Below are 144179 nucleotides of genomic sequence, written 5' to 3'. Positions count from 1 at the left end.
TTTAGAGGCTGCAGAGGTAATTCAGATTCAAACTCATGCAAAACCAGAAGGCTTTCAAATTGCCTGAAGTAGCACCTTTCTGGATGACAAATGTCCTGTTGGTGGGTGAGAGAGAATTCACAATCATCAGCTCACTGACACCTACTCCTTGGTTATTCCTGCCTGGCCCTTGGACCATTTTCTGCTACAGCAAGTGTTCTAATACCTCAGATCTCAGCTTTCCTCTTCCTGCTACCAGAAACCAGTCAGGATTCTCTTTTTTTTCATTAGCTGTCGTGTGTTTACTCTGCATTTCTGCCAACATCAGGGATGTGCAATGGCCCTAATGAATTTTGCATGTTCACTTGAAAAAGAGCCAACTCTTTTAGCTACTTCATCTCAGTACAAGTTGCATTGATTCCCTCACGGGCCAGTGAACATACCACTAAAAAAATCTGACCTAGCAATGTCTTGCAGTATGGATTAGTAGTAAGATAAATTGTGATAAAACCTTACTTTGCTAAGTTTCAAAAGAAAAATAATTAGACTATCCATAAAGCAACCTTCTATAGCTGCAGGAAAAAGAAAAACTCAGTGAAACCAACAGATCTCCAGAAAGAATTGGAAATTTGTCCTCAAAACCTTAAACAGGGCAGGGGAGTGCTATTGACCCTGTTCCATATGCACATGGGAGTGCCTCCATCTCCAGAAAGTGGGCTGGTATTAATTGCAGGATAGCAAGGAGTTTTAGAAGCAAATAAAAATTTAACTTGAAGTTTGTAAAATTTAACTCAAAGTTTGTAAATACTCGTTGTTGGAGTACATCTTGTTTTCTTATCTCATTGCTATTTCCAGTGAATTCTTCTTATCTCTACCCATCATCTTTACCTTTTTGTGTCCCCAGTTCTCCTCTCCACAACACCACAAGGGGAATGGGGTTTTGTGGGTGAGCAGCACATGGTCTGTTTCAGTGGGAACACTAAACTGGGGAACACCATTCCCAAACCACAATAATTTATCATACAAGAGTTGAGACATGTGACAAGATGCTGTTGATGTTCTTAAAAGATCCTGCCTGCCCTGAGCCTGGCTTGACCTCTGTGGAGTGGCTCCAGGTGTACAGAATCAGGAGAGGAGTTTGCAGAAGATTAGGAGGACAGTTACTTCTTTCCAATTCAAAATTGCTCTCATGAACAATCAAAGCAAAACTATCCCTAGTACTGGTTTCTCAGCTAGTAGAGAGGAGAATGAGTGAGAAGTTTGCCATGAGAGGAAGTTTAGGCAACAGAAATAGTGAAGAGGCTGCTACAGTCCAGCCTGTTTTCTGCTGAAATCTCTGGCAAGCATTTCACAATCAGCACGTGCAGAATAGTCATCTACAAAGAAGAACCACTGTGATTCAAATTATTGAAAAAACCCAAACCAACAAAACTGAAGTAATTTTGTGGCTGTTTTTTGCCAAAATGTCAACACAAAAACAGCTTAATCTTCTGAGATAGAACACAGAGCCTTGCACTGACAACACATATTTCACACTTAGGTTTTACATTTTGTAGGTAACAGCATGTAATCCACTGCAGTTTTATTCCACAACCTTAAAGAATTTCACACACATCAGCTAATTACTCCTGACAAGACTCCTCTGAGGTAAGTGTGAATGTATAATTTGCATTTTATAGGTGAGGGATTTTAGACAGAATAAAATATTCCCGTCTCACACTTCTGCAAGCCCACTGAAAAATAGTATTAACTAAGGGAGTTCCAGATTTGACTAAAGCAATCAATGTCAAGGTTCAGTGCTGGACATTTTGTTCTTTTCATTGATATCTGTGCTCATTCTAAAATATCAGAGAATCTTCCTCTGGTTTCTGTATGAAAACTTTCAGTAAGGATCTTCCTTTCCTGAGTAGCTGCTTGAAACCTGACACAATATGAGCCCTTGAGGGAACCAGGGCTTTGGGTTAAATATCTTTAAAAGCTGGCAAGCACTTTGCAGCTAGTCATGGTTAGAAGCTTTTTGATGGATGTTCCTTCTCTGGGAGAGGCACTGCTGAGGGATGAGACATCTCCAGCAGAACTGCTGGCAGGGAGCGGGAGGGAAACCTGGTGGTCATGGTCCTTCTGGGCTGGCACCAAGCAGCTGGGATGTCTCAATTCCCAGCTGGGGAGTCATGGAATTCCCTGACTCTAACCCTGTCTCTGACAGCTTCTTACTTAGCAAGCTGCTGGGCTCCAGAGACACATCTTTGGCCTGCTTTGCTTCCCAGGCAGCCACCACACACTTGTAGCTCCAGGGCAGATTATATAATTGATGAACTACCTGGGAACAAATACAGAGCCATTGCTCAAAGACCCACACAGGGTATTTCACTTTGCTTCTCATGTAAAACCCCTTCCACCCAAAATTTCTTTTCATAAGAATTTTTTTTCTTTAAAGTAAAATATAAAATGTTTCACTCCAATTAAGTACTATATATATATATATATATATACATATATATATATATATATATATATATATATTGTTTAAGACTGCTAACACTTCAAAGAAATTGCTTACTGTTCACTAGTACCCAAAGTTTGGATCACATTTAATTCTAATGCTGAAAGATGAAGAAGTTGGGAAACTTAGGGAAGGAAAGGGAAAGTCTTAATTTTGCTTTCTACAGTCAGCAGTCTGTGTCCAGCTGTGAGAATAATTTCTCATGCATACCTACATCAACATAGCAAAACTTGATGAGGTCTTGTGGATAGAATTTTTCCTATTTGGTCTTATTACTCAAGAGATTTCTAATCTATCACACCAAAATCATTGCAGCTTCTGTGCTTCCAGGTTCATGTTTAAAAAGAAAAAAAGAAAATTCTAAAAATTATTTACAATATACTTGTCTGGAAAGTAGCAGTCAGCATGAACTTAAAGAAAGCTGAGAGGAACAGGCAGGAAAGATGGGTCAAACAAATGGGATTTCCCCACTATGTAACAAAAGCTGAAAAACAGGTGTGGTTTTTTAACTTAGTTTATGTGCCTTAAGAGAACATAAACTAAATGTGTTTCCTTGCAACCTACAAGTCTCTGCAACTAAACAAAACTAGGCAGGGTGTTTAAAATGCCACCCTGTGATAGTACCTGAGGGCCTGTAAGTAGCTTACTTCTTTTAGTTTTCATGGAAGGTGGCATGTTTTAGGTAAGCCAAATCTCCCTGATAAATAATTTCTGCAAAATCAAGGCAGAGTGTTCACTATGTGCATTCTCTTTTCTTGCTCGTATTTTGCAAAATATGGGATGAAAGGTTTATTCACTGTGATTTTTCACCATTCTGAGGTCAAAATGCAAGTCATCTGCTGCCTGATTTCTGTTCAGAGATGCAAAGATACAAAAAGCTAGAGCAATCCTTAAATATTAAAGGCCATAAACCCACCTACCAAAATTTAATACAATGCATAGAGAAACAATAGACCATAGAGCATGTGGCACAACCATTCAATTTTAGCAGATGTTCTGTTTGCTACGTTAAAGCCTTTTCCTGTGCCCTGAGATATTTATGGAAGACTCAGTTCCACTGCAATCCTGGGTGAGAAGTGACACTCGGATGTGCAGCACCGTAAAAACAGCTCTGCAAGCTGACAAAATCCTGTGGTAAAGACCCACTGGAATAAACACTGTGTGCAGGGAGAAGAAATGTGATAGATGTCAGTGAAAACTGCAGGAAATGTGCTGTCTGCACACAGCGTTCCCTGTGGCTAAACCTATCACTCCCACTGGCACATGAAATGCTTATTCTCTGGGGGGAAAGCAAAACATCAGACAGCGAGATCAGAGGAATGAAACAGAGCCTCAAAGTTCTCGAGGAAGATGAGAGCAAAGCAAGCTTTACATGGTTGGTTGGGAATGGATGGAGTAGCAGATGTGTTGTGAGCACAGCCTTTATGGGAAAGCAGAGCCTGGCTCTGGGACCCTGTTATGATCCCATTACAGGAGATGGCCCTGCCCGAATTAAGGTGCAAACCAGACCATCTGCCAAAGTCAACAGCAGGAGTTTTGTTTAACAGGAAATGAATGTGAGGGACAGAGATTGAAAGAAATAGAAAAGAGGGGTGTGGAGGAGAAAGAGGAAGATTAAGCAGAAATGAACAGGAAATGAATGTGAGGGACAGAGATTGAAAGAAATAGAAAAGAGGGGTGTGGAGGAGAAAGAAAGAGGAAGATTAGGCAGAAAATAGGTGAGGATCCAATGGAGTCCTGTTGGGCTTTCTTCACACCGGGCTTCTTGGTGAGGGTTCCAAGGTCATGCAAAACTCTTCATTATTTATACATTTTAGCAAACAAAGGAATTAAAACTAATTAGCTACACAGTTCTCCTATTCCATTGGTTAATGAGTGATTCCTTCATTTCTAAAGCTAATTATTCCCATGTGCAGTCTTTCTCTTAACATTTGAGTTGGAGGTCAGGATCTGCCCCAATGAAATTTTCCTTTCTCCAGTCAGAGCTGGTTTCAGCACCGTTGCTGAGTTGGCTTTCCTGGTGGCCCATAAATTCTTCATTCTTCATCATCAGTGATAAATTCTTCATTCTTCATGTCCATCATCAGATTTATTTACCTCCCCTCGGGCCAGAGACAGTCAGACAGCAGCACCACCTTTATCTTCCCTCAAGTGCTTCTTGGGCTTAAGCTCTTATCCTCTCTGGTTCTCTTAATCTGATCCAGTTTAAAGCTGTTATAGGCAGAACCAAGGCTTGTGGGGGAGCCTCAAGCACATTTCATCTCCTCATGTCTCTGTTTCCATGTGAAGCAAGGCCAGGGCCCATGGGAGCTCCTGGGTATGTTCCAAAGGCTTCCTCAGTCTCAAAAAGGTGCCTCACACGACAACATTCATCTTCTGGAAAACTGAAAGAACAAGATCAGCACATTTTAAAAGCTGTATTAATGTCAGCACTATTAATGTTTATTGTTCTGTTATTTGGAATAGGGCAGTTAATACATAATCTTCACTGGAAAGGAATACAACATTGTCTTACTACATTTATATGCTAATTATGATCTTGCATCCCAAAACAAAAAGTAGAAGGGCAAAAAATAATAGAAGATTGCTTGCACCAGGAACCATTTGGGTCTCTTGACTGTCGTTGCAGTTATTGTATGCAAATAGAAGTATACAGCTTAAAGCCTTGCTCTGATCTGCTCTCTTATTTCCCAAAGACACACTCAACACTAATGACTACCTGCATGACACAATGGAACTCATAATTACTTTTCATTTAACAAAAAACTGCAAATGTTAATGAAGAGTTTTGAGTATTTCCCATATCTCAAGATACTACTTCAGGTGTCTTAATCGGCTTGTAAGCCTGCTTAGAGCAATAAAGATAAACCCAAAGACTGGTAGGAATTAGATACTTTTGGTGACCCCTAATTGTAAAGCTTCAAGCAAAACAGCAGGGAAATCAAAATAAAAAACAAAGAAATAAAACCCCATGGAATGATATACTAAATGATAGATGATTATAATGGAGCAGACAAGTGACAAATCTAAAGATTATTTATTCAATAGCTCAGAGACAAAAGTACATCAGTAAAGAGGCTTGAAATTTCATTGAGAAAACAGAGACAGAGAGGAAGAAATTATCTAAGATGAGGAAAAGCCAAGATTCATAAAAAGAGATGAAGGAGTAAATTAATTTCACTTTAAGATAAAGAATGGTGCTATGAAAAAGGCAAAAGAAATGACAGCTGGGAAAGGACATACAGGAAACTATATGCACAAATTGCAAATTATAAGTTTCAATAAGTTTTCCTAATTTCCTGACTTTAAGGAGGAAAGGGGGTGAAAAATGTAGGTGGGTTAGAAACTAGAATAAGAATAAAGACACGGTGGTTTAGATGAACTCAAAACCATTAAGGATTCTGAGAATCCAGTTGAAAATTACTGTAAATTACTACCTTGTGAAATCTCTTATCTTTGGAAAATTAGTGGTGGTTGTATACAAGCTCTTAGCAATAATCAAAATAACTTCATCTTGGCAGCCTCATAAGAAATGGCAAAAAACAAACAGCTGTGAAAGAGTCTTAACTGACTTCTTTTGGAGGATTTGTTCTCCAGGTCAGTCAAGCAAATAAATTGTGGTGATTTACCCTTCAAGCCTTACAAATTTTCTTTTTTATCCTTTTGAATTTTGTACAAACAAGTTATTTTGCAAAATATTTTTAAGAGAATTTGATTAGTAACTCTGTTAATGCTAGAGCTGTATTTTGTGATACTATAAATCTTCATAATTCAATTACTGAAAAGTGAGCATCATTGGCCAATTATATTTGTACACTTAGGATTTTTTCTGCTGAAAAGTCCATCATCTTAGAAGAGATTTGGAACTGCTGTATTCAATTAAAATGGCTTTTTGTATCTTTATGCCTCAGTTTCCAATCAGCAAAACAGAAATAGCTCCTTTCCTGTTTGTAAGAATACTGTTTTTTTGGTTGCTCAGTGACATTGCACAGGGGAATTTATAGATAAATATGTAATTTCTGCCAGGAATCACATTAGACAAATCTCTTTGAGTCTTAAAATTAAAATTAATTATTATCAAATCATAAAGGCCGTAAGACAAAGAAAAAGAAAGGAGAATTTGGTTTAATGAAAAAGAAAGTGTAAAAACATAACAAACTCTAACTGTGCAGTTGTGCTGTCCTGGTCCTGTTCTTTGTAAAACCAATCTTTAATTAGAGATTTTCTAAGAAATATAAATCCCTATGTTCAATGTATTTAGTCTTCATAAAACCTCTGAGCATAGTGTGGGAAACTGATTTTTCTTGCAAGAAAGAGCTGCAAAATGGCTAAAGAACCTAAAAAACCCTTTAACATTTGTATTCATAGGAGCTGTAGCAGATTACCAGTGGAGCCACTCAGAGAGGCTCTCAAGATCAGTTCAATCTACTATTTTCATTAACAACTTTGCCACAGAACATTGGTGTGGACTCCTTAAGACCTGCTGAGGGCATGAAGCCAAATGGTACCATCAAAAGAGATGATACCATTCAAAAACCTAAATGACCTTGAAAGCAGAAATAATGAAATGGGTTGAGGCTAACCAGCTGCAGGGGTCAATGCTGGCAAAGAACAATTTGGTTTGAGCTGGCTGCTCTTACATTTAGGCTGAAAATCAGAAGGATGCTTTAAGCTATCAGAAGAGCAAGGTTCAGTAACAGCTTTCTGAAATGCTGCCAGAGTGACAGAGGAACAGATTTCTAAGTCTGCTGGTCTTGTGGACTCCTCTTCTCTTGGATTCAGCCTCAAAGCCTGGGAATATTCAAATTTCAAAGCAAAGCTGTATGCTGCTTTCCAAATTGCAGTTTACTGATCTTGGTAAAAGCAAGGAGGTGATGATTAAAAAATTGCCAGAATGAGGACCCATAGTTCATAACTCTGTTTCTTGGTCTCGATGCAAATATGTTGTTCATCCAAGCAAGACATGAATCTTCTCTGGGGTATCTTCAAAACTGCAATGAACTCACACTTGAATTTAAAACCACCCTCAGCCTTAACTAATTTCTGCTTCAGTGCCCCAAATACAAAGCAGACTTCTAGAGAAAGAGTGGAATGTATTCACTCCTTCAGTATTAAAAGTAACCCAAAATTTATTATGTACATAAATCTTCCGTGAAAGAATGAATCAAGAAAGAAAAAGAAATATCATTTTATGATATTGCAGTATTGAAGAGGCTTAGAATAACTGTGAAAAGGTGGGTAAAGAAACCATGATAGAATAGTAGCATCTGACCTACTCTTTGCACTCAAAATAAAAATGAAAAACATCAGAGGGGGGTAGTTTTATTGGATGATCAAAAATAAGAAGTTAAGGATATAATCAAATAATGTATCAGTAAACCTCCACACAAACTCAGGCAAGCTCTCTGTATATCTGGTATAGTCAGTGAGGGAATATTTCTTCTTTGTTTTCCCTTTGCATTGTTCCCTTACATCAAAACAAAGAAGTAATTCAGAGACGACAATGAGCACTGTGAGTTATGTATTGTCAAATATACTCTGTTGCAGAGCATCTTTCTCAATGAATGAAGAAATAAATCCCTAGCAAAGAGGAAAGGAATACAGATTACATCTGGCTACTTCATTTTAATCGAATTTACTATATTTTAGTGACTGTGTATGAAGCAAGCATAGAAAAATGGCATAGAAGGGAAAAAAGAAAGGCAGTCTTGGATTGTGCAGACAATGGAAGGAGCAGGGATAATATCCTGCTCACAGTGACAGAAGACAGAAAAGGTCTGAGCTTTTAACTGAGCTTCAGCCACGTTTCCAGCAAACGATGACTAATGTTTTCTATGACATGAAGACTTTCCTGCAAGACTGAGATGAAGCACATTCAATAAGCAGCATGCTTCTCTTCATTTTCTTGTGGCTGAGTTTCCTCAAGTACCCTTAGAGGGTGAAGGAGTTTAATCCTTTAAATGTCCTTGGAAAAGTGCATGAACACACAAACCTCTATCCATACCTATACACAAATACACCCCTACACAAACCATCCCTTCCCTGGACACTGGGAAAACTGCACAGTTTTAATTCTTATACAGTAGAATTTTGATTAAAAAACTGTGGATTTCATGTGCCTCAGTTAGGTGTTAGTTATGTTCTTCAAAAGGATAAAGCCAAATGTTTGTTAGTCCAAACAAGGTTTTAAAAGAAAATATGCAAAATGTATTTTATTGATACCTTAAGGTTACTTGAAGAGGGGTTTAATTCACTTAAAAGAGAAATATAACAATAGGGTACAGTTAAACCTAATAAAGCTGGAAGAGAATGGAAAAACCTTGAGGGAAATAACAGACTACATTAAACCTTGAAGGAAGACTGACTCTGAATTTCACATAAAGTGCAGTGCACAAATATACTTGGGGCTTTTTCTGGTCTTGCAGTTTACTCTAGATGAGATATACTGCAAGCTCTGACTTCTGTGAACATTATATTAAATCAGGGGGCTGTGATACACACTTCAAATGGGATGAGCTTCATCTCTTGCAGACAGAAATGATACCCTAGCTTAGTCATCAGCAAACCTTAGAGAACTCTTGGTTCTATAATTTTAACAGGTATGTAATTGTGTCATCTCTACAGGCATTTGAAGCCCTGCTTTCATTTCAAACTATGCAAATCCCTAAAACATTGGTATAACCTTATTATCCACCCTGCCTGTTTGTTTTCCATCAGTTTAATCACTACAAGCCACCCATTATTTCAAACACAGAAGGGAGAGCTTTTGAATGGTGACAAATATCTTGTGATAGTCTTCATGGAAATGGTAAAACCAGTTGTACTTTGTCTGCACATAATGAACTCCTTGATGATAATCATCTACTACTAATACAAAACTCTCCACTTGGATGAAACTTTATGAATAGTAAGTGGGATAAATTCCCTACTTGGAAGAGTTGACTCTTTAAAATAAGAAAGACAATATCTGTTTCTTACAACCCAAGGAAGAAATGAAGAATTACCTGAAAGATTTCAGTTCAGCCATTTAAGAGTTATTATTGTTGCTTCCAGTATCTGTTCTGAACACCAAGAGAGAAAAACATTGTCAAATCCTGCAGTGAAACTTCTAATTAAAAAGTAGTCAAGATTTCATAGAATTTTTATTTTTACTCTGTTCCAGTACTTTCTGTTGTTTGCTGCAGGAAGAGTTCCATTAATTTCAATGAAAATTCCCAGTGGAGCAAGCTGGAGCAGTTGTACTATTCACAGTAAGGATATCAGAATTTTCTTTGCAATTATTTCGGCTGAGAAGCATTTGCACACAGAACTTCAGCTGAATATAGCAAGGATTTTAAGCATTCTCTTAAAGATCACAGAAATACTTTTTTTTTTTCACTTGCAGGTGTCAGAACTATTTGTCCTTTTGACTACTTGATGCTCCAGATTTGTAGGTGGCCAGTCAACAACATGTCATCAGGATATCATACAATCACACAAGGCAGGGGAAGAGAGAGAGCAGAGGAGGTGAGAGTGATTATCTTTGTCAAGGGCAGCAGTCAAATCAAGAAGAATAAGCTAGAGGCACACACATTAAATTGATCAAGGGATGGCTCATTAGGAGCCTTGCTTCTTTCTGCTTCTGAGGTAGGGAAAGGGCAGAAGGCAGACAATAAAGGCTTGAGAAGACAGATGCAGGAGAAGCTGCTGCAGCAGAGGGGTTTGGGAGATAAACAAAAGGAAAGGAAGGAGGGAAAAAGTGATCTGAGACTGAGGTGGGAGATAGAAAAGTTTTCTTAGCAGCAGATACCACAAGGGCACGATTTTAGGCAGTGCTGAGAGAAAGGCAAGAGTCCCCAAAATGCTTGAGAGGGGAGGAAACGGAAGGAACAGGTAAAACCCCCTCGGAGCAAGATTTGAGGGGATCATCTGATTCTGACACTGTGGTGAGCAGTGGCAGATGGGAAGAGGTAGGAAGGAAAAAAGAAATGTTCAAAGATGATTCTGGGCACTTCAAAACAGAGACATCAGAAACATTCATATAAAATTCCTATGGAGACAGCAGTTTTATGATGTGGGTGAGAGGAAAGGAGAACTCTTTCTCATTATCTGTTTGTTAATGTGTTTTTCTTATTTTTATTAACCTAGTGTATAATTGTGCTGCCTTGGAAAGGTGATGATAAGCCAGAAAAGGATTTTGAAAGGTTTCTCTGGATTCATTACCCGTTCAATGACTAGAAGTTCCCAACACCAGTTAGGGAATTATCAAAAACAAAAGCTACTCAACACCTACTAACAGGCTTTGTGCCCTTGAGATCTGCAGCAGTGCAAACACAAACTACAATTCCAGTGAAATACAGATATGTGTTAACATTAAAAAAAAAAAATCCAAGTATTAAATTAACAAGTAACTAGCTTTTTTTGCAGCAATGATGTTTTCCAAAGCTTTTTTGGAGACAAAAAAGACAATCTTCATCTATAGCTTTATATTAAAAAAAAAAGATTAGATTTTGGTCTTTTAATCAATATCTTCATTGATTTTAATTAAAACGGAATGAAGAGATGTGGGAACTCATTCAAGTAACATCTCAATTAGGCATTAAGGATTCACATGCAGTTCATACAGTAACACTTACATTGCAGGCACAATTTTGCAGAAACAGTTGAAATAATGGAGTCCAGGGCTTTCAGCTGCTGCTGAGCAAAGCTGAGGAACCCTGGGACATGGACTCACCCCAGGACAGCAAGTGCTCACTTCTGCCAAAGGTGTGTTGGACCTAGGAAAGGTCAGGCTGCTGCTGGGAAGAAGGAAAAGGATTTCTGCCAGTGTGCTCAAGGCCACCAAAGTACCACAGCCAGCAGAGCCTGTGGTCCCAGGGGCTCTCTGCAGTTTGGGGAGCATCAGTTCCCCTGTCTGAGCCTCACAGGAAATACCTGTGAACATCCATGTGATGTATCCAGAGCTCCAGCAGCACCACTGCCCCAAACCCCTATGAGGCAAACATCAGCACTCAGGAAACCTTTGGTGAAATGGAAAACAAACAACCCATTAAAACAAAACTAGATTAACACTTATTTATAGGGTGTCATTACCGCTTCATGCCAGATAGGAAACACAAGGAGTGTGCAGGTCAGAGGCTGCCACCTGTCAAAACCAGGTCATATGAAAGCCTGTCCTTTATCATTGCTCCTTTGGGAGCATTAACAAAGCCCAAGACATTGGAGACATTGGACTTTAATTTTGGATTCTTTTTTTCCTTGCTGTTTATTACACACCCACAGAGGCCAGCTGGAAATAGGTGATAGGAGATACTGAAATGTTTCAAGGGTCAGAGAAACAACACCCTTTACAAAACTTTAACATGTGACCACAGACAGACACATTCAATGCATTTCATTTGACAGAAGTGGTGGCAACAGTGAAATGCAGAAGTTGAAACAACTTCCAGGAAATTTGAAAATAAACTAGCACATATAAAATGTCATTTCACAAAAGTCTAGGCTACATGGTACCACAACAAACTGAGTGCTTCCTTCCAGTTTGGCTGGGATGCAGGCAGAATGCAAAAGATGAAAAGCAATAGTGACGTGAAGGTTAACACCATGTCACAACAGAGGTACATCAGGGCAGTATGTCAAAATGAGAAAATAGAGTGGTTTAATTTTCTATAAATATATTTATATAATTTTTAGATGTCTTTACATATATTGATACACACAGGCATGCAGAGAAATTGACTTCAAATGCATGCATAGTGCTGAATGAACATACCACATCTGTGTGCACACCATATGACCCCAATCAAGCTCTTCAAACAGCCCCTAGGGACATCAACATCACTGGAAAGCCCAGGAGGTCACATGCTTTTCTTTACGAATCCTCTAGAAAACACAGACATTGGGAAGTTCAAATAAAAGTGCATCTCAAAAATCTGATTTTTGGCCGGCATTGCAGCTTTTCAGCAGGATCCTCTGAGGGGCCCTTGGTGGTGCATGTGGGTCTCTCCAGGAGCTGGCAGAGGGATGCTCCCCTCTCCAGGGCTCAGCCAGCCGGGGTGCCAGTGGGCTCCTCGCTTCCCACACCATGGCACTGTCACAGTTATTTTGTTTCTGTGTCCCCTCCAGCTCTGAACACTCTTCTCTCTGAGTTTCTGACTCCACAAGTGCCAAGATTAGATTTAAAGGGTAGTTAACAGGATTTTTGCTTAAAGTCTTTCTATCACTTGTATTTATAGCTTAATCCATCAAAAGATTCTTGTTTCGGCCCTCTCATTTCAAAGCAAGCTTCTTTCTGGGGAAAAGAGATCGCAGCTAAAGCGATGAGGTTTGTAAGGATGTTCCAAAACAGCTTTAGAGGGAAAAGAATCAAACCATCTCTGTGTTTCCTTATGCAAGTTTCATTAGCACCAGCTCACTGAGGCTCACAAAGCATTCAGACACAGAAATAAAAGACTTTCTGACCAAAATCACTGTCACAGGTTCTTTTTAAGGCTGGGAAAGGGAAACACACGTGATGATGAGGCAAATCAATGCCCTGAAGAGCTTCAATTATGTGCTATGGGGCTACCCACAATTGGGGTGTTTTTCTGAGCTGCAGTCTGGAAGCCAAATTTGCAAGGAATATTTAAGCTTTTAAGATGATTACAGGTGACTGTGCAGATTTATGAAAGGGTCTAATGGAGTTAAGCACCTTATTTCCCATGACGTTCAATGGGTTTTAGGCACTTCTCTCCTTATTAGATGCCACAATTTAATTTCCCCTTTAGCTATACTTTTTTTCAGAATACTAAAGCAAAACACTCTCTTACAGTAATTTTTCTAATTAAATGCTATTGACTAAAATATGCTAAAAAAATCTAAAATCATTAGCATTCTTTTGTTCAGATTTACCTGTTCCTATAAGATATTGCACCTGCCTTTGCCATTTTTGGGTTCCACACCATAAAGTAGGAATAAACAGAAAACATTCTTATATTTCTGGGGTAAAAAACCTAAACAGCTTGATCCCCTCTAAAATGGCAACCCCTGTGAAAACCAGAAGCAACACACATACTGGTATATTTTTGCAAAGTAATAGAAATCTCTGAGCCCTGCTCCTCAGTGAGCTGTTACAAGCTGTCACTTAAATACAAATCCATCATCATCTTATGCATCCATGCTATAGACTTCTCCCCAAAACCTCTGGGAATGTGCCTTCTTCCCCAATCCCTTAACCAATAAAACAGATTTCTACCAGGCAGCTGTGAAATGTTTATGCTTGCTTAAAATCTTGTCATCCTCAGGAATACAGAAAACACAGGGATTGCCATATCTGATCAGCTCAATGATCCATCTCAGCCACTCTGTCACCCCCCAGCCCTTTCCAATATCTGAAGGGAGCATAATGAAGCTGTTCTTAAAAGAGGGCTTGTTATCACTGAGCAGCGTGCCCAAGATGCCATTTCCAAGGATCAAACAGGCTCTTCATCTTGTTCAAATTACAGACAGGAGAAGATACAGCCACCATTTGGAACCTGCAGGATTCCATGAGTTCGGAAATGTGTTGGCACAAAACGTGATGAATGAAAGAATGATGTTTGCTCCACTGAGATCAATTGACTTACAGTGATCTGTGGATCTGTTTCAAATAACCCAACTTGGAAATTTCAAATGGGATTCTTCATTTTCTTTGTTAGTTTTTAAGCACAGGCAACCATCTAATGAACTAAAGATATTTTAGAGTAAGTTCTTAAGTAGCTTGTCAGCTATGATTTATTATTTTTCTCAGGAAGATCATGAAAATATTTTGAAAACAGAAAGAAACTTGCAGGGAGGTGTTCACATCAGATGGTTGCAGCAATAGATTAAGATTTTTTTTTTCAATTAAAAAATATCATCATTATATTTCCATGCATTTTACTGAACATCCATTTTGCAATACAAGTAAGGCATTGATTAGGAACACATTCAGATTTAGGCATGGTTTGACTATGAAATTCTTTACTCTGTGACAATATTAAAAAAATCAAACCAACAAAACCCACCAAAAACACGCATTTTCAAAAGTTTTTATGGTCTGACATGTGGCATGAATTTAAGATTTCAGAGTGACAGAATTTGCCCAGAGCGTGCATGTCTTGGTCCATAGAAATAAATATTCAATAATACAAAGATTGTTTCAATAATTCCAAGAGCCCCAAAATCTTGCTGACTCTCCTTTAAGTCTCCCTGGAGGTTAAAACTTGCATTGGATAAGCAAGGATAAAGCACTGGAAGTAGAAAATCTGTCCCTTCCTTTCCTCTTCTCTGTCTCAATCCTTCCTTGAGATGCTGAACAATCTGAGATATTTCAGCTCTTTTTTTTCTTGTTATCTGTTGGCTCTCATAGGAGAAGAAAACCACCATCCTGGCTGGGCTAAATCACATAAACACGAAGGATTCCATGAAGAAATAACTTATGGTCCCAGCAAAATTAGCATGAAACTGAGATCAGAACTGGGCCCAACAAGCTTGTGCTTGGGCTGTAGCTAGAGCTAGCAAATTTTAGGCAGAAATATTTAATATGGTAATTTCTAATCTGCACTGTGGTTCCATGATTAACTATTTCATGAAGTGAGCTAGGTTTGTAGCTTTTCTTTTTTCCCCAAATTATATTCTGTACTGCCACTCACCTATGAGAGCGCTTAGAAGCTTTGTGCCCATGATTTAAGGTGATTTTCTGCAAAGTCAGGAAAGACTGTTGTGATTCCTTGGGAGTTATGTCTTTGGGGAATGAGCACATTATTTGTGTATTTGTGTATTTGTGTATTTGTGTATATATGTATTTAAACATAAATATATGTATGCAAATCCTCTTTCCTGAATGGAGGAATTAGAATCAGAAATAACCTCTCATTTTCTTAATTGTTACTTGACTCGAGTTATAGAGGAAAAAACTGAATTTCTGTGTCAGATCAAGTGGTAGAAGCACTACAAATAAATGAATATTTTCAATCTAGATCGTTAAAATTAACACAATTTCAAACACAGTGGCATAACATTTTCTTCTCATTGTACATTATATATTCTTTAAATTATTGAGACCAAGCATCCCCAAAAAGGAACGATTTAAGAGCCTGTAGCTATTTTCTAGAATGGTCAAAATAAATTACAGGAGCATTTTATTTTGCCTGGGTACCACATGTCCCTCCAGCAGATGCAGTTTTGATGCCAGCTTATTATTTTAAGGAAGTGTTAAAGGTAAACTAGCCAGCAGAAGAAATGCTGCCCACTCTGCAAATGCACTTCTTGAAGACAGAAATGGAATAACACTGGGTCAGTTCTGACAACAAAACCTAAATTTTCTTCCTCCAAAATAGTTTCATTGTCCATAGCACCCCTTTCCACGCACTGTGGACACTGTTTTCTCAAAATTTCTCCCATTCTCTGGGAGAGATGGCAGGAGGAGAATCCTGTCTTTAGGAGACACTCTGCAGGAGCTGTGTGTGTCCCCAGACCAACTCAGACCTAACAATTCAGAGATTAAAAATGCCCAGCATCTTGAACAGGAGCAAGCAGCAGATGGGAAACCATTATGAATCATAAGGGCAGCAAACCATTGCAACTGCCAGAAGGAGGTAAGCAACCACAACAACAGCCCAAGTTCTTTTCTTTATATACAGTCTTAGAGCTTAAAACTTAAAACCCGAGTCAAGAAAACCAGAGAAATCCAAATGACCTGAAGTCCTGCAGGATTGTGCTTTGAAGAGAGCCCTTCTCTTGTAGGAAATATCTCAGATTTTTAAGGGTGATATTAAGGTGCTCTTCATTTCTTAGCCTGCTCTTTTCAAATAGGTTGTCACAATCCACAGGAAAAGCCAAATCAATAGCACAAATAATGGAGACCCTGAAATTATATAAATATGGTATAAACAAAGAAATTGACAACAGAAAATAACCAAATCCATGGACAAATAGGTTGTAAAACTCAATTCAACATGCAGCTGATCAAAGTGAGCTTTCCTGGTATGGAATTAACATTTACCCAAATAAGGAAATGGAAACTTGCTTTTTATATGTGGCCTAACATCCACATTAAATCCACATCCATTAAAAACAAATAAACAAACAAAACATCAATAAACAAGCCCAAACAAACAAATAAACCATCATACAAACAAAAAAACAAACACCACAAACAAAAATACGATGTCTTTGCCATCTGGTGAATTTTTTACTTGTAAGATCTTGAAGACTTCTTTGCCTAGTTTGCTTACCAAATATTTGACAGGAACACTATTTTTTCCCATTTATTTCATGCCCTTGAGGCTAGGAAGACTCTTCTTTAAATTAATTTCTGATGTCCTGGTCATGACTGGTCATGACAAATGTCTCATAGACATCTCCTCTTCCAACTCTCAGAAATGGCTTGAACTATTTCAAGATTACTGAATAAATATAATTTATTTCATTAAAACCCATTTAAAAGGAATTCTGCTCTGACTTACCTTCCATTATAGAATATTGAGTCAATGGAAATGCAGTGCCTAAATTGGGAAAGAATCTTAAGTTTTATTATATCTCTTATTCTAAATTTAGTGTAAAGGAGAAGAAATACAGCATCAGGCATTTGTTCTCAGAGACAACTGAAATCTGTTTTTTTTGCATTGGCTTCTTCCACACACAGAGGCAATATGGTACAAGAGACACACTTTTCTCCTGGGAATTTAACCCAGCTTCCAGTCCTCAAGCCTGGATTATTTGTTGTGATTTAATAAGATGTATTCTGTAGCTAATTAACCATTTAATTCAAATAATTATTGCATTGTTCAAATAAAATTGGAGTGATAATAGTATGAGGATTCCTCCACTGAACTGCTTCCCTCTGTAAGTGTCGCAATGTCATTTGAAGTAATCACTTTAGTTTAATAGCTCAGTAACCATAAATTATTTAAAACTACATTAAATGAATTAAAGTGACATAAAACAATCTGCACTGAAAGGGGAGGATGTTATTTTCAAGGTGGAAATGGCAAGAACACTGTCTCATCCAGCAAAGTAGTGGGATGGGATGGGAGGTGGAGCACCTCTCTTTGCAAAACCTAAAATGCTACACAATATACCAAGAACTCTTCCAAGATTTAGGAATTTGCCTTTGAAGCTAAATGGATGCACCTGTAATTTGAGCAAATACAACCGAAGCATGACCTGAGCTGATAAATTTCCCTTCCCATACACTTATTTTAAAAAAATCTTAAAAATATCAGTTGGGTAGAAATCACACAACCCAAAACCAACTACCAAGCACAGAAAACATGAGCTGGCTTTTGTTTCATTGCCCATGATGTGGTCCTGAAAAGTGCTTTGTTCTCTAAAATGTTAAAACCAAAAGCATCAATAATTTTTATTTCTTAAGCACCGTTCAGATAGACTTTTGCAAAGGACAGAGGAAATGTTGAATGCTAAATGGGTTCTACTGAAGCAGATGGAACCTGTTAAAGTTTTCTTCAAGAACCACTGCTTATAATTTTTCCATCTAATTCAAAGTTCCCTGAGTTTCATTATGGTTGGTGCTGCTTCCTCAACACTCTAGCTTTGTCTTCTGTTGGGCTCTTAGATTCCTCTTGGAATTTAATTCCCTTTGGCTGCCAAAATCCAGTTGTGATCTCATTGAGGAGGCAGCTCAAGGGCAGTGTAGAACCACAGCACTTCAGCTTCCTCATGGAGTTGTTGGTGGCAATCACAACCCAGAATTCTGAGGAATCGCAATACTCTAAAACATCATCAGCCCTGCAGAACTAAGGAAAATAATTGCTTTAAAGTCACACAATCTGCAGTGATCAGAAAGCCAAACCCAACACAGCATTTCCTCATTTAAGCAGACTGTGGCAAGCAGAAGAGTGGGAGATTTGAGCTCAGGTCTTTGTGGGAACCAGGCAAGAGAATGCAGTATTTTGAAGCAGATTACTGGCTGATCTTCCAGAAACTATGTTCTTGTGAAATATATCCAGCAGTGTGACCCTCATCCAACATCCACTTCCCCCAAGAAGCAAACAGAAGTATCAAGAGACAAAAAGTATCTAGAGACAGAACGTCCTCAGGCAAACAGGCCTGGACCAGGAGACATCTCTGGACTTAAATCTGGCTTTTGTAAAGTTGCAAGGTTAAGGCACAGATCAAAGTCACACATATTTAAACCAGAAGAGGTCATCAGTCTGGTCTGACGTTCCACAAAACAGAGGCATAGTGTTTACCTGACTGCTGAATGTTTTGCCTTTGCTTGGTACTGCAACAAAACAAATAATTTTTTCAGCATGGCAGAGTAGATGCTTGGCTAGTAAAGACAAAAATTGGCTTTCCTTAGGACATGGCCCTTCCTGCTATTTATAGATGTTACAAGAACAGTGGTATGTGCAATTTCTTGACACTGCTCCAACGTTAATGTAATTATTTGACACACCAAAATCTGAAACATTATTACAGGCCTTACTAAGAGACTGTGAATATTTTTGAGCTATTCTTCATAGGTTGGTCCCCTTAAAGAAATACAGTCCAAAACCAACCAAAAGATACCCCTTAAACATTCCCCTCTATGAATCTATCCATCATAACACCAAGTTTCTTCTTCAACTTGGCACTAGAATTACTTATTAAATCTCAAGCTCTCAAGTAAAAATGTCACACTGAAAAAAGAGATTAAAAAACACTCTTAAGAAAATACAAATTAACAGCATGATGTTAAAAGAGAAGGGAAATATCCTTATTTTTAATGTTGACCAATCCTATTGTATCAGAGACTAATTTGGTTTATTATAGCCTTGGGAAAGCATCTTGCTTCAGTTTATGTTCAGAGGAAGACAAAATAAAAAAGAGCATGTAGCAAAAGCTTTTATACTTTCTCCCTCTCTGTCATCACACACTTACCCCTTACTCAATTTAATTTTTAAAGTGCCTGCTAACAATGGTTTTAAAAAGTTCAGTTTGATTCAGGTAACCAGAAAAGGAGATTTCAGAGATTCTGGATTGTTATAACTCACTGATCTTTTGTTGTTCCTGACTCTTACAGGCAGAAAAATCTTACAGCTTTTGAATGGTAAGGCATGCAGATCACCTAATTTGTAGGTAGGTACTTGCAGCTTTCTTGGATCAAAGTACCTTTGAACTGATTAATACCAATAAAAATATCTGGTCTTATGTAAAGTGAGTATAAATTGTGTGTTGGAATGCCTGACTAGTTCTAGAAAGTGACTGAATGCTTTTATGGGTAATGACTGGGTCGAAATGCTTCACATAAAAACTAGACTGCATCAGTTTGCAAAAAGAGGTCCTTGCCTAAGAGTTTGCATAAAGAAAACAGCACATGGCAATTCAGACTGCTTCAAATCCCATCAAATAAAAGAAATGCTTAGTCCCAGAGGAAGTGATGAGGTGATAGGGAAGCATCAGACCAGGGCATCTGCTCTGGTTAGACATCATCACTCTCGTGCTGATTTGCTACCACTTTCTGTCAAACAGCTTAATAAGAGTGCCATCATTTTATTTGTCCTTGAAAAGTTATTTTGTAGATATCAAAATGACATTTCTTAAAGATTGGAAGTATGTTTTGCCAGTTCAATTAGATAATCACCTGTAAATTAGATGATGCAGTGTCTTTGCTATGCTGGTTGTTTCCCGGGTAATCCTGAGAAAGTCACTCCAGTAGCTTTATGCCTCATTTCACCAGAAAAAAAAACAAGAGTAGGAATACTGGAAAGATAGAGGCACACAGTTTTTCCTGTCAGAAGAAGCACCTCTGTCTGTAATCTGACAGTGCTGCAGGTGCTGTTCTCTGCTTGTGGGATGATGGCATGAGCATGATGTATTGAGAAGTCATGGAACTAATTAATTGAGCCTTTTACTCTGATGATATGGCTTATGTTGAGGAGGGAGGAGGGCCCATCTGGATTAATTTCATTGTTTCTTTATTCTTGCTGCCAAAGAGAAATAGTCTGCAGTCACCTGACTATCTGGTATCAATTTCAGCATGAATACACACGAGGCACAGCCATTAATGTGGAGGTGGTAACTCATGAACACTTGGGATGGGCAGGCTGCCTATGTTTCTCTTCAGCATTTGAATTAACAGCCCTGTCTGCAGTGTGTATCTTTTCAGGTAAAGATTTTCCTTGTTCCTGCCTATGGTATTCATTTAATTTATGGAAAGTTTCCTGTTATGTCCCAGTACAAATTCATACAGCATCAATATTCATATAAATTTATAACAGCAGGTTCAAAATAACAGTACACAGAATACATTAGCATTTCTCTTCCATCTTGCAGACAAGAGAAATACATTATGAAGCAGACCCAAAAGATTCACATAAAAGTACATCATTTTTTTGCCCCCAAAACATTTGCTATTTTGTTATTCTTAAACAGATGCAAATTTAAAATTACATTCGCTGTAATTAGAAGAAGGTAAGACTGGGGCTTTGAGAACTCTTTCTCCATTATGGGGAGACATCCTTGCAGCTCAAACCTGCTGTTGGCAAAGACAGAGGCTGACCTAAGAAGAGCTGATGCCTGCTGGGAAAACTGCATGTACCCATGGATGAGACCTGTCAACAGAGTTTACATTGATAAGGTCAGACAGATTACAGAGATGGTTTTGTCCATGCTTTTTTTTATTTTTTTGTGGGTTTGGATTTTTTTAACTATCCTTGCATCTGGGAAGCTATTCTGATCCAAACTAGAGCAATTTTAGGCAACAACAACTTCTAAAGGAGGATTTTGTTTCCAAGAGAAATCAACTAAGCACATTCCCAGTAAGGTGAACAGTCCCTGTACCATCTTCATAACAAATTTAGTATAACCCCAAGGCACACATTGGGAACAATACCAATCAAAAGTCAGAGCAACACCAGGTATTTTTAAAAGCTTCTATACCTATCCAAATCACAAATTGTTTTTGAATTCACCTTGGAATTTCATTCTGGAAAAACATTGCTCAAGCTGCTACCACCACTGCTTTATCTTACTAGTCTTAACCCAAAAATATCTGGAAGGACCTACCCTGGTGGACATCATACAGATGATTTTTTCTCTCTCCTCTTTTTCCCTTACAAAAATCTACCTTCTGCATTCTGATGATAACAGATAGTAATGCCCCCTGAAAATACTTAATGACCAGCTCCTGTTAATCAAGAATAATCCCTCAAAATGACAGATGTTTAACTGCTATGTTTTCCAGTTGAAAACGCAGTCCTAAAAACTCAGAAAGCAACTAGGAAGCCTGGCTGTAATAGCTTGCTATTATTTTATCCTTGAGAAAGAAGGTGAGCTAAATGCAGCCTGGCACAGATCTGGTTAGGCAAGATCTGAGCATGGCATTGTGCCAGTAACCATCCCCTTCCTGTCATCACTCAGAAGTGAGAATTATTATATTGTTTTCATAGAATAAGCTTTGGTCCATATCCCTGCACTTCATTCCATCCTATGCCTTTTGATTACTTTCCCTTCAGTGAAGATTTTATTTTTTTTTTAATTTTAACTAGGCAGGTAATTTCATTCAAGTCTTCTACAGCGTTTTCTGTCTTCTTGTTTGATATTTTCATCAGATATTGCAACTTCAGTGAGGTTATTTTAGGCAAGATTTGGCCCCTTTCACTGCAACTCATTTCATCCCGGTCCATTTGCTTGCTGTCACTCCTTTTCCAAATTCTCTGATTTTTTTCAATTGCACTCTGTTTGATCCTATCTCCTTTCCAGAGTGTTTGTAACGCTTTCTTTTCTGTTTTCAAGATTTCATTTCCTTTCCTGAAAATGTAAATTAAAATGTAGAAATGTAGAGCTAAATATGTAGAAATGGAGAGAGTATGTGCTCTGGAAAGCATTTGAAAGAAATGAGCACAATCACCAGCAGGGAGCCAAAAGTGTCCTAATTTGCATGCTGTGGTACTCTCTGATCTGTAAATAAGAGCAATTAAATCAGAATACTGCTCGTGGCTGAATACTGTTTTATAGTGCCCCATAAGAACATGGGCTTCAGCCTCTTTGTGCAGCTGCTGAGGCCTCTGCTTACCCTGCAGAATACTTTGTTATCTAGGGGATTTCTGCTCAGGCATGAGAAATACACACAGTTGACTCTGAGGCCACCAAAAAACCAGAAATTCTGACATTTTGTGTTTCAGCAGAAATGTCTCTTAGATATGCAGGCCAAGGATACATCATGTCTCCTGGGATCCAGTGGCACTCTGGAGACAACCTCACTTATCTCAAGCATAGTACACAGGTACTAAAGCAAAAGATTTGTATTTTTGACAGGAGAGAAAGAAAATAAAACCAGGATTCACAGACCTTGTCTTAAATAAAAAGACAAATCACAACACCTCCACAAAAACCTCCAAGAATATTGTGACCCGTTGGTTCAAATCTTTTGCAAAACCAGTGGCTATATGTGATGCAAGCAGAAATTTCCTTTTAAAAGTGTTGTCCAGCATGACCAATGACTTTTTCTCCTGAAGTCAAAATTGCTTCTAACCCTTCCTTAGAGTTGGGTAGAAAATTGATCCCTTTTTTCTTTTCATATGCACACTGCTCCCCAGTCATTTCTCCACTCTCCTGCCCCTTAACCCAAGAAAACTGCAGTAAAACCTGTCTTATAATCCTTCTTAAGGGCTGGTGATACCTAAATAAACATCTTTTTATAGGACTTCCCTTATTTTCCTAGAGGGACAGGATTCCTTTGACTCTTTCTTTAGCCATTTGTACCAACCCTGCTATTCTGCACAGATTCAGATGCTGATTTTCTGCTACATTTTTGGCTATTGCGGCATCTCCCTTGTCCATGTGCATTTCTTTTCTTAGAACACTACATTCCAATTATATTTCAGTCAAATCCAGTGACAGGAGAAATAGATCAATTTCTCCTGAAAGGTTTCCATGCACTTTCAAAATGTAGATTACCATAGATCTTGGAAAGTCTGTATTTGTTTTAAGCTTCATCTGGAATAATCACACATTACATCTTTGCACTCCACTTTCATGCATATATATGAATGAAACAAATATAGATAGACAGACACAAAAATAGTAAACTCCTTATGTTTTATTTCCTACACTCTTCCCCTAATGTGGGAAATGTTTTTCACATCAGTATTAGAAGAAGCTGTCTTTGGAATGCAAACTCTTCTACTGCACCAGAATTTGCAGAATCATTCCCTCCACTGGAAGACACAGAGGTTCACCAAAATACACCCTGTAAAAACACGTGGGATCTTGCTTCATACTTTTTTTTTCCTTAGCAAATTTTTTGCTCTCCCTTGCATCAATCACAAGCAATCTTTATGTTTATTCCTTCTCAGTGTCTTCTCTCTCATGTTGTTCCCACAGATCTTTTCCTGTGATTGCATTTCTGTGCACCATACCACAGTTAGGACAAATGCTCTTAATGAATCTCACTTCTTTCTTTTTTCTGGTTTCTACTTTCAGATCACTCAACTTCAGTGGAAGGCAGACAGGCCAGCTTTTCTTTTACTGTGGCTCATTTTATCATTATCAGCTACACTTTTCTCTATTTCCCTCTGTCTCCAGCACACATCGTTTGATGAGCTCTGTTACTGAATCACCATGAAACAAATTGACATGTTCCACTATAATTTTCAAGGAAAGATGGTTTACACAGAAAATAGCTGGTTTTAAAAGTCATAATTCAGTTTACATAGTGGTTATTAACAGCAGGCTCCTTTCACCCTTCCTTTTATTTTCAGGATGCTGCTCTCTATCACATGTGGTTATGCCTCTGCTGAAAACACCACAGCCAAAAACAACAATAAAGACTAGTTTTCAGAGTCTCTGGGCAGTTGAGGACTATTGATATCCATATGATTAAAGAGATTAAGTTTGCAGAAGCCCATTTATAACAGCATGAATTTTTCTTTGAAAAAGTGAACCTTTAAAAATCCATCACAGCTGCCATGAGCTCATTCCTTCATATCTGGGTGCAGTAGGGCAGGGTGCATTTCTATAAGCACACAATGCAGGATTTTTTTTTTTCTTTTTTCATGAAAGATTAAAATAACTTGAAAAAGTGTCTCAGCAAGTCCTCAAAATGACATAATTTTACATCCAAGATGTTCCATGCTTTGATATGCATTCTGAAGCAGATGGTAGGTCTTGGAAGAAGATGAAGAATTAGGATTCAGCCACAGCAAAATGTTCTGGAAATTAATGCATATTATAATGCAAAAAAGTTATAAAAGATGGAAAGATTGATGTATCAATCCTCTCTATTTTAAAATTAACTGAAGTGAGAGCTGCACAAACATAAGGCTACAGCTTCATGGTCACAAAGAAGGTGTCATATCAAAAAGCTGTACAGGCTCTTCTCATTCATCAGTGAATGAGAATCACCCCTTGTTTAAATGTTATGGTGCTGCTAATATTTACCAAGAGCTGTAATTTCTGGAGTGCAAGTTCCAAAGCAGCTTCTTCAAGTCTGAAAGGTGCTGGAGACTGAATTCCTAGAAGCTTGCTAGATGTCAGAATGAAGAAAGTAGAGCCTAAAGTTACTCTGAAGCTATTAAGGAAAGTTCAGATTTCTCCACCCAGAGCAGTTTCCAATATCTTATTCCAAATTTCCTCCAGAAAGCCTTGAGAATTCTAATTAAATTCCTGCTGATCCATAATTGAAAAGCACCATCGATACAGAGATTCTGAGTACCTCAAAAAAAGGAAATGAGCTTGACCCTCCATCCTAAAAATGGAATGAATTATATTCAACCAGAAAAGGAATTATACTCAGCCAGTTTCTGCACAATAATCAATAAACAGGATTACCACTGCAACTTGGGAGATCATTTATTGGCAGCTACAGAGAGGAAAATGTGGTGGTGCCACAAGCTGATGACAATGAGGGTGCACCATCCATCCTGGAGGTGTGAAAGTCTCCCATTCTAATAAAAACTTCTTAAGTCATTGTACAGAATCTGCAATAATTCTCAGCAGATGAGAAAGCAATACTCAAAAAAAAAAAATAATGCCTTTGTGAGGTGTATCATAAAAAGAAGGTGGTCAAAATCTCAGAAAATGTGATTTTTTATACTGTTCATGGCAACCACTGCAGTGACCTAAAATGTCTTATTTTCTAGAAGGTACAGAGAAGGTCATTCAGCTTTGCTCATTGTCTCATGAAAATAATATCTGCAATAAGAATATCTGCACAGGTTTCAAGGTAAAGACTATAATAAAGTTAATTAAAAAAAAAGGTGGCATTTTTGAAAAATCTTCAAAGAGATTTTTCCTGCTTGAAAAATGCTTTTCTCCAAAGCATATGATGTGTTTCCTGGTTTATGATCACAGACTCCCTAATAAATATCCTTATTTTGTTAACTGGTTTAGATTATCCCAGAACAATAACATCCAGCATTACAGTATAACTAACTCTCAAAACTTTATTCCAACCACTACATTTTTAAAACTGAGGTACAAAAGTGTGGCAAGTCTGCAGCTGGAAAAGCCAACATGCTTTTTTTAGGTCAAAACTGAGAACAAAATTAAATGGACACATCTTTTATAAAATAACATCTTGGTTAAGGTTTAACTACTTGTCTTAACCATATAAAACTATTGGTACATTTTTTAAAGCATTTTAAAGCATCATATAATTACCTCAAACAATTTCCCAATGGTACCATCAGGGAAAAAAAAAAAAAAAGGGCTTTTGTTCCCAGGCAAATAAAAGGTCCATTTTTTCTTTCTTGCAATGGAAAATGTGTACTGAATCATACTGACACATTCCTGGCCCAACATGAAGCTGATGTGATACTAAACTAACCTCAATTACTAATTAGATATGATTTCATTCCATATAAGAAGCTGATTTCATTTTAAAGGCTTAGCTTGGTAGGTAAACACATATAATGCCTTTTATTAAATCAAAGGGTATAAGAGTAGCAAAGCAAGTGCTCTTATTGGTCTTGAACACACATAATTGAAGCCAATGTCAGATCATCTATGTTACAGAGAAAATTAAATTAGTGATTTTCTGTTCTGTGCTACGCCAGTTAGCAACCAAGAAGGATTTATGCACTGCTTTTGAGAGGTGAGTGTTCAGTCTTTCACTACTTCTACTTGGAACACTTTAATGACTCAGCTAGACCTCCAAAACCCCTGCCTGAACCTGCTAAAAATGACTGCTGTGTTTCTCCACAGATTTCTTGAAAGTGAATGTTCATTCGAAATGAAATTAATTTGTTCACTTTTTCCATTAAAATACTCCCCAGCTTCCTGCTTCTGTGTTCACCTTTCTTGAACCCTCTGTTGGGTTTCAACCCTGTTGGTTTCTGTCTCCTCAAAGATACACCCTTCAAAGTTTTTTCATTTCCAAGCTTCCGATTCCTGTCCTTATTGTCCCTCTGCTTCCTTTCTTGGTCTCTCTGTTCAGGGATCAGTTTTGTGTTCTCAATATGATTATTTCTGCAGTGCAGCACAGACATTGCCAATCTTGATTTAAACAGGATGATTCCCATAACCCAGTCTTGCCATAACAGCACAGAGCTCCACTTAGGTTATTTTCTTCCTCTCCTCCCTCCTTTTGGTTTGCATGTTTGCCATACACTGGGTTTTACACTGATTTTTAAAAATTTCTCATTAAAGCACAAACCAGCTGACACCACCAATCCTCTTATTTTTATTTTTTAAACTCTCAGTGTTCCCTTCTACAAGCTGTCCACCAACCAGGTGGTTAAGAGGAGAAGCAAAAGAAAATAAACAATATGTAAATCGGAAAGATACTGCTGGTTTGGTTTTTTCTATCAACTTATTTTTCTCTCAGTTATAATTACTGCCTGTGGGAAATGATAGGCTTGCACAAGGCACTGTTTCCATTACAGGGGGGAAGCATTTAGATCAGTGTAGCATAATTCAGGCACCAAAACAAAATTCCTGCTATGTTTTATGCACAGTTGCTTTCTGCAACATGACTGCTTCCTCCCTTCTTGCCAAAGAAAGTTAGGCACATTTTTTGCTGTCAGCTTAAACCCACATTTAAGGTAATTTGAAACAAAGCCTCGGGCTTCAGTCTTGCAGCTTGAAACCAATTCCATCTGTATTAATGAGCTCTATAATTGTCCTATATAACATAGCTTTCAATTCTGTAAACCTTTTAAAATTATTTAAATCTTGTTTTAAACTTACAGAAATACTTCATGGATTCTGCTTCCACTTCCCAGAGAAGACTTCAAGCTAAAAGTGTATAAGCTGTATTTCTTACACATAAAAATAGTTTAAAAAATCAAGTATTTGCATTCAAGAATTAACTTTTGTTTATCATGCATTTTTATCCATCACTTTCTTAAACTCACAACTAGGCTCACTGCAGGTCACTTCAGCTCAGACATGTCAGACATGTTAATCAGAATGCACATGTACAACAGGAGCAATTACACACAATGATTGCTTTAGCTGGCCCCAACATCAAAGTTCTTTATGGCTCACTCTATGCTTAAAATGCAGAAGCAAAATGGTTGATCAAGATGCTTATGTCTGAGAGATCATTTTATTTTACAAAAAGATATCCTTGATTTAAAGCATTTTTACCAAGTTTACAACAATCATTATCTTCAAATAAGCGTTGAGATCTCAACATCCAAATTAGAGTGACTTTAAAGAAGCTTGATCCATATTAAAGAAGCCAGTAGCTCAGATCCATATTTCCTTCTTTATTTCTGCAGACTACTTTAACAACTCTGGCTAAAACCTTACCAAAATTCACTGAAAAGAAAAAAGTTGTCGGCAAAAAAACAAAGTTCCTACAGACTTAGACATTTTTTTGCATTGCTACTTGACATTTTATATTTCCTAGCAAAACCAGGAAAGTGCCAAGTTCTGTTCCCAGCTATACCAGTGAAAAATGGGAGAAATTCAACAGATTTCAGAAGAATATCCATGGATTTACGTTGGTTATGGCATTCTTCCTTTGAAATTTTGCTACAATGTTTATTCCCAGTGGATTCTCATAATCCACAGGAGATACAAGATGGTGAAAAATTGGTGTACAACCACCTGAGCGATCAGCTCCTCTCTGAAATTCCTCTGACACATATGCAAACATGGCAGTGTTCATCAGACACTTTGAGAAGTTAAAGGGAATCTCAGCTTATTCTTATTCTGTTGTGATGAATTCTGACACAGCACTCATGGCTTCCTGTTTTATCTGCACATCTTATCCCTTCGGTGTTGTCTGTTCTCACAGGTTCACACTGTACACAATGTTAGATTTTTATTTCTTGTCTTTTACCTTTTTATGAATCAAAAGGTATAGAAGTGGTTAATCTGTAAATACTCAATAGTAAAAAAAACCCAAACAAATACCAACAAAAATCAAAAACAACACAGGCACAAGTGTGATTTAGAATTCTCAACAAGAATGTGGTATCCCCCTCAAACACTTCCAAGTCAAATTCAGTTTTGCTTGCTGTGTGCAGCTGAAACTGTCTGGCAAGGATAAAAAGAAGGGATTGCTGTAAGAGGTTATGAACCTTTACACCTAAATGAGTTAATATCCTTCCAATTCCCTTCTCACAACTCTTTCCTAAACCTCTGAGTTCAAGAATACTGCATTGAAAGTTGAGAAATATACCAGTAAGTTTTAACTAAATCAACAGATCTAATGATATATTAGATCAAAAATAATACCCGAGATCAAAACTCTTGAAGTGAAGCCAGGTTTCCTTTCATTTCTCTAAGCTTGAGGCTTTAATTCTCCATCTTCTTGCACCAACATTTTTGTGAGAAAATGTTAGCAGTACATTTGGCAGATGCAAAAGGCTTTGAGAAATGCCCAGCCCTGAGGGATCTCCTTCAGAGCAGAGATCTCAAAGAAATATTTTTGATAGACTACACTGGAAGAGCATCATTTTTTTGACCATGGAATTAAAGTTGTATATTTTTGCACTACACTTGCATGCTGCAATGCTATTCTACAGCCAATGACTCTCTACAGAGTCACCAGATTAAAACATGTTTCTTTTTTTCCTATTCAAAACTTCTTGAAATCTTTGATGGATTATATTGTATCAGAGAAGGAAAGTGAAACAAACGTCCTACTAAAAGACTATTTTTTTTAGATTATCGTTGCAGTAGGCAAAGGATTTTTCACCTTATTCATTTTATCTCTATTTTTTTTTTCTTTTTTCAAGAAAGCATCAGACTGTGAGTCACAGCCCTTAGGTTTATGCCTGTGCTAAATTGAGGGAATACATAGGAAGGGCCCTGCTGTGCTGCCATCACATTTCACTCCAGTTTTCTTCCCCAAGAACATCAGCCCTGCCCCACAGAGAGGGGTGGAAAGGCAAGTGTGCTGTCTGGCCCCTGGATATTGATATTGCCCTGCCAAATGTAACACAATTCATATTTCATCCACTCAGAGGTAACCAACATTCCACAGCTTTTCCTTTGGCAGCGTCCTCCAAATAGGAGGGGTTGAGATTTTTAGCATCTCTTTTTCTGTTCTGTGTCTTTTCCCAGCTTTGAGATGCTGGTTTTTCTCTTGACATTCAAGATTTCCAAATAATGCAAACATCCAAATCCTGCTCAAAAAGCAAAGAAAGCATTTTCAATTCCCCCCACCGCCTGCCTTTCGCATGACACAGCCTTGCCAAACAGCCAATAAAATCCCAATCCTCTGCTGCTATCCATGGGTGTGTGGAGACATTATTTCATCTACCCCTTGCTGTTAATGCTTTGACTACATTCACACACAAGGCACTTGTGCTGGGAGCTATTTACACTTGTTCAGCATCCACAAACCACTTCTGGCTGGGACTCACTGGCCATGGCTCAGGTCAAGGCAGGGCTGGCCTGTGGGGGACGGGGAGAAAAGTTTTCCTGCTTGTAGAAACATGGCTAAAGAAATGCCTAAATATTTGATGGAATTAAGAGGCAGGAGTGAAAAAGAGAGAGAGAGAAAGAGAGAGAGAAAGGTTCACTGAGGACAGGTCTTCCTGGAGTAGCAAACCTAGTATTTCAGAATAGGATAAATATCTGATGGCTGTTTCTGCTGTATTCTGAAAAAACAGGGCTCATTTAAAAAACAAACATGCTGAAATTGTACCAGAAGTGTTGCCAGTTCCTCCACCTACACAAAATGTTCTTGCAGGGTCTTTAAATTTGACTAGTTGGTCAGGTTATTGGAGTCATGGTAGCAAATTCAGCTTCTGTTGGTATTACAGCTTACTTTCAACAGGATGAGATAGCAATCTACATATAAATTAATCAGTGTCTTTTCTCAATAGCACAAAACATGAGCTTATAAAAACAAGACTGCCAATATATAAGCATTGTTTGCTGAAGTCTTTGTCAAGCCTGTGTCATTGCATTTACAAATCAGCACAAGTCTGCCCAGACCCTCAGTGCTTTCCTGCAGAAAACTCAGTAGTTTGGCAGATTGCAGGTACAGATTCAATATGATACTTTAGGGAATAAAAGCTGCTATTCTTCAAGGTAAAAGTGTTATATTAAATGTAAGCAAATCAGATATGACCTGTAGAGGGTGCCATGGCAAGCTGTGTGTGAAAAGAGAAAATAATGATCAGCTGAGTTCTTAAACACTGAGTGAAAACACACATTTCACCTCAAAGGTATGATTAAATTCACAGAGGGGTTTGGGGTAGTTTTTTTTTTTTCTTCAACTGCTTTGGTCTCTTTCTTTACTAAGTCTAGATATACAGGCTGGAAAGGAACGGAAAAAAAAAGAAGAAAAAAAAAGGAAAAAAGAGCAAGTTATAAATAAAGAACTGACGTTAGGAGAGCTGATAAAATATGAATACCATTCCAAGGAGCTTAATGTGTCATAGCTGCATAATAGAAAAGGGAGTGAAGTGCATATGTGCCCCTGCTGCTTAACAGTAGGTTTGAAAGAGCCTGCAAAGGCAGCACAAGTGGAAAATTCCCTCGTTGGCTGCTTTCCAAGGCATCTATTCAGCTTGTGAAAAATATGATGTTTTATTTGATATCAAGTGTATGGGTTGGGGGTTTTTTTGTGGTTCTTCTACACAGAAACAATCGGAGAAGAGAGTGGGACACTGGAATCCAGTATCTTCTGTCTTTGCCCCTGCCTCCTCCTACCCTGTCCTTTATTATTTTTAAACCTCTCATCAAATCTGCAAAAAGCTTTCTTCATGCAACATAGCCAGCTGTATATTAGATGGGTAGCTTGAAAATGCATTTCTGTGATGATCTCCCCTGGTCTCAGAGGTGAGCAGTAGCCTGGTGACCAGGGGCTGCTAAATACTGATACTTGGATTCAGTGCAGCTCTGCTAAGCCCGCCATCTTCCATCTCCTGGGGAATCACTGTATTAAATTTACATTAAAGACGGCTGTGTGACTGACCCAAGGGTCATATTAGCATTTTTACTCCGGTAAGTTGGTCAGCAGAACATTTCTGTACCATGGAAATTATTCCGGTACTCTATTGTTAGGAATTAAACATTTATGAGAAATTTTGTACGAGCATATTAGCAAGAATGAGCTGGTAAAAAGTACAATAAGGGCAGAGCAGTGACAATATGTAGATCTGAGAGAGAAAATCAAATTGGATTCTTTTCATCTCAGAATGAAAGTGGACACCGGGAAACCAGCAGGAACGTGACTGAAAGGAATCCTCTGTTTACTGGAAGAGACTTCAACGGTAATGGTGACAAATGTGCTTAAACCCCCCTATTCTGCTGTACTCACTGGGCTCTGTTCTCATGCAGACCCTTTCATTAGATTCAAAGTTGGCCAGTGTAAAGCAGCCAAATATTATAAGGCAGAGTCTCCATTTTCAAATGAGCACAACCGGCAGAGCTACCTGGATTTTACACCCCAGAGATTCAAGGGTCTGTCACAAAACAGACCAGAGACTAATTGACATGTATTCTGTACTTGAAAGCAAACAAACAACTGTATGTTAAAAAGGATCAGCTGGAAAAAGACAGTAGAAAATAGAAATCTAGATAACTCACAGCTGTGTAAGTGCAGGAGGAATGAAAATGATCCAGCACAACTTGGCATTCAGAGCAGAATAACAGTGACCCTCACAGCCCATTAATATCTATTTGTCTGTACCCTGGATAATTCCATATAAATGAGAATGACCAAAAAAAACCTGACTTAACAATCTAATAAGCACTGATAAGCACACTTCTTTTCAGTGAACAATAAATTTAAGACCAGTCCACCTAGAATTCTATTATATTTAAAAGAACTTTGGCTGGTCTATACCTCCCCCTGCCTCTGGTTTTTGTACTTTTTTATCTCTAAAACTACCTTGCAGGGAAAAAAAGCTTTTACTGGCAAGGTGACATCAACATGCTAAGGTAATTTGAAGCATCTCTCTTCTCCATTTCTTAAAAAAAAAAGATTGACTGGGTGGCTTCCAAGCTGGGAATCTGGCTCTGTAGACACTAGCTCCTTGTTCTTACTTCTGCTTCAATTGCCCATCTGTAAAATGAGAAAGGAATAGTTCTTGGATACTTCAAAGTTTTAAGAGGATACCTTATACAAAGAATGTGAGATGATGCAATGTTTGGAAAGGGGACTATCAGACTTTTGTCAGACATTTCCTCATTGGATCTAGAAGGGAAAGGATGACTTTTAACTACAGGAGAGGCAGAAGAAAGTAAATTCTCTCAGACACAAAGTCAGGGAATTGAAATATGACTATTTCCATCAGATATGCTGTGCCAGTTCCTGGAATATCTTCTCAATTGTACAATCCCACAGACGAGAATTTATTGGTTAAATAATGTGTTAAAACAAACATACAGAAGATTATTATGTGTCTATACAAAAGAAAACATTTAGGAGGAACTTTCTAACATCTAATTAAGCCAAAAACTTCTTTAAAAATTCCCTGATTTTAGCAGTGATGTGCTAACTTCCAAATTAAAGTGATATATTTGACATGAGTGACTGACTTGAACTGAAGCCCTGTCTTCCAGAAGGAGCTCAAAGACTGCACAATGAACCTGTACCAATTTCTTTAGTGAGCATTGAAAAAGCACTCTTTAGGTACAAAGGGGAAAAAAAAAAGAAAATCACTTTAGCTTGCCATGTATTGCTTTTCTCCTAGACTTTGCGTTATCAGGGTTTGATTTTTGTTTGCTTTTTTTCTTGGTGGTGGTATTGTGTTATTTTGGGTTTTCTTTGGCCTTATCCTTTGCTGTTTTCTCTTCCAGGTTTGTCTCACGATACTCTTACCTTGTTTTTCTAGGCATGGTCATTTTCTTCTCATTTTCTCTGTTTAGCACCTCAATCAATGCTTAGTAACAAATGCTTGCTTACATTACACTCCTGACCATCCAAAATCTGATTCAGACTGGAATACACAAAGACTGAAAGTCTTTCAAAAGTGTTTGACACACACACAGTGACTACAAATGCATGCACAGTCTCTTCCAGGAATGACAGGACACTTCAGCTGGAGCCAGGACAATGGAATGTGCAAGGTAAGGCAGCGTCAGGTTCACAGCACCGGAAAATTGCTATTGAGCACTGAAAGTGCTCTCAAACGCAGCCGTCATGATGCTGTGCCAAACTCGAGGGAATTCAGCCTGTTTGCCTTCTGGGAATGGCTGGGAACTGTCCCAAGGCCTGGCACAAAGCAGGAGGCACTGAAGAGCTGCTCCAGCTCACACCTGAGCGCTCACTGCTCCGCCAGCCTGTTCCAGCAGCGGGACTGGCAGGGCTCGCACGCGCTTTGGCTGCAGACCTTTCCTTCCCCAAACACCTCCCACAGCAAGAGCAGACAGCAGGATAAAAGCCTTGATTCTTTGCCACAGGAAGTCCCTTTCCTCTGAAGAACCCTCCTGGGACTGCATCCATGGCATTTTGATTGTTTTTGGCAACTGCAGGAGGTGGAAGGACATGGCTGAAAGATGCCAACAGCAAAGCGAATTCACAGCCTTCTGCTCGGGGCTGCCATTTCACAGAAAAGCAAGACTTAAAGCAACACTCCTAAAGTCCACAAGGAAGCAATTTTAAATATTTATTTCCTACTTCATTTTGGACATAGTAGTCAAAAAGTTTTACAATCTCATGGCACAAAAGATTTGAATTTCTCTTGAAAAAGTTTGATTTGAAAATAGGGAAAAATTTATTTTTTATCATTAACTATGTGATGATTTCAAAAGTATCATAAACACCACCACTTATTTTGGCTATCCACAAAGTGGTTAAGTTACTGATAGTATCTGAGAGACCAATTAGCACTCCAGAAATTAAGGCTAGGCTTTAAGATGGGCTGTTTCCAAATGAACCACTACGACTAACTGGTGCAGTTTCCCTTTCCTCCATGACAATTCAGGTTTTCAGAGTACAAATATTCAGTTGGGTTGCAAAGTAAACTGTAACTGAGGAACAAGTGTCTCCTCCATTCATTCACAAGACACAATCAGCAAACCTCCATCCTTCCTCTTGCTGGGAACCTGTACCTTCTACCACCAAAAGACTCAGACTACCAGGCCATGTAAAATTTCAAAAGTAGCAGTTTGACAAGCTTTATACTATCAACTGTTCCACTTTCCATGAGGAGTGTAGTTTGGAGAGAAAGAGTGGATAAACACAAGCATGGACAACCACATCCTGGTGATCTCAGTAGTCACCTTGGAAGGAGCTGACCCAGCAAGAGCTTGTTTCAATGAATGCATAATGTTAAGAACATAGTGGAGTGCAGGCAGGAACCCACTTCATACTTCTCCCAGAGAGACCCCCAAGTCATTAGGCTGCTGTTATATTTTTTTCCACTCCAGCCCAATAAATTATTAACTACTTAAAGTTAAAGCAGAGTGAAAAACCTTCAGGCTGGTGTGACTCATGAACCTGGCACTGCAGAGCAACAGACAGCTAGAGCAAAATTGAAGGAAGTGCTCTGACTTTGGGGGAAATGAATAAAAGGTTTTATGATCATTTCTTACTTTTGCACCAGTGTTTCGTTGGGTGCTCTCCTCTACTCTCATACCAAAAGAAAAGCAGCCTGGAGACAGATGCTCTCCTGCAGTACAACTTGGTAACTTTACCTCTGAAAGGAGCAGGGCTTCAGCCATATCCCCCAGTCCTACCCTTCTTGCTGGTGAACTTGAGCTTTTAAAGCACTGTCTCTTCATGCATCCAGCTCCCCCCCTGCATTACAGAGAGGACCTTGATGCTCAGGATAGCACATCTGAGTACCCCAGGCAACAAAGCACTTCAAAGCTGTAGTGTTGGTTGAGCACTGCCTCCCACGCCCACCAAGATGAACAAAGTGGATTTAAAAGCAATAAAGGACGTGACTGCTCTCTGCCTCTCTGTGTAACAACAACAGGAATGATTCCCCTCCTCCTTTTCACCATGTGTTTCAAGGATCACGTTGGGCAATCTGAAAGGCTCGTGGCAAGCCATGGAATATCACGCTGCCTTCCCGCCTTTGTTAGTTGAGCCATAAAAGCACTCAGAAAAGGAAACTGTTTATATTTTTGTGTAGGATACAGACTACAAGTCTGACTTTAATAACATTCTCCAAGGTTGCACAAAAGATCTTTTGAACTTTCAGCAGGTGCTTTGTATAATCTCATATTGCTAATGATTTTAGGCAGCAACAAACAGCCAAGTGTGCCTGACTCAGCAGTCTCTCACTTTCTATATGTATCACCCAGATGAAAAATGCAGCATCTCCCTGCTGGCTGCTCCTTTGAAATTTGCCTCGTGCCTTCAAATAAACAGGGAGATCAGGGCATTTACAAGGGACAGGGGGGAAAAAACAACAAGATCTTTCACTTGGAAGCTGTCACATTGATGTCTCTCAAACATCTGCCTGCAAATAAAAATATTAAAAGCCTAACAAAATCAAACCAGAAATGTATTGCTCACAGAAACATAGGTCACAGTTCTGCAGTCAGGTAGCTCGTGTGAACTGGAAGAGTGCTGGTAAAAGGTTTCAGTAGGACTATTTTTCTACTGGGAGAGGTTGTGTGACTAATCCTAAATTAATTTCAATCTAAATGGTCATGACAAAATAGATCAAAAATGCAGCAACAAGCCATCTAAAATTCATATGACACTGGCCTACACAAAATATGCATTTGATGAATTGAGGAGCTGGAGTTTCACTCTGAAAAACTGCGTCTTTATCTCAGAAACAAGTTTTCTGAGCTGTCTACTTTCCACCTGTATCTTCTGAGGCACATAAAACAGATCACAGAACAATATATCATGGGACCACTGCTCTTAACCTCTCCAAAGAAACAAAGCAGCACCTCCAAAGACTGGTTGATACCATAAGAAACTGAAATAGGCTGTAGACGAATTATTTTGGGGTTGTTTTTGTCTATTTTTCCCTAGAGAAAGAGAACTGAAGAATTGGATGAGAAGTCTGTGTTAAAGGAATTATAGAAAGCATGAGCTAAACCCAAGATGAATCTTTTTTAACCACATGCAGTAGAGGCAATTAGCCTCAGAGAGGCAATTAGCTTCAGCATAATTTCACAGTAAAGCAAGAAGAAAAAAAAATCAGTAGAGCCTGGTACTTACAGTTAACCTTCCCTCAATCCTTTAAAACAAAAAACTGGTGAGGAAAAAACTCATCCTTGCTTTCTATTGGAGCAACCATTGATTCTTCAGAAAGTTTAGAATAATGTTTGCTTACCTATTTCAAAAAAGACCCTCTGGTTTGCTGCTTCATGATGTTTTCTCCAGATTTTTGTCTTTGCCGTTTTGATTTTGAAAGCACCTCACACAGTCTCTGCATGTCCCAGACCAGTTATGCCAAGAGATTTACAGCTCTGTGGCAACTCCAGTCATTCATCTCTGTAGTTCTCAGCTACCTTCGCCTTCAGGGGTGGGTCATAACACTTTGTCAGCTAAGAAAGAAATAAAAAACCTAATAAATTTAAAGTAAAGTCATTCAAACAGCAAAAATGTGTGGAGTACAAAAATACTTTGGGCCCAAGGAAACATGCTGAGGACTAAAATGGCAATGCATATTTGGATAAGTCCCTCTAGTACAGGGGACTTTAATAAATCAGAAAATTAGAGAAAAGAAATGGGGCAAATACAAGTAGAAATGCTCATTAAGAAAGCAATTTTCTGTTTTGGACAGGAAGAGACTCCTAGAGACCTGTGTGAGACCAAGGCAAAACAGGACAGAGACAGAGAGTGCCCAGGAGGAGCAGGACTGAGCTGTTTCCTTCCCAAAGTCATTCCACACACCTGCTCCCAAAGGCATTTCTCTGACCAGTTTTGTGCATCAGCCCTCAGCTATGGAATCTAAGATCAGTCACAATCTTCTGTGGTGCTTTGGACAAAAGATTGCTTTCAGGTACATTTTACACTTTTCATTTCCCTACTTTATGCCTTCCTTTTGTAACAACTTTTTCAGCTTTGTAGCCAGGAGCTTATCTCTTGTTTTAATTTTACCTGTTTTTTCCAGCAGACTGATGCCAGTCTGACAGTCTCAAGACAAAAGGCTTTTATGAAAAAGACAAAATCCTAATAAACTGATGGTGCTGACAAACCCTTTGGATAATCTGCAGTGAAAGTTACATTGGGCAATTCCAGAAGCCGGGTTGGTCCTCCTGTTAGTTTAAATAAGTCCCTTGGAGAGTGGAACTGCAAGTTACCAAATAAAACCAAGTTACGGATTTTATTCAGTACCCTTTGACTCAGACACTGTGTGTGGGGGGAGGGAGGTATTAGTATTTATATTGAGTTGCAAGCCTTTTTTCTGATTGTTCATTAATACTTTTAGTGTCTTGAGATTTTCAGCTCTTCAGAGCTTCAGTGGAAGAGAAAATGCTACAGCAGAGGGGCGCTAAGGGGTATTTGGGGTATTTGGAACCAGAGAGTCTCAGGCTTCAAGACCAGCAGTAATTATGGCATCATAGGTGGGATTCTGGAACTTGAATTAGCAGTTGTACAGCAGCATAAAATCAGATATAACTTGCAGTTACAAGGTTTCCAACAAGACACCTGCAGTTCTTCAGCCTTACAATTTATCAGCTCCTAATCAACCACCTTTAACTCTGTGAGAGTACTACACCTCAACATCAAGACACTTTGAATCTTTATATTTAGAAATTGCATTTTTTATATTTAGAAACTGCATTTTTTTTTTTTAAGGAATGCAGGAGGTATTCCTTTCCCAGTTGCAATTGGGAAAGGAATACCTCCTGCATTCCTTAAGTATTGTTAGAAGGGAGAGCATTACATGTCCTTCCCCTTCCCAGTTTGATGTCTTCAGTGTTAGCACTGTTTAAGAGCCCCTCAGCTTCAGCCTGTGTGCCCCTGCCAGCCCACGATCCTCCAACTCCATCTGAGCCATAAAACACAGATGCTTCACACCCCCTGAATGCAAATGACTCATTTTCCAGTGGTTCTGATGGATCCTAAAACATCCCCACGGTGTCTTGTCCCTTCCTTTTTGATGGGATTTTATGCTTTTTTAAAAACAAGATAAAACACACCAAAGATTCAAGCTCCCCAGAAGAGGCTCATAAAACTGCCATGGAAGCTATTAACTGATAGATAGTTTAGAACAATATTTTACTACAACTATCCTGTCTATTGATTTTCTTTCTAGTTTATCTTTGTGAACAGAAATGTTAATGATTTCTGTTCAGTAGATTTTACCTATTTTTCTATTTATGAGCACACACGGTTCCTCCACTTCATTACTTACAGGACTCTTGAGAATGTTTCTCCTGTAAGTAGATCATCTATTTGCTATGAACTGTAAATTCAGAGTGCATAATCACTAAGTACTCTGTGAAGCTGAGTGGTGTTCTTTCTTTCCTGAATGAGCCATTCAGAAAGACATGCATTTAAAATAATGAAACCTCTGAAATAAATTTTTAAAATAAAATTTTTTAAAAAGACTATTTTTTAAAATAGCTTTTAAAGGTTTTTAAAAACCTTCAGAACCCAGCAAATTGTCACACATATATGTGACAACCATGTGGCAAAAGGTAACCATGAAAAGGTGGAAAGTCCCATGTAGCTGGGGTTTTATTTTCAGCTTAGAATTATTGGTATCACTCTTCCTACTGCTGTTGTAAAGAAATGCAACCACCTAAAGATTCATTCATGGTTTTCTGACACTTCTTCTTAGGGAAAGCATCCATTGAAAATTTCAGCAAAAAATACCTAAACATGAAGGGCTATAAATCCCAAGATTAAAGTGAGGAATACCACAAATACCACAAGTACAAGTAGTCAGAACAAAGCATTTGCATAGATCTTTTTGAGGGTGATTTTCACTGCTAATTAATGTGATCTGACAAAACTAGAGGCACAGACACTTCATAAGATGTTCTTACAACAGACTATGTAGAAACTGCTGTTCCCCATTCCTGTCTTACATGCAAAACAGCAGCAAGATTAACATCGAGTCACTTAGAAAAACAGATTTTTGTTCATAGAACCCATGTTAATGCACTGGCTTGAAGGATATCCTGCTTATGGAGAAAGCTGGTCCATTTCCAAGGCCCTTTAACATGGCTAATTTTGTAGGTTCAATTTTTTTGAGGTATGAGCCATGAAGCAAGTCCTTGTTTATGTTGGTTGCAATGTTTTCCATCTGATGATTCGTTTTGATTAAACAAATGAAACAATCAGAACTTGTCACTATAAGGCCTGAAAAACACAAGCCTGAAAGGATCAAGATCCCTTCTAAATGATCAGTGGGGGAAGTTCAACTGCTTTCAGTGCAGTTTTAGTCCCAGCTGCACAACCAGGAGCAGATCCTCAGCTGGTGCAGAGTTTCACAGGATCGCTGAAGATGTTCCACACCAGCCAAGCCTCTGCTGCCAGCAGTTTTCTAAAACTGCCCAAAGTTGTATGTGCATCAATTGAGCAGTGGTGGATGAGCTCTTTACGTTCCAGCTTCCACTTGGAGCAGGGATGGCACAAAACCGATCATCTCCAGAGCACAGAGGTGAAAAGCTCTGTGCAGGTTTTCACAGGGGTCTGAGGATGAGGGCAGAGATGAGGATCTGACTCCATGTTTCAGAAGGCTTGATCATTTTATTATATATATTACATTAAAACTATACTAAAAGAATAGAGGAAAGGATTTCATCAGAAGGCTGGCTAAGAATAGAATAGCAAAGAATGATAACAAAGGTTTGTGGCTTGGGCTCTGTGTCCGAGCCAGCTGGGCTGTGATTGGCCATTAATTACAAACATCCAACATGAGACCAATCACAGATGCACCTGTTGCATTCCACAGCAGCAGATAATCAATGTTTACATTTTGTTCCTGAGGCCTCTCAGCTTCTCAGGAGGAAAAATCCTAAGGAAAGGATTTTTAATAAAAGATGTCTGTGACAAAGCCCTGCAGTGTTCATGGGTGAGAGAGGACTGGCTGGGCTGAGATACCCCCATGGCACTTTGTTTAGCAAAATTTTGCTTTGAAAATGCAAAAAAAGGAGATGTTCTAGCTCTTTGATTGGTGGTGCCAGGAGGAACAAAATGCAGGAAATGCAGTATCTAATGCAGCAGCATTTCTCTGATGCCTCATCTGCCATCCCTAAAAGCAAGAAAAAAATGCCAGGCAGTCTCCAGGAAAAACTAAAAACATTTTCAATTAGTGCTTATGCTCAAACTCAAGAGCACCTCCTGAAATGCTCTCTAAAACTCTCCCCATTCCAAAGTAAACACAGAAAGTTAACTCTACCCAAATCTGTCTTTGATAAGAGAAGAAAAACTGCATAATTCATATTTGAAGTTAAGGAAAGATTTCTCCAAAGATGTTGGAGAAATTAGACATCAATTGTGCTTACTCTTGCTGTGCCTTAGAGTAAGCACACCCATTTCTTTCACTTCTACTAGGAGGCAATCAATAAAGCAAACAATATATATTGCTAGAAAAAGAACAGAGGGAAAAAAAGAAAGAACATCATTCTGTTGCTGTATATACCCAGAGAATACCAGTATTTTGAATAATTCAGACAGTTGTGGCCCCTCTTTCCAGAACTTTATAGCAGAACTGGAAAATTTTCATTAAAAGAGCAACAAGAGTAGGGTAAACACAGGATGAATTCCACATGAGGGTAGAATAAGCTGCATCTACAACCTGAAAAAGAGATGTCTAAGGGGAGTTCTGATGGTGGTCTATAGCATTATTTATGTTTTACAAAAACAAATGGGAACCAGCAGCTTCCTGTCCTACCCACAGCAGACCATCAGCAAAGCTCACAGGCAGCAGGTTTAAACTCCATATTAAACAATATCTGCTAGAATTTTACCTCCTTTCAGTATCTTTCTGCGATATTTGGAGGAAAATCCCTTGAAAATCTATTTTCTCCATAAGAGAATGTAAATGCATGTGCAATGAATGCACATTCCAAGCCTAATTTCCACGTACAAGTTTTAACTAATTCTGCCACTCCCTGCAGGGTCACTGTTAAGCATTGTAAATCAGTGAGATATTTTAAATGCTAAGAATGGTCCTTACCAGATGGGCCAGTCCTCTTCCCACTGAGGGAATGAGGAGTGTCATGGCAGGGCCAGTTTTATTCTGGCACGAAGACCCCATGTGAGCAGCACTGACTCCTCTTGGAGCTGCAGGCACTGGTGGGAGCGAGCCAGGAGCAGCACAGCAAACAGCAGCAGATAATCCCAGGGTCCGTGCCCTTGGGAAAGCTGCTACAGCAGCTGAGCACTCTGGGCTGGACCCTCTGCTTGGGTGACTTGCAGTAGTTTGATTGACTCACTGAAGTGACTCTGATTCACACTCTTTCTTGGGTGGTCCCACTGCTGCTGATTCAAGGGCAAAAAAAAAATGCAAGGTTTTGGGGAAAAAATAATTAGTATAAAATATAAACACTCAGTTTTGAAAACAGTTTTTTAAATCTTTTTTTCCACCAGAAATTCCCATAGTTATGATTCCCATTACTATGATTTGCTGTCTCAAGAAAAAAATAGCATTGTTTTTGTGCAAGCAATTAGTACAGTATGAACTGGAAACTTAGGCAGCTTTATGCTGAAAATATTTTCTCCCAGGTGTGTTGCATTTACTATGAGTTTTAATTCCATAGCAGAAATATTAGTTAATTAAAAAAAATAAAATACTTGCAGATGCTATAACAAAAGTTGGAAACTGGTTGAGCAAATTGTCTCAAGAAGAGAAAAATGTCTTTGAAGAAAATATTATATTTACCTAACAATGTTTAAAAAGCCATAATTTCAAAAGGAGAAACAAGAAGAAAAGTTAAACTAGCGTGATATTTTTCATTAGGTGATCCAAAAATTCTTCTTGGTATTCTGCCAAACAAAAGGCCATTTTGTTTTATCAGTAAATTATGGTATTTACTTTTATCTTTTCTGTCAAAATGAGCAGCTTTGAACTCAGATGGCTTCACAACACCCAGTATCAACATATTATTCTTTCTGCTATAAATGACCTAGAGGACAGCTTTTCTACCAGAACTGCACCTTCCCTCAAGTTAACTGGGAAAAAACAAAGTAAATCAGCTATGACATGCAGCATCTTCTTATTACAGAATCACACTGAGTCCTGGGATTACCTTAAATGTTCACAACAAATAATGTGCTTATACTGAGCTGGTTTTTAATAAGTAGGTACCTCCTGAGAAGTTTGTTCACATCCACATCTCAACAGGAGCATTTGCTGGTGCTCAGTGTGCAGGATTTCTACAGTCTCACTTCTGAACATGATGATGATAAAGATTGGGTTTTGCTCCAAAGAACTTAACATTGTACATATGTACTAGGCAAGGGTAATTTTTATTGGAACATGAAAGGAACAGTGCTATATCAGTAGAAAAACTGCAGCTATTATGCACTTCTATGCCAAAATCCTTTCAGTGAAGAATTGGCTCATGAAGAAACCAGTTATTTAAGCAAAGCTGCTATTGGTCTGTTCGCATCTGTTTCAAGAGGAGTCTGAAGAATTCTTCCAGCTTCTGCCACTTACTGGAAATACCACATTGGAGCAGCCACTTCTCTCCTGCCTATGCTTCCAAAGGCTCCCTGTGTGGAGAGGCAGAGAGGGATGGTGGAGCCAGTCCATCTCTCTGATGCCAACTAGACATCTGCAGCTCAGCTCTTCTGACTGCTTTCCACAGCCTGAGAAGGACAGAGTGCCCAGGACGGAGATTAAAAAAAAAAAAAAGCTATTCCAATATGTGAAAACTTATTCTAAATGTTACTAACACTTCTGCAGTTACTTGTGTTCATTTTCTCCTTGTTTAAAAAACACAGTATGAAAACCTCTCGTCGCTGCAGATGGTAGAAATACACAGAAAACAAAAAAGAGAGGCTTGTGTATTGGTAACACTCCTCCCTTCAGCACTGAGTATGAAGAGGCTTTGCACCTTGTTGCTGCAGAGCCAGGAGTAAGAGCTCTGGATCCCCAGGTGTGTTTTCATCTGAGAGCATAATTGCTTTATCTTGCAACAATAAAGATTGCTATCAATGCTAACAAAGCAATATGCATAATCTCCCTCCTTAAAACCCAATATTTCATGAAGAAAACCACTTTCTTCAGGTTTACAATGAAGCAAAAGGGTATAAAGAAGGCTGTAGAAAAGAGGGGTAGGAAAAAATCACTCATTCCTGTTCAAAGAGACCTTATGTTCACAAGACTGGAAGACTGTGCATCCCTTGCTGGAATCATAAGACAGGGAAGATCCTTCCTTGAGGAAGAAATGAACTTAATCTTCATTTAAAAACAAAACCCGCTTTCAATACCTTTGTGTACTGATCACAAGTGCACAACAAGAGTCTCATTGGAACATCACTTGGCATAATTTACCTCTGCTATGTCTAGGTCTACTGAATGATAAAACCCTGCTCAGATCCCAGTTGGGCCAAGTGGGTTTAGTCACCAAGTTTGCCACCACTTTTACTGTAGTTGTTCTCCCTGATTTAAAATTAAGTTTCAGATGTTGGTGTTTCCTATGAAGGGTAGTAAAATTTCAGTTTACATTTTTCTCCAATCACAATAAATGTAGATTGACTGAAAAATATCAATACTAGCTTAAAAAGAATAAATTTCCAAAGCTACTAAAAATCACTGAAGCATCCACAAATGCTTGAGTGAAGTATTTTCATACACACATGAATGGTTGAAGATTAAGGATCTCTATAGGCCAAAGAGAAAATAAAAGGATAAAAAAAATACAAAAATCAGTTTTTAAATAGATGTAAAAATAAAACACATTCTTTTTTCTGTCTTTGAGCATTCAAAAATCAAAGATATCTATTTAAGAAGGAAAAAGAAAAAAAGTTGCTCTTTACTAAGGAAAATGAAATATTCCACTTTGAGGTTAGATTAAACAGATTGATCAAATCTGAAAGCTTTCTTTTTTTTGTTCTTTTTTTTTTATTCATAGGTAGAAATCTCCATCAGTGTTTTTTTCCCTAAAGTAAATTACCCACCAGATTCTCCCTTCACCTTCTTTTCTAGTAGAGATAGTAAAATTATAGAAAATATCTAGTATTTTTCTGGACTTTTGGCACAGCCACAAATCTGCTTAAATCTGTTTTAAAATCTATCTATTCTTTGGTGGATTATTATTTGCATTTTCATTATTTCTAATGTTCGAAACATCAGGGTTTCATGAAATGTTACACAAGTCGTATTTTCATCACAGTACCAAGTTTGCAGTAAAATATTTTGGCACAGCTTATCTTGATGAATTAATTCAATTAATTAGCTTGATGAATCAGCTGGACCTACAATTTCTATCTCTAATCAAGCAGTTAACTGCAAGACAGACAAAATAATTTGAGAGTTCTTAACTCTGAACTGATGTCACATCTCTAACGGCAGCCAAACAAGGCTGCATTAAGTGGAGGTGTTAAACTCATTAATAGCGAAAAATTGTTGAGGAAGTGAGGATGCAGGGTCTGCTTTTAGCTCTCAGCACCATGCAAGGCTGAATGTGAGACACATTGCAGTGTGATTTAGAAGGCACAGCCCCAGAGTTCACAGTTATCCAGGCTGGCAGAGTGCTTCAGACCCTCAGGAGGCTGCCTGGGAAGAGGCTGCTCCAGGGACCTCCAGGGCTTGAGCCAAAAGCAAAGATGGTACCTGAACTCCTCCTCTCTTATATGACACATGTGAAGGAGAAGGTAGATGTGAGAAGGACTGGTTATACCCTACTCCTCAAATATGGCATTTTATTTCCTTCCTAAAATGGGAAGTAAGGAAATATGACACCAACAAACTGCAAAAGAAATTATATCAATAAACTGCAAAACAAATTACTCAAAGCAAGCAACTTTAACTGGGGAAATAAAACCTAAACCCTCAGCAAACACAATGTTTTACTGCTTAACCATCTTTCCTAGACTTGGTCTGTGGTTCAGCAGAGCTTCTGCCAATCCCAAATTAATCCACTCCCAACAGTGCATGTTTGGGAATGGGGAAGAATGGCACTGCCAGGCACAACCCTAATAACTGAGGTGACTGGACACAAGAATGGTGTCAAGGAATGCCCACAAACATACTCAGTCTAACAAAAGTACTCACTAGAACTTTCGTTCTCATTTTCATCCACCAGATAGTGTTAATAATTGTGGAGATACAAAAATAAACTTGAGATGCTTTTCATCCATCAGGAGATCATAATTTACAGGCTTTGGGCACACAATAAACAAATGGTGGCAGGAAAAATGTTGTCAGTTCTGTCACTTTTTCTGGGAAGAGAGGAATCATCCAGTGTGGGGAAAAACAATAAAGCTGTCAGAGATGGGTCTGTGCAGCCAGAAATCCTGCTGCACAGGTTTAACAGCCCTGATAGTCCTGGAAAAATCACAGAGCAATATTAACAGCAACCCAAGAGGTAGCACTCAAGAGTGTCCTTCCACCAGATGCAAGGACTTCTGCCAAGATAAAGTTTCAGAGAAGTGATATAAACAAAAACAAAAAAGGGAAGTTGTGATAACATCCACAATGCATAAATAAAGATAATTCCCTTTCCTTCTTGATACGAAGGGAAGAAATCTTCATCTCACAGGAGCTGACATGGTTCCACTGTCTACTCCAAAGCCACACCAGCAGAGCAGAAATTCAGGTAAAGAACCTTCCCAACAGAAGCACCTAACCATCTAATGGGCCTGTGAGGCTCAAATCTTCACTCTGGCCCTAGCAGTATCTTTGTCACACAACCAAGCATTGACTTGGATGAGAAAACAGTCTATTCTGACACCCTGTTTATTTGACAACATGTTCTGTCTTATTCCAGGTCAGGAGATTTCTGTGTGTAAAAGACCAGATGGTACATCTAGAAACTGTCCTCCATAAGAATTTTCCTCCTCCAGAGAGAGGAAGAGTGATTACATCACCTCTCCTGCATCCCAAGCCCCAGAACAGCTTGATTGGTTTAGCTTTTGTTTCCTGATTGGAGAGACAGTATGCAATAATAAGTTTTTAGTTGCAAATACCTGTAGGAAGCAATTAAAGCACAATAATTCATACATTTATCCAGAGAACAGAAAGGCTGACAGACTCTCAGCAACACTATTAAGAAACCACAGGGAATGCCCTCATTGCAAGGACAGCCCATAGATCTGCCAGCTGAAGCTCTGCCTTGGTACCCAGAAATAATAATTCTGCTGGTCAGTACCACACACAAACCCAAGCATGTCAACAGTGTTTAATTGTGGTACACAGAGTGGAAGTAAATTAACAAACTCCCCTTTTAGAAGACCTAAAAAAAAAAAATCCTACAGCTTAGCTGCAAAGATAATCAATTTTTCAAATACTATCTGGTGAGCACTTTAGGTGCTGAATTGAAAAACAACATGTAATTAAGGACTTGCCTCGAAACACTGTGGCCACACACAGAGATTAGAAAAACACTAGCATACTCAAAGAATGCAACAGCTGAACTCACCCACCAAATTGACTGAAACCACCACTGTGAGAACACAGCTGGGGCAGGAAGAAAATTACATGAGGTCATCTCCTATCTGCTTTATGGTTCAGGTCCAGTAGCCAGGCACGGCTTCCTTGCACAGCCAGACACAGACTCACAAAAGCTGGCTGGACATGACAGAAAGCTGAGGAGCTGCTTCCCTAGCACTCAGCAGGCATGGATTCAGGGCTTTCCAGAGCCATCAGCTGGAACCATCTGTGACTGTCCTACTACTTCCAATTTCTGTAGGAAGCGAGCCTCGGAGAGCCAGGAAGGGAAAGACTCTCATACAGCCTCAGCCATTAGAGCTGCAATAGCACAGAAAATAACTGCTACCCTCTAAAGTGACCTGCTGAAAGACCCCATGTTCATAGCAAATCCTGGAATTCACATTTCCTGGGCTCCTCTATCTCTCCCAGATAGTATAAGCACCAATGGCTGAGCTACTTGAAAGCAGCTACTCTATTTAGGAGCCTAAATTGTTTTGCTTGTATGCCAAATACACAGAGAAAGAAATATCACAGCTAATCTCACAAAACAGAAGTTCCTTTGATGTTTCCAATCATATACAATATGCAATAACATTTCCTTAATCCTCAGAAGATATTTTTAGCTGTGAAATTCCATAGATGCTGGTGAAGTTTCACAAAGATGGATTCCAGCCACTCTTGGAGGTGAAAAAAACAAGGCAGTAATATAAAGGCCATCAAAATCTGAAGTTATTCTGCCAATGAAGTAACTGAATATGGGTGAAAAAACTTCACCAGAAACTTTAGGCTAGCATCATTAAAAGGCAGTTTCATCTTGATATGTAGAACAAAACAAAATCCTAGTGCATTGAGAAAAATTGATGCAGTGTTTTTCTGCAATTTATGAGTTTATAAAAGAGCTCTATTCTGGGACTTGGTTGAGTCCAAGGGCACAGCATTGATTTGCTTATAGTATGAGGAGAGTATGCCTCAGGTAAACCCTTCTTGTCTATCATACAAAGGCTTGCATATAGATCTTTTGCAGACTCATTCTCAATAGATAACACACAAACACTTCTGGAACTGGAGGCAAGTCAAGAGGAATTTCATTCCCACAGCAATCCACACAAGTTGTTAGAAGAGACAGATGCTACTTCAAAAAAACTTATTCTACCAGGTTTAGCAGACATGAGTTTGAGCTAATAACTGGTTAGCACCAGAGGAAAAGAACACACACAAAATAAGTTTAAAAAAAAACAAAAAAAAAAGCAGCTTCTTGACTGTAATTTTTTTGCCTTCTCAAAACTTGAGAAAAAGCTTTTGAGATATTGCTTACTCTTTCACAGGGCCTGAAATAGAAAGCATGCACCAAAACATCACAAGATTACAAGAAAAATATATCTTCCATTTATCTTAATAGCAAATGTTTTTATTGTAACAAAATGAAGGGACCTGCACTCAACATAATCAATTTTGAAATTGGAAGCTAAAGGGAAGCACCACAGAGGGAAGAAGGTGCATGAGGCATTAAGGACCTGACACCTATTAATTAAAACCTTGCCTGAGTAACCAGTGCAGTATTAAGACCTCATTAGCTTCATTCAGGTAGACAAACAACATGACAGAGCTGTAGGAATCACTTTCCTTTTTGGCACTTTGAAGTGTAAGGCAAGCACAGTTTAACAACTGTGTAATTGTCACTGGCCAAAGAGTTCAGCTTGAACCTCTCCGTACATCCAAAGTCCAGCACTGTGTGTAGCCACTTAAATTCAGTACTTCAAAATTTATACCCATCCATCAGGATTAGAGCCATTTTCTTTCCCCTGCTTGGACAGGAAGCTTCCATCCCTTTGGCAGCAGATCAGCCTTTCTACCCCATAAGCATCCTAAGAAAACTGGTTAATCTCCCAGCAGCTGGACACATTATTTCCTCTTTTTCTTCATACACTATCAGATGGCTGATATGGAAATAAGTCCTTTTTTTCTCAAGCAAAATGTTTTGATATTATGAGGCACTTGAGGGGCCTGGGGCTGTTTCAATTCTATTTTCTTTTCTGATGATATTTAAAGTGATAATTGATTAAATATCATTTCTTTTTTACAGGTGTCAGGGAGGTGGAGTGTCAGGAGCTGCAAGAACAGTGTATGGGAAAAAAGCCACTCAGAAAAGCCACAATGTACCAAGCCAAGGTGCTTTATGCTACAGACAAAAGAAAGTGAAACTGTACCAACTAGAGTATAATTCAACATTTCTGTAGATTCACTAGCACATATATGCACTTCATTTTGCTATTTATAAATGCCTTTCATAGTTGCAGACCTTTATGTACCTATCAAATGTCACATAATTACTAAAAGTTCATAAACTTAGACATTGCCTCCTTTTTTATACTTAGTGCCCCCTTTTTTTACACTTAACTTTCCTACATTAGCTGCTTTATGGCCCAAAATATCTAAGAAGAGACAGAAAGAATACACAAAAAGAAGACAGAAGGAGCTTAAAACCCAGAAAATGGTGATGAGCAACATTCCTAACAAGTAGCTCAGTTTCTATTCACAAACCTGTCTTAAGTGTTGAGCTGAAGGATATTCACATTTAAAAGTTTCAGTGGCAGGTTGATGGCACATAGTGGTATTAGGAAGAAAAGTGTTGCATAACTTCATTGCACCAAACCTCAAACTGACTTAAAAAAAAATCATGTGATGCTACTAAAACATTGCAAATGAACATCATTGGTGCTTTATTTAACCAAAATATCAGCTAATAATTTTCTGTTTCCCAAGCTGCTAAAAATAGGAAGACCAATATCCAAGAAGCACATTTTTCTACTTACAATCATGAGTAAGAAAGAAAAAGGCATTCACACTGAATCTGCCCTGGAACCAGCTCATGCTGTACTGGGAGTCCCCAAACACACCATATAAAATTCCTTGCTTTCAAAAGAGAAATACACAAAAATTTGGGAAAAAAAGTGCATTTTGTACCATTCAAGACTATGCACTCTGTAAGGCAGTCATGAGATAGCAAGAAACTGTGGGAAGTGAGCCCAGAAGCACTGAATTTGGTAGGAGTTAAGACAATGACAAAAAACTTTGTCAAATCACATGTACTTACAGTATTGTTGCTCAGACTGGAAAACACATTTCGATCTTTTGGAGGATTTTCAGCTGCAGTAATATCAAGGATTTTTTTATAATTCAGAAATATTACTGGGAATTTAACCCAAATATTCCCATATTATCCTTGTACAAAAGAGAGCTTTGTCTTTTTTTTTTTTTGGGGGGGTAATATTTCTAAAAGTTATCAGTTTACAAAATAACTTTCTGTAGGTTTTCAGCTACGCAGAATAAGGGTACATCAAAAGGCAGCTTTGGGCATGGAATTCTGAACCTAGTTTTTCACAGTAGATAATAATGTTCTTCTTTCTGGCTGCTATATTTCAATATATGACAGTACCTGACAGCCATAATGGTAATTGGTATCTGTGTCTTGGAATAGCCAGTTAATCTGATAAGTGCTTTTGAAAATTTCCTGGCTTGTTAATGTTCTGACATCATAACATTTTGAGGTTAAACTACTTCTACTTAAACTTAGATGAAATTATAGCTCTTGTACAAACACATAAATAAATACCCAACCAAAGGGATAATTAAATGCCACTGCTAATTAAATCAACACCAATTTCTTCCCACTGTCCTGGCTCTATCAGGAGTTCTCTTAATATAGGAGCACCTACCCTTCTAAGAGAGGAAATAGACACTTTTTGGTAAAATGTTTTCCTTTTGCTTCTTGTCAAGAACAGATATGAAGCTCCAAAGAGCAGAGTGATATGGAAAAATGCAAATCTGGCTAGAAACAGCCTAAGGAACCTGTGTGAGCCACACCCTGCCCGTGGCTTCTGCGGCATCTGACTGGAGACCATGGAGGAGAACAGCACAGCCTGATGAAACTGAGTCACCTGGAGTGGAAATTTGTGGAAAATGATCACCTGCAGGAGGCTCAGTGTGAGAGGCTGGAAAGGTTGATGTCTGGAGACATTTTGGGGTACATGAGTGGGGGGCAAGGGGGAGTTTGGGCCTTGCCTTGGAGGATCAATGCCCTGCCCCACACCACCCCTCCCTAGAGCCTGTACCCCAGGCCAGCAGTGGTGCCAATCAATCCCTGCCACAGCAGAGGCAATATTCCACACCTGCCTCTGGAGCCCCTAACCCAGCTCCTGAGTGGCCAAATGACCAGAAGTCCCACCTGGGGGAAGGGCCCAGGAAGGCCAAAGGGTATTTAAGGCCAAATACATGGCAAGTATGTCTTGACCCAACCTCCTCTTAGAGGTTCTTGGAGCTGAAAATCATTGGAACCCAGATGTTGGTAGCTGTATGTGTCCTTCTCTGTATCTCCTCTGTTTTTCTTCTTCTTTTAATTCCCTCTTCTTGGAATTTTTGTGCAACTTAAAATTGAACTGGTTGAGAGTTTGAAGTGGAATGGACCAAGCAAATGCTTTGAGAAGTGTTTTGTGTTGACTGAATGCTGCTCTAAACCTTCTGCCAAAGTACTCTGATTTTCTAAACTTGCCAGTAGAGTTATTTTCGTTGTTTTGACCTCTTGGAAGGATCTTGACAATATTTCTCCCTGCCTTCTATCTGAGAGTGCATGAACAACCATAAGCCCTTTTAAAAGCCTCACAGAGTGAGTTTGTTGGGGCCTTGCACTCAGCCAAGGAGAGATGAGGAAGGGTTCAGAGACAGTTTCCCACCTTGCTGTGGCCATCACCACCAGGGACCAGGACAGTCCCAGAACTGGTGCAAGCAGCCCATGTTTTTGGGAGGGAGAGAAAAGAAATAAAAGAGGTGTTCCTGACTAGAATGGCACAATGCTGTAGTCACTTTGAGGCAGTGGGAGTGACTGTGCATGGAAGAGAAAAACCAGAAATGTAAACCAGACATTAAATCTATAGTGGCTAACAATATAAGGAAAGAGGGAAAGGCTAGGAGGGTGTAAATACAGAAAAATGTGTCCATATTTTTAGTACCACCACAAGACAACTACTGCCAAGTGCTGCATAGTGTTTTGATTTAAAGTAAAAAATGCTTCATTTTAATTAAAAATAGTAGCCAATATTAATTGCCATCACCAAAGTAGATGCTACAGAGAGAATATCACACCAACATGTGGGGAACAAGGGAGTGATACAAGAGGCCAAACCTACCAAAATTAAGGGAGCACAATTAAGCTGTCTCTTGAGGTTTTCTGGCTAAAGATGGTGTGACTGAAGCTCTATTCAAATAAGTGGGGTTTAATCCCTCCAGCTGCCTCTCTTTTGGGTCCCGTATCATCAGTAAAACTTACTCCATAATCCAAGTACAAAATGTAAGAATGTTATACACAACAATCCCTAAGATTACTGAATAAAACAAGAGGGTGTGTTTTCTGTTTGTTGTGGGAGAAAAATACAATGCAAATTCAATTTAACATTCAACAACAAGGGAGGAACAGACAAGCAGGAAAAACTAGAGCATTCATATTTATAAAAGCCTGACTGTAATATAGGAACATTATTAGGCCCTTCTGCTTCTTTTAACACTCACAGCATGACACTGTTCTTTAAATGAGGAGCTCACTGCAAGGGTCATAAATGTAACCAAATCCAAGGAGCTGGTCAGACACCAGGAAAATATGGCAGACATTTGCAGTATTAAAAAAAAGTATTACCAGAAGGTTTTGATATCATCTTATTGTCAGACAATTGCTCTAAATTTGGGACATGCAAGCCCATACAGAAAAGGCTTTACTCAGGAATCCAGTGTAAGTAAACTGTCTAAGAAAGAAAACAATTTTTTTCTCTTTCTTTGATGCATAATAAACATCATCTGACATCACTTATTCTGATTTGCTTCTTGCCTACTCAAAAATTCATCACCTCTCATTGTTCCTCTTGATTTTTCCATGTCCACTTAACAGTCCATATAACTTTGTTCATCTTTGTTTCTGTATCAAGCACTTAACCATCATTATGTGACATTACTCATCTTCATTTGCTTGGTAATACTTCCCTGATATTTTGTTCAAGGATTCATCAGTTCTTTGAAATTTTCAATTTTTTCAAAAGGTCAATATTCCTATCTATAAACACTGTAACTGATATTTTTTATTGTTCTGACACTGTTTGAAAACTGATTTGCAGTGCCAGTAAATCTCATGGAAGGGCTTTTCTCTCTGCTTCACAATGATGAATACCCAACATTTTCACATATTTTTGTCGTGAGGTAAAAACGGAAATATATCTAAATTTATTTACAGTCATAAATATGTATATAGATATATATTCACAAGTACATAAATATATATAATACCATAATTTCCAGGATAAACAAGTATCACTTCAATAAATAATGCATTCTCTTGACCTCCCACCCTCAGAATAAAGATGTCAAGCAGCAGTGTTGTATTTAGAAGTAGAATATATTTAGCTTTTCTTAAGATGAAGAGGAATATATTTCATAATTCATTATGCCCTTCTGCCTTAGTCTTTTGTGGGTAAAAAAACCTTAAATAAATAGTTAACAAATAGATCAGCAAATATGGCATCTCCTTTACTCATGAATTTTCTTCAAATGTTTCACATTTTTAACATTAACCTCTTACAAAATATTCAGTATTTTCTCTGAAAATAACAAATAAGTTTCTCACACACTTGTAATTCCTCAGTCAAGGTGATCTAAATCTACTCAGTAAATAAAGCAACCTTTTTATATTATGCAGACTGCAGGTCTTAGCTACGAATATTTAGTGTACATCCAAAAATAAATGGAAGTCTTGTCAATATCCTCTTCAATTATTTCTATCAATAGTCTGCAAATTAATTTGCTTGCTAGCATATCTGCAGAAGGTGACAATGGAAGACAAATAAATAGTTTATACAATGTGAATGAAGGTATTAGAACTGCTTCATGAACTGCTCCAAACAGCACAAAGCTGCCTTGCAGGCCCAAGTGTTCATCAAAGGCTCCAGAAGTTGCACCCCAAGGTCTCCTGTGATTATAGGTGACCCCTTGTACTGAAATGAAGGAAAGCTGCAGAAGAGGGCACCATTAGGAGCCTAACCTCACCTCCCATGCAGGAGGCTGAAGTCCTAAGAATGAGAAAAACTGCAAAACCCACGACATTTTCAGCCAAATGACACCAACCTTCAAGCAAAGATGGGCTAAACACAGGCCTCCCCCCTTGCATGGCCTTCTGTTCCCTTCTCCTTGCAGACAGATTTTGTCATTGCTTTTTCCTAAGCTTCCACTTGCTGTGCTGCTCAATGAGTTCAATCCTCCCACCTCACTTCCCTGTTTTCCCCTACAAACACAATTTCTATGTTTCCCTTCCCACTTCCCATTGCAGCACAGGCCACATAAAACTCATCTTTCAGCGACTATTTTGGCAGCTCTGCCTTTTATATCCACCCTCTAGGGTATCTGTATTTCTGGTCTAATCTACAGTAAGTGTGTTGTAAAGCAAGCAAAATGATTTTTCCACTTCTGGCAGGTAAACCCAGTTGAAACATCACTTCAAGCCCTGTTTCTTTACTGTGCATTTCCCCAGTTCTTGTCCCTAATTCTTTAAAGCTGATGGGTTTGTGCCAAATACAAACCAGCACAAGCCTATGGAAGGTAAATGAGACACAGCTGGGGACATTGCAGCCTAAATGATACCACATTTTCAAATTTCTCATTTGAATTCAGCTCAGTCTCTTTCTTTCCAATTATGCCAACAACACATACAAACTGGCCGTATAATAGCTATTAATTCATCACAGAATTAATGTTAAAAACTGTATTTTGTATAAAGCTCTTGAAAAATTATATCACTAGGGTATAATTTTGTGACCCCCTCATGCTCTCAGCTGTCTCAGTACAACATTCCCAATATTATGAAAAGCAATGGGTGAATGTACATTTATATTTCTCTAGGGAAGGCTGGTTTTAAATAAGAATAGTCCTCTACCTCCTAAAAAGTTTCAAGTTTCTTAAGCTAGCTCAAGCTAGCTTAAGGATGCAGAAGAATCCCCTGGAATAGCCTCAAATAATTATGTGCCTATTAGCATATATAATCTTATTAAATCCAAAGGATTTCATAAAGATTCATCGATTTCAAGAACTTGAAAGGAAAGTGTGGTTTGTTGTTTTTTTAAAATATCATAGCCAGTTGTGAGCAAATAAAGTATCCACTTTTATTTGTGATCAAAAATAAGGGGAAGGTGGAGAGTATTTCTATGCCAGAAGTAGAAGTAATTTTTTCTTTTTTTTTCCTTTCGTTGAATACATGGATAGATAATATGCATTATGTTCAGCCTTATCCTTCTATCTTCATTCAAATTTCTAAAATTACCTATCCTCATCTTCCTGAAATTCATGCATTTCTTCTAGATGGGGCTTCATTATGGGTGCTTCAAGACAGTTATCAAAGAGTATAAATCTCACCAAAGCATTTGAAAGGTGATAAAGAGCTTTAGGAAATAAATAACAAAAAAATTCCACTCACAAGGTCTGTTACCATGTGAAATAATCTTTCCTGCTAGGCAGTAGAAACCTCATTATTTGAGATGTTCAAAAGAAGCCTGGCACCAGCCCTAGAAAATACAGTATATTAAATAATCCTTTATAATGAAGAGAGGATCTGACAAGATGACCTTGAGGGATCCTCCCCTTGCCTGGTTTGTAACATGCAAGGGTTTAGCAGATAAAAATGCAATTAAAACAGGCTGAGGTAATGTATGAAGTATTCAGATTGTGTGTGATAATACAGCATTTATATAAATAAATATATATGTACCAGAAATGAGACACAAAGCTCCCTGAGGAGCTTAGGTAAGCTTATGGCTGGGGCAGTAGACATGCTCTAGAAAATTAACATCAAGAACTACTGGATACTTAAAAAGGGTTCTCAAATAGCTTCCTCTATACCCACCTCCTAAAATATGGGTAGATGCTATGTTTTCATTTCTGGGTTTTTTGAAGGTGTTGGAAACATGAACAAAATGGATAATTTCATGTGTATCTGTAAATTATCCTATGGGGACTCAAAAGGAACACACACAGTTTGCTAATTTGTGCAGGACAGGATGGGTGTTTAGTGCATGCAAAAAGGGTCTGAGTTTTGGTTTTCAAATTAATTTCTCAGTAATTAGACAGTATCTCTGCCTCATGTGAATTGAATCAAAGAGCTCATGGATCACAAGTGTCTCAGCGGATGAGACAACACTCTAAGAGGGATTTATCTTTCTTTTTTCTTTTTATATCAGTCTTATTTCAAGCAATAAACTTTGCATTTCAATTAAAACACCTCTGTGCTGAGGTTTTCTTTACATTTGCAGTTAGGTACCATAAATAACTTCCAGAACAACCAAAAACCCCACCCATATCCAAATTCATGGGAAAAGCCTTCCTCAAATCCAGCACAAAAACCCCGTTCCTGTTCCCATTTTTTCTGGTGCTCAAGCCTTTATTTTTCAAGATGCTGTCTCCAAGGAAGTGACATAGCATGGAGACTTTCCAAAAAGCTGAGCTTCAAATTGAAGCTAACAGAGCTGCAGGTGCTGTGCACCTCCACCCACTGGGAACTTGTTAATCCAAGCTCAACTTCTTTCTAGCTCAACACCTCCCACAAGGAAATGCAAGATTCCTCCTTTTCCTCAAGCTTGCCTGCACATAAATCTCTAGCAAGGGCAGTCTGCATCATCTCCCAACACTATTCCTGAACTGCTGATGCCCCAGTGAAGGTTTCTGACCCAACAGCCCAGGTTTGGCATGGGTAACTCCAGCCCTTGGGATGGGGCTGGAGCAATTCCGGTTTCCTCTGCTGCTCCAGCCAGGTCTTCTCCCACAAGCTGCACCGTGAAGCTGATCAGGTACAATTGCATTTAGGCAAATTGCAGCTTATTACACATCATTGCCTCACTCACTGGAGGGCAGTTCTTTCATCTCTCAGCCACCGTTTTGACACAGACTTCAAGCAGCTGAAGCAGGAGCTTAGTGCCCAGAGGGCTCCTGAAATCAGAGGGGCTGTTTAACTTGCACTGCAGGATAAGTGCACATGTAATGAGCAGCTATCCTGTAAATGCTGTTCTGTAGCAGGAAAAAAGCGTGTAAGGAAGGGACAACTGAATCATTTTCACAGAGAATTGGAATTTTATTCAACCTTAGACAGTGTCACTTTTCAATTTTTTTTTAAATCTCTGTACTTGTTAGAAGGTAAAATTTAATATCTGCTGTGGCAACATTCACCACAGCTTGCTGAGACAGTTCTGGTTTAAATATTTAGCTTTGATGATACTCGAGGTAGGTGTTTTGTGGACAGATCCCTATTTAAAATGAATCCTTGAATTTTTTGCTGCAGATTTGCTCCTATTTATTCCAAAACCAGCAAAAGGATGGGGTTTAGAGGGTTCCTGTAGTGGATTTTTGCTTACAAGCTGTGACTCATTGTCCTCATCTGGCATTACCATGACTGGTGAAACCACAGATCAGATTTGTAGAGCAGGCAGGGGACAATTTATGAATTGCAGGGGACATCCAGAGGTGTCATGGACATCAAGAGGATATTCATGTTCCACCAGCATTCCTCATCTGGCCTCAACTAACCTTCCACACTGACCAGGTATGATGAACCTGATGATCAGAGAGTGCATCTCTTCCAGCCCAGAAATTGGTTTTGGCCACAAGGATTGAGTTTTGACCCTCTCCCAAAAGCTATGCTTAAGATTTTTAAAGTTTTGATAATAGTGAGAAAGAAGAGGACAGACATGATCCATGACTTACCAGCCTGCAAATGGAGTGGTAAAAGGTTTCCTCTGTCACCAAAACTCCACTGAATATGGATGCACAATTCCATATCTTCACCTTCTTCAGTCTCATGGCTCTGTTGCATTCAGACATTCATTTTGATCACTGCCTAACAGATTATATAATAATAATAATAATAATAATAATAATAATAATAATAATAATAATAATCTACTGTGCATTTCTCAAGTAGAATTAGAGAACAGAATTTGGAAGCCTTTCAAGTAACACATTCTGTTTGCATTTTTATGAAGGATTTTATCGATCACAATTAATTTGGTGGCACAGTTTGTGAGTCAGGCATAAGGGTGCTGAAGAGGAAATCAAATACATTTGTAGTTTTTATTTTGGGAAACCCTATGGAGAGCTTAGGGAAAAAAAAAATCAGACTTGTCTCTGCATCTATGGAGATACTGCTGGAAGTAAAAGGATAAACATTATCTGGACATGAGAGGGAAGAATGTATTATCCCATCACCCAGGTAAGTATGTGTTCAAATGCTGTAGTTTAAACAAAAACAAAAGCAAAGTAGCAGACTATGGAGAAGGCCTTATACTACACAGAAAAAAAAAAGCCACAGCCATGAGAATAAAAGGTTAATGTTTGTTTAACGTGCTGCTGCCTAGGCTTTGACCATCAGCTTCCTCAATTTTCTCCCTTGTTCAAATGCTGCTTTGTTTTTACAGACTTGTGCTGCTGCAGTGAACATCAACCACCTCAACAACATGGCCCTCTCTGACCCCACATGGGCAGACAGCCCCTCAGCTGAATACAGCTAATTGGTATTCATTCTTTGTTAGCAAGCCTCTGCCAACCAAAAGCATATTTGAAAAATCCCTGCTCGTGAAATGGCACTGCAGCAAAATTGCATGTTGGGCAGAAGGATGGAAGCTACCTTTCCTGAAGGAGATCAGTGCATGCTGGCTTTAAGAGCTTTAGTTTCACATGAATTGAGCCTGATGTTGCATAAAAATTTTCCATGTTGCAGTCCAAGACAAGGCAGACTCTCATATACACCCATACCGCTGCCTTAACGCCTCCTAGGAAAAAATAATAAATAAATGCCATAGCCCAGGCTTTATCCATCTCCAAAGACCAAAGATCAGTAGTCTGCTCAGAGCATCTGCAAGAGCAGTAACTGTTGAGACATTAAAATATCCTGTGTTTGCATTGCCTACAACAACATGATGGTCATTATTAAATTTTATAGCTTATAACCACAACAACGTTTAAAGGCACAGAGCTTTTGAAAAAAAAAGTTCTTTTATAAAAATGACAGCTTTATGCTGCCTATTCATAGATACAGCTTGTTTGCTCAATTTATGAATGAATAATTCTTTAGGAGGGTTAAGACTCAAGTTTTGGATATCTCTGTATATTCCCTGCATTTCATGCTACTTAGTCAGTCAGCAGCATTTTCATCTGCCCAGAATTTTAATCTATCTCAGAAACTGGCAGAAATCCAGCCTGTATTTTAGAAGTGCATTGATCTATGACACACTCACACCAGACATACTGGATCTGGAGGATTGGACCAGGCTCTTCTCACAACAGCCTCTGCTACACAAATCCCTCGGGAGGATCACAGGGAGGGAGTCTTCAAAGCCTCACAGAACTTTTCTGGCAATGCCATCCCTGTAGGAAAAAAAAAAATTCTTAACTTTATGAATTAACGTATTAAATTACTCAAGTATTTTGTACTGGTTTATATTCTGTGGAATTACTGTTTTAGTAATTCCTGAGTTCACTGTTTTGGTGTCACATATCGTGCAAGATGTATTTATTAACTTTAACATAAGAAAACAAGAAATCAAGCTTTTCTTACACCAAGCAGAATAAATCCAGGATCCCTTACCCGATGTTAAAAAGTTCTGGAATCTTTACTACTGCCCTTCAACTCATGCAGTCATTTTCACTAGTTATTCAAGGGAAAAAGAAAACATTTACAAAACGTCAAAGAAATGACAGTATCCCAGGTGAGAGTTTATGTGAGGCACAGTGGACTCAAACTCTTGGGTCTTATTTGCACAGGCATCAAAACACCAGCAGGCCTTTGCTGTCAGCCTCCTGTGCCAACCTGGCTGTCACCTCCTTCTCTTGTCTCTCAGCTTCTCTTTTTCCTGAGGAAGTCCAAAATGTCAGGAGTTTGAATAAAAAGGCAGATGTGAATTTCACCATGTCCACCAGCTCCACAGCCCTAACTGAGTCACAAACCCTCCCTTTAGCTGTATGTTTGCACAGTCAAAGGCATCCTGCACAAAGCATGAAGCCAAGCTAGTGCAGCAATTTTTACTCTTTTACCTCGCTTCTTTGTTTTGATACAGTGCCATGAATAATTCCCAAATAGGAAAAAAAAATTCCTAGTTTGTTAATACTTTTAAATAGAAAATTAATGTTGATAACAGCAGGCTTCACAGAAGCTCACAGCCTCGAAAATCTTGAAAATGTGGTGACATTTCCACCATTCCACTTGGCTTTAGTTTGGTTTGATAGGGGCTATCTGATTCTTCCTCAGAAGCTAATGAGTGCCTGTAACAGCAAGTGAAAAAGAAACATGAACTGGAAAAGAGCCTCTGTCTGGTTTCTTGTCTTGCTGTTGTCAGGGAAACAGCTTCCCCATCAATGGATGGCATGGGGTCGGACCAGCTGCTTCCTCCCAGGGCTGGCTCCCCGACTTCACAGGGCTGCACTGAACAGATTAGAAATAAAACTGAATAAATGCACATCTCTCTGAAAAAGACCAGTTGAAACAAAGCTCAGCAGAGTTACGGATCTTCTAATTACGTCTTTTGAGCACGACACCACAAGAACTGTCTCTGAGAGACATCATAAATCCGAGATACCGACAAAACATGGTCATTAAAGATCCCATGCCATCTTTTCATAAGATTAAACACATTGTTAGTCTCACTGCCTTGGCTGTGCTCCAAGCTGAATAATTGCATTCTGGAAACATACCTAAATTCCCTTGCCACTTAAACACGACAAGATAGTTTTTATCGCTTCTTTTTGTAAAGCACCAGGGGTCATTGCTGGTGCATTTTAGTGGCTTTATGCCACCAAAATGCCCAGGAGAAGTGACACACTCATTCCCAGGATTACACAAACAAACAAACTCATAATTCCATGCATAGCAAATAACACAGTCTGCTACACAAAAGTCTGTTTCACATATGAACACACCAGGGTTTGCACAAAGATGATAATAATAAAGCTAGACATGATTAATGAAAGATTAAAAAATTATGGAGAAGCTGTAGGGAACATGTGCTCTCTACAATTTTTGATACACCCCGAGGATTTAGTTAGATTTAGTTTCTGACATTTCTTCAGGTCTCTACATCACTCATTATTATTTGGAATATGAATTTAGTTTCTATTTCATGACAGTGTTCCAGGAACACACGTTCAATTTTTTATTAAAAGCTAATTAATTTTACATTTTGCCTTGGTGATCAAGCATGGCCAGTGATACAAGACAAGTACATTCCCTTCCTGACTCCCTGCCTGGGAGCTTAGGTATCACCAGAACCTGGACAGGCTCCTTCTCCTATGGGAATCTCATGAGGTTTAGTGAGACCAAGAGCAGGTGCTGCACCTGGGTTGGGGCAAAGCCTGCTGTCAACACAGGCTGCAGGAATGAACAGATTGAGAGCAGCCCTGCCCTGAAGGACTTGGGGGTGCTGGTGGATGGGGGGCTGGATGTGACCTGGCCACGTGTGCTGCAGCCCGGAGAGCCAAACGTGACCTGGGCTGTGTCAGGAGCACCGTGGGCAGCAGGGCAGGGAGGGGATTCTGCCCCTCTGCTCTGCCCTGCTGGGATCCCACCTGGAATATTGCATCCAGCTCTGGGCTCCAGCACAGGAAGGACAGGGAGCCAGGCCAGAGGAGGCCACCAAGATGACTCAAGGGGTGGAGCACCTCTCCAGCAAAGAAAGGCTGAGGGAGTTGGGGCTATTCAGCCTGGAGAAGAGAAGCCTTTGGGGTGATCAAACTCTGGCCTTCCAGCACCTGAAAAGAGCCTAGAAGGGAGATGGAGAGGGGCTTCTTACAAAGGTTTGTACTGATAGGCAGGAAGGAATGGCATTAAGCTGAGAGGGGGAAGGCTTAGATTAGATATTAGGAAAAATCTCTTTACTGTGAGGGAGGGGAGGCACTGGCACAGGTTGTCCAGAGAAGCTGTGGATGCCCCACCCATGGAAGTAGTCAAGGCCAGGTTGGATGGGGCTTTAGCAACCTGGTCTAGTGGAAGGTGTCCCAGCCTGTGGCAGGATGGTTGAACTAGATGATCTTTAAGGTCCCTTCCAATCCAAAGCAATCTGTGATTCAATGAAAAGAAACCTTGACAAAGCCGAAAATTTAAATAAACTGCTACATTTTTTATTTATTTGCAATATTTATGTTTACATATTTGCTTTGCTCCTAGTGCTTAAATCGCTTGAAATACAAGAACTGCTCTCTCATAAATTGTCCAATATGAGTATAAGAAGTTTGTTTGTTTGCTTTCTTCCCCAGTAAACCCCCTACCCTGCTTTCATTCATCCTGAGATAGGAAATGACGGTGAAGTAGTCTAGACTTCCATAATTGCCAACAGGATCACAATCTGTCCCTGGTTTTCCCTTTCTCTACTGTGACACATTCTGTTCTTTAACTAGGCTCATGATGAGATGTAATTTGAATTTACAGCATGGAAAAGAATCCCCAAGCACATTAGAAACTCATCTGCCAACTGCACACAGCGATTGTTCCTCTCATTTCTGAAACACAACCACTTCTGCTGCGAAGCAAACTGACTTTTAATGGCATTGCAACTGTTTAAGGTGGAGAAGAAGATAGACACCATATCCACTGATAACATCCAAGAGATTTTCAAGCTGATCCACACTCCTTCAGTGGCTCTCCTGGAGCTCTTCCTGATGGTCTGTGGAAAGCTGCCTCAGTGTATCATGCAGAACCCTTCTCCAATTGTTTTAACCAGAATACCAGAAGGTCTTTGGAAAGTAGAAGCTGCCTGTTTTATGTTTGACCCCATGTGGAAATGTTGCATCCAGACATAGGGGCAAAAACCAAAAAAATTTACAAGATGAGGAAGTAGAAAAAGTGCAAATAAAATGCATGAAGAAATATTAGAGAATGGCACAAACTGGGGGATTATTCATGTCTGACTTTCTAGAACATGTCCATTAGGCATCCATGAAATTCTATAGTATTTTTCTCCACTCCAACAATTAACTGCAGGAAATAATTTTGAAGTCCCAGAGAAACCAATTAAAAGGTGCTCTTGAACTGAGGCTCGAGTCACAATTAAGTTTTGTAAGACTTTCTCGTACAGTAGACTGAGTTATTAAAAGAAATAAAAAGAGTCACCAGAAATTACATTTTACTCTCATTTTGGCAGCAACAAATCACTCTGGTATATGACTGGACCCCAAGATCAGTGACCACAGCATTTGCAGAAATTTTCTATAGCCAGAAGAGGATTTTTGCATATGCCTCACAGTGCTTCTCTTGCTTTGGTTGCATGCAGGGAGAACTTGTCTGCATGGAAGACAGGGTTTTGCAGGCATATTTGAGGGGAATGCTAACAGAAATGCAAGATATATAATTGCACAGCAACTGAATTGTCTAGGATGCAGCAAGTTATAGAAGCAATAAAAAAAAAAAAACAAAACCAGAAAAATAAAGAGCTACATGTCATCCTTCCTCCAAGGAAGCCAAGGTTTGAATACATGAGGATTAGCAATAAGCTGAGGAAGGAGCAATGAGGAGAAGCTACACACTGAAAAATCAGTCAAAAGAACAAATCCCTCTTTTGAAAACACAAAACCTGCCACAGCTGGCAGGAAGGAGACTATCAAGGACTGTGCACAAGACAACCTCTTCCTGCCAAGCAGCAAAAAGCCATCGTTTCCCCATCAGTGAGGACCTTTGTGCCACAGAGGGAACATCCCTGAGGGAAGCAGAGCCAACAACTTTCTGTTGCACTGAGCTATGGAATCCAGGGAAACGCTGACTCAAAGCTAATCCCAGCCACTTGCAGGCCTGTGACTTGGCAATTGGTGATTTTGAGGGCATGCCACTCTTGACTAAAGCAGAAACAAAGTCCTCTAAGCCCATAGAAAACCAGATCAGCTTAGGGTCCCTGACAACTCCTCCTCACTCTGTATTCATTTTCTTAATGTGCAAAAGGACAAAGATGAACTTATCCTCAGACCTGGAATCCCTTCCCAGCTGCAGCCCCCAGTGCTGCTCTCAGACCTGCCTTTCCCCCTGCACCAGAGGTGTGGCAACAGCAGCAGAGAGATGACCAAGGCTGCAGGGGTCACTCTGTTGTTTGCTGCTGGCTCTGCCCTTTCTGTTCAGGGGACAGGACTGGGTCTGAACCCACCAGTTTATATTTTACAATCTCTTCATAATAATAGTGATAGACAAAATTCTGATTCTACATTGCCCAGGGACTTAGAACAAAATGTGATGTTAGGAAATCTATCTCTCTACCCATATCTGAATCCTTCCCATAGGTTGGCTAATGAATTAAACAATAGGAGAAAAGGGTTATTTGGTACTTTTAAACTAAATTTGTATGAAGATTTGACATGGAATCTGCTAGAAAATGCTGTTTCATCCACTTTAAAAGAAATGAAGTCTGCGACGGTAATTTTTGTCAAGGTTTTAGCAATCCATAAAGAACATTTTATCAGCTTCAAAAATACAGCCAATGCCTTTTTACTAGGTAATTTGTGCAATTTGCAAAATTCTCGTCCCTACAATCCAGAGGGAAAGTGTGCTACTCAGTGACCACCTTCTAGGTTGGGAAAGCAAATGGTGGAGAAAAAAACAACGGCAATTTGTCACTTCCTTTAAAAAAAGATTCTTTGACTGACTAATTATTTTAACATTCACTTTTCTACAGGTAAGTGCACTGCAACAGGTATTACATATTTTCTCTCATGCTGTAAAGGTATTTATTAGCTTACAGCCACATTGCTATCACAGTTACAAACTGCACCACACATGGCCATGAAAGTAACACCATAAAATAAATAATATAGCTCTAATATCACTGGGAAAACAACCTTTGTGAAAGACTACTGATAGAAAATATCTTTATCCTACTCTCATTTTTACTACAAAAGTCAAATAATGAATATACATTTCTTCATTTCTCTTCAAAGTCTAAAATGTAAAGGAAATCAGTCAGAGCCCTATTCTGACTTTTAAATTAATCCCCGTTTTATGCAACCACTTAAGAAAAAAACTAAGTTTCAAATTTTCATTTTCTTAACTCCACACAAATCATCCCTGAGTAAATAAGAATGGCCATAATATACAAAATCATCTTGTGATCAAATCCTCACTGAATTTCTGCTGAGATTCAAAATATTGTATTTCCACTTTATTTCCACTTTTCTTATGCTGCTTCTCATTTTAGATTTTTTCCCCAAAGGAATATGGGGGAATATATGGAATATATGCTATAAATTACCTATTCTTAGAACACATTCCACACTAGAGAAAATTAAGAAGTCCCAAGTGAAGTTGTACTGGGATATTTTCACATAAATCTCCTGTAGCCTGGAGGTTTGAAGAGCTGAAGGGATGAAGTGTTAAGTGAATGGAGCTTCCAACTCCTTATCAGAGAACTGAAAGGAAAGCTCCAGATTCATGCAATTCAGATGCAGCCCAGCGGCCTCCATTGGGCAAGGTTTGGCAAATCCTCAGCTCCAGAAAGCTGTCTGTAGAGTCTACCTACCAAGAGAGAACTATAAACCTTCCCCAGAAAGCCTGGTGTGGCTCTAAATTTAATTATTAAACTTAATTTAATGTAATTTAAGTCTTGATGCAATGCTTGGGTCTGTGAGGTCAGTGAGGTTGAGAGGAGTTGTATCCCAGCAAAGTGTCCACGTGGACTGCAGCAGAGGCCCAGATTCAGATTGATTTAAACTGTTGCACATTTTTATCTCCTTTATCCTGTTCCTGAGTCTCCTTGTACCTCAGCATTGACATAAAGCACAGCAGTTATACCCTGGGGAATCTGCCTCCATCTGCTCTCCTGCACCCCTCCACATCCTTGTGCAGCTTGGTACCAACAGCTACCACCCTTCCACTCTGCAAGATTTAACAGTAGTTTCCATGGATGGAGGATAACTTCTTTTTTTAAATCATGGGGGTTTTCCCCCCATTTCTACATCTCTAGTTCTGTAATATCAGTTCTGGTTTTCACGTCTCAGAGGGCAAGAACCATACTAAACACCTAAATCAAATTTTTTCCTGATTCTCAAGAATTCCACTTGTGTTTACTCACATTGAAAACTTGGCTCAACTGTCCAAAATCATGTGTTAGAGAGTTTCTGTAAAGAATGAGGGAAATCCTGATCAATGTCTCCCTCTCAGTCTCTCCCCTTGTCATGCAGGCACCTACCCACATCCCCAGAATAACCCCATAGTACAGAAATACCAACCACCTCTAAAAGACAATGAAACAAAGCCTGTTTTACAGGACCATCACCAAATGAGAGAGACCTTTCTAGTGAAATTGAAGGTTCAAAGCACTGATATAAATTGACCCATCCCACAATCAAAACAGGAATGAGAGGAGAGCGATGAAGACAAAAAAGTAAAAAGTGCTAATGCAACACTCAAAAGGCAGAGCACCATTTCCTTTTTCCCATTTGCTGTGGTGGAACAGAAAGCTTTAAGAATGAAAAGAATTGGTACCCACTGCAAGGGTGGTGTGGACACAGATGTGCTGAGCTTTGTTGCTCAGCAAAACAAAACAAATATCAACATCTGGCTGCTGCTTTTTGCTGGGGAGCATTGCACCCACTCAGTTTCTATTGCAGAGGGGAGTTGGACTCATTTGTTTTCTCTTGCTTCACTCAAAAAAAATCAGCTGAATGAAAAGTGATTTAAATTAAAAGTCAAGTGAGCCAAGCTGAAACAAGAGGAGAGTTCTGGCAGTTCAGCATACACAATTTCTTAATCTGTCTGTGAGAAGCATCTCTCAGGGCAAGCACAACAGTTAACATTAACGTGTCTACATTGCAGACTGCAGTATGTTGTCAGACCAGAGTTGCCTTTAAACTTGCTTCCTAGGTGCTGGAGACAGTGTTGTCATGATATTAGAGAGCTCTGGAAGAGTTATTTTACCATAGTTCTCTGAACAGACAGAGCCCAAGGACTGCAGGGCGAGATCAAGAGGCTGCGAGTCTGCTCAAACGCCAAGCAAGCAGGTCCTTTTTATGAACAGGGAAATTATTAACGTGCTTACTACATGCAGCTGACAAATATATTATTGTTTCCTTTACAGTAGCATCTAGAGAGGCCTTTGGCTGAGATAAGGACTCCCAGCTGTGCTAAACATTATGTAGGCATAGAGCAAAAGACAGGCTCCATTCAGAGAAGCCTGCAATGTACAAAGGCACCGTGCAACTGTGGCTTGGTTCTGCCTGTCAGCAACACTGCAGTTTAAAGCCTGGATTTCTCATCTGCATCTTGGAGCAACAACCTAAGGATTCCATGTAAAAACACTGGTTTGCCAACCTGATGCTCCATTATACCCACCAGACCCCTAATAAATGACTTGGATGGTACGTTAGTTAAATACACAACATTAGTCAAATACACATAAGTCTGAATTCTGTGTGTTTCTTTATCACAGTGTTAAAAACTGTAATGCTAAGTCAGGTGCTAGTTAGCCTATTCTGCTTTACACAGCTCTGTGCCAGTCTCCTACAATAAACCATGTGATGACTCATAAACATCTCAAAAATTTCCCTGGGTGCTCAGTATTTTATTACATGGATGCCAATTATGTTTGAGCAGCAGACTGCACAAGCCTGAAGAGTCATCTATTATATGAATGCTTCCATTGATTCCTTTACTACAGAGGGTTATGCTTTCATATATCACACTGAATAGGATTTGTTTCCACAGGCATTGGGGGTAAGCTGTTGGTAAAAGTGCTTTCACAGGTTACAGGCACCACCACTGTGCTCAACCTCACTCAAAGATTTCTCAGGCTTCGAATAATACATCCTCCCCTCACCCCAGCCCCCATCACCTTTTTCTTTTAAAGCAAACTCTGCCATAAGGAAAAAAAAAATAACCAATTTTACAGATATAAAGTGATAGTCATTGTGCTCAACACAATTTAACAGGATTGACTTAAAGAAAAGAGCTTGAAAAAAACAGCATGAACAGCAGGTTGTCCTCTAAAAATATCCACTTCTGGAGTACTCAGTAATGAAAAGCATCCAGCTCATGCAGATGTATACAATATAGGACCCTGAGGTACAAAACACACTAAAATCAGACAATGGTCTGGACATTATAGTACTCTGCTTTTAGAAAGAAAACATTCAGAACTGGCTTCTTCACCAATAAGAACATTTCTAAGTTACATGTTAGTGCCACATGGTCAAGGTAACACTGAAACCACAAAAATATTCAGACACCTGTTCTTGAAACACTGACATTTATCACTCACAAACATCACATGCCTGTTTTTAACAACTCAGGGGCTGTTGAAGTAGGAATGCCTGCTGGAGCATCGGGCACCAGGCAGGAACTAAGCCCCATGAGGCAAGTGTGATAACAGAGCCCACACAGTCACAGCATTGCCACCACTAAAAACCCTGCAGGTGCCTCCAAGACATTGCAGAGAGGCCCAGCACATCTCCTGGAGTGTCTGTGCCAAGCCAAGGGAAAGGTTTCTCTTCCTGGTCTGGCTACTGAGTGGGTGATTAAAGTATTCCTTCCTCCTCCTCCTCCTTTGAGCTGGGTCTCCAGCTGTCACTGCCACCTCAGCATCTTTCTAAGATATGTTAGCAATGCCAAAATGGGTTCATGGGCTGTGGTGGTGTTCGCAGGGGTCTGAGGATGAGGGAAGAGATGAGAATGTTGACTCCATGTTTCAGAAGGCTTGACTGATCTATAGTTTTTATGATATATATTACATTAAAACTATACTAAAAGAATAGAAGAAAGGATTTCATCAGAAGGCTGGCTAAGAATAGAAAAATAATGATAAAGGCTTGTGACTGACTGAGACAGTCTGAGACAGCTGGGCTGTGATTGGCCATTAATTAGAAACAACCACATGAGACCAATCACAGATGCACCTGTTGCATTCCACAGCAGCAGATAATCAATGTTTACATTTTGTTCCTGAGGCCTCTCAGCTTCTCAGGAGGAAAAATCCTAAGGAAAGGATTTTTCATAGAACATGTCTGTGACAATGGGCTACTCTTTTTAGGTCTTCAACCTGGTGTAATGGATTGATGCCTGGAATGTGCAGCAATTTTGGCTCCAGTAAACTAAAGATTTCCTGCCAAAGGGATCAAAAGGTTAGACCAACCCAGATTGCCCCTCTAAAGTGAGCTGGTAAGGAGGAACAGGAGCATAAATACCACAAAGTTACTAGCAAATGGGGAATTTGAAGGCCATGAAGAGATCTCTTCCTTCACTTATGGGGAGACATTGATGCTCAGTTCAGACTGGGCTAAATGAAAGTCAGAGAAAAGTACAACATGGCAGATGGGAACTTCATTTTATATCTGGGAGACTGAAACAAGATTGATGCTCTATTTGAATGCATTTGTAGCCTGCAAGCCTGATGAGAGGCATACAATAAAAAAAAAATTAATCACTATCATATTTTTGCCTGACTGATCTGTCTGACTTCACTAGAATGACATGGTTTGTTTTAAAATGTCATTTTAAACAGGAAAAAAAAATCTTTTTTTTTTTTTCTGTAGGTTGCTTTGAATGAACCAAGGGGTGAAGGGCTTTGGGGGTGAAGTCTACTACTAAATAACAATTACCATGTCTTGTCCAGTGTCTCCTGCACATCCATGCAGAATCTCTCTGTACTGCTGACACAATAGAGGAAGCTCTTGGAACTATCACTCATCTATATGCCATAGCCACCTTCCTGCTGGTTTTTTGGGATCTTAGCCTTCTTCTGCAAAAAATTCCCAAAGAATCTTATGTCCACCCAGCTTCCTTTTCTATTTCTTAGACTATACATTTTACCTTGCCTCCCTAATCCCAATACTTTCCTCACAGAGCCAACCTGAAGCACTAACATGTGCTTCCCTGCTGTTTCTTCTCATTTTATCACTGTATCTCCTGTAGCTGTCCTGCCACAAATTATTTTCTGTCTGCCTTTATTCTGCCACAGTCCATCTCGTACCATTAACTCTATTGACACCTTTCTTTTTTTTTTTTTTCTTTTTTTCTTCTAGAAATATCTTTGAGCTTGGCTGGTGTCTGCAAGCACAGCATCCACAGCAGAGAAATTTTTTTTTAATTTTTTCCCACTAAAGAGAAGCCACTGATGCTCAGCTTTGTCATGGCTTGTCTGGTCCATGCAAATTATAAAAACAAGGTATGGCCACTGTGCCTTTTTTAGCATTTTGAAAGTAATACACAGAAGGCAAACACTAGTGAGATGATTTTCATGAGAAATAGTGAAAACTCAGGTTTTGTTGGTCATAAAGGCACTTTTAGAGGCTCCACTGGGCCAAGGTGCTGTCTGTCATGTTCTCCCCTGCTCCAAGTTATGTGGCAGTCAGTTTTACTGAAAGTCCCTGCACAGCAGTTTGCAAATACTTTATAAAGCCATAAAAGGCCAGCTTGGAAAATGCCAGATATACTTTACTCAGCTTGTTTCTTCTAAGGCCAGGCTCACTTCTACCTCCTCCAGACACACAGAGACAGCATTGAAAGACACAGGGAGGCCAGCAGCCCCACAGCATTTCCCTCCCTGGAAACAGGGAGAGCTGCCCAAAGCATGGATCAGCAAATGAAGTGGTTGAAGATGCATCTCCCCATCACATCTACACCACACAGGGAAAGCAAAGGACTGCAACAGTTAAGAGGAGAATCATTTGTGTGAGAGGCATGAAGTAAATGCTTCCATGAGAAGTCAGATTCTTGCATGTTTCTGCTACAGCATTTATACCAAGACCAAACAAATCTCTTAAAATCAATTGTTTGCTGAGAAGTCACTGAGATCTACAAAGCACCTAAATAGTGTTTGAAGATAAAAGTGTAAAGAACTTGATGAAGTTCTTGATGAAGTGTGTAAAGAACTTGAGGAAAATGTACTTAACTCTGTGTGTCCATTTCCTAGGCAGTCACCTGAAAATTGCCAGATCTAATTAGCAGAAATGCTGAATACCCACAGACCCAATAGACAGCAACAAAAACATTGTCTCACTTTAATAAACAGATAGTGTTTCATATTTGTTGAATAAACAACCAACAACTGGTGTGCCCTTCTTGCCTTCAACCTCTTATCTGAATTCCCAGTCTGTAAAACAGAAACTTTGCTGTGACTTTACCCCCCAGGTTAATTTGAAGATAAAACTGACATCTATAAGGCATTCAGACACTGCACTGAGGAGCATCATGGAAAAATCTATCCATGGGATTATTAATAGTTTTTCCATCATTGTTCATGCCCTCTTTAATACGTAATCAAGCACTGTTCACCTTTTCTACCAGAACAGAAAGAGGTCCTAGAGGAAGTGTGATTAAAGGCTGAATCATAATTCATACACACAAGAGGACCACAATGCAGCACTCAGGGCAATTTCTCCTTCACAGAAAGCTGAGAAATTTGGATAAAATTGTAGGGGGAAGAAAAAAATCACGTCTAGGAAAAACAGATGTTTTAAACTGCAGCTGCAGACTTGCTCTGACTTAGGCCTCCCTTTTTTCTACTTTCTATATATCTAGATGCCCACAGGGAAGCTGCTGGTAGTTTAGCTTGTTCTGAAGATATAGTGAAACATGTAGAAAGTGCAGTAACTTTCTTGCCCTGTAATAGGTTGTGCTAACTAGTCCTTTGGTATCAGGAATTCTTTTAAGGGTAGCGTAGAGTGTTGCTGTAAGATATAAAAAAGATTTTCTATAAATTACCATGTCGTTAAAAATCTGCAAAAGTGTTTATTCTGCAAGAGCATGGGGTGGGGGTGGGAGTTATCATGTGGCCAAATGTTCTGAATAACATGGCTCACTGCTTATGAGTGAGGAAACTTCTGTCAGGCTTCTGTAATTGCATCAGACTTTGACAATGTCAGGATACTAATTTATGTTTTACAAATCCAATAAAATGGCAAAGAGAATGGGGAAAACAAAAATGAGCAACTCATCATGTCATGGAATGGACTTTTATGGTGACTTGGTCATGCAGCTGAGCATATAATTTATAGGGGTACTGGACTAGGCTTTCTGAAACTCTCCACTACAAAACATGCCTTCAATAAATCCAGATTCCTTCCTGCAACTGTATAAAATGTTGGATGCAGAGAACTGAGAGTTTGGGGTATTTTTTCCAAATATGGCTTACAAACCAGCACAAGTCCACACACAGCTGTGGAAAGCCAGCAACTCAACTCTTCTATGACTAAAAATGCATCAACAATGTTCATCAGACATTAAAAGCCCATGAGCTCTCTCCCACTGCTTGTGAGTCAAATATGCCAGCGAAAAATAATGTAGGGGATGAGCACCTGTAATTAGGATCTGCCTTTCAATAAAAGGAATCCCAGGTGCATGGGGATAGCACTGTGTGATCCAGCCACTGTCAGCAGTGCAGGTGCCTGGACCTGGGCACAGTGGGCACGCTGTACCTGGGCAGGATGCGCCATGGCAATTACACAGCAAGCCCACACACGCTCTGCAGAGTACAGTGGTTCTGCTGACTGTAATATTAAAGGTATTGGTTGTTAACATAAGGAGACATTAGTGATGATCTCATTCCCTGGAGAAGAAGAATACAACAAGGCAGGGCTCTTCAGCTGCTGCTATCAGGAATGACCCCACTGGACCTGTCTAAAGAGGATGAGGAGTCGATGGGACAGACGTATTTTCACAGAATCAAGAATAAGCTGAGTTGGAAGGGATCCACAGGGATAATCAAGTCCATCTACACAACAGTACCCCCAAGAAGCACACCAAGTGCCTGAGAATATTCTCCAAACCCTTGTGAGGTCTGCCAGGCTCGGTGCTGTGACCACTGCCCTGGGGAGTGCCTTCCACCTTCTCTCTGGGTGAAGAACCTTTTCCACATATCCAACCTAAATCTCCCCTGATTCAGGTTCAGGCTGTTCTCTCAGGTCCTGTCACAGTCACCAGAGAGAAGAGATCAGTGTCTGCCCCTCCTCTCCCTCTCACAATGAAGCTGTAACTGCACTGGGGTCTCCCCTCAGTCTCCTCCAGGCTGAACAGACCAAGCAACTTCAGCTGCTCCTCATGAGGCTTCCCCTCAAGGCCCTTCACCATCCTCATCACCTTCCTTTGGACACTCCCTACAGTTTTATATCTTTTTTATTTTGTGGCACCCAAAGCTGCCCCCAGCACTGGAGGTGAGGCTGCCCCAGGGCAGAGCAGAGGGCACAATCCCCTCCCTTGCCCAGCTGATGCTGTCCCTGATGTCCCCAGGACAGGGTATCCCTCCTGGCTGCTGAGGCACTGCTGACCCATGTTCAACTTGCCATGGCCCAGGATCCCCAGGTCCCTTTCCATGGCACTGCTCTCCAGCATTTCATTCCCCAGTCTGTACATCCAGGGTTGCACCATCCCAGGTGCAGACTCTGGCACTTCCCCATGTTGAACTTCCTGAGGTTGGTGATTGCCCACTCCTCTCCTTTGTCCAGGTCTCTCTGCAGGGCTTCCCTGCCTTTGATGCAGTTTTAAACACATTTTCAAGCACTCAACAAGAGCCTACATTTTAGTTAAGAGCCAACCAGCAAACCTGGATGCTACAGTTCTCAAGACTGAGGTCTTTGGAAGAGATAAGATCAAACAAGAGCTACTTCTATTTCAGGTTTTTAAGGAATAATTTCCACCCATCCTTCCTAATCCATAGCTTTTATCTGCTTACATACTGACTACACACATGAGGAATCTGCAAAGAGCAGGTTGAATTTAGACACCAAACCTGATATGAAGGCACCACACGCATCCGAGGAAGGATGTGTGTAGTAGAATATGCTTAAAGAAGAATTCTATAACATGTGAATTACATAAAGGACTAATACCTGCCTCTGAAGATTAATAGACTCATAGTCTGTGAGTGACCTCTACTCTCCCAGTGGTAGCTACAATATACTCTTGCCTCTCAGCTGACACGCTCCTTTTTGGAGTGTCAGTTTTCCTGCACATGCTGATTTTCCATCCTCCTAACCAGTCCTGATGGCTTGTCCCTCCTGCTACAGATCACAGTTTGTCATTTTGAAGACCCTTGCTGTGAAGGGTCCTTGGCTAGGAAGGACACCATTGCTATAATGACATTTTGCTCTTTACTATCCTCACCTATAAAACAGAGACAGTTCAGCTCAGTGGCTCTATTTGTTGGGGTTAAAAAGGCACCTAAGAACATCCAAGACAGCAGATAGGTGTTGTGAATTAATATTTTTAGGTTTCACTTTATATATATATATATACACACATTCATTCTTTTTGCCACACAAAACTGTTTTGGAGAGGAGCTGTTCTTTCCACAAGAGCAGTTTTCACTATTCACCACCTATTTTCCTGTTACTCAGAAGCTGGTGGAAGCAGACACAATCACAAGTATCTTCCCAGTAAAACATCAAGAACAAGGAGTCAAAAACAGTTCCCAAGAACCCACAGCTCAAAATTTATACGTATAAAATCTTCTAAACGGTAAAAAAAACTTCTTTTTTTTTTTAACAGAAGAGAAAGGTCTCTTAGTTGGAGAAGATCTTCACAGTGTATAAGTCAACTTCTGTTTCAAAAATGAAAAGCAACATAAACACATTTTTTTGCTGTTCAGTTTCTGTCAGAGACCCCACAGAAAACAAATCTTCACAGTATCCAAGATCCAAACCTGGAAGAAGCCTTCATTCTCCATTAGCCAGAGAGACTGAATGTGGATCACCTTTCAAACTCAGCTATTTATCTGTGCTGGCAAAAATAAAGAAGTTTGAATGCTGTCTCCTGCATCGAATAACCCTCTACACCTAACATCATTACCATGACAAAAAGAGTACTTATGATTCCTCCTACACAGGAGTAGAGGAAGAAAAACTTGTAAATTGGCAGTGACATCATCTGCTAGAAAGTGATTCACACTTCATGAAACAGCAGGGAAAATGAAATTTACTCCCAACCACCACAAAGCTCTTTCACTGAATCAGTGTGTGGCAGAAACGATAGTAGGAGACATAAATCCTTTCTCCATTTTCCAAAGACAAGGATTGTGTAATGAGCTAGAGTGCATAGAGCAAAATTACCATATACTGTCACTGAAATATATTTCCCCTGTGGTTTTGCCAAAAAAAGGTATGAAGCCAGGATAGAAAATAAAACAGGTGATGCTGGAGGCAGAAAGTGGATTAATACGCATCACCAGCGAGATGTGACTGGCTTACAAAGCAGTGCCTTGCATGACTGACAGCACTGGAAGATGAGCTGTTTAATATTCTCTCTGAAGTTGCCCTCTCCTCAGAACACAGCCATACCTAAATACATTGCAACCTCCACATCCCCTGCTCTGCTGATAACATGCTGAGGGAAGTGGAGAAAAATCTTAACACGTGGAGGATAACGTTTCCCCACATCCCTCTGAACCCTGCTGGACCCTGGCAAAAGGAGAAATGAAATAATTCCCTCGTTTTCCTACAGAATTCCTCAGATGTAGCTGCAACTACTATTTCTATTCTAGCAGTGCCCATGATGAGCAGATGTTTGCAGAGAAATGTGAAGGATCTTGCCTTGCCACAGACCATGGTTGATGGAATTACGTGACTTCCAGGCAGGTATCATTTTCTGTCCACACGTCAAAGCTTTGCAATCTCCTAATAAATTAGGCATGAGCACCAAGCAATAGGAGAGCTGCTGTTTATGAAGATGAATAAAGTTGCCTCCACTCTTTCAAATCTACCTTCAGCAAGAGCTACCACATGCTGAAGAGGAATATTTATCAGGCTCTGCAAAGAAGACAAGTCTGAAGCTCCATTTCTGTGTTGAAGAAAAGGAAACAAAAGATTACAATAGCTGTAAATAGAGTAACCTACATTTTTCCTTTTTCATTTTTCCTGCTCTGGTCCAACACAACAGAAGGACCCCAAACATAGAACATGTGACACTGCTTTGGGCCAAACCTCAGCAATCAGGTTCTGAAGGCTACCATACAAAACAACCATGATTTCAGCAAACTATTTACCTGGACATTAATCAAAAAGTTTCCAGAACTTTGAGAACCAAACTGGGCACTGATTCAAGTGAGACCTTGAATACAGTTTTGCCACAACAACCATATGAATTTTATTATTTCACCCAATTTTTATGGAAAATCCCAGCTGTACTGACAGCTTTTGTCATGATTCAGTGTCCTTTTTGGAGCACTGTGTTGGCAAGCTGGAAACTGGCCACAAGCACAGGAAGAAAATAAATGAAATGTACCTTCCTGTTTCCATCCAATTTTGGAAAAGGCACTTGCATGGTGGAAAGTGGTAAGTCAGCCCACACCTGCTACAAGTTTCTTTCTTCCATTTTTAAATCAATTACCAATGTTAATAAATGGCTTATAAATAATTGGTTCAGTATAACCTCCTACACAATTATAAGCTCCAATAGAAAAATTAAATTTAAGCACTATATAAAACACACATTTGTGTAAAAGATGCCTAGGAAATATAGAAATTAATCTGAGCTTCTTATGATCTTAAGCCAAGCTGTGGCTCTCTTGATGCTGGAAGTAGAAAAGGAGTTATGTGAGCATGACTCTTCTCCTGAACTGGTCAGAACTCCTTGCATGAAGGGTTCTCTGTTCATACAACACTTTTCTGGAATATCAACTTCTTCTGTGAGATATAAACTTCCACTTGTTCAAGGAGCACTACCCAGCATGTGGCTGGTGCATTGTACTTCTGCAGGCCTTACTGTGTTTAGAGTCAGGCAAGAATCCCTTTATTTCAGTAACAGTTGTATTATGAGTAAAAGCTTACGTTTGTTTACACAGTTTTAAAAGTTTCTGTAATAAATATTCCCTGCCATTTCATAACATTTTTTTTCAATAGTATTAAAAAAATCAACCTAACAAATAATTATGGAACAGTCCCATAATCCTTATTTTGGCATTATACAGCTGTTAAAGTGGAGTCTCACAGATCAATAAATGGATAAAAGGAGAGGCAAACCAATTACTGCCTCTTCTGAAAAACAGCTTCTCCCTCCACATACCTCTCCCTCCTGTCTGAGAGTGAAGTGGAAGTATTTGCTCTGTGTCACACTGCTACTTCTCTTTGGTGACCCAGCAGAGGAAGGATCACCAGTGGCATTGTTGCCATTTTTACTGATGCTATCAAAATGCAGCAAACCACTAACCCTGGTTTTAGTAACAGTCAGATTTGTTGTTTTTTTTTTTTTCTTTTTCCTTTTTTAACACCTTTTGCACCTCAGTATCAAAACCCACAGAAGCAAAACCTGTGCTAGAGTACTTAAATGCACAGCAAGACAGTCCAAATTAAGTAATATCTTCCTATGGCTTGGAAAACTCAATATACATATCACTCTAATATTTACCACTAATGAATGCTTAAATCTAAACTTCAATGTCAAGGTCAGCTTTTTTTGGAAATGTCAGGCCCTACAAGGAAATAACATAGCTGGAGGCAGAGGAATTTTATCTAGAGATTCAAGAGGATGGTAAGCTATCTTTTAAAGAAAAGGATTCTGGCTCAGTTCAAATTGTCACTAACATAGATTTTTTTATTATTATTATTATTCCTATTATTATTATTATTATTATTATTATTATTATTATATCTTTTAAAAGCAGGCTGATCCTTCAAAGGATAGTTTAATAAACATGAACAGCTTTTTTTTTTTCTTTGCTGCTTGACCACAGTGATCTAACACAGTCCTGACACTCCTGACCAAAAGTCCCCCAGGGAACTGGGGGAGACCCACGGGACAGGATGTCCAAGGGCAATTTGCACAGCTGCAACATTTCTATTATCCACTTGGCACACAGTTGCAGCTCAACACATTGGCAAAACTGTTGCAGGTGTACAGAAGGTTTTCATTGTCTCCTAAACAAGATGGATAAAATTTCCTTGTCAAAACATGGCTACCTTAATTCTTGACTAAAGGGTGGCTTTAACATCTACAGGATGTTTTGCTGGAAAAGAAGATGTAAATGTACTTTTTTTTTTTCCTCTAAGGAGAAAAATGTTTCACTGAGTCCATTTCAAATTTTAAAAACCTACAGCCCCTTTGAGCACGTGTGCTTTGAACTGTTGTTTCCCTTACACTCTGTAGGAGTGATGCATTAAGGAGATATAAGCTGCAACCACTGGTTACCAACAAATCACTCTCTAGGAGAAACTCTCTTTTAAAAGCAGCCATACCAATCAGCCTTGGGTGACACTTACAAGCAGACTGATCAAAAGAAAAATGTCCAGGATCCAGTGCAGCAGATATCAAAGCAAAATAAAAAGTTGTCTTTTTGCAAGGAGGAGGATTTACATGGTTTCCCAGCACTCTCCCTGGCAACAGACACCTGGAGACTCCCATCAATAACATGTCCCAAAGAAGGAGGAAACATCTTGGCCAATACAACATTTTCCTCTGACAGTGGTAATACATCATTTTATTTGCTATGGCAACTGTTCCTGCAGCACTTATGTCGCAGGGAGCAGAGGTAAGACAGTTCACCTCTTTCAAAAATTTCCAAGCACAAGAGGCAAATTAGTTCCAAAACAAATTAGTGTAAACAAACTGGAAAATCCCAACATGCAGTTTTGCCAAAAAAATCTACCAAAAGTAATTTTTCAAATTTTTAAAAATATACAAAATATTTCAGCATCCCTTTCTTTTCTATTCAGCTTCTTATTCACATAAAAAAATGAGTGGGTAGATTCAGTATGTTCTTTGACAGCTTATTCTGTTCCCAATCTGCACACAGCTCCTGTCCGTCTTTCAGAAAAATGGATGAGACAAGAAAAACAAAAAAGGCAACAAAAATACTCTTCAGATTTGCAAGTGTCTCCTTCCTATTTCAGCACTTCTTAAGACCTATTAGCCAATTTGCTTTCCTAGTGATATGAAAACCCTTCTTATCTGCTAAAGATGCACTACCACTACCAGTGCCATCCTTCCATCCTCAGGGGAGGACCTTCCCTGCATTGGCAGTGACAGGGATCATTCCTCTGGAAAGGATCATCCAACTCAGCAGCAGAACAGCTGGCTCCAGCCTCTGCTCTCAGAAGCCACTGCACAATTATGATCTCCTTTTAACATAATTACCTTGATAAGCTATACATTCATCTTTGGGAGGATTAACATTAATGATTTCTTAATCCCTCTGTTTCTTATTTCAAAACAAGAGTTGCCATCCCATGTATTTACTCATTTTCTGGTATTTCAAATGGCTTCTCCAAAGTTACTGTATGCTAGAATCCATAACAGGATTTCTCTGCAAAATAAAAGCTTTTTATATGCACAAATGACTACTCAGTGTAAAATATACATCAATACATGATTTTTAAAACACTAAGGAAGGCTTACAGGTTTTATAGGGACCAGTAAACATGGCTTTGCCATGCTGGTATCTTTTTTATGGGCCTTTTTATGGACACTTGAAAAAACCCATCCCAAAAACTCATATCAAAACACAAATTCATATATATTTGCTCTTTGCCTTGTAAAAGGTCTTCCCCTATCCTACCTCTCCTTGCTCCTAAACAGCAGCCAGTAAAATATAGTTTCTTCACTGATTTGCAGGAGCTATTTTTCCCAGCTGGGTTCTTAAGCTGCACACTGCACCCTGTAAAAAATATTTAGTCTGATTTACAAAATCTATTTCTCTCCTTGGGCCTTTAAGCTGCTGTTGCAAAAGTGATAAAGGTGTTCTCATTCAGACTTTTATTGTTCCTGGGCCCCTTGCCACCTGTTTTTATTTTCTCCCCTTCCACTTTCTTCCCAGTTTTTTTTGCTCAGGCACCACACTTGTCCATCAGAGCTGATGCTGAGTAACAGAATCAAACAAGCTCATTTCTGCTCAAAAGTGCAAATTGTTGCAACTGTGAATGAAAGTGTTGTCCTAGAGACTAAAATAAAATTCAAGTATATTTAAATACTGATAGTATAGTATATTTAAGTATAGTACATTTAAGTATACATATAGTTTAGTATATTTAAGTACTATCAAATTTGAGTATATTTAAATATAATCCTTTATGTACTTGCCAAACTTCTCTTCTGAAGCCATCATTGCTCTTTGATGATCTGATTTTTGAGTTGTCCCCTCTGTCACTTGTCCCACTGCATCTCTGGCCTGGTGAGCAGGGCAAACATGCCAGTACCCCAGCAGAGCACTCCAATTCCTAAGGAAAGAAATGCAAGCAGTTTCTCTGTTTCAGTCACAGTCTGATTCACTGAGAAGGAAAACAACAAAAAGAAAAGATGCCTTTTCACAAAAAGGCTTAAATTAAAAAATATTATAACTGCCTGCAAAAACTACAGGTCCATGAAGCATCCTTGCCCTACCAACCTACTAAAAGCATTTTGAATTTTTTCCATGTAATTATGCATGTGGCTGTGTCCATAAAATTCATGTGTATTACCTTGTCATTATTCATGTGTAGGAGTGTGTAATGCAAAAGCAGAAATAGAGATAAAACAGGTTAAAAAAATCACAAAGCTAACACTAGACAATTAGCTGTTTGTCCACATGTTCCAACTAAAAGTTTATTCAAAGCACACTCCATCTTTTGTCTGATAGATCTACCTCCACTATCACCTCAGATAAGATAATAAATGTGACTTGATATAAGGATCTTTTTTCTTAATGTCTGTCCTCATTAATATATTCTACTTCAAAGGAATGAAGTAGTTCATACAAAGTTCAAATGAATATGGTTTGATTTTGCAAAAAGTATCCTTCTTTTGAGTGTTGCCACTTACTTCATCACTGCAGAGTGAATTAAACATGAATTCATGATAAAATCATCAAAATGCAAAAACAAAGTGACAGTAGAGGGATCAAAGGCACCTTCTTAGTTGCCAGAGAAATCAAAACAGCAAATGAATTTGAAGTACACAGTGCTCACACAATCTCCTAGGACAAGTGCACATGAAGTGTCTGAAGAAACTCTCCATCCTTGTGTTCCAGCAGCAGAACTGAAATGAACAGAGGATGAATTCATTATTATTATTTCACTCAGATGGGGTAAGAGTCATCAGATTAGCTGCTGGCACTTCTGAAAGGCACTGTGACAGGTCACCAAGAGTCTCTCACCGTCACTGCGCGAGTCGAGTGGGCACAAGAAATTCACATCCAAGTTTTCCAGAGTGCTCTTAATCAGAAACACACCAATTGCATCAGTTTTGAGAGCACAGAAGAAAGTGTATTAAAGGGTTCAGGTTCACAGGCTGAACATTCAAAATGAGTATGAAATGCATCTTTTCAGGATGGTCATTCAGAAGCAATACTGCACAAAAAATATGTGGTATAGGACTGAATTTTTCTCAAGGGGTCTCACTTTCCCATGCTGCTCTGTGCTGTCTTCAGCTAGGGCAAGAGGCTCTGGAGATGTCACTTGTAATATTATTTTATCTAATATGGAAGCTGTCCAGTCCACTTACTCATTACACAAAGGCGACAGACAAAATAGCATATGGTAATGATTTGCAGTCACAGCTGCCCTTGCTGGGATTTGAAAGGGGAAAGGCTCCATATCCATTACTGCCTCCCTGAAAACATCATCCTCCAGGCTATAGGAATTGTCTCTTTTGTTAGTTATTGTAATTCTCTGATTAATAATGATAGTGTTGATTTAAATATGGGCAAGAGAAGCAGCAAAGCACTATCAGATCAGCACTGAATACACGGCAACTTGGAGGTGCAGTGCTGTTCTGGGGGGACCCAAGTCCCATTCCCTGCCATGAGCCACATGTCCCACCAGCAGAGCCACTCTGCAGGTGTTTTTAAGGTGGCTGCAGAGGTCTTTGGTGAGGGCAGAAAGAGGGACATGTCCCCCTGCTCCCCTCCCATGGGCAGCCTTGGCTCTCAGGATGGGGCTCAATTTCTCACCCAGGTGAAGGTCCCATATCCAAGGAAAACCCCTTATGCTCCTGGGCTGCTGGACTTGGAGTGTATCAAGTAATGAGGAGAAAGTCAGAAAGACTTTGCATGCCCTGTTCTCCCCTAACTATCTGTCATGGATCTAAATAAGATAATATAAATGGTTGAACCATGAATGTTATTTATTTTAATGCATGAAGGAAGGATGACATTCTAATGCTTTTCAGATGATGTTTCAAGGAAGAGAAGAACCTAAGGCAAGCATTTGTAAAGTTCACCTTAATGAAGAGTGTGTAATACCCTTGAAGGATTAAGCAGTCCTGGCCTTGGCATATTCATCATTCTGCTCTTGTCACAGCACTTGATTGAATGTTTTTTCAGGAGGTAGAGATTAAATTGAACCAGAACTAATTGAAGGTATATTTAATAAAAGCATCATCATTGTAATGAGTATACAACTGCTACACTAATGCTGAATAATGTTTAAGCTACTGAACAAGTCCATATTGTTTCACCTAATAGGATTCACTGATTACCAAATAATTAATTCTACCCTAAATTTGCAACACCATGTGAAAATGTGAAACCTTCTCATAAATTAATTAATTCTCAAGTCAATAAAAGAGACAAGTCTCTGAGACTTACAACTGCTTCTTCTGAAATCAATCAAGGTATTATCACTTACTTGAGTCATACAGGATTGGTTTAGGTGCTTTGAGCACTTAGTGCAGTTATTACATTGTAATCATGTGTAATACAAGTCTGGCAGACATGGGTGAAACACTGAGCAGCCAAAGCTGCTCTGAACCTTTTACTTGTCCTCAATTACACTGATGTCCCTTTTCACAGCTTCAAAACCCTTACTTGCACTCTTACCTTTTTTCCCACCCTGCCACACGCTCTCCATGTAGATGTCCTGCCCCTCTGGTCAGGACACTGAATTTGAAGATGATATTATGACTGTTACTTCCCATTTTCTAGTTCAGTTGTACAAGCTCTTGGCACACTGGTTGTGAACACTGCTTACAGAGCCAGGAAAGCAAATAGGCATAAAAGATAGGCTTTTAAAAATCAAGTTTTCTTGAAAACAACAACAACCAAACAAACAAACAACCCCACAAACAAACAAAGGAAATCAATAAATAAATAATCTACAGCCACAAGTCACAGTATACATCCTCATTCCTGGAAATAAATTTCTTTGTTCAGTCAGGGCTTGAATTACCACACGCTAGATGGAATTTTAATTTCCTCTTCCATCCTTTATACTCTAAGGAATAGCAGCATCTATTGGGCTCTATCATGCAGGCCTGGCAGGTACAACCACAGAGATTTCTGCAGTCCTTCCAAAACCAACCCAACTAATTTTCTCATCTGGTATGAGAAAACCAGGAAAGCAATATTATTCTTTAAATGGTAGGGGGTAAAAACTTTTAGCTCTCCCACTGAGGCAAAGACATTCTCTGATTACCATTGTTCTTGAGGATATGGAAAGGAACTGGAACCAGTCTTGACCTCAGCATTTACCATCAATAATTGGGCTTCTTCCATCACCCCATCACCCTACAACATCTCCGTCTCTGCTTCTATTTCTCGTTTATGCTTATGGGTTTCAAATAGTTTAGTCAAATACCTTTGTAAGAGGTATTTACAGGAAGTAAATACTCAGAAGGTTTCAAAAATGATACAAAAACACCATTTCAGGGGCCAGCAAAGAGTTTTAACATGATAAAGTGTGTTGCCAAATGATGCTACTTCCATTCAATTTCTCTAACCATATAAACCAAAAAAGCTTTCAATACACCATTTAAACAAGTACTGGAGTTCCTCATTCAATCTCACAACTCCTGTAAAAACTCATTTTAGGGTCCCCAGAATTTAAAAAAATTAATACAGGAAAGTATTTGCTGGTGCTCTTTATTTCTCCCTCCACAGCTTTTAAAAGAAATTCCAGAAAACTTTCAAATTGTCTTGGAAATATTATGGATATCAGAGCAACTTTCCTGCAAATTTCTGTCTGTCTGCCCTTCAATGCAAGCAAAAAGCCATTCAGCTCCCTTCTACAAGGCTGACTTGCCTTAATTAAAGTAAGGAACAGAAACCTGAGAAGTTAAATCGTGGTAAAAATGCCGAGGGAATGCAGCAATCAGAGCTACATGAGTTAGACAACAGTTCCAACATCATGTCTGAACACTGTACAAACAACACAAGTACTTGTAAACTATTAAAAAAAAAGGAAAAAAAAAAGGCACTAAGCCCCAGAAAAGACTTCTATGAAGAAGCCAAGCTTTATTCAAGCGCATCTTAAAAGAAAAGGGAAGAGATATTTCCCAGAAGATGTAGAAAAATTACTCAGCTTTCTGGATGTCTCTCTCCTTCTGGTAGCTTGACACTTCTTTCTCATTTCTTACGTCACATCAGTCATAAATCAAAAACAGAAAAGCAGCATAATAGGTGGCAAAAAACATCCAGAAGGTGAGATAACACCCAAGGAGTGGAGCTGGCCATGGCAAATAGCCGTTAAATTGACAAGAGGAAGTGAAAATGGAAATAATCAACTCCAACCTGGCCCGGAGAGCAGACAGAGAGCAAAGGCACATCCAGCCTCTTTGACTGCCCTGTTCTGCCCTGACACCACAGCAAAGGAGGAGGAAAAGGCACCGGATGAATTGTTTCCCTTTTTTCTTTTAAACAAGAAACTTTGTAAATTCACTTGATTCCTCCCTATTATATGGGCCATTGAAATTTTGAAACAATGTCTCTGCAAGGCCCACTAAATAGTTAGAGAAGAGGGAAATGAAAAAATCATCATGGGTTTCTTGTTGGGGTCCCAAAAGAGGTTTCAATCGTCTTGGGTTTTACAGGCATTTGCCCAAGACAAATGTGCCCTAAAACACTTATAATCCAAATACCTGGAATATAAAGATTGCTACACCCACCTTAAATTGGGGTAAATCAGTAGTTATCTGGAGTCTCAGCAGCAGAGCAGAAGTGGAACAGAGATTCCTGTCTCCATTAGACCATCCTTCCTCACAAAATTGTTCTTAATTCCATTATTTCCCTTTTTTTCTTCTGTTCCCTCCACACTCTTAATTGTACTAATAAATAGTAGGAGATAAGTGTATTAATTTACAGTTTAATTAATTAAATGTTTAAATGTATCTGCAAAAATATTGTCCTACAAGGCAAATACTTATAATTATCCTGCAGAAGTGAGTGGATTCATGGTACCTAACAGAATTTTTCTCTTCTCACCCAACTTCTTCCATAACCTGCTGGTTTATTTCCTCTCAACCCATGAGATATAGAGCAGGGGTTTACAATGGCTAATGAACATAATATATGGAGCCTGATTCTGTACAGGGGGAGCAAAGTGAAATATCTAATACACAGGTCAGGGACATGTAAAATGGAGTCCAGACTCTTCATCATTGTATCCATAATTCAGTTTAGTCCCCCCAGAGTTGCTCTGAAGGCCTGTGGAAATCACAGCCATAAAATATTTATTGTTATACAGAAGCACCAAAAAGGTCAGAGGCGTGTGTTTAGTTTAGCAGCCTTCATAATTAATGCTGGGTTTTTTTTTGATAACTTGCCTCTGAGTTTGTGTTTGTTGAGGAAAAATGAGTTGTTGCATTTCCCATAACAGCTGTGTTCAAATTAATTGCAGGCCTCTCTCTTTCACCTCTTCTCTCACATCTCCTCACCTGCACACACACACACGCTCTTGCTCTCCCTCAAGCATGAAGAAGGTTGGAATTATTTTGGGCAGGGAACAAGTTCCCTTTTTGAGTTAAACCACACCTGTGGGGTTTCCTCTTAATGATGCCTGGCAAATGAGGTCCTATACCAAGTCAGGGGCCACCCCATGTATTTTAATGAGTTGCAGAGGAAGAAGTCTACCTGTGCTTGAAGGGAGCAACATTCACTCCATACCAATTAGGTTACATATATTGGGCAGTATATCATGCCCATGCTGATATAAATTGGAAAAGCATCATTAATTACACAATATTCATAGCTATAATGGATAATAAAGTATAAATAATTAAAGTAGGGAAGTAGCTTAGCTTTGTTTTAATTATCAAACCACTGGAATCATGCTGATTTACATGAAGTAGTTCTCAACTAACTCTTTCCTGAAAAAGAGAAAAAAAGTCTTTGCAAATGTTAAGAGTTCAGCACACTTCAGACTAGAGCTGATGAATTCTCATGCCAACATTTGCATATTAAGAAGACACAAAAGCAAGGACTGTGTCTTTAGTCTGATGATGTGAAGGCACAAGCAAATGCATTTGGTGGCATCCTTTTGATTCATTAGCAACTAATGCTGGGAAGAGCCCCCATGAGACCATAGGCACAGAACATTTCACCTCTGCGACTCTGAAGTTTGGCAAAGGGTAAACAAGAAAGAGATTTAGAACCTCTGCCATGTAAATTTAGTGACAGATCCTTCTCCCACCCCACTAAAACAGAAAGAAAAATCTTTAGATTGTTTATACTAAGTGAAAGAAAATAGGACAACCTTCCACATGCAGTTTGTCAATTTTAAAGGACAAAATTTCTTTTTTTCCTCTCTGTCATATGTGTCCTGCTGAATTATCCTTCAGAAATAGCATCTCACCAAATATTCCTCCCAAAAGCATATTGTAAATTAAAATCACGTGAGGTTGGCAGAACAAATTATCTTACTCTGTTAGTTTATCCATCTTACTGGCTCTATTTTGAAAACTAATTACTAGAGCAAATTATGATTCAATACACAATGTATGCAGTAATTATTTTTTTTTCTCCCACTAAATATTTTTTTGTAATGCAATGTTTCCACTAGTTTGTGACCATTTTAAATAATCAAGGTAAAAATACCCTACTAGCTGAAGCAATCTAGAAAACATAATTTATGACTCTATGGATTGTTTAGATTGTTTCTGTAGAGAAATAAATTCTTTTTTTTTTTCCTTTTAAATCCACTTAAAAAAGATTACTTATTTGTAATTGTCCTTCAGTATGCTAAAAAAAACACCAAAAAACACCAGCATACAAACTACCACTATAAGGCAAAATGTAAAATTTAGGAAACAGAAAACAATGAAAACACCATTGTGAAAATTCTTTGATGAAAAATACTTAGAATTCCTGTAGGAAAAGAAAATTCACTTATTAAATCCAGCAAAAAAAAGAATCAATATAATGGAGAACAACTCTCTGAAATTCAGTGAGCTTTTTACATTTTTAGTAAAGTTAAAAAGTTCACTTACCAGAAATCAATAGAAATACAGATATACAGAATAATGTGTAATAAAGCTGCAGCATTGATTGCATTAGTAACTGCAGACATCTAAAGGCTTCTGTATAAAAAGATCTGCTTCTCAGTTTTGTACAGAACACAGTGATTTGTGTCATTCACCTTCCCTCATTTCACAGATGAAAGTTTAATATTTTTTCACACCTTTGTTTGGTTAAGATACTCCTCTAAGTTCTACCATTATAAAATGATGAGTGAAAATGCATTTATCACCTAGAACACAAACTTTGTTAATTTCATTTTTCTTTTTAACTTTTATGAATTTCTACACACTAAGCTAGACTATACTTTTGAATGAATTAAGGATCTGATTATCAGTAAGATGTAACAATATTTTGGGTACAGTATATCATTGTCCTATTTCTGTGTATGCAGAAATTCAGATGCAGATCTGCATATATCCCTATCTGTAGTTGCATGCACATTCCAAACCAGCCAATGGAACCTCTTGTACATGTCAATTCAAACCTGTTTAGATAATCACTAAAACCCTAGAGATCAGATATTTTGCGCTATTTCTCCGGTGTACCCAGGATGGACTTGATGACTCCAACACTAAAGTGAAACTTCTGTTTCTCCTTGCCATTTCCTCCCTTTTACTTTCCATCTCAGCTGAAGTAAGTTATTTCTATATTTACACAGAGATGTATCACTGAACACAAACTTTAGGTGTGGAAAACTTTATGGCTTTCAATTTTATTTTTCTTTCAAAAAATATTTGTTCATTTAAACCAAAACCAGCTGTTCTCTTTTCTGGGTCATCTTCAAATTGCACTGTATTTGATTTATTTTTCTTTGAGGTGTGACTCCTAGTCTAATTTCTCCTTTATATTTCCAAAGTTCATGCCTGTGTGACTCCAATCTAAATCAATATCTAAACCCTATGGAATTAAGTGCTTTTGCAAATGTAACCTTTTGTGACATAGTCTCTGCGTGTGCTCCGAAGCAGATTCTGCAAAAATAAAACCATCTTTGTAATATCTGCAGTCGGATCCTTCTCACCTCCCCTTAGTCACTTCACTGGCACCGTGGGTTTCTGTGCATGCTCTAGATCATCTTGAGTCACAGATGCCACAGACAGCAAGGCAATAATTGGGGCACTGTGGTTCCAGCCAGCAGGGAACAGCCATGCTCTTCTCCAAGAACTGGAATCCTCATGGCTTGGGTGCAGGAGGCATCCCACAAGATGACACAGCTGCCCACAGTGCAAAGTCTCCTTCCTGCTAATGCACATAACCTAGAGGTGCTCCTGTCACCCCAAAAATAAAAAGCAGTTGAAACCACCCTGTGTGGTCACCAACTGTTGCGGTGTTGTTGGGGTCCCCGGGATGAGGTGAGAGATGAGAATTGACTCCAAGTTCTCAGAAGGCTGATTTATAGTGTATTATATTATATTATATTATGTTATGTTATGTTATATTATGTTATGTTATTACGTTACATTATATTATATATTATATTACATTACATCGCATCATATTGATACATTAAAACTGTGCTAAAGAAAGAGAAAGGAGATATCAGAAAGCCAGAAAGGAAGTATAATAAAAACTCGTGACTGACCAGAGTCCCGACACAGCTGGGCTCGGATTGGTCATTAAGTTAAAACAATTCACATGCTGGGTAAACAATTCCCCAAATCACATTCCAGAGGAGCAAACCACGGAGAAGCTGAGGCTTCTCATCTTGCCAGGAGAAGAAATCCTGGATGAGGGATTTTTCATAAAATATCACAGTGACAATCCTGTGTAGAGCATGTCAAGTCTATGTTTTCTTGGGTAGAAGTAGGAAAAATGAGCTCTCAAATTGGAAGATATAATTGATACTAAAGGCCTTACTCCCCATGAATCTCTACCCTACCCATAATGGTCCTTACTGAAACAATGCCTAACTAGAGATAGAGCAAGGAGCTAATGTCGAGTATTGGCAAATATTTCCTTAGAGAGTCACTTGTTACTTTTTGTGAAAAGTGCATATTATATGGCTCTACACAGATATTTACTATATGTATTTTGTTGTACTGATTAGTAGTGCTGTACTAACACTTTAATAGCATGGTAAATGCAGTTTTGTAATTAAAAGGTAACTTTTGTAGTTAAACTAGAAACTATATATGTGGGATATTTTTTTAAGAAAGGAATGAGGTACTCACACCAGATAGCAGCCACAGGACACCTAAATCTTTCAGAGAAAAAGAATTTATTGCTCTCTCATCAGAAGGGATGAACTTCTTCCCACCTTGCTCAGCCCTGAAGATGCTGTCAGGATTCAGAGGAAGAAGCTGACACTGACCAGACATTATCCTGTGTTTGAATGGAATTTATGCATCATGTATGAGGTGTATGAATATTCAACGGGCTGTTGTTTTTTAGGGTTAATCCTCTGTTAATGGGTGTCATTTTTTTGGCCTTATGCTGCCCAGAAAAAGGTACTGGGAACTGTCCATAATTCTTGGTTTCTGTTGTCTCATATTGTCCTAATCCAAATTGTCCCGATTTTTATTACTCCAATTATATTACTATTTTTATAACCACGTTATTACTAATAAATTTTTAAAATTTTAAAACCAAGTGATTGGCATTTTTCACACTTTTCAAAGAGTCACTGCCAAAAAGAAGCCTGTGGAAGTGAGGTCAGCACCCTTTCTGATCTGCCTGCTGGAGGGAGGCATTTGGGAGCATCCCATGTTTTGTTCCAGCACGGCGGGTGCCAGACACAGCAGCAGCCCTTCCAGAAGGACGAGGCACTTCCATCCACAAAGCACGAGAGGCACAGAGCACCCTGCCCACACAGAGCCTGCGGCAGCTCCCCTGAAATGCAGCTCCTTCCCCGCCAGCGGCCCCGGCCCTGCCCCCAGAGTCTGATGGAAAAGCAGAACACGCACCTGGTGCTCAAGCCTGGAAGTCTGTCGCCTTGTCTGACCTCCAGATGGGTGACACTCCTCCTTCTCTAGCCTGGAAGAGAAGGAAAATATTCGTAGGATCTGCCTGTGATTTTAGGGCCACTTCTTGCCTGTGAAAAATGCCAATCACTTGGGTTTTTTTTTTTTAATTTTAAAAGTTTAATGATAATAAAATGGTTATTAAAATAGTAATATAATTAGAGTAATAATAATTTGGACCATTTGGATTAGGACAGTGTGAGACAACAGAAACAAAGAGTTATGGACAGTCCAGGTACCTCTTTCTGGGCAACATAAGCCTGAAAAAGGAACCAGGTTAACAGAGGATTAACCCTTAAAAACAACAGCCTGTTGCATATTCCTACACCTCATACATGATGCATAAATTCCATTCAAACACAGGATTCTGTCTGGTCAGTGTCAGCTTCTTCCTCTGAATCCTAAATGGTGTCTTCATGTCTGAGCAAGGCGTGAAGAAGTTCATTTCTTCTGATGAGAGAGCAATAAATTCTTTTTCTCTGAAAGATTTTGGTGTCCTGTGGCTGCTATCTGGTGTGAGTACCTCATTCCTTTCTTAAAAAAATATCCCACATATATAGTTCCTAGTTTAACTACAAAAGTTACCTTTTAATTACAAAACTGCATTTACCATACTATTAAAATATTAGTATATCACTACTAATCAATACAACAAAATACATATAGTAAATATCTGCATATTTATATATGCATATATATATATATGCATGAGCATGGTCACCTCCTGTGGCAACCCTAAACAGGAAAAAAGTGGGAACCTGATTCATTACTTCCAAAAAGAGTGAACTTTTCCTCCTGACAACCAGCTCCTGCATTCAGCTGGCAAGGCAAGCTTTTGCTATCACTTCTCCTAGCAGAGCAAGGAGAAGGAACAAGCTATTTCCTTCCCTCAGGAGGTCCATTGCCATCCCTTAGTGGGGAGTAACAGGAGAGAAGGAGGAGGGGAGAGTAGGTAAACATCCCTTTCAACTCAGCACATCCTGTGATCTTCTTTCTTTCCTCTCTCACAAAGTGCAGATCATCACTGACAAATAAACAGTTACAGTGAATGAAACAAAAACCAAACACTGTCTTTTTTTCTTAATTACATTTTAGATTTCACTGCTGTTTGAGCTTCCAAAAGAGCAGCCACGTTCCTCTGGGGCACAGAGAAGATTCAAGCCTGCTTCAGACTAATACTCGCAGCCACCTTTAACCCAACGAGGCAACAGCTGTTTTCAGATGTACAAATGAGTTTAATAAGGGTCCCAGCAAGACTGTGAAATCATGGTTGACTTGTCACACCTCCAGCCCCACAGGCTACATTCAGTTATTGATCTGTTTATTGCTTCCGCTGAGCAAACACTGTCAATCCACCTCTGTCAGAACCCAGCCTGCAGCATGCAGTGGGCACTGTTATTACTATTTAAGTGATAAATGAGACATGCATTTCATTCAGCATGTTTGTGAAGCAGAAAATATTTACTTTTCTAAAAGCACAAATACCTAGGAAAGTCAGCAAGTTGCTTCCTTTTCTGTTTTTTGCTGCAAGCAATAATCATATTTACTGAGCTCCAGGTGGAATTGCCCATATGAAACAAAATGTTGCTATTAAACTTTGGTGTTTTGGTTGAGCATCCTTGGAATAAATATTACAGAATTTAAAAAGAAATAAATAAAATAAAGAAGGAAAGCAAGGACTCGTTCCAAGACTCACTAAAGTCTGTGGGTGTCTTATGGACTTCGGTGAATAGTTTTTATACAAAAGCTTGGAAAATCACAAACATTCAGCCCAGTTTTGGAGTTCACGTGTTGCTTGGCAGTTCCTTCCTCACACACAGGCGCATTGCAGATAACATTCCTCTCCCTTGTGCCTGGAGAGGGAGAGGCTTACTCCTGCCTGGGGATGCCAGATGATCCTAACCCTCTTGGGGAAAGACACTGCAGGCTTCAGAAGAGCTGGCATGCTGTCTGCATGGCTCATCCTGTAATTCTTCTCAAAACCTTTGTGGTGAGCACCTCAGTCTTCCAGGACCCAGAGCAGTGAATCCCTGGCTGGCACACGGGGTTGACACCTCAGTGAGAGAGCCACGTGCCCAAAGCTGAATGCATTATGAGCCTTGCTGAGGTCACCTTGTTATGAGGGACACACAGGGGGGTGTATTTATTATTGTTTCTCCAGTGGGCCAGGAGATCCTGCACATTCACTGCAGGTTCGTGACCTTATTGGAGGTTTTTTAAAGCGTTTGGTTATTTCATCTGTCTTGAAGCAGATGGAAGAGGCGACAAAGCCTGCTGGCATCAGAGGAAAGTTCTGACTCATGATTACAGTCACAGCACAGTTACATTCAACCTGTACTTTCTTGCTCTAAATCGCTCTGAAGAATGTGGAGAGGATCCAGAGCAACAGCAAAACCCCTCAGTGGCTTTTCCACTTTCTAAAGGGGATAAAGATGAAAGAAGATGAAAGAAAAGCCTGTATTTCTTCCCGCTTGTAACATTCTTCCTTGTTCACTAAAGGTTCTCTGCGCGCCAAAAAAGGAGTCATTTTCCAAGTTAATTATGCAAAAATGCCTGTTTCCATTTGCATCCATTGGTCTCCTAAAACACCACCACCTGTACCCTGCACTTTTTCCTTTCTTGAGGACACAAGAGGACATTAAAACCCTCATGTCAACCAGGACTGCATTCTGCAACAAGACAAGAGCTTGTGATTCTGCCCAGTGCCAGGCTTGATGTGCTGGAGAGAAGGGGCTCAAAGCCAGGCTCTGGAGCATGAGAATTTCTCCATAGAAGGAAGAGAAGTTTGGATCTGACCTTTCTGCCACAGTGCTTTCAAGAGCCTCTTTCACACACTGAGGAACAGCTTATTGCTGGGTATTAGCCAGGATCACCAAGGTCAAATATACTTGATCAGGGATTTAGAAATTCTGCTAGTTGCACCAGATAGACAATTTATTCCATACCTGTTCATTCACTCCTATCTCATGACTGACTGGTGCTCCCCTCACTTTTTATGCTGAAACTGTATAACAGGCTCAATTTCCCCATTCCCCAGGTACTTTTCCTGCTCCTGATAAAACATGATAAACAGACTCTTACCTAACCTTGAGTTGACAAGGCCTTTAAAGCTTGCAATATATCATTCTTCCTGGGACTGAAAATGTGGAGAGAACTCACCTGCTTAAGCAAACAATCTAAAAACAAACTCTGGAAATGTGTCTTCCACTACTTAAAATTTATTTACTACAATTATTGACAAGGCTGTTACGCAATACATGTTATCTTACTACATAAATCCAGAAATTATGAAGATTCAATGTTAAACATTATTAACATTCAATATACCCTGGATATTTCCTACTTAATAGAAAATCAGATTCTGAATGGCACTATTTTTTCTTTTCCTTTCAGGAGTCCTAGCCTAGTTTGTTTGGTTGGTTGGTTGGTTTTAATACAAGATAGAAATCCCAAAGACTTCTGCTTCAAATAATAAGAGAATAGAACAAGAAAGGCTACACTGCATCTGCCCTCCAGCACCTTTGTTACCTCCAGCAAACCTTCACAGGGAGGAAAGAGCAGATGGAGGAACTGCCTGGAGACAATTCCAGCACAAGGGAAGGGGCCTCTCAGATGAAGATGGAATAAGTGCCTATTGTCTGGGAGAAGCTGTCATGAGCAAAACAACTGTGTGAGTGGAAAAGTCTATTAGATTTGAGAAAGAAAATGAACACATCAATTTGGGAATGATTACATTCAGGGATGGGCTGGGGCAACTGAGAGTAAAGGCTGGATCCTGTCTTTGCACTTTCAAGGTTTATTTCTTATATTCTCTGAATAGGTTGGTCCACAGATCTGCTAAAATGTGTTTCTGTCCTAAAATGTTCTGGACACACTGAAGCAAAGAAGCATTATGCACTGCAGTAACAAGGATATCTCTTTCTCACACACAAAATTCACTGCTAGGGATTTCACACAGCACACTCTAAAATTATATGTCATCTGTGATCTATTAAGCTTCCTATCTACAGCAAGCTAATGAGATTTTCTGAAAAGTTACCAGTTACCAGCTACAACCAGAACTGTGGTCAGACAGGATTACACCCTAAATTGCATCCACATTTATAGCACAACAGGAACAAGTTCCTGAGACATCGTGGTACCATGCCCAGATTATGCCATTTTCTAAGACAGAATCAGGGAAGGAATTATCCCTTTCCTACAGATACAAAAGGAAAACAAATTAAGAAACAAAAATAGGATTGGTCTCAGGAAGTTTGCAATATGGAGGACAAGAAAATCTCCTGGTTTGCAAAAGGAATGGGATAGGTGTCAGTCAGTGGCCATAAAAAGATCCAAATTAGACCTGAAAACTGGGGGATTTGCACCAGGAAAAGCAAAAAACAGGGAAATAGAGCAGCAGGCAAGCCACAGACTCCCTACCAGCATCTGAAATCAAGATGTGCATCTAATGAGGCTGGAGAAAATGGCCTTTTTCTGCCAAGTGCATGGACACAGCAGCAAGAAACCTCTGAAGCAAACTGCCATTAATTTTCCTGTGCTCCAAGGAAGGCTTGCAGCTCCACAGCTGGAGTTGGTGTGTGATGTACAGGGACAGCACAGGAAGTGCAAGACAAATTGCCAGCTAAAGCCAGGAGCTGGAGGGCTAGAAACAAGAATTGCTGCAGAGGGAGGCACACAATACCATGGGCAGGTTTGCCTGTGGAGTGGGCATGGAGCTCTGCAGGAAGGGGATGCTAACACAGACCAAGGCCAGCACTCTCTTCTGAGACCACACATCCTTCTGTCCCTGCCACCACCAGACAGAGGGACAGCACTCAGAGGCAGGAGTCACCAAGGCCAGGTACTTAGCTATACTTAATCCTATTTTCAGGGCAGGAAAACTAACCCATGAAATTATTAATTTTCTCTTTAATTCCTTTGAATTGTTTCATTCTGATAGTCTGAGGAGCTGGCAGTGCAGGAACCTGGCCACCAGGTTAAAAGAGGTATTTGAGTTAAACTGCTGGCAGCAGAAGTGACTTTTTTGCTCTTAGTAGAAAATAACTACTTCTGATGTTGTTTTGGTTCCACTTATCAAAGATGTAAATTACATCTGTTCTGCATAGCAAGCTCAGTTATCAATATTTCAGATGCATCTCTGTGGGGTATAAAGTAATACTTTGATACTAAAGTAATTCTAAAATCTAGTGTTCAATTTTATTCTTCCATTATGAATTATATTATCTTTTAATTATGTATCCACCCAGTCACCAGGTCCAGCACTTTCTCATTTCCATTTGCAAAAAAATAATTAAAAATTAAAATGTCTTCTTTTGGGTATAGAGACTCCACAGTAGTCCACTGTCAGGCTTTGCCTGGAAACTTCCACACTTTTGCTCAAATGCAACCTCTCTGCTTTGCTTCTTGATTTACACTGGCAAATTTTCTTTTTATCCTTCTATGTGGTGCGAGCCTCTGAAATGTTTTATGTCCCCATAAAGATGAAGCAGAAGTTGGTCTTCTCTGGTTTACATTTGCAGGAAAGGTAGCAAGAAATCTTTACCTCTCCAGCACATGGCATATAAAAAGCATGGGAAGATTTGCAGCCTGCTTGATGTTTCCTGAATCCCCACTTCTCTGGAAGGATGGACAGGGAAACAGCAGAGGAATACAGGCTGGAACAGATTGAGGCTTCTCTTGTCTGCTTGGTCTGTTACCTCTGGAGGAACTGGATGGTCACAGGCCAGCCTGGCATCTGGTGATGCCTGCCAGGAGATGAATATTTTTGAGGAAAGAGCACAAATCTTCAACAAAGATATGACTCAGTTCACCCACTTCTACTATTCATCAGGATATTGTAATAACTTATGTGTTACCATGTTCCTAGAAATAGCATTTCCTTTCTTTCCCTATCTGCCGTGCTATTTCAACAGTGGTTTTCTTGGCATTTAGGCAATCTCAGCTAACACAGCTATGCCCTAAGGTTATTAAAAATGCCATCAAACCATGAAGCAGTTACATAACAATGAGATAGAACTTCCAGTCTTGCAGTGCAGCTTCACCCTCCAACATCCACAGGAACTCTAGAGCAGCCCAGGCCATTTTACTCTGATCATGGTGGGCACAAAGAGGCCACACACAGAGGGGGTTCACTGTGAACTTAAGCTGCATCAAGAAATTCTGTGGATTTCAGTAAACATTTTGTTCTGTCCTACACTTTGAAGAGTCAGACCAAGCTCTCACAGCTTTTGGCAGGAAGTTGCAGTTCAGAGGAAGGCTCCAAACTGGAATTCCTTCACCTCGTAAAATACTCTACTGGAAACCTACAGGGTTTCCAAAGGAATAGGAAAGGAAGATCACAACAAAGTATTTATGAAAAGGGAAAAAAAAAGACCTACAGAAAATACTGGTGGATGCTGATTAAGAGCTGAACCGGCAACTTCATTGGCATCACCAGGTCCCTGTGTTCCTCTGGTATCAAAGATTGGAGCTTTCTACTTTTAGAATATTATTAATATTTACCTAGAAATTAATCTAAGAACACTCACACAGATTAGAATCCCAACTTTTAAACAATTTTTAATTAAAGATATTTTCCATGGGATCAGTTGTAGAAATTGCCACCTGAAACGTATTTACCCCATTTCAAGACCTCATTTCTGTTCAGGATCTGAGTTCAGCCCAAACTCTCCACTCAACACATACCAAAAGAAAAATTGGGCTAATTTTACCATAAATATGTACCACCTGAAATGATTCTATATTAAATTTTGTAATAGTCCTCATGCACTACATCAGCTTTCTTGCAACCCCTGTCCCCAGGTAGGTAATGTCTCAGAATGCCTGAAAGAAGAAAAGCTTTTCAGAAACAGCAATATTCATAGGTGTACAAATGTATTTCCTATTTTAGTTATCTAAAAGTTCTTGTCTATTATTCTTTTTCCTCAAAACAAGCAGAAAATGTAAGAAAATACAAGTTAATTCATGAAATTGTAAAATAATAATAAAAAAACTTAGTTTTGCAAAAGCATAGAATTTTAGGACTGTAGAATCAGGCCCAGTGTATGAACTTATATTAATAGCATATTACATTTATTATCATTATAATCATCAAGCCCAGGAGAAGAAACTGCCCATGGAAAAACAGGGTTGTGTTGAAAAATCAACACAGTACAGCTCACAAATGCATTTATAGGAGTACTGAAAACAATATTGGTAGATTTCATCTTGATTTTAATTTGCACTAAAATTTGCCTGAGAAGCCATTATAACCATAAAGGGTAGTAAAGCAGGCTAATAATCCTATTCAAAAATAAAAACTAAAAGCATTTTTAATAGCTAAGCTCTGGTTTGGCATTGAAACACATTGGTGTGATGTATCAACAAAGAGCCCAACACTGCAGAAAATGCAGAGAGTAATATGTATTATTCTGTTCCCTGACTTTTTCTAAGATGGTCAATTAAAATACAAAAAAAAAAAAAAAAAAAATCACTGAATACCTAAGGAAGCAGTTCAGATTTGATGTTTTAAAACTCCCTTATTTCTTTTGGCTGGTACATCTAAAATAACTTAATTTAGTGGGAAAGAAACTTACTAGACAATTTAGAAAACTGTTTTTCAATGGTTACAGCACTGGAACCTGACTGAAGTCTCATTTTGATCCATGATAAAATCATGGCCATCTTGGATAGGAAGTAGAGCTGATCAAAACTATTTCACAGACAGAAAGTTCATCAAAACCCGCAGGTTTGGAGAAAATGAAAATATGACTTGGGAGATATTGAACTGGTCATGTATTTGCTTGCAATTCATGAAATGGTTTGAAAAAAAGAGAAAGGGATTTTAGAAAAGTTTAAATGGGCTGTCATCTTTAAGAAGACACAATGTTTTATGGCCATGTGTAAAAGGAATATTTCAACATATTATTCCAAAACACGCCCAGTTGTGGGACTATCTACAATTTTTAAATATATAAAACTGGACTTAAGGAGGAAAAAAAAATTTAATATATACAAATATTAGTCAGCAGCAAAAATATTATTTTCAGGCCTGTCCAATTTGTTTTAAATTATTTTAGTTTACAGCTGAGCTATAATGTCCATGTTCTTTGTGCTGTCAGATATTTTTGGGGGACATTTTTAAGAATACTTTTTGTATTTATGCTTTTAAAAAAGCTTCCTAATGATGGAACAGCTTTCTTTCCTGTGTCATTATGCATTATATAAATGCCATAGAATGCACAAAACAACATTGAAAATAGATATAACTGATGAATAGTACCTGAACATTAAAACCAGAATTCAATTCTGGTTTTCAAATTCAAATGCCAAATTACCTCTTTGAAGGTTTATTATTTCAGACAGAATGCTTGCTTTTATTTTTATCTTGATCAGATAACAGCATAGTCTAGCCTTGCATATCCACCCAGAGAGACACAGTTGATTTTTTAGCTCTTAGCTTTTCCTCCCTAAGAGGTTCAAAACACAAAGTTTGATACACACCCACTTGCCCAAAAGCAAATAATTTAGCAAGGACATAAGTTCCTTTCTTCCAAATTTTCTGCCAACTGACTTGTACAACTCCATGCTTTTTGTTTGTATCAAATATCTGTGACTTCTCTTACTTTTTGTTAATTTTTTTTAGAATCTACATAAGAAAAACACTGGTTTCACCCAAGGCTTTAGAGCTTTTACACCAAAAGCCTCTAAGTCAACGCATTTTTGTCAGCACACAAACATTCCCCAGGGAACATGAGCCAGTGACTCACACCATCACATTTCCTCAACAAATATCACTTCCTGTAGTGCCTTTCCCTATTCTGGAAATTTTAAAAAGAGCAGAGTCGTGCCCTGCTCCAAAACCTAGAAAGTATAGAAAAAATATTTCAAAGCATAAAAATATATTTTGAAGTCATGACTGAAAGCTCCGTGAGAGTTTTCATGCACCAAATTATTCTTCTACCACTGGGAATCTGCCCAGCAACTCACCCAACAATAAAATCCTAAAAAGAAAAAATAACAAACTAAAGTTTTAATTGAACATAAGTTTTAATTGAAAAACCATCATTTTATGCTGCACTTGACCATCAGGAATTCATCAAAGAACCAAGCAGAATATTGGATCTCTGCTCCAGCCAAGATACCCCTCTAATAATTCTAACCCTTTTAAACAGCAAGAGGCTTTTGTTGTAACAAAAATATGACAAAGAAATAGCTTGAGAGGGAAGGGAAAACTTTTGATCTGTCCTCAAGTATCTCAGCTTTCAGCAGAGAAGAAAATCTAGTTTAGACTTGAGGAAACCTCCCCTAAGAAAACCAAACTGTTATCTGTGATGCTTTCAAGTCCCCAAAGACCTTGAAATGTTTATCTTCACAATAGGCTGGCCCATGCATCTTTGAAAGGATTAACTGTTTATTCAAGGCACGAAACAGAGGAATATGCACTGTATCAAAGCATTAGGCTGGAGAAAGGATAGAGGAAAATGACACGGAAGGTTAGGCAAGTAGGGGGAGAAGATGTTATCAACATGAAGCAAGATTGGAAAGGAACTCACAAAATTATCAACTATTTTCAGCTAAAAGGTTTGGGAAACATTAGCTATGTTATGTACTCCAACATGCATGAGGAGGATGCTCTGTGCTGCCTGATGATGCCAAGGACACTGAAGAAAATGCAAGTCCCTGGTGAAGGTTCTCCCCAAACAGATGACCAACCCTTATAGTAAAGAAGACTAAATTTTAACCACATTTTAGATGAAGATGTACACTGAAGACAGTCTAGTGAAGAGCAGTGATGTGAGGCTTGCTGCAAACTCTGGGTAGAGAGTGAGAAGCTCTGCTTTGCCAGGTTGGGGTAACACCTTTCAGGGAGTTCTGGCCTTTGCCTCAAAGGCAGAGGTAGACACATCAAGCAACAGCTGGAGTTTTATGCAGTGTGTGATGTGAACTACCATGGTTTCAAAGTGGGAGATCCCCATTGAGATTTTGAACAGGAAAAGGGAGAACTTCCTGAATTCCAGTCACTGCAGCACTTCAGATAACTCAAAGAAAGGGTTGCCAGCCTGCCCTTAGTTTACCATTGCCAAGTTTACTGTGAAATATTTCCTGTATCTAACACGAACTGGTAACTTTTCTTCTAATGAAAACATTTATTTTCTAGCATTTATACTTTTAGAACACTTTATACTTGCAAAAAAATTTCTGACGGGTTCTTTTGCTCATCTCATAAAACTGATGAAAGCTCTTTCCCTCTGTGACCCTCAGAGACTTTGAGTTCCTACACTCAGCTCTGATTCCTATCTTGCTTTTTCCTTTAATCCTACCTGGAGTCACTCAAAATGGTGCAGTGTTTACAATAATGTGCTGAAGCTTTTCAAGTCCATCTGATGAAATATTATTAATAATTCATACTAATATAATAAATCATTTATGTTTCTGCAGAAGAATTTATCACACTGTCTTGCCTGAAACTCTTCTCTTTCGACGTCCTATTTGTCATACACAAACACCACTGGCAGAACTCAATCAGAAAACATGTTTCTGCCAGTCAGACCTTAGGAGGTAGAAGTGCTCCCTGATGACAGGATTGCTTGTGTAGGGTAAATTCTGCACAACTGCAAAACTTCATGAGTAATACTTCTTAAAGTTAAAAAACCCTAGAAAGATTGGGGTAACAGAAATGTATGGGAATAAAATGGGCTTCTAACTATGGATGGATGGGCACATGCAGGGGAGGGTAACTGAGCATCAATAACAATTAGAGAATGATACCCTTTAGCTAACATTGCAATTAGTTATAAACAAGATTTCGTGACTTCCTGTGAGTACTCAGGATGGACTCCATCATTTTTAATGTGCTAGATGGAGAAGTGGTTTATTACTGATGAACATTTTAACCATTCTTAGAATCAAATAATCTAGACCACATCTTCAACTACATTATATTGTGTAAAACCCCTTTTTGTCAGACACAAAGACAGAAGATCTGAGCAATTCCAGGCCTTACCTGTCTTCCACATGGAGTTGTGGCTCTGCATCTGACAGCAAGATAAGCAAGGATTTTATTTTGTTTTTTTCTATTAAACATAGTCCATAGAAAATGGGGTTCATGGTCAAGCAAGGTTTTTTCCTCTTTCTACCTTCTTAATATTTTAATTAGTCCCTGGTCCTGCCGTAATGATGACTCCCTAACCTTGACCTGTGTGCTCTTGTGAGCTCAATATAGATTCCCATTAAGTCCACAGCAGCTGCTTCACTGGCAGCAGCATTTGAGCCAATTACTGCACTCTGAAAGGGGACAGAAAACTCCCATGGCTGTTCAACTAACACAGAAACACCAAAATTCTCCCACCAGTCCTCCTCAGCTGAATGGGATCCAACAAAGCAAGACCTCGGTGCAAGTCGTTCTTAACTTTAAGCTGATAGCCAGAACTCAGTTGTTATTGTTATACTCTGCAAAGACCTTGGTTGCTTCAAAATAATGTTTGTTATTTCACCTCGGCTTTTGTAAACTCATATTCTTCAGTCTCCGCTTGTCCCTGAGGCCTCTCTTTCCTATTGTGGGAAAAATCAATCATTGTCTGTGTTTTGCCAGGACACAGGGGCAATTTCTCCCCGGTAAACTCATAGTAAATTGAGTATTCCTGCCTTCCCTACAGAAGTGATTGCAAAACATATGGGGAAAGTCTGCTGGAATCTCCAGGCTCAGTATTTTAAGGTTGAAGGTCTTTCCTAGGTATGGTCTGAACTAACATCTGAAGAAATATTTCTTTACTTTGTTCTCATACTAGGTAACCTTGTCTGACTCTTTGGTCCCACATCTTGCCTTTGAGAGCCTCCTTTCATTTAGCAGCATGCTCACAGGAACTTAACCAACTCCACAAAAAGAGCTGAGCCCTGGAAGACAGCTCTGGCAGGTAAGAGGAATGAAGGACTGAAAATTTCAGCAAATCTCCAGGAGGTGCAATAACAATGCTCAGCACATTGTCATCTTTCCTGTCATTCCTAGGTCAGTAATAGAAATCAATTTCTATATGAAACCAGCAGAACCTGGAGCTAGAATATTGCTGCAGGTGCTGGATGTCCTTTTATTTGAAAGCCTTCTCATGCCAATTCTTAAAAATCACTGGAGTTCTCAGCTCTGCACATAAGGTATGGCTTCTTTTTGTGCACAATATGAGAATTCAATTACTGTGGGACCTATTCAAAGAATAGAACTTGAAAGCTTCAGCATAAATTCAAGTGGTGTTCAAGATGGATAATACACTTCAGTCGGTAACATCTGCATATCCAAAATACTGCACTACCCAGCAGAGCAATCAAACCCTCTCCACAAACTCAGCAGGGCAGCTCTCCAATCTGCTGGCTAAAAGGTCAGATGTTAAACTGGTTTCACAATGCTACAAGAAAGCTTGGAATCTAACAGGAGAAAATAAGCCCCACGGCAGACTGTGACAAGGGTGAGATCTGTAGATTTGTTTGGTTTGAAACATAGTGACAACAGCTTTAGGGTAATAAAATACATAAACACTTTTGTTGTCTATTACACTATTGACAAGTAAAATTATACTAAGTCCATTATTTCGGTTTATGGAATAAGCACAAGTAGGTTTGCATTTTTAGCTAGTCCCTTAGCTTGAAAACATAAATGGAAAGTGCTGATTGGGATGGATTTTTTTATTACATATTTATTTCAATGAACTGAGAAATATAAGAAAACTACCATTTCTGCCTGATGCACAATCTTGCTTCCCCCTGCCTCTAATGTAAAAATGAGAATGCTGAAGCACTTAAATGCCTTAAGAACATATATTGAAATCCCAGAAGTACTTTGGCCATGCTGCACTGCTGCAGAGGTGAGCATTGAATTGCCTTTTGACTTTAAGCCAATTAACCCAACCATACATGAAGAATGAAGTCCCAGCAAAATAATGTGGTCCATTTTAAAGAGCTATGAAAACAGAACACAGACCCTGAAACAGATTTAGCTACATCCTTGTGCACATATCACAACAGCAGCTGAAATTCACTTTGTTCCATTCTGTGAACATGTATAACAAAACTAAGGTGATTTAGCCCCATCCCAAGAGTAGTAAACCAAGCCCCAAACAAATCATAGCTCGATTTGCTTTCCAAACCTCACTTTTCAATGGGCTGTCTGTTTATGTGTCCACAGATGCCACAGCATGTTTTATTCCAGGTTTGCATCTTAAATATCACCTCCAAGACAGCAGATTAATATCATCCAGTCTTTTATTTCTAGTACTTTCAGCTTGGAATTAGTGAAACACTACCCCCTTTATTTAATAAATTAAATTATGGTTTGAAAATCAAGTCACAACTTCTGGTCAGCTGAAAATGGGAATGCTTTTCCCTCCTGGTACTTCTAGCTCTCTCCTTCCCCAGAGTATTTTCACACAAATAGAACAGTTTATAGCCATTTGCTTTGTAATTTATTTGAGGTCAGTGAATTTTTTTTTTTCAAATGCACATAATTAAAAAAAAACCACTTCCTTTTTAGCATAAAATTTTTCATTTTACTTGGATATTTTAATCTTTGTGTTTGTTCTCCCTCCTTTCTTTTTGACAGCTTGTGTGTGTGTATGTGACACAAAAATGGCCACTAAGCTCAGCTTGATTTGCAGATAGCTTCATATAATCTAAAAGCTATAAATAATTTACCAGGGAAAAAAAGTTTTATGAAGCTCTTTCAATAGCCTTTTAATTACAACAGACCAAAGCACAGGAGAGGTGAGAAAATTGAAACATTATTATTTTATAAACAGAACAATAACTGTGCACAAGTCCTAACAAGGAGCTTTCACTCATTTTTCAATTCATTTGGGTCCTCCTGTCTTTGAAAGGGATGCTACCCCAAACTCAATAAAGGTTTCTTCCCAGAAAAATGACCTTTATGCCAGGACACATAATTTGCAGGAACAGCAGTTTATGTGTATTTTTTACCAATCCCTCAGCAGTCCAAGTGGGCTGTCTGCAGTTTAAAGCAATTTTCAGAATTCATATAGTTTAAAGGTATAGCTGCTGAGCAGACACACTTTTTGAACAGTGGCAGTTGACCATACATTACCAAGTCACACATGAGCAGAAGATGAGATTTGGGGTGGTGTGGTGGCATTCCTGACCTGCTGTAGGGATGCTGGATTAAATATTTGTTGGAAGCATCTTTACTCTCTCCTGTTTGGCAAAGTGCCACCAGCCTTTCAGTGGGGCACTGGAGTGTAAGAGGATGTTAGGGCAGCATGACATGCTATGGTCAAGGGAAATGTGCCATTAAGCAACCATATTAATTATAAATTGCCTCTGAGAGGCACAGACTTGCACAGCAGATTATGTTCTTCTCAGAAAACACAGAACAGCCAGAAGAAAAGGCTGTTCCTTGCAAAATTCCTGTGGGATAGGCTTATCAAATTCAGGTGTTTTCTCTTAATGAGAAAATTTCTATACAGTAATTAAATTTGAACAGAATAAACCACTTCTACCTTGGCAGCTGTCAGTTAACACCATAAGGGCTCACATTAAAGAACCTACAACGTTTTAGGACAGGATTTATTACAACAAAAGAAGACTCAGTTGAATTGTTGATATTACACAGCATTACTGGCATGGTGTTGTGATGCTTTTATTTAACTCAATAACAGATGGCTCCATACATTCACTGGGAGCAATATATGCTGTCTGTGTGAATTCCCAGCGTGCCTGTCTATTTCTCAGCTCTGACTGACTGGGGTGCCTTTCCCAAAGGTGCCAAACTGATTTGGAAATTAAGGAGTTCAAGCAACAATCAGTTAACTGATCTCTCAGACTGACCTGTGGGGCTAATCAAGCCCAGTTTATAGAAGGGTACTGGCGTCCCTGGGCCCAGCTGGCTGCTTAGTAGAGGGGTTTGGTTCTGCAAATTAGGCCCTGGATATAGTTCAATACCTTGCAATTTGGAAATGATAGATGAGCTTGGTTTTCTGTCTGAAAAGCTGATCAAGTGACATTCACAAAAATAAACAAGCATTTGCTACTTAGAGAGCATGTCCTGGAATATATTTCTAAGTGTTGCCAAAGAGACAAGAAAACTGATAATGAGGACGATTTGCTTGCCATTATTCATCATAAATGCCAGAAAAGATAAAAGTTTAAAAATAAATAAAAAAGCTGATGATCTGATGACTTAGTTGTGGGTGATAATAACAGAAAGTGTGATGACTTGAAAAAGCAGCCTATCTTGGTACTCTGAGATATTTCAAGCAGGAAACAGAAAAATGTCTACTTCATGGCAAGTATGGCCTGGCAATATACTTTATTTTTTCCCAGTTCATGGCTTTAGCTGTAAAAGTAGTACTGGATGCAGAGGTACCTGCAGTCATGCACACACACACACACACACAGAGCAACCCCAGAGGAAGGTATTCCCTGGCCCTGGCACAACAGCCAAATTACGAGGAAGTTTTTTGAGGAGTTGAAATTTCAGTTCCTTGCTTTTAAAGAATATTAGAAAGCTCCTTGGGACCTGTGGCACTGCTGCAGGCAGAAAGTGAGCAGGTAGATAGGAAGGATAGGGAATCGTGAACCTTGCCTCTGTGCCAAACGACTGAGCGTGTGAAGGACCATTATTTTATGACAAAGAAAGTTAGCAGAGATACCAGCAAACTGGCATTGGCATGTCTTAACTTAAAGCTTAGTCAATCGATGCATTGATGCCAATCATAAGGACACACAAAATCACAGGATCAGATAAGTTGGAAAAGACCTCTGAGATCATAAAGTCCAACATATGACCAAACACCACATGGTCAACCAGACCATGGCACTGAGTGCAGCATTCAGGGTTTCCTTAAACACCTCCAGGGATGGTGACTCCACCAGCTCCCTGGGCAGCCCATCCCAATGCCCAGTCACTCTTTTTGTGAGCAATTGCTTCCTAATGTCCAACCTCAACCTACCTTGGTGCAGCTTAAGATTTGTCCTCTCATCCTGTCACTGGTTGCCTGGGACAAGAGGCTGAACTTGCCCATGGCTCAGTTTCCCAACCCAACAACTACTCCAGAATTCGACAACAGGACCTTCTCTTTCTGCATGGAGGTTTCTTTTAGTGACACACAGATTTAGCCTGCTGCTGTGTCATCCACTGTGACACCATTATCAGAAGAACAGAGTCATCCCTTGTGTCTCTCACAGCTCAGCAAACAGCTGACTTGCACACCAGTTCTTGTAAGCAATACTCTGTGCAGCTCTTAAGTGCATTTGCATTCATGCAGAGTGCATATATAATTACACATGGGCCACATTCCTGATCATATTATTCTTCAAAGATTGTTTTGTTTCTGTAAATTTATCTGCCACAGCCAAGATAAAACTTGGAGATCTCACTTTTTAATTTTTTTACTGTAAACAGTGTGTCAGCATCACATTTCCATCATCACTGCTGTTATGAAACATAAGAACACTACTACAAGAATACTGTATATTGCTTTACAATGTTTTAATCACAAATTGGTGCCTCAAACTACCTAACTGAGGGAATGCCAGTATGAGTAATTCCTATAAGTACATAACATACCAGAGTAGCTCCTCTCCATACCACTTACTATGGGATCAGATACTCAAATAAAGGAAATATGTGTTTCTCTACATTATTTACATTTCTCTAAAATGTAATTTAAAGTTATGTCAATGTTTTGGGGAAGCACAAGATATAAATTTAGCAATCATCACCTGGGAGGAAGGCTGAGGGGGTACCCTCAAATGCTGAAACTAGGGTGCAAGCTCAGAATGAAATGCCATCAAATATAGTTCTGTAAAGAAACCAACTCCTGATGGTTTTCTGGTGAGGCTGTTGGGAGCTAATACAAGAGAGCTGATTGTGAATGATTCAAAAGAACTGAAAATTGTTAATAATGTTGCACAGATGGTATAAAAACCTCCAAACCACAGAAAGCTGTGGTTGCAAATCCATGGAAAACCATGCCTCTTCAGCCCACATGTGAGAATACCCAACACAGTAGCTGATCACTAGCGAAAATGTTGCAAATCATATACAAATAAGTATGAATATTTATCAAATGTTTTAATTAAAATTATCAAGCCATAGGATTACGTGCCAAAAAAATCAAAAGAGACAACAACCATGAAGCAAAAACAGTGTAGCAGAACAAAAACTCAGCTGGAACCTCCAACAGCAGCCAAGGAAAAAACACATCATGTGAGCATCCCACAGCCTTAATTCAATGACATTCAGAAAGCCTGAACATCCCAGAGGGTGCGTGTTGCTTGAAAATGGAATTCATTAATGTTCAAGCTGAAAAATCAATACAAGAAACCCACTGAACTAAAAAGCCATGAGTCAAATTATCATCATTTTACAGTAACTGCTTTCATATTTGTGCTCCCTTTTGTCAAATCCAAATAAGCCATCTTAGGGTAAACAGCTTTTGTTCTCGGGGAGTTCAACATTACATTATGTATAATAAGCCATAAAGCAGATCAACGCCCACCCTGCACCCTGATGCTGCAATATGCTAAACTCTTCCTCCCAGTCAGCTGGAAGGCAGAAGAGTCACTCACCTTCTTGTACAGCCTGACCCTCCTTGCCCTGGCTGACAATTTGGCACCACACCTCCCTTCCAGAGGAAGGACATTACATTTGCTTGTAGTATTAATGCAACCCCACTCACTTATTAAACAAAGCCAAGGGAAAAATTAAACCATGGGTTACAATTACTGCTGTACAAAATAACCCCATAAAATAAACTCCTGAATAGAAGCCATTAGGGGAAAGGAATAATTTTCTTTCATGTTTGCATGTATTTGGGCAGTGGAAAACCTCCAGAACTAGCACTATGTGTTTAATGCAAATCCTTTCACTTAATAAACTATACTTACCCTCCAACTCAGATGAAAACAGAATCTAAATACAGTATTTGCCCATAAGATTACAACAGCTGCCTCTATTCAAGCATGCTACAACACATGATTGCCACAGAGGGCACATTAGAATGCCAGCAAGACCCTCATGCAGAGATTTCATGTGTCAAATTTCCACCTGAGACAGAATTATAATTCCTGACTTGAAAAACTTCAGAAATCATATCAAGTCATACAAAAATAAAAATTTCTATTGAGACGAATACCAAACTACCAAATCAGTCTCTAATGTAGTGTATTAGGCAAAACAGCATTGCTCCATCCTGCTAACAGTGGCCAGGAGAAACACTCCCTTCATGGTGAATACAGGGTGTGCAGCATCAGCCCACTGGTTTTTCATGGATGCTGTAACCTCTCAGCACTTCCAACACAGCCTTGGCTCTGTGTTACAATTTTGGTCCTGGGAGAAATGCTTAAATGCTCTCTTCTGTTACTGTAAACAGAAGGATTTCCTGATGAGTTCAGCTTGATGGGCAGTCTGTTTGCAAATGTGTCCTGCCTAAATTATAGATGCAGGAACCACAATTAATCAGCTTCTACAGTTCTCATTAAAAAGTAACTACACTTCAAGGTAAAAATAAATTTGCAGACAGCTACCTACTGCACTTGCCTTGCATTTTATTTCATAGGCAAAAAATAGGGCACCATTATTAAAGAGAGTCTCCATATGGAAAATATCCTTAGAATGAAAAACTGTAACAGAAATGGAAACATAAGAAGCCCCACAATTGCAGTTTCATTTCATTTCCTCTCCAACTGCTACAGATAACAAACTATTTTGGTTTGTTTGTTTTCTTTATATATCAGATTAAATACACTTCCAGTTCCATAAACAGAATTCACAGGTCATTTAAGGCCAAATCTGTAATAAGCCTGACTCTGTAACAGGTCTCAACATCTTTACCTTCCTTCTTCCTCTGGGTTTTGTTAAGCTCTTCATTTTGCAATTATTGTCCTTTAGATTGTGTTCCAGCCTAAGCATTTTATTTACCATTTGATTATCTCACTGCTTTTGCCATGACCACAAACACTGGAATCCTGGCTCATAAACCCCAAGGCTTTCAAGAGACTGGACAACTGATATCTGACAGCAAAGTTCACTTTCCCCCCTACCAACTAATGAATTTTAGCCCTAAACCCCAAGGGGCTACATCCACAGATTACAGATTTATAACATGCATCCTATGTGGATTTTCAACAACATGTGGAAATTCTAAAATTATGTTTCAAAGTCTGAACAGATCTGTATAATACAAGAACAAAGTGAGCACCCATGACTCCAAAGCATTATTTTCTTCTTGTTTCCAGTAATACTTGGCATATATGTGTGAGTTTTAAGTTAGATCTGCTTGATAATGAGCTATTAAAATTGCTTGCACCTCTCAGTTGACTGGAGAGAAGTCTTTGTTGTTTCCTTACTCATGTATTGCCTCAAAAGAGACCTACATAGACTTTTAGAGTGTTCAAAGACTGGTATCATTAAACATTACTACAAAACTTTTTGCCATCATCAAATTTATTAATGAAACCACCTCTGATTCATTGGTATTTTCCTGGGCTTTGAAAAAACACCACCTCCCATCTCTTTGTATCTAAATTGCAGATAAAACCTCAGAGGAAGTAATTTGTGTCAGATCCCCCTAGGGCCAGCAACGGAGAGAGAAATAGTACCCAGGCTCCTGGGCTTTGGGACAGTGTTTGAGCCAGTGGATCCCACAGATTTTAAATGTAAATGGGCATCCATAGCACCTCATAGAGTTGCTATCTCTTCCACAGAGAAGCAAAGATGGAATGTTAATAGAACAGGGCTTTTGGAACTGTAAGTCCAGAACAAATTAGTATTTTGCTATGACCAAACACCACTGTTATTTATTAAAATGCTAACATGTACCAGAGTATTTGCTTCATTACCATTGATTTTAATTCCTTTCATTCCTAACTTAATTTTGATGGTTGCCTCATAATAGCTAGATAAGGAAAGACACATCTCTGCTTGTCAGGCACACCCTTATGTGGCTTTTTGCTCCATCACTATGAAATAAAAGCCAGGGCATGAGTGCTATGGGCAAACTGGGAAAGTGTGTTTATTTCCCCTGGGAAAATACATCAGCAGAAAAGTGAACACATATTTCTAATATGCACACATATTAGAAAGCATTAATATGGCTTGCAATTCTAGAGCTGTTTCAAATCTTCCTTTGCTGTTCATGGACCACTTGCACCTGAATCTATCTGGATATACAGTTATTTTTCTCTCTTTCCTAATGACAACAATAAAACTAGATGTATGAAGGAAATCTATTTTTATAAACAAATTACAAGGCTGTCCACTGCATTTCTATACAATTTAAAAGAAAATTGCTCCATGAAAAATAAATTATGTGATTGTTTCCTGAATTTGAATATCCTGCTTGGGTCACATGTAAGATAGGACAGTTGCCCACATATTCCATTACTACAGGAGAGCCATGGATTCTACAAGCATGAAGGGAGAAAGAAAACCTGCTGGTTTTGGCAGAAACAATCCACTCAGCAAGTCTGGGAGTCACAAGGGACGGGACAGGGAGCATTTAAATGCCAGCCCAGGCACCATTTTCCCTGGGGCTGGAGCATCTCAATCAGTCCAGACTTGAGCCTAAGGCAGAGAATTACATCAGCCCCAGTGACACAGCAAGGTAAATCATCAGGCAGGAGCCAAGCCATGAGTTAATAAAAGTCAAGGTGGCTGTAAATCTATGGAGAATTACTTTCACAGAAATCTTTCCATCCCTGATGGTCATGCACACAGTCACAATTCCACCTCTGAGTGTGCTCCCAGATATCACTCATTCTGGGCTTGCAGGCACCTAGAGGTAGATAGATTAGATAGATAGATAGATAGATTAGATAGATAGATAGATTAGATAGATAGAGGTTGCACCTTCACTACAGTTAACCCTACAAAAATTCCCAAAAGTAACTGCAATCACCTTCTTATGGAAGCTGACCCTTGGTGTATACTGTCGATATATACTCATATTGCCCACTGATGCTTCTTCAGATTTCCTGCAGTAGTTTCCAGGCATGCAAAAAAAGGCATTAATTAGATATTATCATCACATATGAAGAATAACACAGGATGGCAGAATCTTGCTCAGAGAGAAAAAATGGAGTACAAAACCACACAGGTTTTTTATACTCCTAACAGTCATAATGCTACAAAAGAACTTTGACACAGCAGCTGTGCATTTCTACAAGGCAAATTCACTATTATTAATACTGTGTCTCTCCTGAATTTACTAAAAATCCAAAACCTTTGAAAGCACCTCAACACTTTCTCAATTAACAATGCTCTAAAATGTGCTTGCCACTAAGTGCACCTTCATGAGTTATTTTTAAGGCAGTATTTATGTGAATTTCAAAACAATCCCAGGTGCTGTCAGCACCGTTTTTTCCAAACTGATGACTAAGATGTTTTGTGTGCTGAAGACATTTGCAACCAGTGCAGTTCAAAGACATAAGCCTCTGCTTTCCTTGCAGGAAGGAAGAACCTTCTAATTGATCTTAATGGGACTTGAATTTTGTCCACAGAGAGACACCAAGCAAGGCTTTTTAGCACTATTAGTGATAGCATCAACCTCTGTATTTCCTATGAAAAGAAAGGCTATGCAATACCTATGAGACATCCAAAAGAAAAGCTGTTAATGTGTGAGATTTCAGCCTCTACTGGAATATTGTCTGTAATCTCAAAGTCAAACCCAGCAGCATATGCAAACCAGAATTGAATGCTGTGGTACATATTGAAGGCATTTAACACTAGATGTCAAAATAAGCATGTACCCCTTAAAATTCCCACTACAAATACATCCACTCAAAGTCAGATGCTGGAATATAAATGAAAAGTATGCCTGGAATGTATTTAATGTCAGGAAGGGTAAACTGAAATGTGAGAATGCTGTTTTCTTTTCCCAGATACAAGCTGTGTTTATCTTATCACCAGATTTGGGACAAAAATGATGTAATATTAAATCAAAAACAAAAAAGCACCACGGATATGGCACTGATAGTCTAATCACAATCCACAAAGGCAAAGGCTGAGCTCAGATTAAGCACCTACCATTTATTTGTCAGAGCTTTACCCCACTAATTATTTACAGAATTTGTTCTAACCCACAGGCATGACATGTCTCTCTGGATATCACATTTACCCCAATACTGGCTTATAAAGCCTATCAAAGCACATGTCTCTTTCATGTCTGACTTTTCACAAATTGCATTTGTTTCAGGATTAAAGGAGGGAATTATTCCATCTTGGGATAAAAGGGTTTATTTGACACTTGTCTTTGCTCACCATAATGCTCCACAACATTTAGGCAGTAATGACTTGCATTTATACAGTCTGCTCAACACCTATTAAGCTGCAATTGAGTCAATTTTAACTCAAGTTGTGGAATACTCAACAGCAGCATTCAACTGTACAGCACATCAGTACCTGCTCCCTAAACTTCAAAAGGAACAACTTATTGCCTGTGACAGCTTTGAAAAAACACAAAAACCTATTTTGGGGGTCTTGCAGCTTATAGAAACACAGCTCAGCTGTGAGAGAATAAAGGACAACCACAGGAGCAGAGAGAGACCTCTTGTCTAGAAAGGTACAAATGGACAATGCATCAGTCTGCTTCATAGAATCACAAAATAGTTTGGTTTGGAAGAAACTTCTGAAGATCATCTAGTCCACCCCCCAGAAATGCTCCCCTAACTTCCACAATTATGATTCCACTTCCACTTATTATTAAATGTGAACCTCCCTGTCCACCCACAGTGGGAGGTTCACATTTAATAATAAGTGTTACAGGAGGATGGGGCAAAGTCTAAGAAACTCCTGCAGCTATGGGTAGTTCACCATGCATTGAAGTTCCAGCTTGGTGCAACTGGCAAGACCTGCCTTTCCCCACAGCTTATTCCCTCCTCTCTCCCCTGGCAGCAGGATTCATACTTGGAAACAACTTCACAGAATCACAGAATACGCAGAGCTGGAAGGGACCCACAAAGATCTTTGAGTCCAACTCCAGGCCCAACGTGGTCCTGGCCCTGCACAGGACCATCCTCAATAGTCACACCATATGCCTGAGATTGTTGTCCAAATGCTTCTTGGACTCTGTCAGGCTCAGTGCTGTGACCGCCACCCTGGGGAGCCTGTTCCACTGCCCAACCACCCTCCAGGGAAGGAACATTTTAATATCCAACCTAAAGATCTCCTGACAAAATTCCAGGCTGTTCCCTTGGGTCCTGTCACAGTCACCAGGGAGAAGAGATCAGTGTGTGTCCCTCCTCTCCCCCTCACAAGGAACTTGTGGGGTCTCCCCTCAGTCTCCTCCAGGCGGAACAGACCAAGTGCCCTCAGCTGCCCCTCACACAGCTTCCCCTCAAGGCCCTTCACCATCCTCATTGCCCTCTTTTGGACACTTTTTTGTTTCCCACACACCCTTGCATATTCCTGAACCTGACTTTTGCTCTGAATTGAAGCAAATGTGTGTATCACCTTTCATTTTAACCTCATTGGATTCAACGATCCTTCAAGTCCTTCTGACTCGAAATATTCCGCAATTTTCTGATTCTGATCTTATCTCTGTAAAATGCAATTCTCCTTTTGTCACATGTGCATGCTCTTCATGTTTCCAAAGGACACATAGCCAGAAAAAAGGCCAACAGGAAGATTTTGAATGGATGAGATAGTTTGTCTCCAGCTGGCCTTCAGTAGGAATCAATGCTATTGCAATACTAGGCCTCTCTCATCTCTAAAATGAAGCTACCTTGGGTTTCACCACCAAGGGCTGTCACTACATGCAAAAAGCAATGTTTTTGAAATAAGGATCTTTTTGTTTGACAGGAAGTTCTGCAAAGAACACAGCAGAAAGACAAAGCTTTGGCTGCCCCCATGTCAGCAAACAGTGAAAAGGATGCATTACAGAAACAGCAATGGGATTTGGAGTGTTTAATACTTTAAGCTATGCACAGAAATAGGGAGCTGTGATGAGGAACTGAAAACATAATTAATCTTATAAAAAATAAAAATTAGGGCAGCAATGTGCACATTCATTTCCATATCAGCTGCAGTGAATAAGTACTTACATTGGGATCTTCCTGTGTATTCCTATACAATCTTTTCTACAAATAATTCTTGGATTTCAAAAGATAGAACTATTTGGGTAAAAAACTGAATGGACAGCCAGGCCCAGAGAGTGTAGGTGAGTGGAGTTTACTCCAGCTGGAGGCCAGCCATTAGTGGGGCTCCTCAGTGTTTAGTATTAGGACCAGTGCTGTTTAATATTTTTATTAATTACCTGGACAAGGGAATCAAATGCACTCAGCAGACAACACCAAGCTGGGTGAGAATCTTGACCTGCTGGAGGGTAGAAGATTTTCTCAGAAAGGGTTGTGAAACATTGAATTGGGCTGACCAGGGAAGTGGCAGAGCCACCATCCCTGGAGGTATTTAAAAGATTTTTAAGATGTTAAGATGTGTTTCTAATCTAGGTGATTCTTTGATTTCTAATTTTATAAATCCATTCTGTGTTTGGGTAAAATATTTTTATTTATTGGGGTTTTTTTTACACTGGATGAGTAAATACATAGGTGCAGAACCGCTCACTCTAAGGTCATTTTCTGTGCAGTGATAGAAGAGCTACTGCTAAAAGCCTCTGCCTCTTAGTTTTTGTGGTTACCAAGACCAGTTCCAATGCCTAGCAAAGGCAATGGAAAGATTCACACTGTTTTCAATGTTTACCATTGGCTACTGTTTTTTGGTTTGGGCTGCTATCCCTCCTTTAGGGAATATAAATCTCATTCAAATCAGACTGGCAGTACATCAGCTGAAGTATGAAACTCCCCAGCTCTTACATACATGAAATAGCCTCGGAAATATGTTTCCTCTGCTTGTGAGTCATTGTGCCAGACTGCCTGAGACAGAAACACTTCTTTTTCCTGTGTTGAAACAGGGAAGCAAGAAGTTTCCCCATGAGTTAACCCCATGCTCAAGGTGGCTGGAAACCACTCCTACCCCCCTGCACAAGTGAACAGCAAGGCAGATGGGGAAGAGATGATTGAAAGATGCAAAAAGTAAATAGTCAATATATTTATCAAATAATAGAAAAATAAGATGAATTATAAAATAAGGAGATGCAGAAAAGGGAAAAAAAAAGTCAGCAAGGGATGACCAAGATAAATGTAACCATATAGGAATGCTCCAGAACTGACAGTATGTTGAAAATTGCATACATAATCACCATATTTTTCCAATAAGATAGTACCAGCTTCAATTGTTGAACATCAGCTTCCCCTAAAAGACATCTTAAAACACGGTGGGATGCTCATTTTCTTTTAAAAACAGCTATGCCCTGAAATTAGCTTCAGGAGAAATCCAAAATATCACATGATTCATCATTTCTTCTACATCCTCATGCCTCTCTTACCACTCCCACCTCATTTTAAAAATGGAGGGCAAATCTCCAAAACTGGGCATCTAAGTCAGTGTATGGGTTGTCATTTCAGCATATGGACCATCTGCACAAAATCAAAAGATATCTCCAATATTTAACAACTTATCTGATCTTCACAGAACCACCAGTTGAGTCGATTTTGTCCTTAGAGCACAATTTAGTGAGTTCTTGGGCATCAATGCTCATCACAGAGTAAGCATTGCAAGTCAGTTAATCAACTGCAAATAATAAAATATTCTCAGTGAAGAAAACAGCTCAATAGTGAGCAGTTGCCAGAAGCCTTGATTTCATTTGCAAAGGTACTCCACACTCACTTGGCACCTGGTAGCCTCAGTTTTGTGAGAAGCTGTTGTCAGGAAATGTTTGGTAAATCACAATTTCCAGGCATAACTACTAGGAGACAGCCTTAATGCCATGACCAGTGTCCATGAGCTTTCCCCTCTCAGAAAAGGGGAAATAACCTTGTATTCTTCAGATCAGCCTGAAGCAGGTTTATTACTGGGGAGATTTAAAAGCAGAGAACCAGGTTGGGAGATCGATTGGAACATCAGCATTATATTGCCAGAGACTCTCAGGTCCCTTTGCAATACAGATGGAGTTCCAGAAGGGCCTCTTGGCCATGCTCCCTCACTAGTTCTTCAATTACAGAAAAAAAGATACATGTATATTAATATTCCCACCTCCCACCTTTTATTTCTTCCACAAATTCAGACTTTATCCTTGCATCAGTGTCAGTTGCCCACGAAAATTCACATCAAGCAGCAGAAGCTTCCCGTTCCCATTTGGACACTCTATTTTTACTCCCCCAGTAATGAAACTGGGGCAAGAAAGTTTTCTGCCCTAAACTCAGTTGGCTCACTAAATCACCACATTAATGCTGCCAGCATCTCAGCCACCAATCCCATTTCCTTCTCTGCACTCCACAGCAGGTAACCAAGACACATAGAGATATCAGAAGATGGTTTGGGAGCAGGGCATTGAAGTGCAGGCCTTGAAGCCATCAGTTCATCAGGGAACTCTGACTGGCATCAACCAGCAGCTACTCACTGCAGCTGCAGACAGGCTAAAATTAGCTTTGGACTCTGGGTCATAAAGTGTAACTTGGAAGTTAATGTCCCATCTCTAAAGCCACAGTAGCTGGCTTCTGGAGATTCAACAGTATAATTAATTATATATCAGACAAAGCAGAGGCCAAGAAGAGTAAAGTTAAAAGCAAACACTTTTAAAAGGTCTCTTTTCTAGATCTCACATAATAAATTATAAGTTTGAAATAGTTAGTTCCTGGGGCAATACCACCATAAGTGTAAGTCAGTTACAAGAGTAATGACCCCCCAAAATATTCAATTATTGTGGCCTTGAAATCTTCATAATTATTAGCAGTTAGGTGCATTACTTTTCTATCTTTAAAACAGAGTTCTTGCACATATTGGAGGAAAGAATGGCTAATTGTTATTTTCCTAAACCAGGCAAAAAATATGTATTAATCTCTTAGATAGATAGATGCTAATTAAGGTTTTCTGTAAGCCATCAGACAGGCAAATAATAAAATTATACACATTAGTTTCTCTTAGCCATCCCAAAAAATACATATTTTTAGAAGCTGGTCTTTTAGAATTAGAGTTTAAATTTCCTCAGATTCTCTGCTCCTCTTTCAACTCATTCCTTAGGAAGTTTCCCATGGAATTGAAACCATTTACCACTATGTCTGATGCCATTAATCTGACCTCTCCTTTTGTCTCAGCTGACCACAGACTCTGAGCAATAAATAGCCTTTGCTATTTAGAGACTGCCTCTTGTTTCAAACCTTCTGAAGGATCCATATTTCAGCAGGAGTCAGCATGCAATATAAAGTTGCTCTTTAGTTCAAAGCAGTCAATAAAACATTATTGTTTGTCTGTTTGCTTATGAGACCTTGCTTCTTTCTCTTGCTGTGAAGGTTTCCAGAATGCAATTGTTCAGCTTCTCTGTTAAGACAATTCTAATAACAATTCTAATAATAACAGAAACCTGCTAAAAGCCAAATGATGCACAGCTCTGTCTGGCAATTCCACTAGAACAGCTCTCAAAACTATTAAATATCACATTTCTGTGGCCAGATAAGAAAAATCTCCAATCACAGAATCATAAAATGGCCTGGATTGGAAGGCACCTAAAAGATCATCTGGTTCCAAGCCCCCATGAGGTCTAAAAAGGTGCTGGCAGAGAATCCCATGGGAGCAGCAGGCCAGAGGCACTGCACATTCAGCAGGGACACAACTGAGGACCCAGGCACAGTCACAGGAGTGAGCTTCTATTCCAGATTGGAAACAAATCCCCATTTTCAAAGCTTCAAGTCAACACAGCCCATGATGAAAAAGAAAACCTCAAGAATTACTCCATAGTGACAGCAGTGCAATCCAGAAAACAAGGGCACTGGTGAAATTCTTCTCTTGGTGTTGGTGAAACCCTCCCTGGAGCTCATGCCATTTCAGAAGGTAAGACCTTCATGCCCCAAATCTCTGTCTGGTTTCAAGTGCTTGCATTAGAAGTACATATATTTAAATATAATACATATATTTAAGTAAGTTTCCCATGGTTGCACAATTGTGGCTGAATCTGAATAAAAAGCTCCCTTATATAATCTACAACTGTGTTTGCTTGTTAACTGAGGAAAAAGGATCCACAGCAATATGGAATAAAAGCCACACCCTGCAAATTCAAAATAATTCCCTGGAAATTAGTAATTTATAGGTAGAAATTTTAAAAAACAAACAAACAAACAAAACACCACACCTGTATATCACAGACTACATCTGGATTTTTCACATGTTGAAATGTAAATTTAGCTTTTTTTTTTTTAATATCCCGAGATGCTATTTTCTAGGATGGAAGAGACCATCAAGCTTTATTCTTGTTAATACTGTCTGATCTTATCTTAAATTCACTGTGCTGTTAGGATCAATATTTCTTTGCTAAGCACATCTCTAATAATGCAGCTGAACTGATGTAGAATCTTTGAAGTGTGTCACCTCTTTCACCCTCTCCAAAAGCAAAGGCAGGAGCACAGCAAGATATTTACATTTATTACCACATTTTCTGAGTAACATTTTATCCCTCTGAAGATTCATCTTAGTCTCTTCTAATTAAAATTGATTGTTGTAATTTACTCAATGTGTTATTATCACCATTGCCACCCTTCTACCACTATTTCTACGAGCTCTTTGAAATCCATCTGACCCATGACACATCTAAATTTTTCCACAGGTCACTGTGTAGGTGTTTATAACAGATGTTTAACTCAGCAAATGGTTGAACATTGTAACTGCATCACATCAAAAGGGTAAAACTGCAGTAGTACACCTGGTGAAAATACAGGCAGGACTGGAGGGAGCCCTGTTCCCATGCAACACAAGGAGAAACATCTCTCCCCCAGCACAGAGTGAGAAAAGGGTTTGGTTTGCAGTGGATAACAATAACAGGCATGTCTGGAAATGCAATGCTCTCTGTTGGTCCCAAAATGGACCTGGACACCCATCCTGCAAGATGATTTACAAACACATAATAAAATCATGGCTCCTGATCCAAAGACCTCTCCTGGTAAGTGTAGAGACAGAGACTGCAAATGAATCTGCCAAACATCTGGCAGTGACCAGAGCATGGGATGGCAGGCAAATCCATCCTGCTCTGGAATACTGTGGGTAATCCTTCAGCAGAACTGTGCAAACAGGCTCTTCTTCACCTGCAGCACGTGCTGGGAGGACAAATCACAGCAGGAGGATGCTGCACATCTGCCAGGCACCTCCCAGGCCACCTCCCTGCCTGGAGCAGAGATGGGTGAACACAAAAAAGCACCCCAGGCAGACTTGCACCAGTGAAACTTTGCAAGAACAGAGGGCAGTGAGTACAAATACATTTTAGTTTGCCTGTCCGTCCCGTCTGCGGGTGAATTACACACTGGGGCTCCTTGCTCCTGGTGGTTTGTGATATTTCGCAATTTGAGCCTGCTCCCTCTTCTTTCCCTCACTTTCCACATGTGTTTTCATCAAAAATTCAGTCTTCACCAGGACACAAACAGAGGAAACACTGACCTTTTAGTCAAAGAAATATACAGCCTAAAGAAGAAATGAGTTGTGGTCACAGACCCATTGAAGACCAGAACTGTTCATTACTGAAATCCCACTGGTTTCCTTTCCTGGAAAAACAACTGTTCTCCTCTCAGTTTTGGGTCCCTGCTCCTTCACTTTTTGGATGCTTGTGCAGTATTTCTCCACAAGAAATTGCAATGTTCTTTATACCTGTTGTCTGGCACTTTCATGTGCCTACACAGTGGCATACATTAATACAAATGAGTTTACACTGTATTTCAGTTAATAGGATTTAAATGTGACCGTGCAAAAATCCACACTGCAACTAATGTGGAATTCTTTAATTATGCAGTTCTCCTACTTCCACAGTGTTTACAGTCCTGTATCCTGAATATCTTTCTGGATTGGTATAGGAGAAGGGCATAATTAAACTTTAACAGCTATTTGTTTAATAATTTCACTAAACAGTCCCATACAAGAGCTCTTGTGCATTGCCTTCCTGCTCTAATGTTGCCTGCTACAAAGAGAAAAGCTGTAAAACACTTGGGGTCAGGCTTCCAGCTGGACCTCAGGGCAAATGAGGACAATCTCCCCTCCTCCTCCTTCTCTCCCAAACCCCAGCTTGTCTCACAAGCAAGCAGCAGAGACCTCCTACACCTTTACACCCAAACACATTCCACTTCATGCAGTTTGAAGAAAATTTCTCCCTGACTGCTCCTGTGGTCACCTAAAAGAAGTTTTGCTGTCCAAGTGACCTAAGTGCTGGTTTTGCTGCTATCACCCCAAACACAGCATCTGTTTATTCCTACTGAACTTCCACACCTGAAGGCAAAACCAGATCGAAGCAGAAATGCTGCTGAGCTCTTAAACAACAGGTCCTCCACCCACAACAAAAATGGCTGCAGTAATCACTGTCACTCCTGGTGACAGTTAAAAAATCAGAGCAATAAGAAGTGGCAAGGCCAAGCATGTCACCGACTGTATCCCTCTGCAGGCGCAGGATTGTTCTCTGCATTTCTGCCATGCAGCTTGACAGGACTTGTTAAAAATGTCCAAAGCAATTAAGTTTCAGCATCTTCTTTTGGGAGATAATTCCAGGTTGTAACAGATTTCACTGTCTTGATGAGTTCCCTGATATCCAATCTAAACTTTGCTTAATAATTTCCTCTCATTATTTCTTCCTTCAAACTCTTCCCCTTCATCCAGCACTACAGCCTCCGGGTATAAAAAAGCATTATCTACTATTCTTTCCTAATTTAACTGCCACATTTCTCACATCATGTTTGCTCCTCTTGGTGACAGAGGAGAACAAAGAATAAATTTGGCTTAATTTTAAATCCCCATGCCACCCTTTCTGGAGGCAGTTAGCATGTTGTACCAGGACAATTTGCACTATTTTTGTGCACTTATTTTGTTAGTTTAAGAGCCTGAACTCAGCAATCTACCTAGACACTTACAAAGAAATTACTTCAGATGACAGAAATCTTTACTGCCAAATACTTTTACAAAGAGCATGAATCTGATCTTTGTGTAGTATATTGAAAATTTCATCTTTTTGCAAAGAATATAAGAATTACACTGGAGAGGAAGGAAAGGACACAGAGGACACACTTACAGAGAAATAGCAGGGTTGAAGGTAACTCTAACTTTCCTACCCATCTGATTTGCCTTGCACACATTATATACTTTCATTCAACATTTATATAACGTGTATAAATACATAACACAAGAGAGAACAATCATTTCCAGTACATAACAAACATATAACTAGAAAGTCTTGCTGAAGTTTTTTTGTATTTGATGGAAGACCTCTATGATGTGCAAAATGTAATTTATTTCCTGGTCCCCCCTAAAGCAGACAAACAGAAACAGCAGAGGAAGATATTTGCATTCTAAAGTCAACAGGCAGCTGAAGTTCAGCTGCATGCCTAGAAAATAAGCTCTTGAGTGTGTCCTTGATGACAGAAGAAAACCCATTAGTGTATCTTGAAAGTGCCTGGTAGAAGATCTGATGGTTTCAGCTTAGTGAGCCATCATTCATTAGCCATTAGATAGCAGATGTGAGCTCAAGCTCCCCAGATCAGATAAAAATCATGACTGTGAGTTTAGGACATAATCAATATATGTAGATAAGAAACAGACACATGATCTCAAGGATTATGTTTGTGACTGTAATGACACAAGATCTTGCAAAAACCAGCAAGGAATGACTCTCAATTTCAGAAGAAGCAGGGGGCCTTCCTTAGAGGCATTGGAATAGCAGCACTTTGGCAGGGCAAAGCAGAGATAAGAGCAAAGAGCACACCTGTGTCACAGTAATGTCACCACCAGTTTAAGAAGTAGTTTTACTCAATCAGGGCAGCTTTTACCACAGTCACAGTCCCAGATAAGTGATCACCAAATTTTTTGTCCAAGAGACAGCAAATGCCATGATACATCTGCCTATTCTGAATTATTACAATAGCTCAGACAATCTCTATTCTCTCTTCCCACTCAGAGCACACAAGCTGTGAGCAGTGGCAAGAATAGGAAAACAAACAATTTCAAGTTCAGAAGCAGCCTAATTAAGAATTTCAAGTCTCCATAATAAAGATCCCACTCTTTTTTTACCCTTGCTCACCAGACCCACCCAAGTTGGCAGGAGGCATTTTGTGGCACCAAGGATATCACCTGTGACCTCTCAGGTGTCTGCTGTGCTGAAGTAGTGCAGCCTGTGCTATCACATGTACACATCTGTAATATTCTGCTCTGGGAGAAGTGTGTTCATGTTCTCCTTTCTCCACAAGGAGGAATAAATGAGCCTTCACTGCACAAGAGCATAGGGCCACCCGTGAAAACACTGTCCTTACAGCAGACAAACCACAATTTTCACCATAAAAATAAAAAGGCATAGTTTTTCATTAATTTGACAGTGCATGGAGTCTGCAGTTGCCTGGGATTGCCTTGGCCACAGCTGGCTTTACCAGATCTTAGCAGCTGCCAAGTGATAATTCCCTAGTCTGTTTTATCTTAAATTCTGCAAATGTAATAATATGTGGTACAAATCTGACCAAGTCTGCTAGTCCCTGCATAAAAACAATAACTATGTTAGCTCACACTGAGAGTGCAGCTTCCAAACTTGAGCAGGAAACCAAGGAAAAGGGAGCAAATTATGATGAAAAACATATTAAAAAAAACCAAATCCAGACTTGAGGCTGAAGAGGCAAAAAAAAACCAAACAGCTGCTGGTGAAGACTTCTCACAGTCTTACAAGACTTCTTACAGCCCTTCTTCTGCTCTGCTGGGGGCACGCTGAGGCTGCCAACATAGGATCCACAGGTGGGGGACACACAGAACATGGCACAAGAGAAATGAGGGAAATGAGGTCTCTGTATGACAGTTTTGATGGTGTTATTAATGAAGTTCTTCATTGTTCATTTGATAACTGGAGTCTGTTAATTGAACTCTTGTTGATGGTTCTGTGCAGGGACAGGAGTTGGACTCAATGATCCTTGTGGGTCTCTTCCTACTCAACATACTCTTTGATTCTGTGATTATTTATACTATGAATAAATAGTTTGCTCCATACTTGTGTGATGTGTTCCCTTTTTAAGATTCTTTGTGGCATGCTTTTTTATTATCTATCTATCTAGCTAGCCAGCTATTTTCATCATACAATCACAGAATATCTCAAATTGAATAAGGATCACCTCAGGACTGAAATTAAGCCATTTCACTAGAAGCATTGTCCAGAAATTCCTTGAACTCTGACAGGTTGTTGTCATGACCACTTCTGTGGGGAGCTTATTCCAGTGACTGACCAACCTCCCAGTGAAGAACCTTTCCTAATTTTCAATGTGTATTTACCTTGATGTGGCTCTGTTCTATTTCCACATGTCCTATCACTGGTCACCAGAGAGAGGATCCCCTTTGTATCACATGCTCATCAAACAGCATGTAAAGTTTTTTTTATGATGGAAGCAAGAACTACACAGGAAACTGTTAATCAAATCTGCCCTCCTGGGTTGTTCTACTGCAAGTCTTTTAGTGCATCCTCTTCCTAGTAATTAAATAATTATATTGCTTGTGTATAGACATATAACTGCCATTTAATTAGCAAGGAAAGAGCTGGAATTAAACACGAAGTTTTTTTCTAAATGAACATTTTAGGGAAGATTAAACTTGACTACAGTGAGGTGTGTCTCCTTGTTAGAGCTGCACTATCTCAGAAAAGCTTCTTGGCAAGCAAAGTCACTCCCCATGAATGCAGTATGATCTTAATCACAGCTAATGGGTAAATTAAAAATGTCAAAATTAGAGCAGCAAGCTAAGTGAATGCACTGGAAAGAAGAGTAATAAGAAAGAACAGCAGGAACTAAAAAATGTGTTTCCTAATTATATTGGAGATTTTCCATCTCTCTCAGTTTTTTGTCCTTTAATCCTCCTGAATCAACCTGCATGAGGCTTGTTCAGCAGACAGGACTCTGAAAGATGAAAATCGAGCTGGCTGTCAGCTGCCTAAGGGTGTGCAGGCAAGAAAGGGCACTGAGAAGCTGGGAGTGCCTCCCAACCACACCATCACTGAGCAATTTGCCTTTGTGAAATGTTATCAACTTAAAGAAAATCTGAGCCTAGCAGTTAGGATATTGAAAAAGGCCAGGATACGCTGTTCTTTCCCTGATGGAAAAGATGGAGGCCTGGATACACACCTTCCTTTTCTTAGGTTTTTTTTTCAGAAAAAAAAAAGAGAGTAAAGTAACATAAATAAGAGAGATGTCCCGGACCCTCAGAACTGTTTGCAGACTAATCCCAAATTCATGTGCACATCAGGACTAGGCTTGCCCTGGGCTAAGCTGCAGTGAAGATTTGCTGAACAGGGATGGTTGCTGCAGGGAACTTGAGTCACTCAGGCTGGCCAGGACCAGATCAGCTGGAGCAACCACCTGTCCAAAACCTTATTAACTTCCAAGTAACAGCAGATGACTGAGGATCTTCTCCAGCTGAATTTGGAAACTCCCCAAGAACAGAGATCCCACAATCTCTCTGGGCAATCTCTTCTGGTGTTGCATGGTGAAATCTAGTTTCTTCCATCTAAAATAGGAATTTCCATTGTTTCCACTTGTGATGCCTCAGTTTTTGTATTGTACCCCTGAGAGATGTCTGGTTGCCTTCTCTTGAGGGGATCTTCTTCAGCATTTCCTCATTTTTAATGCCTCCCCCAACCATCTTCTGCTTTCCCTTTCATGTTACTTTGGTTCATCAACAACTCTCTCACACTGAAGGCACCATTACCTCAAAATCATTCTTGGCTCAAACAAGATGAAAACATGAGTTAAAGCAAATAGCCATGTATAAAATGTAAACCAGACAAATGTTTAAAGAGGTACAGGGATGGAATTAAACCCTGGAGACTACTTGAAGGCAGTGTGTAAATCTATTATCTCATAGGAATGTAGATATCCCATAATGTCAGATGAGAGGAGCTGTCCTACATTTGTCCAGGGTTTTCGTGGGAAAGCACCTGACATGATTGGAACACCTTCAGCTCTAGAGTCCATGTCCAGCTGTAGGCATTATTCAGTTTCAGATGTTTCCCCTCCTCCATCCCCCTGCTTTTCACCACATTTCCAAGCAGTGCCAACAATCCTGGCACGTGCCAGCACCGCCTCCTGCACCTTTGGGTGCTCTTACACAATCACTGAGCTGCCTTAACACAGATTAGGCTCGCTGCTGTCTGGGGTACCCTGCTCAGCTATTTGCAAACTGCCAACCTATTCTGAGTGAAATGCACTTCTCTAAAGCAGATTTATTTACATGCTCCCATCCCTCTCATCCACTGTTACAGGAATTGCATGGTGAGGCAGGGAGGGAATTCATTTTCATATATAATGGAACAGGGCAACATAAGCTGGATAAGAATCTTTTCCAAGCACACAAGACGTGACTTAATACACAGAAGCTGTTGAAAGTAAAGAATTAAACCCTCAAATACCATCCATTCTTATTCAACTCAGGGGAAAAGTGTTTATCAAACAAGGGGACAAGATTCATAAACATCTTTATCTAGTTGGTTTTTTTTAAATGGCGTGGGGAAGCTGAGTAATTTTAAGACAGTCTCCTTAAATAACATGTAGAGCTCCTCGAGTAATGAAAACAATTTCAACAACAGTTGCATGTCATGAATAGGTGTTTTAAGGTCGTTTTTCTAAAACCATTCCTATTGCAGAATTTGCAATATCTGCACACTCAGATCCTTACAGTTCTGTTTTTCCATCCTCAGAGGAATTGACCAGCCAGTCATGAGGCTCCAGTTTGGAGCCCAGCAGAGAGGAGGAAACAGCACTCAGGGACAAGAGCAATGCCAGCTGAGCTGATGCCAGACCTGACAATCTTAAAATGACCATCCCATAAGGGAGATGCTTTAAACAATGGCAGACAAACAGCCCTCAGTGGATTACTCACATTTTGAAGGCGTTCAGTGTCAGGGAAGGCCATGTGCTCTCTGTCACTGAGCTGCAAATAAGCACAAGGAAGAATGCATTCAACTCCCCTTATCCTATTTTCTACTTGTCACAGTGTGGCTGCCTGTAAGACTGGAACACAAACAGCTGCACACCATTCCATGCACACAGACACTGTATTAAATGCCAAGACAATTGGAATTAACTGGTACTGGACTTCTCTTTAAGCTCCTTGTGTACCTCAGCTGTGATTCTTTTCACGAGAGAATTGGAAGATTATGGCTTGTTCTACCTTTCCTGTTATTGAAAAGCTGGTGTGGATGTTTTAAAGCAGAAAGGGAAGAAGAAGGATAAGTAAAAGAAAACCCCTGTCCTTTAAGGAAAAAACCACATCAATGTGCATGCAATCAGTAAATTACACCACTGGATACATTATGAATATTCTCACATGAAAAAAGCAAAAGGAAAGGGAGGAAAGCCTGAGAAGAAAGAAGCATCAAGGCAACTAAATTGCTTCCAGCCCCCAGGTTGCATCATTCAAAATTAACCTGCATCCTTTTATATAATGATGATTTGCAAAATGAAATAATACCATAAAATCATAAATAATACCAGAACACTCTATGCAGGCAGCAGTAAGAATCTACACAAACTAAAGAATGGGTGTGTCTGAAGTTTCACCCCAATTTCTGGCTACTAACACATCCCCAAGAGTTCATTTTGAAGATATCCCTTGGATCAGATAGGCTTCATGATTTTCAGAAACTGGAAATCCTGGTTTCTGACAAGTCAAAAAAGACATTGAAAGAGAAGCTCAGAAATTATGTCACCAAATAAACCTGCCACCTACAGTGAATTAAGCACAATTTGAGTAATGTGACACGCTTATAATGACAAACTGTAGTCAGAAAAATTATCTTCTTTTAATGTCCCTTTCCAAATTCCTAACATAAAGTATTTGAACCTTTCTGGCAAACCTAAGGTCCTCATTTTAATGAACATGGGGATTTTTGTTAGACTCAAGATGAAAGTGAATGAAACATGGGTTTTAAATTAAGATTTCTTTGATTTTTAAAAATAAAAACTCTTGTTCATAATATTTACCAAATAGGAAAAGTAAATGTGCATCCCATGGAATTTGGATTTGCAATTCCTACAACTGAATATCTCCCAATATTGAGAGGGAACTGCGTATCCCTAAATACTTAATACCACTTTTGGAAATATCAGATCATTATTTGATAATAATGGCTGCTAAGGTATCCCACAGAAAAGTGCAGTCATTCACTTACATGGGCCCAGACCAAGTTCCAAAAAAGACTGCAGAACAATTTATAGATTGAGGGGGCTTTAGCCCTTTCTTAGGCTAGATTTTCAGCACGCAGCAGCTCTGCTCTGGGTAACCAACTGAAACAATTGGATCATCAGACATTTGCAGTGCTACTCTTGGAGAACCAAGGGCAGCTCCGGAGAACTTTTGAAAAACTAGGAAAAGACCAGCATATCTAACAAGAATGTCTGTAGCTGTGAATGAAAAGCTGGGGGGGGAAATTCATGCTTTATACCAGAAAGCTCATTTTAAGAAGAGATGGGTAAAAATCTTTAACCTTTTAGTACACTTTTTAAAAGCCCAAAAGATTTTGCTAGTGTGTGTTTAACTGAACAGCCTCCCATTCCAAACTCCTGCTTTCAAAAATATATTACACAACTCTTAGTCATTGAATTTTCAACTTTCAGGGGAAAAAAAGAAAAGTACCAAAAAAAAAGAGAGATTTTCTCATATGAACTAAAAGTGCATTATCTAATTGTATTTGTGCATCATGCATCAACTCTCAAGATAAGATAGGTGTGCAACAAATATTTAATCAGTTGAGTCATTTTCCCTCTGAGGTTCATCATTTGACATATTTTATCAACATACTTAGTTGGAATTTTTTGTCAGTATTTTTGTTCTAAGTATTGAATATTGAAAGTAAAACCCTGAAAAGTTTTCCAGAAATACATTCCTGACAAATATATCCTGGAGTCATATGAATTCCTGCGGATCATATTCTCTATTATTTAGTTTCCTGAAGGAAGATATTAAAAAATAAAAAAATTGAAAGATTACATACATTATACATATTACAGTATACTATATATACTAAACTGTAATGAAAAGGTTTTTTTCTTCAGGAATGTGATGTACATTCATCTCATACAAACAACTTCAAAAAAATGAGAAAATCCATTAATATTTTCAGTGATGTAATATCTGTAAGAAGCTCACTTTGTGACAAGTAAATCAAAGTACTACGGATATGATTTTTAGCAGCACAAAGAAATTCATAGACTTTAAGAATATGTATTTTGGATAGTAGAGATATTATCTGGCTTTCAAGAATCATGTTTGCACTGGTAAGAAACACGTCATGGAATCATAGAATGGTGTGTGTTGGGAGGGACCTTAAAGCCCACCTGGTTCCAACCCCACTGCCGTGTGCAGGGACACCTCTCACCAGACCAGATTGCTTCCCAGGCCCTTCAAGGCTTCTGGGAATGGGACATCCACAGCTTCTCTGGGGAACCTGTGCCAGTGCTTGACTGCCCTCAGAGGAAAGAAGTTTTTTCCTGATATGTGAACTAAACCTACTTTTTGTCAGTTTGTATCCATTTTCCCTTGTCCCAGGTCCTTATACAAAGTCCCTCTCCAGCTTTGTAGGCTCCCTTCAGGTGCTGGAAGGCCACAGTTAGGTCACCCCTAAGCCTTCTCTTCTCCAAGCTGAACAAGCCCAACTCTCTCAGCCTTTCCTCATTAGAGAGGTGCTCCATCCCTCTGATCACCTTAGTGACCCCTCCTCTGGACCTGCTCCAACATCTCCATGTCCTTCCCATGCTGGGAGCCCAGAGCTGGATGCAGCCCTGCAGGTGGGGCCTCAGCAGAGGCAGGAAGAATCCCCTCCCTGCCCTGCTGCCCACGCCCCTTCTGATACAGCCCAGAACACGTTTGGCTCTCTCAGCTGCCAGCACACATGGCTAGCTTTTGTCCAGCTTCTGATCCACCAGCACCAAGTCCTTCCCTCACACAGATGACAAAACAATAGGTGTTGGGTTTTTTTCTTAGCAGCAATGCATAACACAAGACCTATTAAACTCCGAAAAGAGCGTTACTGGAGAATTACACATTCCCAAACCTGCTCGTGCTGAGGAACCACATTGCAGGGTGTCTGTTAACCCAGGATCACGTGATGTGTTTTCAGCAGGAGCTATTTTTGTGTGCCTCCAAAGGAATCAAAACCAGCACACAGAACAAACTGTTGATGGCAACCTTGGCCAGCATTGTGGTACCACTTCAGATGGAGGAGTGCACGTCAGAGCACGTCGTCATTCCGTGGCTGCTACAGCGTGCGTGGCATTTCATAGGAGAGGTCTGGCATTCCAAGGAGACCTTCAACAATGTGTTTGCCAGGAGTCAACCTCAGAGGAGAAACCCTTAAACAACAGCTCATGAGTCACATGCTGCTCACGAGCTTGAAGGATGTTCTCCCAATCAAAAGATCAAGGTCATTTACTTACTAAACATATGGTCTACCAAAAAAGGCACACTCTTCCCAACTCCAAGTGTGCAAACAGAAGGAATTGCTATCGTCAGGAATGCCTTTATAGCAACCCTTTCTTCAGCACAGACTACACACTGAGGCAGTACTTCACTTGCTCTGCTGTTCAGCAGGCAAAATGATTCCTCCCTTAGTTAAAGGGAAAAACAAATGGAGACAAGAAAGGATGGAGGAAGCCAACTGTGAACTTTCTGAAGTGCTGCTGAATATCAAGCTCTCGGTGAAAGGAAGACTGGTTGGACTCATTGGAGGAAGACTGGCTTTAGAAATACATTCATATATTTAAACTACACAATATTCATGGCAAATTATTCTTTTTTGCCAGGCTATCATTATATTAAAACCTGATTTCAGAACAGCTTTCAGACCAAAATTCCTCTCCTTGCTTCAACAGACACGTTTTTACTACATTAACCATGAGAAATGCTGAAGAAAGAAATTCACTCACACATTTTGAATCAACATTCAGATCTCCACAATCCTGTCTGAAATCTACTTAGAGATTAACTCACTTGGAAGTGGCAGTCCATGTGTTATGCTCTTTGTCTCACTGAAGAAGTGCAAGATAGAAAGACTTTACCAACTAAACCACTTGGAGGGATCCTGCTCAAGGTGTAAAAATTAATGACTATACAGCAAGAAGAGCCACAGGTTCTAGCTTCACCTCAAGCACACACTGTTCCCATTGCTGATGTTTCCAAGTTCCTTGCCACATTCCCAAGTTTTTGTTGTGGATGTAAGGTGGATTTTCAAACTGACAACAGATCATTCCAGAATGGAGATGAGTCTCCACTCTGCTTCACAGAAATCCTGTAGGCAGGAATCCCTAAATGCACATAGTGTTATTTGCTCATGTTAAGATTAATTTTATCAAAGGCATCAGGAGATATTTATGACTTCTGATTTTCATTTGTCACCTTGTTCATTAAACAAATTCTTAAAAAACAAGATAAATGACCAAAAGACAAAACGGAGCTGGGGGTTATGGAAGACTCAAAGTAGTATTTGGCCAGAATGAAGCACATTCAGATCAAACCAAAAAAATGAAATTTTAAAAAAGAGAAATAAGCACCGCAAAGCCCTAAAATTGCTGCCTGTTCAGGTGGATAATTTTAAATCTTCCTACTTTTGACTGATTTCAGAATTTAGTTTCTAAAACTTTCTTCTCTTTATTTTCAAAGAGAAAGAACAGCTAAATAATTGTTACTAGGGTTAACTAATAGTAAATAACTATGTTTTATGGAGTAAATTTGAATTACTGAGGCTATAACCCCACTGCCTTTTTTTGTCTTTCTTCTTTTAAGTAAATGCAGCTTCCTAAGCCATCTCTGCTGATTCCTTGCATGCTGTTGTCAGAAATGAAAGCAGTGACCTGCTGTGAATTCAGCTGCTCTCAGACTTTCCAGCCCTCCTCTGCTGGTTTACGCTGTGCGTTCTCAGCAGAGCAGGTCTGAATGCCAAGCATGGGGACTCACTGGCATTCACTTGCAAGGAGCTTTTCTCATCCAGAAAATGGTGCAGCTGCTCCTGACACTGGGATAAATCCTAACACCAGCAGTGACAATCACAGGGTGGAATGCCAGCTCAGGATGAGAAGCAATGACACTGAAAAGAAATTCCCTGGCTGCAAATCCCAGGGCACTCCCACACCATAGAGCCCAGACATGGCACAACCTGCACCTTGACAAATGGCAGGGAAAGAGTTGGGGAAGCAGGCAGGAGTGGGATATTTGAGCCTACATCCACTGCAGCACAAGGCAAGAGAAAAGTCCCTTTTCCTTCTGCAAAACATGGCCTCCTCCACCATAACCATAACATCAGGAAGAGTGGCCACAGGTATATGTGTCTACTGGAGCAGGAATGGAAAACAAAGCTGTGCTTCCCAAATGAATGCCTTGCCACCAGGCTTTGTGATCTCTTTCTTTATCGGTCTCAGCTTTGAATTTGAGAAAATGTATTTTCCAAAATTTATGTATTTTTAAACAGAAAAAGGGAAGTTGGTAAAAAAAAAAAAAAACCAAACAAAAAAAAAACCAAAAACCAACAAACTAACATGTGTATTCTACTGACCAGATCAGCATCTTGCAGACCTGGATGGAGCCTTACCCTTTTGATCCCTGTCAGACTTTTCATTTCAATTTTGTCAAACTCAGTCTTCAGAAAAGATGAACAGAGGCTTTTAAAGCTTGACTGAGAGTTTTAAAGCTCTGCAAACAGACCCATTTCCTCCTGCAGACTTCATCCCTCTGCAGAGTAGCTCTGCGAGCTCAGGTTGGACAATTTACCAAGTTTAATATACCTGCTATTTTCTTTAACTTTACTGTGTATCTAGCAAAAGCAGTGCAGTACCATGACCTCAAGGGCATGCTAACCTTTCTAATTTACAGAAACAACTCCAGAGATCCTTAGAGTGAAGAAGGCTAGGATGAGGAAGAGCTTCTTCCAGGCATGCTCAGCATCGCCATGGATTATTGCACACGTCTGAGACATCCAGGCAGGGTCATTGCCTTCATCTGTTCTTTTATCACCAAGTCAGTACCAAGGTAACAAGCACAACAACTCACTTCAAAAGGAGGTATAGCCATGGAAGAAGAAAACAGGGTTGAAAATCAGAATCCAGTAAGTCTTCAGAAGCCACGGGAGCAAATATAATCCTGCCAAGATGCTGCTTAACACATTTCCTGCTTTACAGAGCAGGGTTTTATGTGTTGTCCTCAACTGTTTCCAAACACATTTAGCAGTGTTGTAGAGTTCAGCTTTGCCAAAATTGTTTTACTGTGGTTAAACCCCAAAGTGGTGGGGAAAAGTGGGCAGAAAAATGTATCCTGCCCTGGTCAGTGTATCAGGTGTAACCACTGACAGAGCTAAGAGCATTTCCAGCGCACCTTGCATGCCTGGCTGCCAGATTTAAATTGATCAGTCTGGTCATCACTTATTTCATACCACTGGTCAGTCACAGTGGTATGAAATAACTCAACAGGTGAGCCCTGTAACCCTTGCAATAGTCTCCAGCCCGTGGGAAGGGAGAGGCTTCCTGAACCTAAAAGCTGAGCCCTTCCAAGTTCATTGTCTCAAAGTAGTAACAGTCCCACAGCTCTGTGTCATGGTTGGGAGTCAACACTAAGAGCAGAACTATTATGTTATGGTCAAGTGAAAATTTAGCAATTGTACAAAATGTTTCCAGGGAAAATTGTAAAAAAACCTCATTTTTTGTCTTTGAGTCCTTAGAGAGATCATGGGCTGTGTTATGACAATATAATAACTTAGAGTTATAACAAAAAACTGGACTCATAATTATCTAAATAGAGCTTCAGCTGCAGACAGGAAATATTTCTTTAAATGCTTATATATCTATGTGTGCCCCACAAATTAGACATCCTTGGATTTAAGCCCCCCCAGACATCTGACTGTACTTCAGTCTCACTGTTATAGCATTGCCACCAGCTGCAAAACCCAATTCAGCAGCACAATAAATATGTGGAAGGTCAGCACACTCAGCCCTGGGCTCTGAAGGGCAGGCTGGAACCAGGAGAGTTGATAAAAGTCCATTTAGCAATATCCACACCACAGTGCAGTCACAAAGCAGCCCTATTTGTGCTGTAAACTGCAGGCACATCTCCTGAAACACAAGCAACACTAACATAGCTAATGTAAAGATCCAGAGGATCCAAATACTTGCACAGTGAACAAATTTACACTGGGATTTCCACAGAATGCAAAGGATGTGATATATGTTACAATAAATAACCTTTTTTCCATGATGTGCTGCAGTTAGCTTTCTTCTTTAGTGCTGAAAGGCAATAAATAATCTCTCTGTTCTGACAGTGGCATGTGCTAACAAGGAAATAACAGAGAATGGTGCTGAGAAGCTGAGTGATTTCAGCAGTGATTCAGTCAGACGAGGACTGTAATGAAATAATTCTCGCTCCCGGTTGCCTTCTGTGGCTATTTGAGACTGCAATTTCAAAAGGTTATGGGCTTGCACTTGGCACTGGATCTTCACATCAGACCAGGTGCCCAGGCAGTGTGAGCTGTGTGCTCCCTGGTGGGGTGGGAATGCAAAGGAATGGCCTCCCTTGCAGGCCAAACTGCAGAGGAGCTGCACAGCTGGCACGGGGCTGTGGCCACACTGTCCTGTCGTGGTCACCTCCACTGCAGGACCATGGCTTGGCCATCAGGGATGTCCCCAAGCCACCCAGAGCCTGTCCTGTTCCATCATTATAGGATGAACAGTCCATGTCCTGTTCCATCATTATAGGATGAACAGTCCATGTCCTGTTCCATCATTACTCTGCCGAGCTTTTGAGTCAGAGCAGTGCATCAAACCATCTGTCTGATCCTGTGAGGCTTTGCAGATGATACAACAGGGCAGGCTGGGTTCTGGCTGGTTTGTTTTGGTGTCTTTTTTTTTCTTAGAACTCCCTCTAAGACCTCTGAAAATGAATGCACCTGAAAGTAAGCTTTGCATTCCTTTTCTAATGGCATTTTACACAGAAGGTTTGTGAACTGGAAAATTATGCATTTGTGTTTGCTTATCATCAAATAAAGAGAGGTTAATTTTGTTGTCCTCTCCAGAAGCAATCTGATGAATGCCTAACTAGTTCTGACTTGTCATTATTCTTATATCTTTTGTATTAAAATTTTATGAATTGAAGAGCAGTAACTTCCTATTTGCTTATCTCATTGATGCACATACTGAGTCCTGAAGGCATTTTGCCCACTTACACTAAATTATCTAGGGGGTTTTGTGGATTTTTTTTGTGATCATGCAGCTCTATTTTAGTTCTAGCTTATATTAAAATTCTTATTAATATGCACTTACTTCCTGTCTCTTAGCATGCATGTTTTCAGTTTCAGAAACACACAGTTTGTGCACTGGCAATTTAGAGAACATGCCACTTGTTTTCAGGTAATTTCTTGATTACAGTTTTCAAAACACTGAAAAAAATACTAAAACCACTATTTGTTGTGTGCATCTCAATTCAAGCCCCTCTACAAGAAAGGAAGTGAAGCTTTTTCAGGCAATCTTTACACACACACCCTACTTTTGTAATGCAGATTCAGGCAGGCTGATATCACCACTGAGGGAACTACTTAGTTAACAGTGTCCACATATTCTGCAGTTTCCAATGGAGATTCAACACATACAATCCCTGTCCTATATCCCTATTTTCAGTCTTTTTCCCCACTTCTGTTTAAATTGTTAAGCTTAAGGCTGGGAACCAACCTGTTGGAGAGCAGCTCTGGGGAGAAGGATTGAGGGTGCTGGGGGACAACAAGCTGTCCCTGAGCCAGCAGTGCCCTGGGAGACATGAAGGCCAATGATTAGAGGATGGTTAAAAGATGATGAGGGGACAGAAGCACCTCAGCTCTGAGGAGAGGCTGGGGGGACTGGGCCTGCTCAGAGACACTGAGAGGAACCTCATCCATGTCTGTCAGGGCCTGCAGGGAGGGCCCAGAGCACGGACCGGGGTCTGCTCAGGGGGCTGGGCAATGGGACAATGAGGCAGGGGCTGAGGCTCAGGAAGCTCCACATGAACATAAAGAAGAGGTTCCTTACTGTGCAGGTGACCAAGCACTAGAACAAATTGCCCAGAGAAGGAAGTCTTCCTCACTGGGGATGGTCAAGAACTGTCTGGACACACTCTTGTGCCATGTGTGCTCTGCAATGACTGCTTGAGCAGGGAGGTTTGACCAGGTGACCCATTGTGGTCCACTCCAACCTGATCTATTGTGTGATTTTGTAATTTTTTCCTAAATATTATTTCTTTCAGTTAATGGGAATATTTATCTGGGCTCTCTATTCATACACCATGCTGCAGAAGCTTTTATCATCTCACCTTGCTCCCTGACAGGGAGAAGGGGATTTACCAAAGAAAGGGTTATTATGTGACAGACTGATTTATAAAGCTCTTGTAAACAAACCTTTGACAGGTAACTACAAACCAAGTGTGATGTTTTACTGCACTGAGCAGCACCTATTAAAGCTTGCTTTCAAATGGTGAAAATGAAACATATAAACAAATCCTCAGAGTTCAATAGGCAGGAGCAGCTTGAATGGGAGTGGGAAAGTGCAATTAATCATCATCCATATGGCCTCCAAGCACATTTTGGCTCTGTGTTGGGACCTTGAGTGAGCACAACAGAAATGCTTAGTCCTTCTTCTGCAGTAACCCCCTCAAAGACCCTAACACCCCACAGAGGTATTTTAATTTTTCTTTGTTTCTCAGCGTCCAAACCTATTATGTATTAAGATTCAGACAAGGTGTAAGGAAGAAATTTCGTCACAATGAGGGTGCTGAACCACCAGAACAGTTTGGTCAGATTGGATGCACAATCCCTGGGAGCATTCAAGGTCAGGTCTGTGGGGCTCTGAGCAACCTGGTCTGGTTGAAGATGTCCCTGCTCACTGAAGGAGGGTTGGACTAAGGGGGATTTAAAGGTGCTTTTAACCAACCCAAATTATTCTACAGCTCCATAAAAAGAATCTCACTGATATGGAAATTTTGGCAGAGTACTTCAGTGGAATGAACACTACAAATTTTAAATAGAGGTTTGCTGTTTACCAAAAGGAAAATACAGCATAAACAGAGGCTGATGAAAAAAAATGGAGAAAATAATCCAGTATCTGACAGGGAAAAACGTGCAGAACCCAAGCCCTTAATAATTTTTTAACTATGTGAAAAGTCATGACATCAAACAGGCTATTCATTTTGCCTTTGGAAAAATGAGGCAATAATATTTCATTCTAAACCTTTAGAATAACCCAGTCACCACAGAGCTAGGGATACAATGTGAGTTGTCTGCCCTGTTTCATTAAGGTTTCTTGAAAAATACCAGCAAAACGTGCATGTGGTTCCTGCACAAGGGGAAAGAGTAGTCTTGCAAATTAGGTTAGGCTGCTAAGGTAAATTCTGCTTCACAGCTGGGGATGAGGGACTTTTCATGTGGGAATTTCAAACACCACAATTTCCATCACCAAGTGAGTCAAGAAAATGAAGTTGCAAAAGGTCTGCATGGATGCACAAGGAGGTCCCAACAAAAACATAAAAAAGACACATACAATGTGGGCAAGCAGGGTCTGAGCTCCCCAGGACCAGAGAGACATGGACATACTGGAGGGAGACCAGCACAGGGCCAGCACAAGGATGATGAAGGAACTGGAGGATCAACTCTGGCACAGGTTGTCCAGAGGGCCTGTGGAGCCTCCATGCTTGGAGATACTCAGAGCCTGGCTGAAAAACCTCCCAATCAACCTGTTGTAGTCAGTTGCTTTGAGATTAGATGATCTCCAGAGGTTCCTTTCTCCCCCTTGCTTCTGTGATCCCACTACATGACTAATGTATTCATGTACTTGAGGCACGGGCAGTATTTAGAGAGTTTTACTCATTATGGACCATGTTATCACTTTCACACAGGCAGGAGCTATTGAAAACAAAGGGTGGCAGCTGAGCAGAGCCCAAGGGCACTGCACTACCCTTCACCATTATAAAATGGAGATCTCAAGCCTGCTCAGATTTCAGTTTAAATTGTTCCGAAAGAGCACTATTAAAACAAAAATAGACTCCTCGGTGGACAATTCTCTTCACTTGTCCAGTTCTCATGATCTTTTCAGAAATTAATAGCCTTCATTTTAACCTTGACTGCACAAGAGAATTGCTCTCTTTAAAGCTGAACCACTGGAAGTACAAACAGTCCACAGCATCCAGTGTAGCCTTGCCAAATTGCTCGCAGCTTTGTTCCGTGTCCGCACCAGCTCCACTCCGAGCCACAGTGACCCATGTGGGCATGGCAGGCTGGGAATGCACCTGGGAACATTCTCTGAGGCTAGTAAAGATCAATAGTGCCCTGAAAGACAGCCAAATGAGTAACAGCAATTTATCAGGAACAACAGAACTCCAATTCATACTGACTGCATTACACAACCTGCTGAAACACTGTCCATCCTGTTACATGCTCCTCAACTCTTAAAGTATATAAGTGAGACAATCCTTTAGGAAACTTCAGAATGGATTAAGACATCAATTAATGGCTGAACATTTAACCCATCAGCTGTCAGATTTCCAGACATGTATCCTAAAGCAACACCACACAAAGGAAGCTTGTTGCTTCAGTGATTTACTTCTGTCAGGTGGAAAAGGGCAAACAGATGTAAATGCACGGCTCCTGATGCTATAGGAACAAATTTATATGTAAGATTTACAGCCACTCTTTCAGGCAGAGCGATGAAGGCAGTGCACCTGGCTCCCAGTGCTAGGCATCCTTCTTAATTTATTAAAAATAATCTAATTTTGTACAAAATGTGTGAAACGTCTTCACACGCACACACGCAATTACCAATCACCTCTTAAATCATCCAGAGTTTTCTAATCATGGCAGTTTCAGTCCTGCTTTTATTTCTGAAGGTCCATAATGAGACCTTCAGAAAGGTCAGAGCCAAAAGGCTCTGAGAGCTCCAAAATAACAATTCTTCTGTTTGTTTAAGTGCCAGGGGTTTTTTATCCCTTTCAGCAGTACATCAGGCATGTGTTTCCACAGCATTGGTTCAATGGGGTGCAACATCCATTTTCACATTGTCTCATTAGTCTGACTACTTCCTTCTGGCTTGGAAAGAGAATTCTGTAAGTCTAGTTGTAAGCTGGAAATTATTACATACTTGGGACAAAGTGATAACAGTGCTAACTGTTAGTAGAGACTTTCTGTAGGGACTTGGTAACCACACTGACTATCCAGCACAGCTGATGGAATTGTACATGAGCAAATGTTTCAATCCTATAGTACTTATTAATATATTTGTTCACAGATGCATGGGGGCGTTAACAATAAAGAAAATGCCAAGAAATACGAGGGAAAATACCTTTATGTTTCATAGTTTCACCAGTGCTGTGAACTGGTAAAGCAGGGTTCTTTAAATTATTTATCTGATTCCATCTTCTTCATATACTTGAGCATACTTCAGCACTGCTGGGAAACAGTTGCATTCCTTAGTGATGCTCACAAATTCGAGTGCTTGCTAAGCTGGCACCCCTTGGGGGTGGCACTGGAAGACATTTCACAGGTCTGAAATGCACCTCTCAGCCTGTGCATCTCCTCAGCCACTTTCAGAACCACATCCAGAGCCCTGGATCCATGTTCTCACCTTGTAAGCTATCAAAGCTTCCAAATAGATGTTTAACTAAGACAAAAGGTTTGCACAGACTAAATCAAGTGTTTAATCAAATGAGTGCTTGCATATTTTGCTCTGTCCTTGTCCTTTCCTGCCTAGGAATTTAAAGAACATAAAACCACAACTGTCCAAATGTCAAGGACCAAAGTAGATTTAGGAGGAGGAAAAGCTGAAATTCCCTGCAAGACTGCTCATCACCATGGTTCTGTGCTCATTTCACTCAGAAACACAGATTTTGACAGAACCAGGTCTCCAGGCTTCTCTTTCTCAGGTCAACCTATGCCATGCAAATAGTGCAACTAGGGAGTAGAAATTCATGCTTTTGTGACAAGATGCTTAAATATTTAGTGAACTTTTAAATGCCTCAGTTCCTTAAAGGAACTGCATCTCATCCACCTGCAGATGCAGCAGGACCTCTGCAAACCAGTGCAGAGAGCCCTCAGCACCACACATGCGAGCAGAGAGGCTCCCAGAGAAAGGAAGGAAGATGCTGTCTTGGGTCCCTCTGCAGATCAGGCATTTTTCTTATTCAACATGCATCCATGCTCTCTACAGTGTATCTCCCATTACTATTTTAAACCAAAAAATACCCAGACCATCTCACTGAAACTGCCTTCTCCTGAAAGCAATCCCCCACCAATGCAGCAAGACTGCACCTGTGGTGGTTTTGCTGCCTGTCGTGTGATGTATGGGGAGATTTTTGAGTTCTGAAGAATTCATCCATCACAGATGCACAAAAAACCTTTCCAGAAGACATAAGGCAATAGAAAACAATGCTTCAAATGCAAATCTTCAGGGGGGTCTGCTGATAACATTTAGTTTCCAATTGAGATTGTGTCTGGTACAAATTCAGACAAGAGTACATGGTGGATTGTAGCATTCTGCGCTAACTTTTTAATTTCTTATCAATCTTGACTTTAAAACTAGGTCCCTACTTATTTTTCAGTATAACCTAAGGAACTTCTGACCTTGCAGGAACCAAATCCCACAAGCATATCTCTGGTATCACACCGCTTCCACACCTTCCTTGACACACACTGCCTTTCAGCTCCAGACATCCTTATTTAAATTTGCACTGTGAGTCACTCCCTGAGCTCAGACTTCCATGGCATCCCTTTGCCAGAGATGAAATTTTACATGCTAGATAACTGAAAATTACACCTGTGTCCTGCAAAACACCCAAGGAGCCTGAGCAGTCCTTTCTGCAACATTCCAGTTTGGAAGATTTTTCCAGTTCATTCCTGAGCTTTTTTGGGACACCCAACTACTTGCTGCAAGACAGAGACACTTTTGAATGACTAAGCCAGTAATTTTCATTTTTCTAGAGCACAAATGTTGCTGATGTGAGGCAGACATGTAGATGCTACTCCTTTTCTCAGTTTCAATGCATGACTGTTACGGATTCCTAAGAAACAGGATTTTCTTGGCTATGAAATAGTTATCTGTTAGTGAAAGCCTTGTCTGAGTGGATGATTCTCAAGGCTTGACAGCCTGCTGATTCAGTGCAACATGAAGTCTCAGTGGAGTCTATAGCATGGCACAGGACAGCTCTGCAATCAAAATTGCCTTTACAAAGCAAAATGGAAGTAACAAATTGATACAGCTGCATATAGATTTGTCTCCTAATCTGTCGCAGGTTTAAAAATAAAAGGGGATTCTATTCTCTTTTACTGTCAACACTTCAGGTACATAATAACACTGCTGTTAGAAATGTGTTGTATTTAATGGGCCTTATTCTCTCTCCTGTGCTGCAGTGAAGTCTCTTGCTGTTACCAACACATGCAGACTCCTGAGCCCTCCAGGCAATGCTTCCAGACCAAAAAAATCCAAGCAGTAATACCTCCATAAAGCCTCCTTCCTGAGAGAGCAACTTTTGAATCACTTCTTGAATTAATATTTACCTATTTTACACAGCAAAAGCCCCAATATCCAGGGGTGCCAAATCCTTGCACCAGGATCCCACTAGAACTGTGGTGGCTTAGAACACACCAGGAGAAAAAGAAAATCATCTCCCAATGTTACTGTTATCAAAGACTCTTGCACACCTCCTGCTGCAGTGGGGGAATGCCTAATATGCATTTCATTTCATCTGATGAACAGCTGCTGTCATCAGAAAAGAAGCAGGTCTCCTAGGAATTCCTGATCCCACAGGGCAGCTGTGCCAGAACAAGTCCAAAGCGGTGTCACACCCCAGAGCCAGAGGAGCAGCTCCTCTGCCATTCCCATGGGGTTGGAGCAGAGGGAGTGGGCTCAGGATAAACCCAGAGGAAGCCCAGGGACCATTGTGGTCCTCTGAACAAACCCTGATGCAGTAGCTTGGCTGAGTTCTTTTCAGGAGCTGCTCCAACAGCCTTGGAACACCTCCCACCTTTCCAGTGAATAAGGACAAACTAAACCTCTCCTTCCACAGAACCCTCATCACTGGGATGCAGTTTCCCAAAGCTCTGCTGCACAGCCACAGTGGTTTAAGGATTTCATAAGCTATCCTCTAAGACATCTCCAGGTATATATCTTGAAAATCCAATGTTGTATTTTCAAGACAAGTAAAATTACAATTCCAGTGACAACTGCAAAAATCTTGATGCAAAGAGATCACTCTGTAGGTCATTCAGATTTCACAAGCAGTAGGCCAAATTTTTCTCTATAAAAATTTTTCCTTTATAGAAAGTCCTAAGTTGTCCCAGTAGCAGCTGGAAGCATTCATCTCTTCTGGATTTCAGGCTGATGGAGAAGACAATGCCATTCCCCAGTATCCCTACTATAAGGCAGCCTGAACACACCGTTCTGAAAACTACAGACTTCCTGTATTCAGCTGTGAACTCCCATTTCATATTTCCATCTTGCTGCCTTTGTGCACAGAAGAAAACATGCAGGCCAAGTCAGAAATACCAGCTGTGTCTTAGACAATCCACTGGACTTGGGTAAAATTTTCAAACAGGCACAGGAAGTCCAGTATATCAAACTGTATAACTTGCACACTGGCAGAGGAGAGAAAAACACTAGACTGCCTGCTCAGTGAGTGCATTTGCACCAGAGACACAATTTAAACCAGTCTGCTCTCTGAATGGACATGGGCTACATACACCAGTAGATGTGTGGAACAAGAGTTGGCCTGGAATAAACCTTGAGAAGCTAGAGCACAAAATGAATCACAGATTGCTCAGGCTTAGGAAAAAGCTCTAGATAAAGGTAATAATAAAGACTGAAAGGAAGTGAAGGCAGATAAGGACAGACACAGAAGGCTGAAGTGTTTAACACCATCTATGCTTCTACCTTTGAAGAAAATGCTTAGCACAATTGGCTTGAGGAAGAGGAGAGATACACAGGTGAGAGCACAGAGCAAAGCATTTAAATAAATCAGATTAATTCAAATCAGTAGGGCCTGATGAAACTCATCCTGGAGTGCTTAAGGAACTTGCTATAACAACCTCCAAACCATTAGTGATTGTCTTCAAGAACTCACTGAGAATAGTCAAGTCCCAGAGGCCTGAGGAAAGACAACTAAAAGTGAGCAGCTTTAAAAAGTGGAAAACAGCAATCTGGGGATTTGTAGACAAGGTAGCATTACACTGACACCTGGAAAGATACTGGGGTAAATTATTAATAATCAGTTTTTAATCCTCTGAAGCATAATAAGCCAAAAAGAAACAGACAACTTAGATTTGTCAAGAGCAGATCATATCAGACCAACCTCATTAACTTCTCTTATGGGATAACTGGCTTTGTGGAGCATGGAAAAGCTATAGATATGATGGATTTTGACTATTGTGAGGCTTTTGAGACACTGTGTCTCCTCTATGGAGGAGGAAAACAGCATTATTAGTTTAGTCCATAAACAGCAAGTGCCTTTCAGAGAGGTACTAACAGGAGCATAGTGAGTGCAAGAAGATACTCACTGTTATTCCCCTTGTCTCAGTGCAGAAACAGCCTTACTAAAGCACTTCGTCCTCTTCTCCACCACAAGTTAGCAAAAGACATTAAAAAAATGTGTAAAGATGCCATGGAAGGGCAAAAAAACCAATATGAGATTCAAATCAAGACTTATCAATGTAAATTAACTGATAGAGAAGACTAAACATTCATTTCCTTTGCTGTAAAAAGTCATTAGGGCAAGTTATGGGTGAGGAGGTTGTGGGGTACCTGCAAGAGAAGAGTTTTAAATATGCTTTAAAGAAACACCTGTCAGTGAGGATTCAGGCTAAGACAGATGTGCCACTAAGTCCCTACATTTCTGTGTGGTTGAACAACAAATCTCCAGGAAGTTTGTCCTTGCACAGGCTCCACACTCATATGGCATACAGGAACCTCTCCTCTCCAGAATACAGGCATTTTGTTTTCTGGGACAAGGAGCTCAGGGGATCCCCATCAAAACCAGCAGAAGAAAGAAGAGTAACAGATTTTCCAGAACAAAAATCTATTTCTGTTCTTAACTTTGTATATATTCATTTTTCCGTGTTTTACGTGTGGAATTCAGTGCAACACAAACTTCGGTCCTCTTCCCAGGCTGCATGTTCATCACCTTGTGTCTAAATGACTCTCAGCTCTTGAGAAAGCAACCAAAACTTATACAATTTTGAAGGAAAACAAACAAATTTCATGTTTGCATCACTTCGGATGAGAATAGGATTTTTGCCCCAAAAAAATCTCTTACTATCCCTTACTGGCTTTGGTAGTGAACTCCTACTCCCAGAAAAAAAGATTTTGGAGAAAAAAGGGTACCCTGAGACAGTTATTGGCATCTTGCCAAAGGGATGCTTGCAGATCAAAAGCTGGTTTCCATTTTTCACTTACTTTAATGGTTAAATGCCTTAGTCATGTCCTTTGACAATTTTACCACTAGTATCAAACCTGAATTGTTAAGACATTCTAAATTACCGCGGCCTCCAGTTTCTCAAGTCCCAAGGATGCCAAATGAAAGCTATGCCACACACTTAACTACACTGCTGTGCCTTGAGGGAAGAATCTGGCCTTGCAGCCCTTTGTTTTAGTAACTTCCTTGTCATTAACCACTTTCACTACTGACATTATCATCTTAGATGTGCAATTTTAATCTTACCAAAGATCTTAGAAAAGCAGTGTCATGATCTTCATCCACTATAATTTACTCTATTTGGAAGAC

This window comes from Agelaius tricolor, unplaced genomic scaffold (assembly GCF_023055355.1).
Source record: "Agelaius tricolor isolate 1412-34295 unplaced genomic scaffold, bAgeTri1.0.p SCAF_1, whole genome shotgun sequence".
NCBI lineage: Eukaryota > Metazoa > Chordata > Aves > Passeriformes > Icteridae > Agelaius > Agelaius tricolor.
Note: the sequence above shows the minus strand (reverse complement) of the source record.